This window comes from Brachyhypopomus gauderio, chromosome 3 (assembly GCF_052324685.1).
Source record: "Brachyhypopomus gauderio isolate BG-103 chromosome 3, BGAUD_0.2, whole genome shotgun sequence".
Lineage (NCBI taxonomy): Eukaryota > Metazoa > Chordata > Actinopteri > Gymnotiformes > Hypopomidae > Brachyhypopomus > Brachyhypopomus gauderio.
Window position 1 is genome coordinate 39,493,506 of NC_135213.1, and position 144,179 is coordinate 39,637,684.

The 144,179-nt window shown below is 45.4% G+C and overlaps 5 protein-coding genes across 8 annotated transcripts; 3 read left to right on the forward strand and 2 right to left on the reverse strand.

The window, feature by feature from the left end:
- Positions 1-11,361: 11,361 nt before the first annotated feature.
- On the reverse strand, positions 11,362-60,730 carry rab3gap1 (RAB3 GTPase activating protein subunit 1). Of its 3 annotated transcripts, XM_076998314.1 has the most exons (25): positions 60,652-60,730; positions 60,492-60,547; positions 55,067-55,142; positions 54,776-54,908; positions 54,613-54,691; positions 52,947-53,066; positions 48,261-48,426; positions 47,875-47,974; positions 45,488-45,569; positions 45,170-45,238; positions 43,902-43,975; positions 42,004-42,096; positions 41,251-41,420; positions 37,553-37,660; positions 37,048-37,220; positions 34,971-35,025; positions 33,528-33,872; positions 30,396-30,533; positions 24,584-24,811; positions 23,260-23,356; positions 22,757-22,863; positions 22,542-22,654; positions 20,698-20,800; positions 13,900-13,920; positions 11,362-12,773 (listed from the first exon to the last, which is right to left on the reverse strand). In XM_076998314.1, exons 1-25 carry the CDS (start codon positions 60,706-60,708, stop codon positions 12,528-12,530), a joined length of 3,009 nt encoding a protein of 1,002 aa, XP_076854429.1. In that variant the 5' UTR covers positions 60,709-60,730; the 3' UTR covers positions 11,362-12,527. The 3 variants fall into 3 exon arrangements, with proteins under 3 accessions (XP_076854429.1, XP_076854430.1, XP_076854431.1); XM_076998315.1 differs by lacking the exon at positions 13,900-13,920; XM_076998316.1 differs by lacking the exons at positions 52,947-53,066; positions 54,613-54,691; positions 54,776-54,908; ... (1 more) ...; positions 60,492-60,547; positions 60,652-60,730 and adding an exon at positions 52,267-52,907.
- A 669-nt stretch (positions 60,731-61,399) lies between these two features.
- Positions 61,400-68,310, forward strand: ubxn4 (UBX domain protein 4). Its single transcript, XM_076998319.1, has 13 exons — positions 61,400-61,565; positions 62,568-62,670; positions 62,779-62,807; positions 63,132-63,250; positions 63,467-63,635; positions 64,126-64,258; positions 64,438-64,492; positions 64,767-64,931; positions 65,431-65,558; positions 66,201-66,303; positions 66,699-66,830; positions 67,100-67,308; positions 67,603-68,310. The coding sequence occupies exons 1-13, from the start codon at positions 61,484-61,486 to the stop codon at positions 67,739-67,741; spliced, it is 1,566 nt and encodes a 521-aa protein (XP_076854434.1). The 5' UTR covers positions 61,400-61,483; the 3' UTR covers positions 67,742-68,310.
- Positions 68,311-68,386: 76 nt separating this feature from the next.
- parp14rs3 (poly(ADP-ribose) polymerase family member 14-related sequence 3) lies at positions 68,387-80,060 on the reverse strand. 2 transcript variants are annotated; one of them, XM_076998318.1, is made up of 26 exons: positions 79,711-80,060; positions 79,373-79,545; positions 79,056-79,077; positions 78,776-78,934; positions 76,891-77,127; positions 76,571-76,807; positions 74,297-76,368; positions 74,121-74,184; positions 73,887-73,991; positions 73,738-73,800; positions 73,467-73,643; positions 73,210-73,376; positions 73,063-73,114; positions 72,878-72,982; positions 72,519-72,581; positions 72,210-72,386; positions 71,946-72,118; positions 71,720-71,819; positions 71,516-71,635; positions 71,341-71,403; positions 70,995-71,171; positions 70,647-70,826; positions 69,885-70,556; positions 69,543-69,697; positions 69,292-69,466; positions 68,387-69,196 (listed from the first exon to the last, which is right to left on the reverse strand). In XM_076998318.1, the coding sequence occupies exons 1-26, from the start codon at positions 79,880-79,882 to the stop codon at positions 68,901-68,903; spliced, it is 6,156 nt and encodes a 2,051-aa protein (XP_076854433.1). In that variant the 5' UTR covers positions 79,883-80,060; the 3' UTR covers positions 68,387-68,900. The 2 variants fall into 2 exon arrangements, with proteins under 2 accessions (XP_076854433.1, XP_076854432.1); XM_076998317.1 differs by having other exon boundaries at positions 79,056-79,080.
- A 30-nt stretch (positions 80,061-80,090) lies between these two features.
- nmi (N-myc (and STAT) interactor) lies at positions 80,091-86,231 on the forward strand. The gene is made up of 9 exons (XM_076998320.1): positions 80,091-80,278; positions 80,408-80,467; positions 81,384-81,542; positions 81,890-82,006; positions 82,382-82,553; positions 82,842-82,948; positions 83,093-83,279; positions 85,070-85,173; positions 85,574-86,231. The coding sequence occupies exons 1-9, from the start codon at positions 80,243-80,245 to the stop codon at positions 85,778-85,780; spliced, it is 1,149 nt and encodes a 382-aa protein (XP_076854435.1). The 5' UTR covers positions 80,091-80,242; the 3' UTR covers positions 85,781-86,231.
- A 37,924-nt stretch (positions 86,232-124,155) lies between these two features.
- Positions 124,156-133,136, forward strand: LOC143509507 (rho-related GTP-binding protein RhoE-like). Its single transcript, XM_076998321.1, has 5 exons — positions 124,156-124,459; positions 125,050-125,137; positions 130,309-130,418; positions 131,029-131,163; positions 131,282-133,136. Exons 1-5 carry the CDS (start codon positions 124,310-124,312, stop codon positions 131,528-131,530), a joined length of 732 nt encoding a protein of 243 aa, XP_076854436.1. The 5' UTR covers positions 124,156-124,309; the 3' UTR covers positions 131,531-133,136.
- The last annotated feature ends 11,043 nt before the right edge of the window (positions 133,137-144,179 follow it).

Here is a 144,179-nt window from a genome sequence, read left to right on the forward strand (position 1 = left end):
AGAGCATACATGTGTTCCCATTTGAATAAATACATGGTGTCACAACAATAAAAAATAGGCTGTGAGAACTTTAAAAAGTCTCCTTATTAAATAATGTATCTTTTAAGATTTATTAAATAAAATAATGGTCTACTGTATTATTTTATTATTATTTATTATTATTTATTACTGTAAAATAATTACTGTACACAAACGTCTTCTGACAGTTTTTAAATGAACTGAACATAGATACCACTCTGTAACACTAGACACTAGGGCTGAAGAGACCTCAAGAGTGAAATCCCCATCACACACAGACAGAGTGGATTATATGCCTTAATTCACTGTGGTTCCTATTACTGCATAAGTGATGTACATGCTCAGTGCAACATAAATACTCTATTTCATGTATACACTGTATTACTCAAAAGTCCCTTAAAGGCCATACAAGGGGTAAGCAAATGAATACATGGGAGAGTGTAGGTCACATGAAAAGGTTTCCATGATAATGTTACTTCTATTAAAATGGTATCTTAGGAGCCTGTTATTTCAATGTCATGATGAACCACGTGAAGTAAGAAGCTTTGCAGTATCAGTAAAATCCCAATGGTTGGTTTGGCGTAATGGGAGAGTCCTGCACATTTATTTCAGTAAGGCACAAACGCTCCACCACCGTCTGACAACAGGACATGGTGCTTCTCACCAACGTCTGCTGTAGGCAGAGGACGCAGAGACACTGAGGACCACGCAGAGACACTGAGGACCACGCAGAGACACTGTGGACCACGCAGAGACGACCGTCCCCCACCGACAGGGCACAGTGGACAGAAAGATTGTTTGCGTGTGTGTGTGTATGTATGTATATATATATATACACTGCTCAAAAAAATAAAGGGAACACTTAAACAACACAATGTAATTCCAAGTCATCCACACTTCGTGTTCAGATAGGAAGCAACACCGATTGTGAATCAATTTCAACTGCTCTTCAACTGCAAATGGAACAGACAACAGGTAGAAATGAGAGATTTTCAACTGATTTCAAAGATTTTTATTAATTGAGATCTAGGATGTGTTATTTTAGTGTTCCCTTTATTTTTTTGAGCAGAAAAAAAAAATATATATATATATATATATATATGTGTGTGTGTGTGTGTGTGTGTGTGTGTGTATGTATATACACACACACACACACATTCTTTGACCATTTTGTACTTCAATACATGTAATATTATTATACAATGGGCCATAATTTAAGACCAACCACCAGATTTTATGTGACTGTAGCAGCAAATACGACCACAGTAACAAGTAACAAGTAACAGGTGACAGGTAACAGGTGACAGGGCCACTTATTAATGTCGATTGCAGACGTTTTTAATCCGTTTGCGTGATGTACCGTGCTAGCACATTATGTCCTCATTTGCACATTACCTCAGATTCATAATATAATTCAGTACAAAGAACATCGCCTGAACGCGTCTGTTATCTTCTCGATGTGCTCAGACTGGATCGTTTCCCCAACACTGTTCCACACATGCAAGTCACCCACAAAATTCTGCACAGGCATCCGTTTTGCTAATTGACAAATTATATTTAAATATTTTTTGGTCATTTGGAATAAGCGTGATGGTAGTAGCGGTTCATGAGGTAGGGACTTGCTCAGGCAGAATCTCATCATGCCACAAACTATTGCCACAGGAAATTTGCTACAGAGGAAGAAGCTATAAACAGATAGAGGAGGAAGAGGAGGAAGAGGAGAGTGCTTCTGTGGCTCTGCTATGATCTGGAGTCCTCAGCTCAGCACAACCACGCTGCTCACATCTTGGTGAGTATTACAAATACGTTGCATGTTTATGTAACTGGCAGATTCCAGCATACCATCATTCTCATAAGTGAGAGGAGTCGGTCAGCCGTGGGTATTTAATATGTGTGGCCTCATTTACATGTCTGTTTAGAATGGCTTTCACTTAGGGCCACAGGTGAATTTAGGAGAGCGGTAAGCAGACACTGGTATGCTAATGATCTCCATGGTAAATTAAAAAAAATACTTTTTCGCACACACGTGGTGGATCACAGTTTTAGGAGTCTGACCCAATGTCTCTTATGTACGTATTAGGTCATATTTTGAGTTCCCTTTATATATTGGTTTCTTTTTTATTTTATTTTATTTAAATTTAAAAATCCTTCTTCATTGGCATATAACTTTTTTTTTTACTGCAATGCAAATAGTTACTTTCCCTGGTAACGAGTTACTTTTATTACAGAGTAATTCAGTTACTAACTCAGTTATTTTTTTGAGCAAGTAGTGAGTAACTATAACTAATTACTTTTTTTAAGTAACGTTCCCAACACTGGTGGTAACGGCCCCATTCTGAAGTAACGGCCCCTTCCTGAGGTAACGGCCCCTTCCTGAGGTAACGGCCCCTTCCTGAGGTAACGGCCCCTTCCTGAGGTAAGCCACGGCTCAGGTCCAGCCCATGTAAGCCTTTCCTGCGTTTGCTTCATCCTCTCAGACGTCCGCTGCCATCGTGACATTTGAAGAAGTGTCTGCCTGTTAGGGAGCACTGGGGAAGAGACGTAAACCCTCACACTGCCCTCTTTGGATGGACAGGCTTTTTCTTCCGAGTCACTTTCGCCCCTCCCGATCCAAACATACCACCCCTCCTGCCTCCCTTGGCTTTTGTCTTTTTATATAATATGCTTTTGTATTTGTAATATCTTGCGAGTGCAGAAAATCAGAAAGACATGCTCAATAGGGCCTTAAAAAAGGGCGAGAGTAACTTTTGACATCTTACACTACAGAGAGAACTGGGGTTTCATGACAGGTTGGAATGATCTAGTCATGGTATCCGCTGCGGGGAAAAGTCCAAGCCAAAGTTTACAAACTGCTAAGCCCAGAATATATTCCACGAGTTATAGATGATGAATGCCTACACAAATATTTCTAAAATGGAAACAGATTGTCTTCCAAGTCATAAAAAGACTGTTTGTTGTTATTTAACAACCAGCACACATATTACATTGCTATATCCTTGGTGATTATATAGTTTAAAGAAAAAACTGACATTATTAATAAAGTAGGCACATTTCTAGGGAAATTATCGAATTAAAAGAGCAGCTGGAGTCAGGTGTTCTAACTGATCAGGTGAGACACGGTGCTCAGGTGAGACACGGCGCTCAGGTGAGACACGCACCTCTCCTGCAGCACTTCAATGATCTTCTTTTCATAACACAATTCTGTTCTACCTGGCATATGAAAGGCCATTACCTATAGAGTGGCTCTATTGAAACTGTAACCGTAAGAACTTCTAGTAGCATCCAGAACTTTCTGAAGACTGTTGCCCGCAGTCATGCAGACAGTTCACAAATGAAACAAAGTCAGCATATCTCCTGCACTGCCTCAGAGTGTCCTACTAACACGAACCCTCAAACAAATGACAGGGACCCCAACGTGACAGCTAAAGATCTGTTTTGCCTGCCTTATGTTACTGGACCACATCTGTGTTTATAAAGTGCCTCTCAAGTTTGCTAGAGACCAGTGTTGCTACTAGAGCACAGTTCTGTGGAGAGATGTGGCAGACGTAGAGCTTAATGGACAATGTACACAGGAATCATATTTGGAAACACTGCACAATATCAAACATCAAAACCACACCTGATGGAGGGAAAATAATGGTGTGGAGCTGCTTTCATGACCAATTTGGTAAGACCTAAAGAAGGTACTTCAACCAAGACTTCCCACAATTAAACATTAACTGAAGCTTTTTGTCTAGACGAATATGCCAGAATAGATTAATAATTTACGTTATAGAAAACATTTGGTGAAAGATCATACAATTATTCTATTGATCTTGAATCTTTGAACCTTATGTTCAATAATAATAATAATAATAACACGGCAATGTAAAATGTGTGAAGGGTTTATATTCAAATGTTTATCATTATGGCTTATGTTGTGTTGAACTTCTATTAGGTACCAGTAATGCAGAAATCCAGACCACCCTAAGGGGTTCACAAACTTTTTTCATTTTTTGTTTGGCCACCATAAATCTCAAAAACTGTGAAGCTTGCAAGAGCAAAGCTGTCATGTTAGCCACAAAAAGTCGTCCTCAAGGCAGTCCTGCCGAGTGCTCGTTGGTGGCGGCTTTGATGCAGTGCAGGCTGATGTGTCGCGACCTGTAAAACGTGACGACTGCTGTGCCAGATGCCGCACCCTCACTTCAGGAACCACCAGACAAGCTTCATACGGTTTATCAGAAGAAAGAAACCAGACCATCAGAGGGTCCACAGTTTGCCATGCCAGTTCTTTCAACATTCGGACGTGAGCTCGATGAGGTCAGGAGATCACGGGGGTCATGGTAAACTGAGACGGAGAGCTCTGAGAGTGATATGAAAGCACTGTGAACTTGATCCTGACAGACAGTGGGTCTGAATAATTTCATCAGTAATGTCCCTCTCAATATGCTCTTTTTCCACATACGAAGGGAGCTATACTGTAATAACCAGCGTGAGATGCTCTTCAATATCAGGTTATTTGACTAAGTATTCCCATTTCTCGCTGGAGAGGCCAATATGAAGCTATAACAGAGGGAGCCAGGCGAGTGGGGAGTCAAACATCGCCCACTGACTGTTTGCTCTTCCAAGCTGCTTCCATTTCCCAAGCTTTTCGGGTGTCACAGGGATAAAAGGGGTGGGGTACTCCCGTTTCACATCAGGCTCCTGAAATCTATTAATGTTCTGACGAGGGAGGGTGAGGAAAACTCAATCAACCGCCCAAACAGTAAGTGTGTTCTCATTGGCTGATGAACGTTGCCTAGGGAACAGCGATGGGATTGGTAGGCCTAGCGGGTCCAATAAGAACAGCCCCCAGAGGCTTCTGGGAGAGGTTGAACTCTCTGTGGTAAGGCAGGTCAATGGGCACTCACCAGTGGGCCCTAGAGGAAGAGTTTCCCCTTGACAAAAGCTGAGTACAGCCGCTCGAACAAAAAGCGTGCATTACAAAAACATTCGAGTACTCAAAAACAGAAAATGTGTGTTTGAATTCGGTGGCACAACTAACAAAACCTTTTGGAAAAAGCATAATTTTATCCACTTTTCCCATTATACTACAGTGGAAGAGCAAATTCTGTGGACCAAACTGAAGCGATAACACACCTCAGTTTAATCTCAAAGTTTCACAGATGGTCATAGTTCCAGATAATGTAATATTTATATTAGCCTATGGCACTATGATAAAATTTACATCATGGCAACTTTTTTATAACTGTACTGTGGCCCTAAGCTTCATATCTAAGGGTTTCCATGAAATGCTATTTCATCATAAGCTGTAATGTTAGTCGCTGTTTGTGTTATTCCAACCTGCCAAACCACAGCGAGCGGCAGCCTTCACGTGTGCCACGTGTGCCACGTGTGCCCCCCCCCCCCCCCCCCCCCCCCATTAACATGTAAATGTCCCATCTCTACATTCACGTTATATGTTTTATGTCGAGCTGCGTGGGAACGTCAAGCCTCCATCCAAAAAAGTAATTGTGCTCAATGGCCACATTAATTTATTAAGAAAAATATTACTTCCAATATTGCTGTCTGTGGCTTGATCCTAATGCCTAGGCTGCTGTATGCCTATAAGAAAGGTTTTGTGTGCAAGGCTCCAAGTCATTTGGTACAGACGTGAGGGACTAACCCTCAAGCAGCAGAGGCAGGAACCTTGTGTAGATATGACCAGGGGGTCAGTGTTAATTTTGACAGCAATTTTTGATTTAGTTTTAGTCTTAATCTTTTGACTAAAATGTCATTTAGTTTTAGTCATAATTTAGTCCTTGGAGTTGGTTTTAGTCTTAGTCTAGTTTTAGTTGACTATCATTAGAATTTAGTCAACTAATTATCGAAAGAATTTAGTTGACTAAAATATAAATGGTGTAATGGTCATTATATACACTTACACAAAATGAAACATTTATTAACCAGTTACGGAATATTATTGTTTGTATGTGCAATATACACAAAAACAGATTTCCAAACAACTTTATTGACCTGAACTTGTAGTTATTGAGCATAACAATAACAAAACATTGATTACCAGTAGGCCCGCTCTACCTGAAAACATATGGAGTTTATGAATAATACATTTTACATTGTATATAAAACTGGGTACCGTAAAAACAGCAATGCCATAGCCCGCAAATGAAGTTTCATTTGTCGTATTTTTCCCCGACATCATCGTCCCACATGGTTTACACACTGTCTTCTTTTTCTCAAAGTAAAAGGAGAAACGTGTCCATATATCGCCACTCATCTTTCTCCCTGCTGACATTGTTGAGTTATTTTCGAGTTGTATTTCATGAGTGACCACAGTTCACAGGCTAGTATGGTCTTACCGGGTTCTGTGCGATGTGAAGACGTTAGTACTGATTGGACGGTTACCCGGTTTGTCCCGCCTCTAGTTACGGTTGGATCTCTCTTTAACTTATCCCTACCTTTCACTAAACTAAATCAGGTCTGATTGGATGTCATCGCTGGCCAATATTTTCGTCTCGTTTCGTCTCGTTGATGAAAATGTCCATTAATTTCGTCATTGTTTTTATCCCTTCGTATAGTTTTTATTTAGTTATCTCATTTTCGTCATGAAAAAAAGGTTAGTTGACAAAAACTATGACAAAAATTGTTCGTCAATGAAATTAACACTGGTCTGGGTTCATTTTAACCAAAGTCTAAAGGACAGACCGTTGTTGAATTTGTGGTGGTGCTGTTAGATGGCGTCTTGAGTCACCAGCTGTGTTGTTTCCAACTCGGGGGGGGGGGGGGGGGGGGGGGGAGGAACCAGTGAGACAGCAAGACTCGCAAACTGGATAAAGAAAAATAAACCATATGAAGGTTTGCAGTCCAAGCATCCTGATGTCCGTTTGTGTACTGAGAAGAGTGAACACCCAGACAGCTCAGTACAACCACAGGAACGACCACGATTACAAGCGCGAGTGTAAGAAGCAGCATCGCGTCCCTCACACGTCTCCGCTGGTGCCCGCCATGCGCCCGTGCCTGGAGAGCAGACAACCTGAGGCCAGGGGGAGGGGCAAGGAACCGCCAGCATGGCCTCTATCCGCGCCCGCGGTCTGGTGCTTTGTGTTGAGAATAGATAAACGACGAGGAGCTGCGTGGGACGCCTTCCCTCAGGAAGCTGGCAGCAGCACCGAGACCCCAGTGGAGGACGCGGGCGGAGAGCAGGGAGAGGGGGATGAGAGAAGGAAAGACAGCCCGTCTGCCTGTGCGATCAGAGCACGTTTGGAAGATTCTCACAGAAGCAGAAGAGGTTAAAACGGAAGTGATTTAATGGGATAAGCCAGTGGGGGAGGGCAGGAGCTGCTCGGAGGGAACCGTGATCCAAAGGTCCAGTTGAAGCAGGATTGATTTCCCCCTCTCCTCTCTCCTCCAGGACTTTTGTGGCACACTCTGCCATTTTGCCGCAGAGCCTGCAAAAGACGCTCTTATAGAAATCAATGACTGGCAGGCCCTGGTACCTTTGGGGAAATAGTCAGGCTAATAAATACTATCGGTGCGGCCCATGATGTGTTCTGCGCGGGGAGGATCGGGCCGTCCCCAAAGACACAAGTCTGGCACCGAGATTGCTGGGTTCATGCCGAGGGAGGTGAGGTTGTTGGAGGCGTGTGTGTGGAGCGGGGACGGTGTGGGGGTGAAAGTGCGTCGGGGAGATGGTCACGCCCACTCACAGCCACTTTATGGTCCGTGGTGTCCCTGCCCTGATCTTCAAGAGTCCTAGCCAATTACCGGCTCGCCACGCCGGAATGAGGATCGATTTCTGCCGCCGGATGCCTCTCAGGGGCGTCTGTGTCTAAAGAGGTGGATTGGCCTGCCGGGTCAGACGTACAATTCGAAATGGCAACATCCACGTTCGCGTGGGCCACTCTGGGATTTCTAGGAGCGCCGTGCTCACGGCTGCTTGGATCCTCAAGAAACAGAGACACTTGTTTCGCTAGTAGTGACAAGGCAGGCATAAAGAAATCCTTGCATAATTCAAGGCTTCATGTATGGCTCATACGCAGCCAGATAGGCCTTGTTGTAAATCAGGAGGCCTCGTGGGTCTCGAGAAATCATGCAATTGATTTAATAAGTGGGATAAGCTCTTGACCTCCAAGACTGCCTCCCAGCATGAACACAAACACCATAAGCACGCAGAAAATTTGAAAAGACGTACAAGTCTGTCTTGTGCTTTGACCAGTTGAGTAAGTCATGTACGCAGAAAGGACTAGTGTGTCCAAAAGACGACTGCTTACTTCAAACACAAGGGCTGCTTTACTTTGGCATGACTAAGGTCATAACGTTTTAAGTAAATATACAGACATTTTCACGACAGTTTCAGCTTATGTCCCGAGTTCTAAATTGGTTCGAAGACAAAGGAGGTCTCTCTTCTCCTGGTGGCGATGCCTGTTTGTGTAGGAGAGAGACCAGCCAGATCACATTACCTGTCAGTCCTCAGTTAATCAACATGCCCACACTTTGCTCTTAATTCGACTCCAGCAGTCACGCTCTCCGTTTCCCGCCGCCGAGGAGAATCAATTTTCAGGATCTCAAAAGATCAACGGAGGAATATCGGCAAACTCGCGAATCATACGGACCAGCGCGTCTAGCGAGTACATCCCTTTGTCCGCACCGCCTGAATGGGATCGCTTGTGTAATTGCTCCCCCACACCCTTCTTGGCCGGTATAATGGAGAATGTCTGCACGGCACAACGCAGGGCGTCTAATTGGCTTTGAAGCAGCTGCGCGGCAGAGTCACGGCTAACCAGGAGGAGTGGGCAGCACCTACACACCGCTATCTGCTCCCATTCAGGAATCATTTAATCCTGACACTAATCTGTGCGTCTGCCTATCACGGAGAGCTTTACGCAAAAGCCAAATCAACATCATGGATCCCATGTGTGGATCTGCCATCATCATCAAATTAAATTAGCTATATATATATATATATATATATATATATATATATATATATATATATATATATATATATATAGAGAGAGAGAGAGAGAGAATATACATATGGCATATTGTAAACTTTTTTTCCCAACAATTGTAAGAGATCACAAGTTACTGCTGTCGATGTTCTCGGCTCCTCTTAAAACTGAGAACTTGACAAGAGTACGGCTGGTTTTCATCGGGATCTTATGCAATCTATTTCATGTGGGAGTTGTGCTTTTGAGGCGCAGAGCCACATTTAGCTAATCCTATACAGTGCCTTCCTACTCTAAAGAACGTGTTGCAGTGAAAGTTAGCGCAGTATTAGTTGAGGGCAGTGCTGACCCAATACTTACCTCATCCAAGTTGCTCAGGTGAAAGTCCATGCTGGGGTTCTCATCATAATGAGCCAATATGTCACTTTGGCAACAGCAGTGTTGGTGGATCTGTACGCCTACATTGTCAGGTCCAAAAGGCTTGTACAGGGTGCAAAAGAAATGTTTTAAAATAGCCTCCTATTTATGGAATTACTAACAGATTACATACTAGTGTATATCCTGTCTGGTTCAGGAATGAATACAGCGTGTGCAGAAGCTCGTGGTTTGCAATTCTGGTTAGAATCTGCCTTACCTAAGAGGGCACATCTGGTCTCCTACGCTGCAAACGCACATCACAACTTGTGTGGGTCAACACCTCTTAAAAAGCCCAGTCAGGAGCGCGCAGCGTTTCAGCCCACTCATTTACCCGCATCAGAGCGCAGGGGGCAGGCCGATTACTTCCTGAATCGTGGACTGCGTTGTGTTTCCGTACGACTCCGACCCTCTGGAGGGGAGTGCAGTTGACGGGCCCAAACTCGCCTCAATCTCACTCGTGTTTGCCGCTGTGCTTGTGCAGATCGACCTGTAGCTCTGACCGCAGAGTGAAGGGTGAGGAGAGATTTGTCCGAGTAAAAGCCTCCTGGCTGACAGTCGCCTCGGAGCGCCATCACTACTGAGCGGCAGGTGCTGGCATCCGCCATCATCCGCTCGCATCCCTCTTCCTCACTGAACTGTGTGTTTTTTTTCCAGTAGAGCTGAGCCCGGTTTGATTTATGACAGGCCTCTCTGGCTGGGGGGTGGGGGGGGGGGGGGGGGGGGGTGTATGTAGGGGGGGGGGGGGCGGGGGGGGTGTTTGGGAGCGGGGTATTCGGTCTGAAGTGTCGTCGCTTCTGAAACTGGAGCAAAACTTTGTGAAATATGGCTTTGCAAAAAAAAAAAAATAAATAAATAAATAATAATAAATAAAAAATTTTTTCCCTTTCCCCTCCCTCTTGCCAAAGTTATTGTAACATCTTGGCCTTATTTGGCTGGGCTGCGGCACTAGAAAGCAGAGGAAGGCTTTTAAACTAGAACAAAGCAATAAAGTTCTGAACCGTTTAGTTTTTTTGGTTACTCGATGTTGCTTTGTTCTCGATGCCTCATTTTTGTGCATGGTCGCAGCTCCGCGTCGGGCGAGTGTGAGTCTGGACGGCACTTGGCCCGCGAAAAGGGAATTCAAAATAACGAGACCTCCATCCTCCGCACAGGCGGAAAATCTGTCCATCGTCCCCGAGAGACCAGCGGACGTGTGTATGTTACTCCACCCACGGACTGCACAGTCAAGATCTGTGTGTGTGTGTGTGTGTCGGTATAAAACAGAAATGGGGTGGGGAGGGGGGGTAAAAAAAAAAGTCGAGAGAGAGAGAGAGAGAGAGAGAGAGAGAGAGAGAGAGAGAGAGAGAGAGAGAGAGAGAGAGAGAGAGAGAGAGAGAGAGAGGACGTGCCGCACGTTGCCATGGCAACAGGAGCGGGAGGATGAGGAGCGGTGTTGGGGAGTTAAAGCTTTTCGCAGCCATATCTGTGTTTATGGAGACGCTACAGGAGCAGACAGCACACACCACTCAAGCTGTGAACACCCCCCCCCACCCAGCACCAGGCCCACTGTGCCAAGCCAATCAGATCTCAAGCTGTCTCACGTTTGCAATGGAAGAGGAGGAAAAAAAAAGAGGAGTTAGATAAACAAATAAATAAATAAGTGAATGTGTGGAAAAATAAAGTTTGGTTTTTTTGTTTTTTTTTTAGGGTGCTCCGCTTTGGGTGCCATGTGCCTTTTATTGTAGGAGCCCCATAGGACATTTAAAGATGTCATTATCCTCGACGTTTGGAGATTTACTTAATTTCTCGTACAAAAAGCAGACAACTTCCATGACGACTCCAGTGCCACCAGACCAATACTGGACTGCCTTAAATGCAGGACTACGAACACACGTCAGTGGAGTCAGAGATCACCAAATTTACTTATTTAAAAGAAGGACAGAAGAAATATTTCAGAATGAAGCTGAAAAATTACATTTGGAGCATTTGGAAATAGTTTCAGTGGACACGATTTCTTGGGTGATGTTAAAATGCTTTTATTTTATCCCGGGAAAACAGGTAAAGTAGGAATATCTTACATTAAAGACCAACATTTGACATTTATACCCTTTGGCCTGATCCAATGGCGGAACTCATTCAGATTAAATACTAATGGAACAGAAAAGAGACCTGCACAAGATAATTTAATATAATTACTGTGTGACTGGAGAACTAGCATATACCACCATTTTAAACAGAAACTGAACTCTAAACAGGAACTACAGCTCTCATTGGTAAGGCTACAATGCACAATCTATAATTGCACTTTAAACCTGGATTGTATTTGTTGATTTAACACAAACTGTGAAGACACACTGCTGAAAGGGTAACTCACGGCTAGGATCTGGAACTCAATGTTTCCCTACAACAGGACATCAGGAAAGACATCGACAGCCAGAATCACTGTGATTGAGTGAAGAACCTGAGCCAAACCTGACATGGTGACTCGGGCAGGTTTTCAGGCTGAAGCTTCACATGGTGAGTCTGCTAGCATGCTAGCTGGCTCTGGGGGACACTTCAAGTGTTACCTGTTTAAAAGGTTTACACAGCTATAGTCCAAAAAAAATAAAAAATACGACCATCAGTTAGTTCAGTTTTAAAAGCTTTTTTTTCTGAAGCAACAAAAGATCATCATGAATATTCAGATATGTGGGTTCAGGTCCTGCATGTTCTAATCCTGAACTCTTTGGCATATTGCCTTGCAACTCCATATAATTCAGCCTAGAAGATTACATATAGTCTTTAATATAACTAACAACCCTAAAAACTACAAATATCTCTTTCTTTAGCAGAGTTTAAGGAATGAAGTCACAGATAAAACATTATCTCATCAAGTTCCCAGTGGGTGAGAACCTGAGAGACTGATCGTTCAGAGGACGTGACCCAAGAGATGTGAAACGATATGAACGCCCTCTAGATCAGCGGTGATGACATCAAAGCTGTTCAGAGGAACTGATCTAGAAACAGTGTTCTCCACCAGTTATGTTCTAATTGGTTACAACAGTACTGCTACCTCGTCTGCTCTCCAAGGAAACACCAAAAGGTGTACACTTCCTGTGTTGCTTTTGGGGAAAACACGCACGTGTATAATATGGCAAAATGTGTGTGCCTCTTGAACCCTCTCCTGCTCGTCCCACGTCCGACCCCTCAGAAGAAAGACGTGTCGGACGAAAAGGCTCCGGCTAGCCGGAAGTCCTCCCTCATGAGGACGCAGTAGAGCCTCTGGGGCAGGGCCCTGGAGTACGGGGCTGGGCGTGGCACACAGGTGCGCAGAAGAATCTCTCGTCCAGCCGGGGGCGGGAAATCTGGGACACCGCCTCCTCCCATTGGCTTGCGAGCGTCAGGGCCTCCTGCTCGGCCGGCCTCTTCTTCATGCGGAGCCAGTGCGGCGGCCTGCACAAGTTGACAGACACTTTCAACCCTTATGAACCACAAACACAGTGTTTCGTTTCACAGGCTTCAGGATTTGCAGGTTTTGGGGGTTTTCTTCTTTAATGGACTGTTAGCAACCCCAACCACTTTCTCAAGCTTTGCTTACAATATTTCTTCAAATAAACGCTGAAGTTATTAAGTCTGTTTTAAACGAGACAATGTTTAACATGTTTTTTCTTCTAACATGAAAGTCAAGGAGAAATAAAGGCAGGAAATACTTAGCAAATTCCATGTTACATGCCCTGAGACTTAAATGAGCGTGTCGGGACTGGGAAACCAGCAAATTGGCACAATCTATTTTTTTTCAGCCGAGGAACAAATCTCACTAATTAGTAAGCTGATTGCAAATTAGCAAATGTCTTATCACATCCATGAGATTTCATCTAATGAGGGGGGGTTGGGGGGGAGGTAAGGAAGCACACTCAAAGGACATATTCAAAAGGCTCCTGTGTAAATGGTGGCCACTTCTTTAAGAGCACAAACACACATGAAAATGCTGAAGCTTTAGTTTTGTACGTCTTCACGAGGGGATCTACAACAAAGAGCGTCCTGACGATAGAGTCCTAACGCCAATCAGCACTTCTGTCCTAATGGCCCGACTTTAAAGGAGAGGGGGAATTAGTCCTTGGGCAATACTGACCCCCACGTCCAGCAGCAAGGCCCCGTTATTATACAGCACAGGCAAGAAGATGAATGAGAGGGAGGCAACGAAAATGAGCGATTATCGTGAGGCAGATCGCTTTTTAACAGGCTGAGCAATAAATGAGTACAGTTCACAAAAGGTGAGGGGACCAGGCACTGTGGGGGTGTGCACCTAGGGTTAGGGTTAGGCACTTTCAAGTAGATGTTGTCTTGGATGGGGGGAGGGGAGGAGAGAAGGAGAGGAGGAGGGGAGGAGGGGAGGAGGGGAGGAGAGGAGGGGAGGAGAGGAGGAGGGGAGGAGGGGAGGAGGGGAGGAGGGGAGGAGAGGAGGAGGGGAGGAGGGGAGGAGGGGAGGAGAGGAGGAGGGGAGGAGAGGAGGAGAGGAGGAGGGGAGGATGGGGGGAGGGGAGGAGAGGTTGTGGGAGAGAGTGCAGCTGGTGGTTACCTCATCACTGGAGTCAGCCAGCTTGGAAAAGGGGGACAAGACACGTTGGGAGAGACACAAAACAAAACAAAAAACAACACAAAAGGTCTCAAGTTTACACAAAGTTTAAAATAACTTGCTGTGTGGTCTGATACTGGGCCTGAAAACAACCAAACAGTGACGGCGTAATTCATTATCAAAGTAACTCGTCGGTCAAAACCTAAATTAATACTATAAAAAATGCTGTAAAACTATAGTTACATTAAGCAACATTTACACATTTTGGAAAAAGAAATGCACAGAAATGTGTAAATATTGCACAGGGCAGTTATTGTCTAATGACGTGGATTTCTCTCACAAAAGACGTAAATGCAGTTTCTGCAGTATCTATTTTTGTAAGGAGCAGTGTGGAGATCTTTTTGTGAGGAGCAGTGTGGAGATCTTTTTGTGAGGAGCACTGTGGAGATCTTTTTGTGAGGAGCACTGTGGAGATCTTTTTGTGAGGAGCACTGTGGAGATCTTTTTGTGAGAAGCAGTGTGGAGATCTTTTTGTGAGGAGCACTGTGGAGATCTTTTTGTGAGGAGCAGTGTGGAGATCTTTTTGTGAGGAGCAGTGTGGGGAGCAGTGTGGAGATCTTTTTGTGAGGAGCAGTGTGGAGATCTTTTTGTGAGGAGCACTGTGGAGATCTTTTTGTGAGGAGCAGTGTGAGCATCTCACCCCACATGCTCACACCCACCACACAAACATTCACACCACAACTCCACATGAACCACAATGCAGAATGGACCGGCACTGGCATTCACAGCAAGCTCTGTGTGTTTCACCAAGCTGTGCATACCCATGTAACATGGTGAATGCATGCGTACACACACGCGCGCGCACACGCATACATACGCACACACAGACAGACACGTGCACACACATCAAACACTCTCACCTACATAAACTCACAAGCATACCAAAAAATACACTCACACACAGACACAGCCACACACACGCCCACACACACACACACACTCAGACACACACACACACGCCCACACACACACACACACACTCAGACACACACACACACACACACACACTCACACACATACACACTCACACACATACACACTCACACTCACACACACACACACACACACACACACACACACACACACACACACACACACACACACGAAATGATAACATGCAGTTCCGTGTCAGTCTGTCAACTCAGCGGAGTGGTCAAATTTTAATGACAGGATTTTAGCTGGACCGACATCTCTCCTCCTCCCCATTGTTGCGCCCTTCCCTCGTTCTCACACTCCTCCTCTCTCACTCTCTCACTCCTCCTCTCTCACTCTCTCCATTTATCTCGCTTTCTCTTCCAAGAAATCTCACCTCATTTGAATCCCCTGATTTCACATGATTTACATGAGGATGCTCAGGATAATTATTGCCTTTCTATTTCCAGCTTGGCAACACACAGGGTATAATTTAACGCTCACCACACACACACACACACACACACACACACACACACACACACACACACACACACAATCTTGCCGAGAGAGAGAAAGAGACAGCTAGAGAGAACAAAAGGCGGATTGAGGGAGAGTTCGGGCAAACAAACTTGATTTCAGACAGTTCTTATCTGAAGAAGACATGTCAACCCTAGCGGCATGGACCCTAGCTGCCTGGACCCTAGCCCCGTGGACCCTAGCTGCGTGGACCCTTGCCGCGCGGACCCTAGCCGCCTGGACCGTAGCTGCCTGGACCCTAGCCGCGTGGACCCTAGCCGCCTGGACCCTAGCTGCCTGGACCCTAGCTGCCTGGACCCTAGCCGTGCGGACCCTAGCTGCCTGGACCCTAGCCCCGTGGACCCTAGCTGCCTGGACCCTAGCCGTGCGGACCCTAGCTGCCTGGACCCTAGCTGCCTGGACCCTAGCCGGGGTTCATCATTCGCTCCCTAAACTACGTTTCCAATTAAGGCCAAAAGGCGGATTGAGGGAGAGTTCGGGCAAACAAACTTGATTTCAGACAGTTCTTATCTGAAGAAGACATGTCAACCCTAGCGGCATGGACCCTAGCTGCCTGGACCCTAGCCCCGTGGACCCTAGCTGCCTGGACCCTAGCCCCGTGGACCCTAGCTGCGTGGACCCTTGCCGCGCGGACCCTAGCCGCCTGGACCGTAGCCGCCTGGACCCTAGCCGCGCGGACCCTAGCCGCCTGGACCCTAGCCGCGTGGACCCTAGCTGCCTGGACCCTAGCCGTGCGGACCCTAGCTGCCTGGACCCTAGCCGTGCGGACCCTAGCTGCCTGGACCCTAGCTGCCTGGACCCTAGCCGGGGTTCATCATTCGCTCCCTAAACTACGTTTCCAATTAAACATGCTGCTCAACCCGCAGATGTGAGACCGTCGTACAGACAGAACACAGTGTTCACCACACGACTGAACTGGGGCGGCACAGGTAGCGGAGGGATGCTACATGGTGCACAGGTAGCGTAGAGATGATACATGGTGCACAGGTAGCGTAGAGATGCTACATGGTGTGCAGGTAGCAGGGAGATGATACATGGTGCACAGGTAGCAGAGAGATGATACATGGTGCGCAGGTAGCAGAGATGATACATGGTGCGCAGGTAGCAGAGAGATGATACATGGTGTGCAGGAAGCGTAGAGATGATACATGGTGCGCAGGTAGCAGAGAGATGATACATGGTGCGCAGGTAGCAGAGAGATGATACATGGTGCGCAGGTAGCAGAGAGATGATACATGGTGCGCAGGTAGCAGAGAGATGATACATGGTGCGCAGGTAGCAGAGAGATGATACATGGTGCGCAGGTAGCAGAGAGATGATACATGGTGTGCAGGTAGCAGAGAGATGATACATGGTGCACAGGTAGCGTAGAGATGATACATGGTGCCCAGGTAGCGTAGAGATGATACATGGTGCACAGGTAGAGGAGAGATGATACATGGTGCACAGGTAGAGGAGAGATGATACATGGTGCACAGGTAGAGGAGAGATGATACATGGTGCACAGGTAGCGGAGAGATGATACATGGTGTGCAGGTAGCAGGGAGATGATACATGGTGCACAGGTAGCAGAGAGATGATACATGGTGCGCAGGTAGCAGAGATGATACATGGTGCGCAGGTAGCAGAGAGATGATACATGGTGTGCAGGAAGCGTAGAGATGATACATGGTGCGCAGGTAGCAGAGAGATGATACATGGTGCGCAGGTAGCAGAGAGATGATACATGGTGCGCAGGTAGCAGAGAGATGATACATGGTGCGCAGGTAGCAGAGAGATGATACATGGTGCGCAGGTAGCAGAGAGATGATACATGGTGCGCAGGTAGCAGAGAGATGATACATGGTGCGCAGGTAGCAGAGAGATGATACATGGTGCACAGGTAGCGTAGAGATGATACATGGTGCCCAGGTAGAGGAGAGATGATACATGGTGCACAGGTAGAGGAGAGATGATACATGGTGCACAGGTAGAGGAGAGATGATACATGGTGCACAGGTAGCGGAGAGATGATACATGGTGCACAGGTAGCGGGGAGATGATACATGGTGCACAGGTAGCGGAGAGATGATACATGGTGCACAAGTAGCGGAAAGATGATACATGGTGCACAGGTAGCGGAGAGATGATACATGGTGCACAAGTAGCGAAGAGATGCTAGCGGACAGGTAGCGGACAGATGATACATGGTGCACAGGTAGCGGACAGATGATACATGGTGCACAGGTAGCAGAGAGATGATACATGGTGCACAGGTAGCAGGGAGATGCTACATGGTGCACAGGTAGAGGAGAGATGATACATCGTGCACAGGTAGCGGAGAGATGATACATGGTGCACAGGTAGCGGAGAGATGCTACATGGTGCACAGGTAGCGTAGAGATGCTACATGGTGCACAGGTAGCGGAAAGATGCTACATGGTGCACAGGTAGCGGAGAGATGATACATGGTGCACAGGTAGCGTAGAGATGCTACATGGTGCACAGGTAGCAGGGAGATGCTACATGGTGCACAGGTAGCGTAGAGATGCTACATGGTGCACAGGTAGCGGAGAGATGCTACATGGTGCACAGGTAGCAGGGAGATGCTACATGGTGCACAGGTAGCGGAGAGATGCTACATGGTGCACAGGTAGCAGGGAGATGATACATGTTGCACAGGTAGCAGGGAGATGATACATGGTGCACAGGTAGCGGGGAGATGCTACATGGTGCACAGGTAGAGGAGAGATGATACATGGTGCACAGGTAGCGGAGAGATGATACATGGTGCACAGGTAGCGGGGAGATGATACATGGTGCACAGGTAGCGTAGAGATGCTACATGGTGCGCAGGTAGCGTAGAGATGCTACATGGTGCACAGGTAGCGTAGAGATGATACATGGTGCACAGGTAGCGTAGAGATGCTACATGGTGCACAGGTAGCGTAGAGATGTTACATGGTGCACAGGTAGCGTAGAGATGCTACATGGTGCACAGGTAGCGTAGAGATGCTACATGGTGCACAGGTAGCGTCGAGATGCTACATGGTGCACAGGTAGCAGGGAGATGCTACATGGTGCACAGGTAGCAGAGAGATGCTACATGGTGCACAGGTAGCAGAGAGATGCTACATGGTGCGCAGGTAGCGTAGAGATGCTACATGGTGCACAGGTAGCGTAGAGATGATACATGGTGCACAGGTAGCGTAGAGATGCTACATGGTGCACAGGTAGCGTAGAGATGTTACATGGTGCACAGGTAGCGTAGAGATGCTACATGGTGCACAGGTAGCGTAGAGATGCTACATGGTGCACAGGTAGCAGGGAGATGCTACATGGTGCACAGGTAGCAGAGAGATGATACATGGTGCACAGGTAGCGTAGAGATGCTACATGGTGCACAGGTAGAGGAGAGATGATGCATGGTGCACAGGTAGAGGAGAGATGCTACATGGTGCACAGGTAGCGTAGAGATGATACATGGTGCAGAGGTAGAGGAGAGATGCTACATGGTGCAGAGGTAGCGTAGAGATGATACATAGTGCACAGGTAGCGTGGAGATACTACATGGTGCGCAGGTTGCGTAGAGATGCTACATGGTGCGCAGGTTGCGTAGAGATGCTACATGGTGTACAGGTAGCGTAGAGATGCTACATGGTGCACAGGTAGCGTAGAGATGCTACATGGTGCACAGGTAGCGTAGAGATGCTACATGGTGCACAGGTAGCAGGGAGATGCTACATGGTGCACAGGTAGCAGGGAGATGCTACATGGTGCACAGGTAGCAGGGAGATGCTACATGGTGCACAGGTAGAGGAGAGATGATACATCGTGCACAGGTAGCGGAGAGATGATACATGGTGCACAGGTAGCGGGGAGATGCTACATGGTGCACAGGTAGCGTAGAGATGCTACATGGTGCACAGGTAGCGGAAAGATGCTACATGGTGCACAGGTAGCGGGGAGATGATACATGGTGCACAGGTAGCGGAGAGATGCTACATGGTGCACAGGTAGCAGGGAGATGCTACATGGTGCACAGGTAGCGGAGAGATGCTACATGGTGCACAGGTAGCAGGGAGATGCTACATGGTGCACAGGTAGCAGAGAGATGATACATGGTGCACAGGTAGCGGAGAGATGATACGTGTTGCACAGGTAGCAGGGAGATGATACATGGTGCACAGGTAGCGGAGAGACGATACATGGTGCACAGGTAGAGGAGAGATGATACATGGTGCACAGGTAGAGGAGAGATGATACATGGTGCACAGGTAGCGTAGATGATACATGGTGATCAGATCGCTACATTTGAAAGTTCAGCTGAAGGTAAAAGCAACTTAACAACCTCCCAAAAAAAGAAAGTTTCGATGTTCATCATCAAGAAATGTGAAAGTGGGGAGAATGTCATCAAAACACCACAGAAGAGGAGATTTACACCTTCCACTCACTGAGAGGAGAGAGTGTGTGGGTGTGTGTGTGAATGCCTCCACCCCCATTTTAAACAAGTTACTTAACCAATGTGTTCAATCACCTCCATGTCACTGTAAAGCTAAATGAAATATAGACTTCATTTAATTAATTGTATTAATTATGACGAACAGCTAAAAGCAGCTCACATGTCACTCACAGGCGTCTGAAGACCTCCCAACAGCGGGGGGTTCAGGCTCTACTGGCCTTTGATGGGTTTTTCACTTATGATTCTTTCCAAATAACATTATCAGTTCTAGGTCCAGTTCTAGGTAGAGGTACTAGATACATGTTTACTTGTAATGTATATAATATAATATATAATGTAATGTATAATGTATAACACCTTTATACTCTTTAAACTGTTCATAGACTGACCATACATAACTGCACTCTTAGAGCATTATGGTAACAGTCCGATATCACAGGTTCAACACGGAGCAAACCAGCAGTACCACTCTGCTGATAATAATCACCTTACATTATGGATGATTAAATATGAATTTCACACTTTCTGAAAAGCTTCAGTAAAAGACAGCATGGCGTGAGCCTCTCAGACGCTGAGCTGACACGAGACTGAAATGGAGGAGGGAACCCAGAACAGGCAGCCGGCCTCGTTAGCCACGGTGAACGCGTCTGGACCCTTCAGGTCCCGCCATCGATGGGTGGACATTTTCCGCTTCCGCTGTTTCTGGCCTCCAGGGGGCCCCGGCGTGGCTGACGTGATGCGTGGCAGCGTTGGCGAACGTGCCCCCCGCGGGGACGGGGGCGTGTGAGCGCGTGCAGCAGAGCAAGCTGACGTGCGCGTGTGAGCGTGCGTCGGGGGGGTGTGTTTACCCGCTGAGCACTGACGAACAGCTTGTGGATGATGGTACCGGCGGGACCCCGCCCTGCGCCAATCACCGTCACCTCCGGTTCCTCCAGCAGAGAGCTCACGAACCTGAGAGACAGGGTGGAGAAAGAAAGGTGGAGAGAGAGAGGTGGAGAAAGAGAGAGGTGGAGAAAGAGAGAGGTGGAGAAAGAGAGAGGTGGAGACAGAGAGGTGGAGAAAGAGAGGTGGAGAAAGAGAGAGGTGGAGACAGAGAGGTGGAGACAGAGAGAGGCAAGAAAACAAGACAGATTACATAGTTACACATGACAGATGAGTCCATTCAAGCTTTCCAGTGAGGCCAATCAGAAACGCAGACAGCCGCAAAGAAGAGGATGAGGAGGATGAGGAAGACGAGCCTTTCAACAACAAACCGATAAGGCGTGTTTAGGTTTCACCTTTGCACAGCTGGTCACCTGCTCAATCTTATCTCGCTCTCAGGAAGCCTCTCTCCCAAACCCTCGCCTCGGCAAACTCGCTCCCAAAACTCCACCCGGAAAAACTCATGTGTGACTGAGCCAGGAATGAGTGCTACTCATTAAACCGCATGCAAAACAAACCCGACACAGAGCCGTGCCTTTGCCCTTCTTCTTGGGTACAGTCCGACCCGTTTAAAACCCATCCTCCATCCTCCCAGTTGCACATTCTGTCTGGCGCTACCTCTCCCCCGGTCTCCCTACATCCCTTAAACCTGCCTCCCTCCCCCCGGGCCAGCTCCGGGTCTCTCCTTAATGAGGCCGGGGAGCCTCTCGTGACCGGCCCCCCAGGTGGCCCCCCAGCTCCCCCCCGGGGACTAACAAGGGCCAGGAGCCCCCGCCTGACGTGCCCCCGCCTGGCCCTGTCACACGCCACCACACCAGCTCCCGCTAGAGGAGGCCGCACCGCCCGTGTTAAAGGGCAGGTCCCGCTCTCTGGGAGGCTGATGGAGCCCGCGACTCGCACTTAGAACCGGGACACGTTTTGTAGCGTCAGACTAAATCTGGATGGAACCTTCAAATGATTTTTTTTGCAGCGAACGGAGCACAAAGCTGGATCTGGCCACCGCAGGAGAGCGCAGGAACCTGCTTCAGAAAACGCGTACGAGGGAGAGGAAATTATTCATTTGTATGCCTGGTCTGCCCATTAATCACTATCTGAGGCATTAACAGGCACGCTGACGTACGAGAGGGCCGCGTGGGGGGGGGGGGGGGGGGGGGGGGGGGGGGGGCGGCTACGTGGGACGCCGAGCAGAGATGTAAACAAGGCCAGTAAATGAGGACAGAGCCCCAGAGAGAACACGGCAGCAGGCCGGCGTCCAGGACAGGGATCCTGGGTCATCACTCTTCCCTCATCAGACCCTCTCCTCATCATCAGACCCTCCCCTCATCATCAGACCCTCCCCTCATCATCAGACCCTCCCCTCATCATCAGACCCTCCCCTCATCAGACTTGTCCACAGAGACGAGGGTGGCCGGCTGTGTACGGTGTGTGTGCTACGATGGTCTGCTCTGCTATCCTGGAGCCCTGCGGGACCCATTAGATCAGGTTCCTTTAATAGTGCCCGGCAGGCTCGGTGGGCTCTTGAAATAAGATGGCTCTTCACTTTGAGAGGCGTCAAGTCATTTTGGGACCCCCGAGTCATCCTTTGATGACCACTTCTGTTATTATTTTATTACAACACTTAAAAAAAAACCCCACACCTTTATTATAAAACCAGAAAAAGCCACACAAAAAGAAGGAAATTCCAACAGCCTGTGATTAACAATAGCAAGGTGTCACTCAAACACATCCATGTAAATAAGGAATAAATGAAATCTTGAGAAAGCAGACGTACTTTTCCAAGTCCTCCGGGTCCTCTCTCTCCCCCTTCACCACGCCAAACTTGGCTCGGAGGGAACGGGCCTGGGCCACCACCGCCTCCAGAACCATGATCTGGTTGATCGTGTCCTGGGAACAGAGCCAGAGGGGAGATGAAAGCGTGTGCACGTGTGCTGGTGCCCGTGTGCTGGTGCCCGTGTGCTGGTGCCCGTGTGCTGGGCTGGTCCTCACCTCCAGCTTCCTGCAGTCTGGGCTGGGATGGTGGAACAGTTTGCTGGACTGGGAGACGATGCCCTGCTGGAGAGTTTTACGTACAGAGGGGATGTCCTCCGTGGCCTCTGTGGGGGAGTGTGTGTACCGGAGAGAAGCACAAGATGAAAAAGTGTGTGTGTGTGTGTGTGTGTGTGTGTGTGTGTGTGTGTGAAGCAGAAACAGAGGGAAAGGTGATGTATAAAAATCAGGTGAAGGACAGAAATCAAGGTATAAATAGCAGAAATAATAAGGGGCTTTTTTTGGGGCAAGAAGTTAGTCAGAGACAACATGACCTGACCCATGGACACACACACACACACACTCTCACACACTCTCACACACACACACACACACACACACACACACACTCTCACACACACACACTCTCACACACACACACTCTCACACACACACACACACACACACACACACACACACACACACACACACACACACACACACACACACACACACACACACACCTTCCTCCTTCACTTTCAGTATGGCGGCGTGGAGCACACAGGGCAGCAGGTGCCTCACGAGGTCGGCGGGTTTCTGCACGGCCAGGTAGTGTAGCACCTGGGGAGCACAGACACCATTAGCTCCGCCCACAGCACCAGCACCGCCCAGGTGGAGGGCACTCCGCCCCCCGTGCAGAAGGGCCTCTGCATCAGACCGCCAAGAAGTTTTCATTGCTACGAGGTCATTCTGCGTGATTTAGTGCGATCATTTCTGGGCGCACCCCCCCCCCCCCCAATAAGGCATAAATCCTTCCCAGTCGGGAACATCTGACATAAAGGAGCTTTTGTGGCTGGATGACCTGATTTCTGCTCTTCGCCGTGACCAGACTGAAGGAAAACACGGACACTCCTGTCATCGCTCGGGACGAAATACTGGAGCAGGCGGGGAAAAAAAAAGACGCAAAATTTAATCAGCAAATGAATTCAAAATAAACGCCTCAAGTTTCCCCAGAAGAGCTCGACAGACGGTTGAAGGACACGGAAAGACAGTGACCTCCAATCTGGGCAAGGTTCCCCCGAACTCCCCTTCAACTCTGCGTGGAGGAACCCGTGGAGGAACCCGTGGAGGGGGACACCTTGCCTCCACCTCTTCATGTCCTAACCCATTTTCACGCCGGCTCTGCGTTCTGATTGGCCGGGCGCAGAGCCGCCGGGACATGCGTTTGAGGCCGGAGCCGCGTTTGATCAGTGCAGCCACTGTGACCGGCCGTGTTTTTTTATAGCGCAGGTGGCGTGCAGATAGAGCTGGACTTCAGGAAGGTCTTTGAAGGACCAGCGTCAGTGCGGGGGAAACTCACACCACGGTTGTCACGTTAGAGACCTTGAAGCAACTACAATATTGCGGACAGGCACAAACTGAGGGAAAAACCCTGCTTTACAGGAATATAACAATTAATCAACTTAATCAACTTAGTTTTACTTAAAAATAATGAATAACCCTAAAATGTCAATGATTTTAGAATCATCATTATTCACATCAATCTGTCCAAGATTAAACAGATTTTACTGTTTTTTTTTTTTATTTCTCTTGACAGTTTGTCACTGATATGCTGAGTAACACATGTTCAGAAGGAGAGGCAGAGAATAAAATCTGTTGAGTTCAAAAAAAAAGAAAAAAAGAGAGATATGATTGGCTGTTCCTTCTCAAAACATTTCTCTCAGAATATCAGTGAGCGTCAGGTGAAATATCTCTTTAAATCTCAACAAAACATTCGAGTGCTCGGCCTGTTGTCTGCTGGGAGCAGGCGGAGGGAACAGACGTGTGAGACAGACGGGGGGCGTCTACCCTCTCGGCCTCTTTGGTGTCGTCAAACAGCCTCTTCTGTCTGCGTGCGGGCGTGGCCTTGGCCGTCTCCCAGGCCTCCGCCCACATGTTGCCGGGGATCTTCATCCTGGCACTGAGGTCGCCCCGGACGACCGTCTGTCCCGTCTCGTCGGTCTCCTCCTCCTCCACGTAGTCTCTCGGGGAGTACCACCGCACAAAGTCCTCCAGGGAACAGCCGGGGTTGGCCGCCTGGTGGGGTTGTCACGCACACACACACACACACACACACACACACACACACACACACACACACACACACACACACACACAAGATTTAGAGGGCTAACACCACACCTTCCTCCTGTCTGTGCGCTTTAAAACGTTTCTTCTGTCTCAGCCAGTTTGACGTTCAATGAACAAATTCACGAGCAGCAACACAATCTATCGGCTCATTTCTAAACAAACTGTCAGCATGAAGTGGCATTTTTCACACATTATCTTATACTGTGTACTATGAAATCATTTGAAACTATATGAAAAATGACATTCAAGTGTACTGCTTAAAATGCCATAGCAAACTTGGTAATAATGGCAGAGAAATTTCTTTTTCAACATACTGCAAACAGTGGGAGAGAACAGAGCAGTAATGAACACCTCAGTACATCATCACAAACGAGCCATCTTAATAAATAAATAAATATGGAACACAACACAAGCGCAAAAATGTCAACCCTTCCAAAGCCTTTTATGTGTTTACTACAATCAATCTGGCTAAACTGGAATAATGATTCCCTGCCTTCCTTACAGTGGGAGAACCTCTGTTTTCATCAGTAACGGAATCTGTATTGCTGGGCTAAAACAAACGCCAGAATTGTTTCAGAGGTAGAACGCTACGCGTGGAACGCTTAAAACTGGACGTTTAACTGCACATTTAGAAGCGCTGTCAGGTTTGTATGTTGTGTGTTTGTACCTACAGGGCAGGAAAAGGAGAACTAAACGTCCCAATGGCAGATACTACATGCATTTTCATTTACTGACAGGTCCACATTGAACAATGCTACACCATTCTGGTTTCAAGTTAATTAGCTTCGCATGACTTAACGTAATCTGGCACAACACGAACACCGCAGACGTGTTTTTCCTGGATACAGGACACCCCAAATCCTATGGATATGGTTCATCTCTGAGCGCGATGCGTTTGTCACGGTGAAGTGCAGCTCCCCCGTTTACTCGTGAACTGCGCGTGAGACGTTTCCTTCCAGCCCCATTGAGCAGTAAGAGAACAGAGATTTGGGTCCCACCATAAGAACATGAATGGTTAGCCACTCAAAACGCGCATCCTCCCCGTCTAAACCCTGGGTGACCTGGAGCTGTTTCGTATCATTCGGTACCCGTCAACGGGCGAGGAGAAGTGGGCAGAACGAAACCAAAGGAGGAGAATAAAAACAAACACCCTTGTGATGTGGAATAAGGTCTTTTTTATCATTATTGGCTAACAGACGTGAGCGCGTGAGTCATCTCAGTGAGAAGGAGACCAGCCTGCCCCTCGCTGCCATAAATGAGCTGGCTTTCAAATTCTAGCTGCAAACTTTGTCTGCGTGACCTTTCTGGCCGCTGGAAAAGCCCCGCACATCCGTGATGGATAATTACTGGGAGATGGAGCAGCAAGACGTAATGATGCAGGTCTTAGGAAAGAGAACGCTCGGAGACTTAAGAGAGGGAGGTGAGGGGGAGGTGTGTGGGGGGTGAGAGGGGAGGTGAGAGGGGAGGGTGAGAGGGGAGGTGAGAGGGGAGGTGAGGGGAGTGAGGGGGAGGGGTGTGGGGGGTGAGAGGGGAGGTGAGGGGAGTGAGGGGGAGGGGTGTGGGGGGTGAGAGGGGAGGGTGAGAGGGGAGGTGAGGGGAGTGAGGGGGAGGGGTGTGGGGGGTGAGAGGGGAGGTGTGGGGAGTGAGGGGGAGGGGTGTGGGGGGTGAGAGGGGAGGGTGAGAGGGGAGGTGAGAGGGGAGGTGAGAGGGGAGGTGAGAGGGGAGGTGAGGGGAGTGAGGGGGAGGGGTGTGGGGAGTGAGAGGGGAGGTGAGAGGGGAGGGTGAGAGGGGAGGTGTGGTGAGGGGTGTGGGGAGTGAGAGGGGAGGTGTGGTGAGGGGTGTAGGGAGTGAGAGGGGAGGTGTGGTGAGGGGTGTAGGGGGTGAGAGGGGAGGGTGAGAGGGGAGGTGTGGTGAGGGGTGTGGGGAGTGAGAGGGGAGGTGTGGTGAGGGGTGTGGGGAGTGAGAGGGGAGGGTGAGAGGGGAGGTGTGGTGAGGGGTGTGGGGAGTGAGAGGGGAGGTGTGGTGAGGGGTGTAGGGAGTGAGAGGGGAGGTGTGGTGAGGGGTGGGGGGAGTGAGAGGGGAGGTGTGGTGAGGGGTGTGGGGAGTGAGAGGGGAGGGTGAGAGGGGAGGTGTGGTGAGGGGTGGGGGGAGTGAGAGGGGAGGTGTGGTGAGGGGTGTGGGGAGTGAGAGGGGAGGGTGAGAGGGGAGGTGTGGTGAGGGGTGTAGGGAGTGAGAGGGGAGGTGTGGTGAGGGGTGTAGGGAGTGAGAGGGGAGGTGTGGTGAGGGGTGTAGGGAGTGAGAGGGGAGGTGTGGTGAGGGGTGTAGGGAGTGAGAGGGGAGGTGTGGTGAGGGGTGTAGGGGGTGAGAGGGGAGGGTGAGAGGGGAGGTGTGGTGAGGGGTGTGGGGGGTGAGAGGTGAGGTGAGAGGGGAGGGTGAGAGGGGAGGTGTGGTGAGGGGTGTGGGGAGTGAGAGGGGAGGTGTGGTGAGGGGTGTGGGGAGTGAGAGGGGAGGTGTGGTGAGGGGTGTGGGGGGTGAGAGGGGAGGGTGAGAGGGGAGGTGTGGTGAGGGGTGTGGGGAGTGAGAGGGGAGGTGAGAGGGGAGGGTGAGAGGGGAGGTGTGGTGAGGGGTGTGGGGAGTGAGAGGGGAGGTGTGGTGAGGGGTGTAGGGGGTGAGAGGGGAGGGTGAGAGGGGAGGTGTGGTGAGGGGTGTGGGGAGTGAGAGGGGAGGTGAGAGGGGAGGGTGAGAGGGGAGGTGTGGTGAGGGGTGTGGGGAGTGAGAGGGGAGGTGTGGTGAGGGGTGTGGGGAGTGAGAGGTGAGGTGAGAGGGGAGGGTGAGAGGGGAGGTGTGGTGAGGGGTGTGGGGAGTGAGAGGGGAGGTGTGGTGAGGGGTGTGGGGGGTGAGAGGGGAGGGTGAGAGGGGAGGTGTGGTGAGGGGTGTGGGGAGTGAGAGGGGAGGTGAGAGGGGAGGGTGAGAGGGGAGGTGTGGTGAGGGGTGTGGGGAGTGAGAGGGGAGGTGTGGTGAGGGGTGTGGGGAGTGAGAGGTGAGGTGAGAGGGGAGGGTGAGAGGGGAGGTGTGGTGAGGGGTGTGGGGAGTGAGAGGTGAGGTGAGAGGGGAGGGTGAGAGGGGAGGTGTGGTGAGGGGTGTGGGGAGTGAGAGGGGAGGTGTGGTGAGGGGTGTGGGGGGTGAGAGGGGAGGGTGAGAGGGGAGGTGTGGTGAGGGGTGTGGGGAGTGAGAGGGGAGGTGAGAGGGGAGGGTGAGAGGGGAGGTGTGGTGAGGGGTGTGGGGAGTGAGAGGGGAGGTGTGGTGAGGGGTGTGGGGAGTGAGAGGTGAGGTGAGAGGGGAGGGTGAGAGGGGAGGTGTGGTTAGGGGTGTGGGGAGTGAGAGGTGAGGTGAGAGGGGAGGGTGAGAGGGGAGGTGTGGTGAGGGGTGTGGGGAGTGAGAGGGGAGGTGGAGAAGCTACTCTGTGGACTGATCTGAATTTCGACTCAGACAGCCTCTCAGTTCAAGTGCTATAGCACATAGGCCAAAATTTCTGATTATTACTATTAAACGTGTCTCAAATATCATCATTTCCCTTCGGCGGAGTTTGATAGAGACGTCAGAATCCTTCCAGCTGTAGATACAAACCATTAATGTTACACCGGTCAGAAGAAGTCTCCATCCTTGCCCAGTCAGAGTGGAGAACAGGGTGGAGACGCATGATTACAGAAACGCAGCATGGGGTGAACAGATGCACACTCAGCTGTGGCCTGCAGCTCACACTGCAGTCCCTCACGTGATGGCACAGGATACTGGTGGGGGTGGGAACGTGGAGAACGGGTGGTGTTTGGGGGGGGGGGGGGGGCGTGGAGAACGGGTGGTGTTGAGGGGGGGGGGGGGACGTGGAGAACGGGTGGTGTTTGGGGGGGGACGTGGAGAACGGGTGGTGTTTGGGGGGGGGGGCGTGGAGAACGGGTGGTGTTTGGGGGGGGGCGTGGAGAACGGGTGGTGTTGAGGGGGAACGTGGAGAACGGGTGGTGTTGGGGGGGGGACGTGGAGAACGGGTGGTGTTGAGGGTGGGGTGGGCATCTGAGTGCTGTCATATTGTTAAGTCGGCCCATTCATCATATCCAAGACTCTCGATTCTCCGCCCAGAGGGAGATGGTAATTAAAGCCAAAATGCCAAATGATGCTTGGCTAAGCACAAATGAAGACAGCACTTCCGCTAAATTTAGAGGCGTCTTCGGCTAAGGGGGCCATTTACTGCGATGGCCACACTCACAGTATTTATCTGCTTCAGCCTCGAAGACAGGAGGTGTGTGGGGTGTGTGTGTGTGTGTGTGTGGGGGGGGGGGGTTGGAAGTGTGTCTGCTCAACAGAAATGAGAGCATTTTTATAGAGCAGTTGAATCCGTAGTGAAAATGCGGTGAATGCATCTCTTCCGCTTGTCCGACTTGCCCCCTGCTGTCTGAAGCAAACAGTCAGCGCGGGGGATCCATGAATGCACTAGAAACAAGAGTATGTTCATTTGAGGAACCAGACCTCCTGGGATGGACCACACTGGAGCTCTGCTGCCACCTCCCAGTCATGTGACGGACGAAGACGTAGATGTGGGGGGCACAGCCACTGTGGCCTCGTCATCGTTAGGTTAAAGGTATGGAGAGATATTTTAACCTGCCTTGCACAAGCTGACATTTCACCAACAGGAAGGAACGTGTTGGTCATTATGGACGTACTTGTTGGGCGAGCAAAAATAACTACAGCGAGTCGCCGTTTTGACCGAACACACAAAATCAGAAACATGACCAAACTCAGTAGAAAAGCAATTATCTCCGTCTGTGCACGGGGATGGAAATTTTAGCAATTGTATCTCTGATGAAGGGGAAGAAGAAAAAGAAATCACTTAATGTATCTTTATCAGCTAAATTTCCCACCTTGAATCACTTCAACATCAGATATTGTAATTCATTAGACCAACTACCTCTTGCATTCAAAATTGAAATTTCTGTTAATTAGCCGTACCCTCCATGGTGACAGAGATATCAAACACAATTAAATTAAGCATACAAAGGCGGCATCTAATAACATTTCTCCTTTTATACTTAGACACATTATTCCTGTTGACGACTTTGTTAACAATCGGTTTCAGCGGACTGAGAAGCTGTTGAAAGGTTGAGGAGAGTTCAGGGGGAGATCACACGCACGGCACAGTGGGAACCTTCCAGGAGCCTTAGGACTCCTTACGCTTTATTTTGTACATACTGGCTCGCACGATCAACACGAAGACTGCGGACTACAAGTGGCATCATCGCTGCCTGCCGAGCTGTCAGCTCCATCTGAACATATGGCAGATATTTGGATGCGGGGCAGATATCTGAACCCGGGGCAGATAGCAGGACGTGTTTGCACCCTTTCTCCCGCTCACAAATGATGCGGTCCCAGGACGTGCTCGACACACTCCTCTGACAGGCGTTTGTTTGACACCTAGGAGACCTTCACACGTGCCTGCAGCCTTCACGGTGAGGACAGGAGGGTCACGTGGCGTCCTCACCTTGAAGGACTCCATGTCTGAGAGCAGACAGGCGCTCTGCATGCGTGCCCGCAGGTGCGCTCCCTCCGCCGAGGTGCCCAGCTTGGCCAGCACCTCCGACTGCTCCTCCAGGGCGTCCTCCGTCATGGGGGCGGGCTCCTGTGGAAGTAGAACACCAGAGAAGAAAATCAGAGCCCCGCTCCCCCCCATCAGGGCGGACGCGCGGTGCATCCCGAGGCCTTCGGGACACGAGAGCGGAGGCCTCAAAGTTCAAACTGAAAGTGAGGGCTGAGATTTTATAGCTTGTATGTGTGTGATCTTTGATGAAATCTTACAAGGCCAACATGTGTCTTGCCAATGAATCAAGAGCTCCATGGATACGCTACATAATCTGTGTCTCTAGGTGGGGGAAAAATGCATTTGCAGGTCTGGTCGGTCAACTGGACAGGGAGTCATTCAGCTGTCAGTCAGCACACATGAACTTGTGGCCAGCTGACAGCTCTATGGATTCATTACTGTGGACCTGACAGGCCGTCCACACTGTCCTGCAGCACCGGAAGGTCTGGATTCAAACCTTCAACCACTAATGACCACACAGCCTCACTAACAGGTCTATGGCTATGGTTCACTCCCCAGAACCAAACCACAAAATCCAACTGGACCCTGTGCTGTAATCTCACCAGTGTTAAACTGGTAAGAAAAAAAAAACACGCAACTAATCTGTTGTGATTGAGCATTTCTGACAGAGCTTCACTAAACAAAACTCTACACTGATGTGTGTGTAGACGTCTCAGGATGGGAAGATCGGAGACGTCTTTATGAACGCGACCTTCAGTACACAGATCAACCTGCCTCGACCGGAGGGAGGGAGAGAGGGAGTACAGACAGAGGGAGGGAGAGAGGGGGTGGAGTACAGATGGAGGGATGGAGGAGTAAATAGACCACACCTGGACGTGCAGCTCATATCAAATCCCTGGCCACACTGGTAGACCCGCCCTGCTGACGTGAGCAGACGTGCACGTAGACCCACCCTGCAGACGTGCATGTAGACCCGCCCTGCTGACGTGCATGTAGACCCGCCCTGCTGACGTGAGCAGACGTGCATGTATACCCGCCCTGCTGACGTGAGCAGACGTGCACGTAGACCCACCCTGCAGACGTGCATGTAGACCCGCCCTGCTGACGTGAGCAGACGTGCATGTATACCCGCCCTGCTGACGTGAGCAGACGTGCATGTAGACCCGCCCTGCAGACGTGAGCAGACGTGCATGTAGACCCGCCCTGCTGACGTGAGCAGACGTGCATGTAGACCCGCCCTGTTGACGTGAGCAGACATACAGGTAGACCCGCCCTGCTGACGTGAGCAGACGTGCATGTAGACCCGCCCTGTTGACGTGAGCAGACGTACAGGTAGACCCGCCCTGCTGACGTGAGCAGACGTGCATGTAGACCTGCTCGTCTCTTGCTGGATGGTGAATGGCTCATTTTTAACAATGGCCTGATCCTTCTACGCTGGTACCGTGTGGACCATGCAGAGGGGATGACGTGGGCTTCAGAGAAGGGGAAGAAAAAGAGCAGTGGGCGTTTAGAGAGGAACAAACCCAGAGTGAGTGAGGAGAGATTAAAAAGGTCCAGATGAGGTGACGGCACCGCTACACTTCACCAGCAGAATAATTACACCAGGAGAAGGTGAGACTGGGAGACATGGACCTCATTAGCACAGAAGAGCCGCAAAGACACACCCCCCCTCACAGGGGCAGTGCTAATAAAACATGCCACGCCCCGCCCCTCCCCCCAACGGGTGCAGCGCCACTAAGACACGCCCCCCACAAAACCTTTCTGAGACAGTGGGCGAGGGGACGGTGAACACAGGTGAACATGGATCACAGGGACAAAAATAAGAGAATTAATAAGGAAACGCAAAAGAGTGTGTGAATATCCCAGAGGGAGGTGGAGAAGGTATGAAGAGAACGAAATGAATTGTAATAATGAGAAAGAAAGAACAGATTCAGCCAACACTACACCCCAAAACAAACAAAGCAATAAAAAAAGAAATCTGCTGACACTCTCTCTCGTCTGTTCCCAGGTCAGCCATTATTTCTGTTCCTCTGCCTGCCACCCCCCCCCAGCAGATCCCAGCACTGCAGCTCAGGTGCAGCAGGTGTGTCGGGGGAGACGTCCCCCACAGCAGCAGGCCCTGCTACCTCGGCGGGGGGGACAGACCATCGGCTTCGTTAGTCTCGGCGAAGCGACTCCGTCTGTCTCCAGATGGCAGTGAGGTTGGGAAAAAAACCCAAACAAGCAAGCGACACAACAACAAAACAACAACCCCCCCCAAAAGAGGACACACAGGCAGAGGAGCACAAAGAGGAAGAGGAGCACAAAGAGGAAGAGGAGCACAAAGAGGAAGAGGAGCACAAAGAGGAAGAGGAGCACAAAGAGGAAGAGGAGCACAAAGAGGAAGAGGAGCACAAAGAGGAAGAGGGTCACAGAGAGGAAGAGGCTCACAGAGAGGAAGAGGCTCACAGAGAGGAAGAGGGTCACAGAGAGGAAGGCAGCGGCCGCACTGGGGTGAGTGTAGTGCCCACGTGTGTGAGGGTGATCGGGGAGGAAGCGTGTTTTTGGGGGTTCGGGGAGTGCTGGAGACTCCGAGGTGTGACAGCGGGTGTGTAACTCTCACAGCAGACGTGCACAACGCTGGCAGGCGCTGGTGTTCTCCATCTGTGTCCTACTTCTGTGTGCTGACTAACCACACAACAATCCTGTTATGATCCCACTTTCAGCTGATTTTACATGATTGTGATGTAACTTGATTTGAACTGCTGGTTTTGGAGCCAAACAATCTGCATTTAATAATAATTAAAGCAGCGATCTGCAAACTTTTTGCCATCTGTAAGAGCAATGACTTCCATGTGCTAAAGGCATTTTTTTCTGCATTATTACATAAGAGAGGAGCAGAAACACGAATATAACCCACCTACACCCCACCTACACCACACCACGCCTACACCACCACCACGCCTACACCACACAGAAACAGAACGACGTTCACACCCAAAACTGTTGTTTAAGAAAGTCCTACTGTAAAATACATGTGAAATACTCAGTGCTTCATACCAGAGTCACACCAAAGAGCAGCGTGCCAGTACCCACCTGTGTGACCGGTATATAAAGAGGCTCGTCCGAGTTCAGCAGGGTCAGCTTCCCATGGGGCTGGAGGCGGCCCTCCGGCTTGGCCCTGCCCCCTTCCTTGGCTCCACCCCCTTCTTTGGCTCCGCCTTTGGCCCCATCCGTAATTTCCTCCGTGTCGCTCAGGCACTCAAAGAACTCATCCTCGCTGTCGCTCCACGAGTCCCAGGGCTTTCCCGGAGGGGTCTCGGATGGGGCGGGGCTGGCACCTGTGGGGGCGGGGCTAAGGAGTTCGTTCTCAGAAGCCGCCTCCTTCCTGTCGCGGCCACTGTCTCTTGATCTCTTGTGTTCAATGCAACAGTTCAGCATCTGCATGGGGGGGGGGGGATTGGGGGGGGGATTCCGATCAGGTGTTTGTGAGGGGAGTGGTTACAGGAGGGTGATAATAAACACTACGTAATTTAATGTGCACTTCTATAACGACAATGATATTCTTGAATGTGCTCCATTCAGTGCCAGTGGTGAATCTCTTCAAGAATATGATGCACCTTTAATCAGACCTGCAGACCCTAACGGTGTGTGTTTAACTAGACAGGAACAGCCAGGCCACTGACCAGCTACTCACAACTGGGCCTCAGAACTGGCCATACTGCCCTCCCCCCTTTACTCTCAATGAAGTCCTTTGGGATACCACTTTCTTTCCATAAAATTGGCTTGAAGAATTACACTACAGACACACACACCCCCCATATATATATGTGTGTGTGTGTGTGGAGATATATATATATATATGAATGTAGTCAGTGAGAAAATGGGGTTGAGAGAGAGACGGTCAGACGGAGAGATAATAGCATCCTGGGTGATGTTTCTCCCTTTATGACCACCGATTCCGTCTGGGTGCCCCATTTTATTGAGGTGATTGCAGATAAAGAGTCTTTCTCTGCTCCAGCTACCCAGGCCGATATTACCCTCTTCTCTCTTTTCCCTGCATTTCTGCCTCTTTTCCCTCTAGATAGCTTTATTAAAGTATCTCTCTCTCGCACAGGTATGGCACAGATGAGTAAATAACAAAGTTTCGATGCCTGACTACGACGAATGCAGCCGTACGGCAGAGAAGCGGTCAGAGGCCCCACTGGACCGCCGTTTTAAATAAGGCCTTTGGTAATAAACACTCGGGTACTGTGACCAAACTTGAAGGAAAAGGGAGAAACAGCTAGCGTGACACTGTTATGCTAAGTTGCAGTGTGCTATTTAGACTCATTTAGCTACTTTGGGCAACTTCCACTTTTAATGAGACACAGACACTACACACAGTGCCTTTAAGTGTTCGGATCCCATGTGGTTCAGATTTCCATTAAGTGATTCTGGGGTCTCCGAGTTGAAATGACGCAAGGCCGTAGCGCTCCAGGAAAGGCAGGAGAAAGAAGAAAAAAGGCCCAAAGAAGAAGAGGAATCATGGGTGTGTACCTGGAGCTTCTGGTGGAGGAGACAACAGCGCAGGTCGGGGGGGCCGGCAGCCAACCTGAAAATGGCAGAGCGAGATCAGCCGGGCGAGGGAGGCCAACGACAACAACAACATTAGCACACGGACCGCCACACCACACAATGGCCTTTCTTCATCCAGGTCCCATCGATGTGTTCGACGGCCGTGAACGGCTCCTCTCATTTGCACACAATGACATGGCAGGGAGGGGCCGGTGCGGGAGGGGGGCGGAGCCGGCGAGGGACGGCCCGCCCATTGTTCCCCGGGCCACTCCATCAACAAGCGGGACAGGGCACGGCTCTCCCCGCAGACGCCGAACAAAGACCGTTTCTGTGGTGCAGCCAGACACCGCCACGCAGGGGGAATCGACCTGCGCGGCTGCCAAAGACGGCTGAACTCGATGCGCCATTGGGCTGGGACAGGGCGGAGACACGGGCGAGCTTGGAGAGGAGAGGGACACGGGCGAGCTGGGACAGGGCGGAGACACGGGCGAGCTGGGAGAGGAGAGGGACACGGGCGAGCTGGGACAGGGCGGAGACACGGGCGGGCTGGGACAGGGCGGAGACACGGGCGAGCTTGGAGAGGAGAGGGACACGGGCGAGCTGGGACAGGGCGGAGACACGGGCGAGCTGGGAGAGGAGAGGGACACGGGCGAGCTGGGAGAGGAGAGGGACACGGGCGAGCTGGGAGAGGAGAGAGACACGGGCGAGCTGGGAGAGGAGAGAGACACGGGCGAGCTTGGAGAGGAGAGGGACACGGGCGAGCTGGGACAGGGCGGAGACACGGGCGAGCTGGGAGAGGAGAGAGACACGGGCGAGCTGGGACAGGGCGGAGACACGGGCGAGCTGGGACAGGGCGGAGACACGGGCGAGCTGGGACAGGGCGGAGACACGGGCGAGCTGGGACAGGAGAGAGACACGGGCGGGCTGGGACAGGGCGGAGACACGGGCGAGCTGGGACAGGGCGGAGACACGGGCGAGCTGGGAGAGGAGAGGGACACGGGCGAGCTGGGACAGGGCGGAGACACGGGCGAGCTGGGAGAGGAGAGGGACACGGGCGAGCTGGGAGAGGAGAGAGACACGGGAGAGCTGGGACAGGGCGGAGACACGGGCGAGCTGGGACAGGGCGGAGACACGGGCGAGCTGGGACAGGGCGGAGACACGGGCGAGCTGGGACAGGGCGGAGACACGGGCGAGCTGGGACAGGGCGGAGACACGGGCGAGCTGGGACAGGGCGGAGACACGGGCGGGCTGGGACAGGAGAGAGACACGGGCGGGCTGGGACAGGGTGGAGACACGGGCGGGCTGGGACAGGAGAGAGACACGGGCGGGCTGGGACAGGAGAGAGACACGGGCGGGCTGGGACAGGAGAGAGACACGGGCGGGCTGGGACAGGAGAGAGACACGGGCAGGCTGGGACAGGAGAGAGACACGGGCGGGCTGGGACAGGAGAGAGACACGGGCGGGCTGGGACAGGAGAGAGACACGGGCGAGCTGGGACAGGAGAGAGACACGGGCGAGCTGGGACAGGAGAGAGACACGGGCGAGCTGGGACGGGACAGAGACACGGGCGGGCTGGGACAGGAGAGAGAAACGGGTGAGCTGGGACAGGGCGGAGACACGGGCGAGCAGGTGGGATGTTGGGGGCGTCTGGGCTTGTGGCTTCAGGATTTGCAGGAATCAGAAGTGACTCAGTGTCTCTATCCATTAGCGAAGTGCTGGACATTTCGGTCTTCACGCTTCCATGTACCGTGTCCGTGTTCACATGAATCAGCAGCGAGCTCTGCTCGTAATGAAGATGTAAATTTTATCCTTATTGATTTCATCATAAATGTTAATGACGGATAAATGGAGCAATTAACAAAAGCATCTGTGTACAAGCTCATGTCGGAACCACCTAAGCATGTGATTGACCGATGTGGTCAAAACCGAAAAAAAAAAAAATCCAACCATCCAAAAAAACCCATGACAAAATATCTATAAAGAATCAAGCCTTCTGCAGAAAAGCTTTCTGTTTTCTAACTGCATAATGTCAAATTAAGGCCCCCAGCTGTCCTCTTACCCGTAGACGAGGCAGTTGTTCTCCCAGCGGTAACGCATCTCCAGAACGAACTCCTGCCAGAGGTGGGCCACCGCCCTGATGCCACCGTGGTAGAAATTGACCAGACACATGCAGAGGGCCAGACGGTAGGTCAGCGTGTCGGAGGGGGCCGACTTCAGCAGGTTAAACAGGTTCTGTGCGTGGTGGAGAGGAGAGATGTGGAAGACACGAACACAGCATACGAGTTGGGTTGAACCGGACCTCGATTTAGTCACGGCACTCAGGGAATCAACTTCATCACCGCAGCTCAAGAAATCAAGGAACAAATGTGAAGGATGTCGTGTAAATTCAGAAATGCATTAATGTCACTGTGTGGAATTAACTGACCAACTGGTAAAGACTTTTCAGTCAACAGAAGTGTGTTAATGAAGAGATGTTTTATCTGTCACTACTGTAGTGATGGGCTGGTGTCATGTGACGGTCAAGATGACAGCGCGGTGATGGTTGTGGCACGACGGACTCTTACATAGTCGTCGGTTTCTCTGTCTGGTTCAGTCTTCCCCCCTGAACTAGACTGTGGGGCTTTGGCATCAGGTAAATCTGACTTATCCACAGCTGCATCTGGGAAGAGATACTAATAGAAGAGAGTGTGCGTGCACACACACACACACACACACACACACACACACACACACACACACACACACACACACACACACACACACACACACACACACACTTAGCAAGTGTGCCTTCTGTGCTCAGACAAGCACCATATTTCCAAGAATATTGTAAATTAAACAAGTGCACAGAGAAACAATGTAACACCTAAAAAAAATGTTTTCCACGATTGTTTTTGTGACTTTGCGACAAATATAATCCACCACTTTTACAGACTAAGGAAGCAATTAGTTTCAACTCTTAATTGGTCTCTAGTATAAGAAGATTCATTAGCAAAACTTTTTTGCTTTAGTTTCTCACACCTCCCATCCCCTAAGTGCCTTGTCTCCATGACCACACTATGTAAATGTACGAAACACTCTGCACCATTCACAGCAATGTTTTAATCATTGATGAGTCATTGCTGAGCCTCTGGGCCAATAAGATCGAGTGGATGACTGATGAATTAAACATCAACTGTTTAGGCTAATTACTACAAAAAATTGCTATGTCAGCTCTGTGAAATGGAGTTTCTTGTTAACTAAATCCACAGTAACTATTGCTTTGATATTAATTTAACAACAGGGGTTAAAATAAAACGACACTAGCATATTTCTATAAATATACCTTCGTTTCATGCAACACTAGCCACTGAGCCAGTAGAGCAGAAGACATCACACTCATTAATATTCTTTTGTGTAAAGAGAAAACAAATTCATTCACATCTCAAATTTCTTTGCTTTATTTTGTTCGATTATAACCCGATTCTCTAAATTGCATTTTCTTCAGGGGCGAGAATGCGGGATATTGCAGAAGTAATGACATGTCAGCATTGCTGTGACAGTGCGGCGGTGGCCCTAAACACACGTGTGATTCTCCAGCAGCCCAGACTGCTCTAAACACACGTGTGATTCTCCAACACCCTGACTGTTCTAAACGCACGTGTGATTCTCCAACACCCTGACTGCTCTAAACACACGTGTGATTCTCCAGCAGCCCAGACTGCTCTAAACACACGTGTGATTCTCCAACACCCCGACTGCTCCAAACACACGTGTGATTCTCCAACACCCTGACTGCTCTAAACACACGTGTGATTCTCCAGCAGCCACGACTGCTCTAAACACACGTGTGATTCTCCAGCACCCGACTGCTCTAAACACACGTGTGATTTTCCAGCAGCCCAGACTGCTCTAAACACACGTGTGATTCTCCAGCAGCCACGACTGCTCTAAACACGTGTGATTCTCCAGCAGCCCAGACTGCTCTAAACACACGTGTGATTCTCCAGCAGCCACGACTGCTCTAAACACGTGTGATTCTCCAGCAGCCCAGACTGCTCTAAACACACGTGTGATTCTCCAGCAGCCACGACTGCTCTAAACACACGTGTGATTCTCCAGCAGCCCAGACTGCTCTAAACACACGTGTGATCCTCCAGCAGCCCAGACTGCTCTAAACACACGTGTGATTCTCCAGCAGCCACGACTGCTCTAAACACACGTGTGATTCTCCAGCACCCGACTGCTCTAAACACACGTGTGATTCTCCAGCAGCCACGACTGCTCTAAACACACGTGTGATTCTCCAGCAGCCACGACTGCTCTAAACACGTGTGATTCTCCAGCAGCCACGACTGCTCTAAACACACGTGTGATTCTCCAGCACCCGACTGCTCTAAACACACGTGTGATCCTCCAGCAGCCCGACTGCTTCTCACTCAATGAGGACAGAGGGTTCCAGTATTATTGTGTTGGTCATGGAGGATTCCTCTGTCCAGGTCTGCAGGAGAGCTGCTAGAACATCATGGGGTCCATCACCAGGGAGAACAGCGTCTGACCTGTCCAGCAACTCTAACCTGTAACAGTGGGATTACGGGACGAGCTCGCACTTCGCCGGTTTTGGCCGTACACGTGCGTGCGTGCTGTGGTTGGACGTGGGGGCCCGTTACGAGTCTCACGGGCCAGGGACCTGGCTCTCACGAGCAGGTTGAGGACGTGGCAGCTGTCCACCACACAGGCTACCATCTGTCCTTCTGCTGAACCAAAACAGACGTGTGGAGTCGGTGCAGACCCAGAAATGCTGGACTATTACAAATACGTTCAAAAGGCGTAACGCAATCTGTTGATGTCTGCTCGTGATAAAGCCCAGTAGATGCGTTTGCAATATACCACAAAGAATAAAATCAGAATCACCGTCTACATAAATGAAACCTAAATATGATTAGCACTCTATATTACAGAGAACCTGCAGTATAGGGGAGGCTACAATTTATAAAATAAAATAAAAAAACAACAAAGCCTACATATTTGTTTGTGTTGAACTATATCCATATATAAAGTATAAGTTATATACGGTGTCAGTAAATAAAGTGTAGCGTGATTTCTTCCAGCAGCCTGATCGCATTAGAATGATTTCATTAGCATTCACCGTTGTTTTATTGAGAGACGTTTTATTCTGGGTTGCACACGGTACTTTGGAACAAACTGTGCTGCTGTAGGATCAGGTGTGAGTGTGAGCTCACGTGGGTGATGTCATCCGTACTGGTGCCACTTTATTTAAAGACACTGTTTCTCATCCTTCTCTTCCCAACTGTCCTGAGACCAACGTGAAGGTTGCTGGTGGAAGATGTGTCAACACACATTGTGTGTGCGCGTCTGTGTGTGTGTATATGTGTGTGTGTATGTGTGTGTATGTATGTGTGCGTGTGTGCATGCGTGTGTGTGTGTGTGTGTGTGCGTCTGTGTGTGTGCGCGTGTGTGTATGTGTGTATGCGTGTATGTGTGTGTGTGTATGTGTGTATATATGTGTGTGTGTGTATGTATGTGTGTGTGTGTATGTATGTGTGTGTGTGTGTGTGTGTGTATGCGTGTATGTGTGTGTGTATGTGTGTGTGTATGTATGTGTGTATGTGTGTGTGTGTGTGTATGCGTGTGTGTGTATGCGTGTGTGTGTATGCGTGTGTATGTGTGTGTATGTGTGTGCATGTGTGTGTATGTGTGTGCGTGTGTATGTATGTGTGTGCGTGTGTGTGTATGTGTGTGCGTCTGTGTGTGTATGTATGTGTGTGTGTGTGCATCTGTGTGTGTGTGCATCTGTGTGTGTGTGCGTCTGTGTGTGTGTGCGTCTGTGTGTGTGTGCGTCTGTGTGTGTGTGCGTCTGTGTGTGTGTGCATCTGTGTGTGTGTGCGTCTGTGTGTGCGTGTTTATGTGTGCGTGTGTATGTATGTGCGTGCGTGTGTGTGTGCGTGCGTGTGTGTGTGTGTGTGTGTGTGTGTGCGTGTATGTGTGTGTGTGCGCTTGTGTGTGTGTGTGTGTGTGTGCGCGTGTGTGTATGTGTGTGTGTGTGCGCGTGTGTGTATGTGTGTGTATGCGCGTGTGTGTATGTGTGTGTGTGTGCGCTTGTGTGTGTGTGTGTGTGTATGTGTGTGTGTGCGCGTGTGTGTATGCGCGTGTGTGTATGTGTGTGTATGCGCGTGTGTATGTGTGTGTATGCGCGTGTGTATGCGCGTGTGTATGTGTGTGTATGCGCGTGTGTGTGCGCACGCGCGTGTGTGTCCCTCACCAGAAGGATGGAGTTGAGCATGTCGTTGCTGAGGGGCGATTGCTCGAGCCGGCGATGTCTGCGTATGCGTTTGCGGGCGCTGTGCACCATGCTGGAGACGGATAGTCTGGGCACGGGCACGGTGGCCGGCTCCGTCAGCTTGGACAACGCCTGCGTGATGTCACCACCATCTGCAGCGCCACGCGGCAAAGTAAAAAAAACCAGTCAGGAAACGCTGTGCGCTAAAATCATCTGCGATATGTTGCCGGTTAATCGCTCGAGGGAAATATTTGCCTCTGCAGTGCTGATTTTATGGAGTGTTGCAGTAAGCAAACCTGCCCTCTAACAAATCACTGGATTCTTTTGTTTGTACTGTGTACTGAGAGCACCCTGACCCTCCCTTAGACGCTGAGATGACTGTTTTGTGGGTGTTTTGATGAATCACAGCCTTTACGTGATCACACAAATGTAAAACATCTTGGTCAAAATAAAACAGGACAGTGTTTACATGACTATCACACGAACACATCACCAATCACACACGACGCAGCATCAAGATACCGTATATCACAATCGTAATTAGTGGCAATGTAGCAAATTTGCCCGTACTGCAAAATTCAGACTGGTAAAAAAATTAAAAAACTCAAATAAAAAAAGAAATGAAACATCTAAACATGACATGGTCCTGATGAGAAGCTCCATTCGGTCATGGAGGTGTAATTGCTAGTTGTTGAAGGACAGAGCAGCACTGTTGGGATACACACACACACACACCTTTGCCTTCATCCTCCACCGCATTCCTCCCCAGTATCTCCTCCGTGGACTCCCTCTGACTGCACAGTTTGAAGAACTCCATGAGAAAGTCACCTGAGGTTCAAAGGTCATCATCAAAGACTTGGAACAAACCCAGTGTCTTCAAATCAATCCGTTTGAGCTTATGAAGACATGATCACTGCTACCTTCACACACACACACACACACACACACACACACACACACACACACACACACACACACACACACCTCCACCCCACACACACACACACACACACACACACACACACACACACACACACACACACACACACACACACACACACACACACACTCTTTCTTAGACTTCCCATGTATCTTATTCAAGCTTAGTAAATCTCCAACTGCTTCTAAATGCTGCTGAACGAGTTCTTTAAAAAAAGCTTTTACACACTATTTCAATCTCAGGTGCACATTGCCCGTTACCAACTCATTTCACAGTCCAACAAACATATCACTGTTTGTTTTTAAAGCTCTGAAGGGTTTGGGTCTTGGCTATATTTTAGATCCATCGTCTAAAACATGTCCACATTCTCACGCCAGATTCACAGAGGTGAAGAGCAGCCATGATTTTGCATGCCGTAGGACAACCACATAAAAGATCATGAGCAAATTTGAAATCTAGACTCAAAACGCAATTGTGTGCACCAGCTTTCCAACACTGATGACATTATCTGTCGTAGGAAGCGTCCGTTTACGTTGAAACTGTTCGTTATATCTAAATGTCTTTCGTTGTCATACAGCACTACGGACCAACAGCAGCTGTGTGAATGTGCTCTGTAATTCACCAGTTCAACAGTACCCCCTGCATTATACACTCTGCCAATGCAGCAAAATCAACATTTGCTTTTGTAATTTGAGAAATAAAGTTCTGGAGATACTCTGTTGTAGTTAAGAGGTACCAGTACATGTTGAGCCCTGCCGTGTCTGATAAGATCCCACTGGGCCTTCAGCAGTTTGCACACTTACTCTGCACACTGTGAAACTGGCTCGGTGAACTTCCACGGAGAAATACGGTGCGTTTTTCCCCACAGGGAAGAATGATAAACAGCAGATGCATGCGGCTGGTATCTGGACTCGGAGAAGCTCACTAGATATGTGGAGAGCTGTGCTTAATACAGCGAAGGTGACACAAGGGACTTTGGTGTTACAAGCAGTGAAAGGGAAAGTTAGATATGGAATAAAATGACTTGACGGTTGAAGCTCTTCTCGCGTGAGGTCCGACTGTTTCTCTTATAAACGTAGGTGAAGGCAGCGTGAAAGACGTCTTTAAGAACCTGTGATCGCCGTGAAAACCACACGCTCCCTGCTCACATGCTCACGCCTTTACATCTCACACACCTTCGCAGTTTCTCCAATGCGATAATCACGTTCACCGGTTACGATCATCCAAACCGAACCCTGCTGTAGAAAAGTTTCTCCAGGAAATGAGAGCCCACTACCCACTCCGAGCCCACGCCGAGCCCTTGGACACTCGCCTGAGTTTCGGGCTCTGGCTGAATGAACCTGTTCTCATATACATGCTGATTACCAATTACTCACAATTCTGCTTACTCTGCAGTTTCTGCATTACAAACAACACTCCTAGCTGGCCTCCCTCATTACAGCAGCCTACCAGAGAGGATCTCAACTCAGAGTGGGAGATTTGCAGATACTTATTTTTTTGCTTTATTTAAATTCTGCCTCCTCTTTCCCACTGTGCTCATGTGCTAATGACCCATTGGTGTGATATTTATTCAAATATAACATTTGGAAAGCAAAAGCAGGCAAACTGCATTAGGGTTTTAGGCGCTTTCTTGACTGTTGTTCAGTGTTTAATGCTCATCCGTACTCTTTACGTGTCCGTGTGATGTTCTTACCCAGCAAGCACTGGGGGTTGTCCGCTTTCCGCACCCGAACTGACCAATGAGGAGCCTGAAGTGGGTCCAAGTCACTACAGGAGGAGAGAGTGGACACAAAGGGTCTCAGCACACTACTAGGGCCACCAAGACAAACCGCAGACCAACGCTGTGCAGAATTCATTACTGCTTACGCGGCAACAAAACAATTAAAACACAAAGAAAACAAAAAATTTATCATGTAAAATCTGCTGCTATAGAAGAGACAGCAGAATGGAGCAGAGAGGAAAATGCACCTGTGGCAAACACACTTCACCTAAAGATTCATATAATTTCAAACGAGCAGCCTATGGGTTTATTCCATTGTTCCTGAGTCATTAATAACAAAGTACCAAATTGCTCAGAAACTTGTAATTCATGAAAACTTAAACTTCTATGCATTTTTATTCAAGGTAATCATGATGGTAATAAGTAATGTAACTTAACCCATATTCAGAAACCCGTGCAGGTCTGATAGCTAGAAACCCAGAGTGTCTTTTTTCCCCCCCCGAACTCATATTTAAGCTTCAAAACAGTCTAAATCATTTGGGTACAACAGTGCCTTAGAGGGCCTCAAGAGGATATTAAATGAGAACAGTTACATTGTTCACACAAGCACCCTGCGTTATTCTGTCCCTCCTTATCTACAGGTGTATTTGTGCATGTACTTCAAAAAACAACAAATAAAGCACAAAAAAAAGAAACAATAAAAAAAAAACCTCTTCAGAAGCAAGAGCTCAGTCAGCAGAGTGTCCTCGCGCACTGCATGCAAATGAGGGGGAGTGGCTTAAACGGACGCCGACGACAACAGCGATAATGCAATGCAACGACTCACTGAGCAGCCTCTCATCAACAAGCTAAAAAGCGTAAAATCATTCAGCGTGAATTAATTTCGGCTTGGGTGTCGTCCGGCGCCGGTGTGGAGGTACACGTTTCAAACACCCACACCACACCACCTCACTTTCCACTTTCCACCCCTCTAAAGCTGTTTGGAGCTGCGAGAAATTATTATGGGTAACAGGTTCTTTGAGAGGTGACAAAAAATTAATTTGGCACCGACATCATCTGGGTGTTTTGATTTTTCACACCTGATGCATATTCATGGGACCCACACCCTGCCACTGATTACCTCATTGTGCTATTTTCTACACCAAAAGTTGTTTTTCCTCCGAAGCTCCAATACTTTCAACTTCGTTAAGACACTTTGTGTTCACGTTCTACTTTGCCGTATGCATCTCATTGGTACTCACGAGTAAACGTCGTTGTCCACGACGATGCCCTCTGTCAGGTGGGGCCAGGTTGTTGCTAGGTGCAGCTCACTTAAGAAAGACAGTGAATGGCTTTAGAAATAATTTGTTTAGGTGAAAAGCACTTTCCAGAACATTCTTTAAGTCGCAGGAAGTGCCAAAAATCAAACAATGAAAGTTTTTTATTTATATTTATTAATCTACGTTTATTCTCATTCCATTAATGCGACACATAACTTGATGATTTAATACACTTACTATGCTGGCGTTACATTGTTAACACCTAAGACACACGTGGAGCGTGGTTTTGAAAGACCAAACCTTATTGGGTCTTCACAAGGACCAAAAGGAAGCTTTCCGAACTCTACGCCACCGACTTCTCCAGCAAGAAGCCCGTCAAAGTCTGAGGTGGGAACATCACGTGACTTGTGTCAGAATCGTTTTAGATTGAAGTTCGGCGATTTACCCAGTTATATCGATACATGTCCCTCATCTTCCTACCACATTAATCCATTAAGATATAAATGGAAGAATATCATTAGTCAGGATAAACATTTCAAGTACGGCTTAATACAGAGGTAAACATTCATGCAGTGATGAATCCTCTAAGCAAACACAATCTTAAGATGTTCCTATCCCCACGGCAGCCAGACAGGACTCCATGGCAACAACGCTAAGCTTAGGTGGTGTATCAAATGAAGATGCCGTTTTCATTCCTTTGACAGCGTACGGGTCCAATAGCAGCGGCCTGTGGTACACGGGTGCAGCCTGCAGCTGGGAGCCGTGTTTGAGCCTGCAGCTGGGAGCCGTGTTTGAGCCTGCAGCTGGGAGCCGTGTTTGAGCCTGCAGCTGGGAGCCGTGTTTGAGCCTACAGCTGGGAGCCGTGTTTGAGCCTACAGCTGGGAGCCGGGTTTGAGCCTACAGCTGGGAGCCGGGTTTGAGCCTACAGCTGGGAGCCGGGTTTGAGCCTACAGCTGGGAGCCGGGTTTGAGCCATGCATGGTCAGAGGGTCCCTGAGGTGTCGGCCTGTTCCGCACTCGCCACTAAACGCTCGGCGGTCTCCAGGGACGACCACACCGAACAGCAATGATAATGTGTGAGGATCCTGCGGTGTTGTGATAAGCATCAGGAGATCTGGGAGCCGTATGGCGACACTCTCACGCAGGACCGACACGCTGGAAATGACTACGATAACCTACTGGAAAAAAATAACATATATATGGTCTGAGAAAGTGGCTAAGAAAAAATATCACCTTCCTACTTGCAATAGTGTAACTGGAACAGATAAAAGAATTTGACATCTCATATTAAAGTTGCTACATATAAGGTCATATCCATATTATGGGTGGATGTTGGCTCTGCTAGGATGGCTGGCACAGGCCTAGCGTGAGAGAAGCTTGGAGCTCAGCGCTACAGCATAATGAACAGCCAGGGACGAAAAGGACGACCCAAAGGAGAGACCACGGCAGCCAGCACCGTGATTTTACTTACTCACCACAAACCTTTCCAAAAAGAGAAAAGATTTCTGGCGACCTGTATACACTCTAGAATCGGTTCGCCGTTTTAAAAACAAGCCTGTGAGCTCGGGCCAGGCCGGGACAGGTCAGGGCGACCGCAAAGTGCAGAGAGACTGAGAACAGGCAGTGTGAGAGCTCGATTAAACCTGCCTGTAAGGTCACGAGTAAGGCTCTATTAAACCTGCCTGTAGGGCGGCGGGTAAGGCTCTATTAAACCTGCCTGTAGGGCGGCGTAAGGCTCTATTAAACCTGCCTGTAGGGTGGCGTAAGGCTCTATTAAACCTGCCTGTAGGGCGGCGTAAGGCTCTATTAAACCTGCCTGTAGGGCGGCGTAAGGCTCTATTAAACCTGCCTGTAGGGCGGCGTAAGGCTCTATTAAACCTGCCTGTAGGGCAGCGTAAGGCTCTATTAAACCTGCCTGTAGGGTGGCGTAAGGCTCTATTAAACCTGCCTGTAGGGCGGTGGGTAAGGCTCTATTAAACCTGCCTGTAGGGCGGCGGGTAAGGCTCTATTAAACCTGCCTGTAGGGCAGCGGGTAAGGCTCTATTAAACCTGCTTGTAGGGCGGGGGGTAAGGCTCTATTAAACCTGCCTGTAGGGCGGGGGGTAAGGCTCTATTAAACCTGCCTGTAGGGTGGCGGGTAAGGCTCTATTAAACCTGCCTGTAGGGCGGTGGGTAAGGCTCTATTAAACCTGCCTGTAGGGCAGCGGGTAAGGCTCTATTAAACCTGCCTGTAGGGCGGCGGGTAAGGCTCTATTAAACCTGCCTGTAGGGCAGTGGGTAAGGCTCTATTAAACCTGCCTGTAGGGCGGCGGGTAAGGCTCTATTAAACCTGCCTGTAGGGTGGCGTAAGGCTCTATTAAACCTGCCTGTAGGGCGGCGGGTAAGGCTCTATTAAACCTGCCTGTAGGGCGGCGGGTAAGGCTCTATTAAACCTGCCTGTAGGGCAGTGGGTAAGGCTCTATTAAACCTGCCTGTAGGGTGGCGTAAGGCTCTATTAAACCTGCCTGTAGGGCAGCGTAAGGCTCTATTAAACCTGCCTGTAGGGCGGCGTAAGGCTCTATTAAACCTGCCTGTAAGGTTTGAGCTCTCACAGCCTCACACCTGTCTGTGAGCGGCTGTGTTCTGGTGTGAGATCATCCAGGACCTTCTACGCTTTCCATCTGACTTCCAGCAGAAGAAGCGTCTTACCGGGAGGCTGCTGTGGCCAGGAGTACTGCTGCCAGTCCTGCAGGACGTAGGTGAAGCGGATGGCGATGTTGACGGGGGGCAGCGGGGACAGTGGACAGCCCTGGGGGTTACAGACAGGCCTGAAAACTCAGGAAGGAAGAGAGGGTACAGACAGCCCCACCCATACCGGGAGGGCGGGACTACTAGCAGCGACTGACACTAAAAGACACCAACATCGCCCTCTGTGGACCAGGTTGATACACTTACAACCATAAAGTAACATGTAAAAACCATTTAATCTGTATGATTTGTAATTTCAGTGCAAGGGAGATGATGCCCACAGAGATGAAAGCGTCTTCTGTTTCTCACAGGGAGACGAGCTGTCGGGTGTGTGGCGGGGGACTCACTATCTTGCCCTTGAAGACATCCAGAAGACCAGAGAGGTGGTTATACTGGCTGGGCACCTTGCGAAGGTGCACCATCTCGAAGTCCGTACGAACGCCAGGGCCTTGGCACTCTCCTGAATACAGCTTCCTCCACTTCTGCTGGATCTGTACAAACACTGGCACCTGGCTACACACACGCCGACGTGCCCACACACACACACACACACACACACACACACACACACACACACACACACACACACACACACACACACACACACGGGGAAGTGAGAAACTGCAAGAGTCCCTACGTTAATCAGAACCTCTTAATAGGTGAAGCCATCATCTGTGGGACTGAACGTGCCAGTCACGCGTTAACAGATGTCTGTACATGAAGTCGCTCAAAAAGGTTTTTACTCTTTTTTTGCGTTCGCACTGACTTCAACACTGCAGGCCTGTGAAAGGTGTGCCGAGCTCTTCCTAGGCTGGTATCGCCCCCTGTGCGTGAACACACACTACTGTCACTGGTGAGCTAACGCTGCTGTTTTCACGAGGCAGCAGCACTGTAAACACAACTCACCCCCCATTAGCAGTTCTTAAAACACCATGTTATGTCACGCCCTTAAAGACAGGTTCTTGTCTTTTTCATTAATTTATATATTTTCTCTTTTTTTGTTAGACAGTGCCAACTGTTCCAAATTTGTTTTCACGGCTAGGCACTCTTTTCGATGCACAATAAGGTATTTTGACCATCTGTACACTTTACTGCGGTTTTAAGTGGCACGTCCCATTAATTTAGCAGGGGACCACTTCAAGGCCATTTTACCACACGTTTGGGTTGTGGCGTCTCCTGCAGTTGTGCAGTAAATGAATTAGAGGTTTATACCAGAGAGTCACCAAAACACCATTTTGATCTTGTAGGGAAGCACTTGAATCTTAACGAGTTATATTTATTACCAGCATCTCACACCTGAGGGGACAGTGTGGTAGCATTTGTTCAACTGTAACGAGAACATTTTAGCAGCTGAACAGCTGGTCATTAGAGATTTGATTTGTAAGGAAAACACAGTGTTTGTTCGGTTGTGGTTGACAGAGTAACACAAAGACAGCGCTGTAAAATAAATTAGTGTGAAGTAAAGTCTAGAGGTACTGTAACCAAGCCTGCATGCAAGAGCGGCTCAACACCACCATCTGGTGGCACGGTGAGCAATTACAGCTACCGCACCGAGTCCTTACAGTTAGACAAAGACAAGACTCGCAACATATCATGTGAGCACCAGGCATTCTTACTTTACACACACGCCTGATTAAAATTATCTTCAAGGGACATTGTTCAAGTCGTACATCTTCTCTCTCAGCAGACACGTTCCTGTAAAGCACATCAGCGGCAAGGTTTTGCGGCTATGACCTACGGTCAGAAAACACGAAGGTTTCTTAACGAAGACTCAGACCGGCTGGAAGACCTGAAAACCCAAAAACTGCTGTGTGCAGAGCTGTGTATCTACTGCAGGACTCTCCACACACACCACCATCCTGTGTGTCTACTGCAGGACTCTCCACACACACCACCATCCTGTGTGTCTACTGCGGGACTCTCCACACACACCACCATCCTGCGTGTCTACTGCAGGACTCTCTCCACACACACCACCATCCTGCGTATCTACTGCAGGACACTCCACACACACCACCATCCTGCGTGTCTACTGCAGGACACTCCACACACACCACCATCCTGCGTGTCTACTGCAGGACTTTCCACACACACCACCATCCTGCATGTCTACTGCAGGACTCTCCACACACCACCATCCTGCGTGTCTACTGCAGGACTCTCCACACACACCACCATCCTGCGTGTCTACTGCAGGACTCTCCACACACACCACCATCCTGTGTATCTACAGCAGGACTCTCCACACACACCACCATCCTGCATGTCTACTGCAGGACTCTCCACACACACCACCATCCTGTGTGTCTACTGCAGGACTCTCTCCACACACACCACCATCCGCGCACATCAAAGCCTGCCTGAGCACTGCAGCAGCACACGCGGCGTCCGCCCGCACAAGCGCGGTGACCTCTCACCCCACCGGCATTGCCAGCATCCCAGGAGCGAGGCGGCGAGTTGCCGGGGGCAACGCTTTCATCCTCCAGCAGCATCCCGGTGAGATGTACGCCGTAACCTATTGTAGAGCGTTGCTCTGGGAAACCGGGCTGCTGGCCTGTCCTCCCACGCACGCAACCCCGCCCGCACTGCCCGGAAACGGCGTGTGAAGAGCCCCCCCCCCACCCCCGGCGAGCGGTGAAAGCGGACACCTCAGCGTAGCACAGCTACCACCCCCCCCCCCCCCCCCCCCCCCCCCCCCCTCCAAGGCAGGTCACATGCTTCTGAGCAGGACACACATGTACACATGTAGTCCCGCAATGTCTGACCCATCTAGACAGTCTGATGAGGGAGCGAAGCCCATGAAATTTAAAACCTGTATTACATTTTACGTGTTACTACATTTCAAAACCGCATAACTTCGATTAAGAAGCGTCACACGCGTGCAAAAGTGCACGTTCACACGTCGCCACTCATATCTCGTGCTCGTATCACAGATGATGTCATTTGTTACCCAAGCAGGCTATCAAAGAGGAGAATTGTTTACAAAGCAAACTTGAACGCATTTCCCCCGATCTGCTTGTCTTCCTGTGTGAAATAAATTGGCAGTTCATGGTCTATATGTTGTTTTTGATGAGACTCACACTGCTAACAAAAAGAGCTCTTAGCTGGAACCGGTTCATATGAATCACTGGTTTTCTTCTTTTTTAAATCTTTGTACATGCAGTTTTACTTTTTAGAAATTCATCTCTGAAGGCAAAATGGTCTTGAATAGTCAGAAGGAAAAAAAAAACATTTAAATGACATCAATTCCTTGGATTATTGTACAAGTTATGAGAACAAAACCAATTCTGAAGAAATGTCTGGCAGTGTCTGGCAGTAAATCAGGTTGTTTGCTGCTGTGAGAGCCCCTGCTAACTTCTCCTGAGCTTTACATGCTCAACTGCACTGGACATGAAACTCTACTGAATTTAAACCTGTGCAGATACTTAAATCACAAACATAATCTAAATAATAACAATAATAATTGCAGAAAACATGCTCTTGAGAGGAAAAAAACATTGCTAAAAGAGTGGATGAAGCACGTCTCTCTAAATTAGCCCACATTAATGTCCTAAAACCATCAGAAAAATTGATGTTCTGTGTTTCTTCGAAGCACACGGTACCAGGGTGCAAAAACGACATGGACACATGATAAAGTGCTTGTGCTAAATGAGCTGAAGTCTGCAGTCTCTTAACTACATTTACATTAACATTTACGGCATTTGGCAGACGCCCTTATCCAGAGCGACTTACATTTTTATCTCATTTTTATACAAGTGAGCAATTGAGGGTTAAGGGCCTTGTTCAGGGGCACCTCAGTCATGGCCTCAGGTCTGGGAATCGAACCCATGACCCTCCAGTCACAAGACCAGTTCCCTAACCACCAGGCCATGACTGCCCTACACAACGCCAGCTTGTTACTTCACAATTCTAACAGTACAACGAACAAGACAAATAACAGAAAATGTAAACGAACTCTTTAATACCAGTTCTTGAATCTGTCATATGAATCTTTATGTGTCACTGAAGATCACAAATGTACTACAAAATACACTACATTTCTATCTGCTAGTGTTGTGTTGTGTCAGTAGTAGTAGGAGTGGTGTTCATTCCACTATGTCATGTGACTGTGTATAAACAACCAAACATCCATCCCAAGAGAGACAGTGTTTAAGCTTAATTGGCCACCATAATAAAAGTCATTATCTGCCAAAGCTGTGGAACTGAAGCTAAGGTAGATTATCTTGCTTCTACATTGACTTTTTGAAACTGCTTCTCGGCCCTACACTCATGGTCAGTTAATTAATGTGAATGAGACTGCATTTTCCCCTCAAAGTGCCATCTTTAGCGCATGCTAGTTTGTGTGAACCTTACCGTTTCATGCTGGTTTACTTGACCAAATTTGGGAGTGGGACTATGGAATCAGTTTCCCGAAATTCCTTTGTTTTCTGAGCCAGTGAAAAATCTGGTCCCAAATTTCCACAGTAGCAGGACCTCCCATCAGATATTTGGGCGCTTTAATGTCAACTGATTATCGTTTAAACTCCACAAGCTACCTGAGCATCGTTGCTGACAGCGTCAAACCTTTAATGACCACATTGTACACATCTTATGATGTCCACGTCCGGCAGGATCAATGTTTCCATGCTGCAAAGCTCAGATCATCGTTTCTGGTTTCTTGGACAGGACAATGCGCTCGCTGCTCTGAAACGCACTCCACAGTCACCAGACCTCAATCCAACACAGGAGATAAGGTGGAACGGGAGATTCACATCGTGGGTGTGCAGATGAATCTGTAGCCACTGTCTAATGTCGTCATGTCAAAAGACTCTGAGGGATGTTCCTCGCACCTCGCAGAATCTGTACACACAGGACCCGCTAACACATACGCGTGTGTGCACACATTCAAACACGCTCTAGTCTTCACATCAAAGTGGAGCAGCCTCACGCCGTGAGCCGAGGGAGGTGTTGGAGAGAGGCCCGATAGCTCCAGCTGTACTGCGGCTCTGGGTCTACCCGTCCCAGGCACGGAGAGGCGTTTTCCTGCTACTCACCAGCCGGTGTTGGCCAGAGCGATGGAGACGGAGCTGAGGAGAAGGTTGCATTTGGACTCGCTGATGATTGCCTCGCAGTTCGCCCCGGGAGATACCACCACAAACTCCCGAACCCCGTACCTACCCCAGAACAGGAAGAGACGCAGGTCAACCAAAGGACACAAGTACAGCACTTCTCATTTTTTATTACCAGTTGCTGTTAAGCAAAATAAACATTTTAATCTGTGCCCTTTTTTTTTATTTTTAAAACCTTATTTTTAAACAAACTCACGCTTTAGAAGGACCAGTGCTACTTTGAAGAATTTACCGACCATAGGGCATTAGACCCACATTAAACAACCACTTTGAAATAAGCCAGAAATGAAGTCCTTCATCTCACTTAAAACAGCAAGATGAATGTTTCTTCATAAGAGCAGCTTTGTAATAACTGCCATCATCCCTTTGCCAGATTCTACACAGGGACATCAGCTAGGAGAATAACTACCTATCGTCTGACATCGTCTGAACTACTGCACTGTAGCATGAATGGTACGTAAATGATTGATGAAGAGAATCTGAACAATTTTGAAAAATGGAAAACTCATTAATAAACACATGCAGGGAATCTACTAAATGCATTTGTATCACCACCACTCTAATAATCTTCATAATACAGTGGACAAGCGTTTGCAGCAGACATACAAGCAGGACATGCTGGGATCACCACCTTTAATTCTCTCAAATGTCACTCTTGCAGAGATTTTAAAATCAGAATTAGCATACCATACGCTTCTAATGCGTGAGCTTGCTCTTCAAAGTTGTTTAGTTAAGGAACTGGGCAGCAGTGGTTTAACTGCGTATGGTTGTTCACTCATGTAGCTGGACCACTTCTGAACACACACCGCCACCTCATTTACAGACATGTGCAGTGAGTCGTGGCCCGAGCCGTGATCCGAGCCGTGATCCGAGTCGTGGCCCGAGCCGTGATCCGAGTCGTGGCCCGAGCACTGTAATCAGCAATGAACCAGCACAATACAGTCCTGCACAGCTGCAATAACCAATAAGGAATCATGTCTACAAGGAGGTGGTGCTCCCTGCCAGTCAATCAATTTGCTTGTGGGCACATCACAAATGATGTATGCTAAATGCTAAGCTAGGAGAGAGAGGCTTTGGGCAAAGGTTTTGATGGAGGGCGTGGCACGACAATTTGATCAAACGTGTGAAATGGAATACAGCATCTTTAAATACAGAATTAACTTTATTTTTACCATATTAGCTCATGTCCATTACTTATTATCTCATGATATTACTTATCATTTAATATACAGAATATTTGTTTCTCCCAAAACAAAAACACATTAAACCTCTAAACTCTATGTGATTTTTATGGAGAAAATAACCCCCACTAACATCATGCCACTGAGCACCAGCATGTTCAGGAAGTGTTCAGTGGTTGCTCACTTCCTATACCCATGTTCCCCTTACCTAAAATACCATGGCTAACACATTACACTTATGGGCTATGGTAGCTATTTTTACATTCTGGTGAATTATTGAAAAATACCAGATTATGGTAGAAGCACTTTACACAGGACTGCTTCGATAATACAGCTCGTCTACGCCCTGCTATTGACAGACACGGCCACCTCTGACGGGAGACCTGACAGTTTGGGGCTGTTCCACTAACCATCTGACGAGGCAGTGCGCCCTGGGAGGGAAGTCGTTGTTCATGCACAGCAGGTCCTGCATGGCCAGAGGGAAGACATCTGGAGAAGGACACGGGGACAGTTTGAGAGACGAGGACGTGGAGCGGCAGCGCTACGTCTCACGGCGGCGGAGACACGCCGTACCTTCCTCGACGTCCTCCCTCACCGCACTCTCCACGTTCTCCTGCTTCAGGTAGTGGTGCGTGACGGAGAATTTGAAATCGGCAAAGTTGATATCCCGGGACTCCTCCTCCCACGTGTGGGTGGTGTATTCTCCCTACAGCAGGACAAGGAGCAAAGCAAACAGTGGCTACGTGTCCCTGGTAAAAACCCCCCCTGTGATATCGAGGCAAGCAAAATCGGACAAGCATGGAATACTTTATTAAAAGGGCATTAAGGCAGGTATTTAAAACGCTGCAGTAAATATTGCGGGACCTTTTCGGGTGGTTTGCCAAAGTTGCTGCCAATCAGTTTCCAGTCGTTCAGCACTTCCTCGACTCTGGATATAAATCTGTCAACACACAATTTACCACAAAGATATTTTAGTCCCCTCTGCAGTACAATCTCAGTGGGAAAACAGAATACGGTCAGCAAAAAACCTACAACAACAACTCAACAAATCAACTTAAGTAGCTTCATTATGGCAATGAGGCACTTATGTAAATGCCTTGTGTTTATAAAATAAATAAATAACAGTGTGAGGGGAAAAAAAGTGGTGTGAAAAGCTAAACAGAATACAGGAAGGTAAAATAATAATAATAACTATTATTACTATTATTATTATTATATTGCTATTTTACAGTTGCACCTAAACCTCGCATTCACACACATATTCACTCACACACATTTCTATTTATTTATTTCACAACAGCAGATGTCCAAGAGAGAATCAGAAATCTGAAGAACTGGGCAGGTCTATCCATGACGAGAGCCAAGCCTACTGGCTAAAGAAACCATCAGCTACGCACGGCTGACCAGCACAACAAATGAACCAGCTGCCGGCTACCAACTCCCATCACGACAGGCTCACACCAGACAAGACAGACCTGCCCATGAAGGACACACACCATACAATCACACCAGACATGACAGACCTGCCCATGAAGGACACACACCGTCCAATCACACCAGACAGGACAGACCTGCCCATGAAGGACACACACAGGCCAATCACACCAGACATGACAGACCTGCCCATGAAGGACACACACCGTCCAATCACACCAGACAGGACAGACCTGCCCATGAAGGACACACATTGTCCAATCACACCAGACATGACAGACCTGCCCATGAAGGACACACACAGTCCAATCACACCAGACATGACAGACCTGCCCATGAAGGACACACACCGTCCAATCACACCAGACATGACAGACCTGCCCATGAAGGACACACACCGTCCAATCACACCAGACAGGACAGACCTGCCCATGAAGGACACACACAGGCCAATCACACCAGACATGACAGACCTGCCCATGAAGGACACACACCGTCCAATCACACCAGACAGGACAGACCTGCCCATGAAGGACACACATTGTCCAATCACACCAGACAGGACAGACCTGCCCATGAAGGACACACACAGTCCAATCATACCAGACAGGACAGACCTGCCCATGAAGGACACACACCGTCCAATTACAGACTGAAAAACTTGCCTGCAGGCACAACCCATTCGACATCTATTGGATTTTACACAAAATATGTTGGTTAGGTGACTAGTCATGTTATATGTTAAATTTCATGTTTAAAATACATATATTATTGTCAGCAATATGTCTGCAGACAGACAGCGATGCAGAGAATTTGTGCGTTGAAGCCATTGTTGTTATAATTGTTAGCACTAAACTAAACTAACTTAATAGGTCATAGAGCATTCTTAATTCATTCTTAATGGTCATTCTGCTAACACTCCACTATACCCACAACTCATACTACCAGCGTACGCCACAGAGCAAGCTTACGTTTACAGGACTGACAGGCCATCACTAAGTTAGACAGTCAAGCCATGACATTTCCCAACAACCTGAAGTCTCACAACCACACAAGAGGGCTGAAAAACCTCCAGAGTGTGGTCACGGCTTTCAGCCACGTTTTCACCAACACAAACTCACGTCATGCTAATGTTGGACGATGCTTGGAGAGATCTAATGTGAGTTTTTCATACCGTGATAATCAACCACATTTAAACACTGAAACAATTATACTAACCATCTGGAAATTAACCATGATCTGCCATGAAAGCTGTAACTGTTACATCACCAATACTAGAAGCCAAAATGAATCAGCATATAAGCAAACACATGGGACTTGCTCAGAAGGAGACTGGTAACCCGAGGTCAAAACACCACCTACTGACACAGCAGGTTTCCACCACCAAACAGACCAACCTAAACACTGGATCCACTACAACAAAGTACACAAGTCAGTGTCACAGACCTAGATACGTGAACGCCCCGTATAAAGTCAATAAGACGGGACTCCTGAAAGGAAAACATCAGGTGCCAATAACTTTTCCTACGCCTCAGGTCATCTGTCATTTCGGATCTCTGCCATCCCCCTTGCCTGATGTTTCTCTTTCTTGTATGCATGAGTGAATTCTGATCCCATTAAAATAAAATTAAAACTATCCAATCTTTTTTGGCTTCTCCATTTTTCAGCACGCTTGTGCTGAAGTTTCAGCTGGGCTACACGGCTCTGTGAGTCACGCTGCAGATGGAGTTGCTGCGAGCATACATGCATTTGTTGACAGATACAGACGTCCATGTGAGTGGGCGCTAACGTAGACTATCGCTTTTAAAATACAAACATCCACAAAATGGTGGAGATTTTTCAATTACAAAAAATCCTCACTCATAAAAAAATATATATATTAATGCTGTTGTATCACCTGCCACCACTAGTGAGCGAAATATATTACATGCAAATTAATATTTATGGTCGCGATTGCGTAAACCTGTTGTCTAGGGCATGCGTGTCCCAATAGGGGGACTAGACCTGTTGTCTAGGGCATGCGTGTCCCAATAGGGGGACTAGACATGTTGTCTAGGGCATGCGTGTCCCAATAGGGGGACTAGACCTGTTGTCTAGGGCATGCGTGTCCCAATAGGGGGACTAGACCTGTTGTCTAGGGCATGCGTGTCCCAATCAGGGCCAAATTGCACCCGCAGCCTATAATCAATAATATGCGGCTGGCAGCACCTGCTATTTTATATTCAACCAGAAGATGGCAGTAGATCTAGCACACAAATACACTTGGGAATTTGCATAAATCACATAAAGGTCGGCACCTGCAGTTTCACTTGACTTAATCTGGCCTTCATTGCAAAAAGTTTGGACACCCCTGATATAGAGTAAAACACATGGGCACATCCAAGCAGTGTCCTTCAAGGATGAGCTCATGAGAGACACAGATGAGGAATGTGGTCTTCATGGGTGTGGAGGAGGACATGGTGGAGGAGGTGCCATGTCAGGATAAACCCCTTCATGGAACGACGAGATAAGACAATCCTACCGTGGCTGAAAAAGGCCATTAGTAAGACAACACAGGGACACTAATAATGGCAGCACAAGATAGAGCACTAAGCACTAGTGAATATCATCTCTTTATTCGCTGCCACATGGAGTCCCGTGTCCTGCAGCCTACAGGACACTGTCCTGACCTCCAGTCACATGTGGTTCACTGGAGTGAAAGAACATTTCATGTGGTCAAATGAATTTTGATGTGCATTTCATACTGAGCTAATATTTAGGTTTCGTGTTCAATACATTATTCACATTTGGTGAAATACACATAAACAAATGCTTCTGAAACCTGTTTTGTGTGCATGTGTTTTCAGGCTAAGTAATCCATCCCTGTGGCACGGCTACTGCAACATAACAGAACCGTAGTGTGGGCGTGTGATTTAAATAGTCTCTTTTAGGTATTGACAAACCCGTAAAAAGTGCAATGACACACGACACAGCAGTGCAGATAGTGATGGTGGAGTCAACAAAGACACATCAATCTGTAACTATTTGGTATCGATTCCTTCATCCCATCAAGATCCACCTACTGAGAGACAGAACCAAGTGACATTTATATATATACAGGAACATATGTCATTTATATATATACAGGAACATACGTCATTTATATATATACAGGAACATATGTCATTTATATATATACAGGAACATATGTCATTTATATATATACAGGAACATATGTCATTTATATATATACAGGAACATATGTCATTTATATATATACAGGAACATATGTCATTTATATATATACAGGAACATATGTCATTTATATATATACAGGAACATATGTCATTTATATATATACAGGAACATACGTAAGGCAACTGAGCTGGACACCCTCATGTAGAAAATATGAGAAACCACAGAGTGTGTTTACATGCAGAAATGTGACACATTAATGTTATTTGGACTTACTGATCATTTGAGATAGTTACAGACTGTAATGTAATTTGTGATTTACTGTCTGTGACTCTCATAACACTCTGACATGTTGTTCATTCCCTCATCTGTGTGTCTGCTCCTCAGTTAGAACCTCCTTCCTGTCTCTCCCTACCCCACCAGTCTACTGCACCTCCTGTCTGCTCCTCAGTTAGAACCTCCTTCCTGTCTCTCCCTACCCCACCAGTCTACTGCACCTCCTGTCTGCTCCTCAGTTAGAACCTCCTTCCTGTCTCTCCCTACCCCACCAGTCTACTGCACCTCCTGTCTGCTCCTCAGTTAGAACCTCCTTCCTGTCTCTCCCTACCCCACCAGTCTACTGCACCTCCTGTCTGCTCCTCAGTTAGAACCTCCCTCCTGTCTCTCCCTACCCCACCAGTCTACTGCACCTCCTGATAAGAACACCAATCACACATGTTTTATCATTCTTACCCAGTTGTCTTGAGACACATCATCTTTGTTGTGTATTTAACTACATGTATCATCATTACACTTCAGAACTCTTTCCTGACATCCGTGTGTGGTGAATCTGTTCTCCCTGCGCTGGTTACGGACCTCTGGGGGCTGAACACATGTATGATCGTGTCTCTGAGCCCTGGAGGCCATGATCCATGTCCAGAGACACAAACCTCAACACACCCCCCCACACACACACAGTCACTCTGCAACACTGCAGCTTAGCAAAGGGGCCAGCTAGCCCACTAGCATCTATTACATTAGCATCAAGACCCTGGGTTGAATTTTAGATGTACACAGTCCCACCTGTACACGTCCAGAGGGGTTAAAGGAGTGTGTAAGAGGTGTGACCTGACACACACACACACACACCCCTGTACACGTCCAGAGGGGTTAAAGGAGTGTGTAAGAGGTGTGACCTGACACACACACACACACACACACACACACACACCCACCTGTACACGTCGAGAGGGGTTAAAGGAGTGTGTAAGAGGTGTGACCTGACACACACACACACACACACACACACACACACACACACACACACACTCCCTCCCTCCTGTACACGTCCAGAGGGGTTAAAGGAGTGTGTAAGAGGTGTGACCTGACACACACACACACACACACACACACACACACACACACACACACACACACACCTGTACACGTCCAGAGGGGTTAAAGGAGTGTGTAAGAGGTGTGACCTGACACACACACACACACCTGTACACGTCCAGAGGGGTTAAAGGAGTGTGTAAGAGGTGTGACCTGGGGTGTGACCTGACACACACACACACACACACACACACACACACACACACACACACACACACACACACACACACACACACACACACACACACACACACACACTGATGTGACTGCGCACCTCTGTAGTGCTGCCGTTAGCCGCCTAGCTTACCTCTCCCACTCAGACGCGGTGGTGAAGTCTGTGATCTCAAACACCTCAGACTCGGGCTACAACAACAACAACACATGAGACGGATGAGCTGTCACACGAATACAGCAAAATGACATTTCGTTTTTTATGGCATATATTCCTGCTGAGAGTGTGAACTCACGTCGCTGTCGGCCGCCATGATGCGCCGTGTTTGTTCCGCTCTGCCGTCCACGTGCATTGTGGGAAATGTAGTCAGTGCGGCTCGTGCATTGTGGGAAATGTAGTCAGTGCGGCTGTGTGCTCGCTTGTGTGATATTACACAAGTAGAATTATTTCAGTACAGCATCATATGCATTAATTAAACTGTACTTACATTGGAGTAACGTGTTATTTTACATTACCCTACCACATTAGATAGATAGATAGATAGATAGATAGATAGATAGATAGATAGATAGATAGATTCAACTTTATTGACAGTAGCAATAGTGTAAAAAGACAGGGCAATTGTGCAATAAGTATACATAGTGTACATGTACATAGTGCAAGAGATTGTTAGAATAAATTACTATTATAAATGTGCAAAGATAGGTTCACTGTGGATATGGGTATGTAGATATGTACATGAACTGACTTTCTCTCTGGGATTAATAACGTTCAGTCTATCTATCTATGAACATGTTTGAGACTGCAGTGAAACTGTATTGATCAAGTATTGTGTGTTATTTGCATGTCAGCTGAGTGTCACTGTCCCTAAGACCCAAACCCACAATAACCCACTATATCCACATATTCAGTGTTGTCACGCAGGACGACTGTCATGAATATCGCGTCTCACCTACAGACTACACAAACTGTCACCGTATGCTGAAACTGTCTTTCAGCATACAACTCCCACAATGCATTGCACCCTTCCGCCCCACTTCCGCTCTGAGGACCGACGTTTCCGGTGGCTGTGACAGCGTACATGCACCCGAGCGACCGCCGAGTCAACAACAGCGAACCCCGACAAGATGCGTTGGTTTGACGGCTCCATTCCGGCAGCCATCGCCGCATCCAAGCGACACAATTATATTTTCGTCGTCGTCATCACAGGTAACGAGCGATGAACGATGCGCAGCGCGCATTAACCTGCTAGCATAGCATAGCACGGCTAGCCTAGCCAGACGTAGCTGAGTAGTCACAATAACCCGGTACTAGTGACACTAACACTAGTGACACTAACACTAGTCACACTAACCCGGTACTAGTGACACTAACACTAGTCACACTAACCCGGTACTAGTCACACTAACCCGGTACTAGTCACACTAACACGGTACTAGTGACACTAACACTAGTCACAGTAACACTAGTCACACTAACACTACTCACACTAACCCGGTACTAGTGACACTAACACTAGTCACACTAACCCGGTACTAGTCACACTAACACTAGTCACACTAACCTGGTACTAGTGACACTAACACTAGTCCCACTAATTTGGAACTAGTTACACTAACACTAGTCACACTAACACTACTCACACTAACCCGGTACTAGTGACACTAACACTAGTCACACTAACCTGGTACTAGTGACACTAATACAAGTCACACTAACCTGGTACTAGTGACACTAATACTAGTCACACTAACACTAGTCACACTAACCTGGTACTAGTGACACTAACACTAGTCCCACTAATTTGGAACTAGTTACACTAACACTAGTCACACTAACACTACTCACACTAACCCGGTACTAGTGACACTAACACTAGTCACACTAACCTGGTACTAGTGACACTAATACAAGTCACACTAACCTGGTACTAGTGACACTAATACAAGTCACACTAACCTGGTACTAGTGACACTAATACTAGTCACACTAACCTTGTACTAGTGACACTAGCCCGGTACTAGTTCCAATAACTCGCTACTGGTCACACTAACCCGGTACTGGTCACACTAACCCAGTACTGTGTGTCATCCGTGTGGCCAAATAAATGGATGTTTGATGAAACACGGTTCCCTCGGCGAGCAGTGGGGGGTTTGGGTCGTGTCCGTGACCTTGGCTGGTGATCTCACCTCGTTTCTCTCTCACTTTAAGGAGACGATGAGCAGTCCGCACAGATGTTGTCGAGTTGGGAGGACGAGGGTGTAGCAGACGCCTCAGAGAACTGCTGCGTCGCCATTAAGGTCGACGCTAAAAGGTGCTAAGCCGGGCAGGACACGCAGGCTGTCGGTGCGTGCCAAGAGGTTTACTTGCATTTTGTGAAATATAATGACATTAATTATGTGTCTTTTTTTTTTTTTTACAGTGAGACGTGTGTGCAGTTTTCACAGATCTGTATCCTTTCTGGGGGTCTCCTTGATTTGTTTACTTTTAAGTACATCACTAGTAATCTTAACATGCATCTCTGCTTTTGTTAAATCATATATCTTTTCCTAAAAACATGGGCATACTAAGTGTACACAGTGTTTTAGCTGTAATGTGTGTTTTTAATATGTTTAATGTCTGCCCAAAATCATTATTTAATTTTTTTATTATAGACCTACTGTCCATTTAACAATTCAATTGTCCATAAAATAACACCTGTGATGCTTAATGTAATGCATCCATCAATGGATTTGAGCGATTGTTTATCGTCCCCTTAACGTTGGTACTGTGTAGATCCAGTGGTGTGTGTTCCATCCAGTTTCTTCATAGGGGAGAATGGGACCCCATTGGAGGTGATCGCAGGTGGCATCTCTGTAGAGGAGCTCACCAAGAGGATAGACAAAGTCAAGGAGGTGTGGAGCACATGGCCAAACACACACTGGCTATTCATTTATACATATATTCATGGTGCTCTAGCAATGGTAAACCAATGGTTGACTATTTCTTCTTCTTTCACAATTAAATGTATTGTCAGTACATACCCATCTTGAAAGTTAATAGATCATGTAATTTTCTAGTATGTATCAAGTGTACACCCCTCTGTATTCGTCTCGGTGTGTTCTGTGTAGTTGCACTCTGCACAGAGGGGCAGTATGACTCAGCTTGATGCAGACGGGGCGATGCACGTGGACAGTCCTGGTCCAGCTCCAGAAATGGTTGCCTCCCCCTCTGAAAGCCCTTCTGTAAAGAGCTCTGCCATGTCAACAGGAAACTCATCTAGTGTTGCTACATCTAAAGGTATCAGATGAACTCTCTGTAATAATGACACTGAACATGAACTCTCCCAACGGTTATTTGAATCTAGATCAGGAATGTATGTGCTTTACAGTGTGTATTACAGGAGATGTGATCCAGCTACTGACCTTATGTCACTACTCTATACCTCTCTTTGATTCTGAATTTGATGGAGAACTATTTATGTATGGAAGAGTGAGTAAATTATGGACATGAATAAGATGAATGACTTTCAAAAGTTTTGTGCATTAAATTAGCAATCCGGTAAATTGATAATCGAAGTGTCTGTAACTTTAAAAATGTAGCACTCATGCGAAGTGGTAATTATGCAAATGTGACTTTCCGTGTTTCGAGTCACGGTTTCGTTTGATGGAAGGCGTCGGTGTGTGTCGTCAACCTTTCACATCTGTTCTTCTGTCCTGTGCTGGTGTCTTCACCTGATCTCCAAAGGCCACATCACTCTGACGGGTGAGCTTGTCTTGTGTCTTCACAGAGTCTCTCTCTATGCCTGCGGGGGAATGTGGAGCTTCAGGTTATGTGACTCCAAGTGAGGACAGAAGTTTGTCCTCCGATGACGTGTCACAGGCGTCTCAGTCAGAAGAGTCTCTGGATGCCAAGGTGGAGAGGTAAAACATTTGGGATTGCATGTCAACAACTAATGTTGCTTTCATTTTCACTTTTCATTTTCATGTTAAGCATATCTTTAGTCTAAGATAATATTCCTATATAGAGGTTGCTTTAATATTAAACTTTAAAGTTGTTTGTCTTTATTAAATAGGTTTCTATAATAATGTTTTCTGTTTAGATTGACAAAAAAACTGGAAGAAAGAAGGGAACAGAAAAAGAAAGGAGAGGAGGAGGTAATGTACACATTCCAGAATCTCTTACCCAGAGTGACTTGCAAAAGTGTTTTGTCATCTTCTCAGAATGCATCCTAGTCAGTATAATGGATTATAGTCCGAGATCCCATTGAACTAAGTTACTGCTATATACAGGAGTCATATAGCTAGAATTAATACAGGACGCACACATGCACAAGTGATGTGTGGGTCATTCTCATTTTGTGCTGCTTTTGTAAGGGACTCAGTGCTGTTTGTGATTGCCGAACTGATGTGGCTTTTGTTTGCTGGTCAGACTGAGATCAAGAAGGAGATGGAGAGACGGAAGATGGGTAAGGAGATGCTGGACTTCAAGAGGAAGCAGGAGGAGGAGAAGACCAAGCGTCTGCTGGAGGAGCGCAGTCGTGAGAAGGCGGAGGAGCGTGCTGCCAGGGACAGAGTCAAACAGCAGATCGCTCAGGTGAGCAGCCTCGCCCCACGGCCCCCGCATGCTTCACCTGCCCACCACAGCACACGCCTGGCCTTGCACCACAGCACACGCCTGGCCTTGCACCACAGCACACGCCTGGCCTTGCACCACAGCACACGCCTGGCCTCGCGTCGTGGCTCTCGCACGCCTGGCCTCGCACCGCGGCTCTCGCACACCTGGCCTCACCATCGCGGCTCTTGCATGCCTGGCCTCGCACCACGGCTCTCGCACGAGAGTTGAGTTGGGTGCCCAGTGCATGCACATAGTCTCATTCGTGTGTAATAGGCAGCCTCTTTACAGCCTCTTTCTGAGTATGTAAATTACCCGTAGCGATTGCTATGACAACAGCATTCTGTTGTGTGGATTCTGGAAATGATCAGTCATTGATTTATATTTTATTTATAGTTATTGCTTGAACATCTAAATGAAAATCATAATCACTTTAATCCATGAGTACATGTAGACGTCGTCTGGCCTTTGTGTTGCACAGGACCGCGCGGACCGGGCAGCCCGCTACGCTAAGACCCAGGAGGAGGCGGAGGCCATCAGGCAGGCGGAGCTTCAGGCCAGGCAGGCGGAGCAGGAGCAGAAGAGGGAGTCGGCACAGAGAGAGAGAAGGTTGCTTTCCCCAAACTTCCACCTGCTTACGTTCCTTCTGGCCTCCGGTCCTTTGTGTTTGTTGGCAGTATTTTACCATTGGCCTCTTAAATTGTGATTTTTTGAGTTTTTATTTAATTAACTTGAAAAGTCACATTAGACTTGTTTGTATGTTTGTAATGGTCTGTGTGTGTGTGTGTATGTATATATATTCTTGACCATTTTCAATTTAATAGGTACTTTAGCTGTTAATTGTATTTTCTATATACTATATTTGAAGAATCGCACATGTTTGAGCTTGTATAAATGACTCATTCTGTATAGATTTTCTCATTCTGTTTGTTTTAAATGAAGAAATGAGTGACAACATTAAGCTGTCATATGTCCAACTAACCTTTACATTCTTAGATGATATTAAGAATCAATTTCCCCAGACTCTAGGACAATTATATCTACATAATTGTGCTTAGGGTGTATGGAAGGAACATCTCTGCTTTTGGGATGTTTTATTTGTGGAATGTCTTCTAGGCCACACAGACCCACACACCTGCACATCATGTGTACAGGTATACGCCTGAGGTGTGTAGTGACCCTTGTCCTGCGGGTTGTAAAACGTTTGCTTACTGAGTCTTTTGCGTGCGCTGCATTTCCTATCCTTCCCAGTGCCATCGCCAGGATCCAGTTCCGCCTGCCTGATGGTTCATCCTTGACCAACCAGTTCCCCTCAGAGTCTCGGCTGCGCGAGGCCCGGCAGTACGCCGCTCAGGTCGGACACCACACCAGGCACTCGGCACGCTACCTCCCAGAAACACTGCGGCACTGAGCACGCTCACAGCCCACTGGCACATTTAGTCATATTCACATATATGTAAATATGTACAGTAAACAACCTGCCTTCACGTCCAAAGCTTTTTAAAAGATCTGCCCATTTTCTCAAAATTCTGTTTAAAATGCTAGTTTTGAGCATATGCTTGACATTTATTTGTGTCATAGCAAAATATTAGGTTCCCAAATGTACACATAGTAGTCCTAAAGCCTGACTGAGTTTGATTGCTATAATGATGGCCTGAATTGTTTGCTTAAAAAAAAAAAAGAGAAAAATTTTTAAATCTTGAAAATGTTCCTGTGAGCTCTCCTGAAGAACATCCCTTCTCCATACAGGAGGTGGGCAACAGATTTGGGCACTTTTCACTGGCCACCATGTTCCCCAGGAGGGAGTTCACAGCAGAAGACCTGGAGAAGACCCTGCTGGAGTTGGAGCTAGCCCCTAGTGCCTCTATCGTCCTGCTGCCGGTGAGGAGACCCTCACTTATGCCACTGGACTTTGTCCATCTTCTGAGATGCAGTCTACTGAAATAGGAGTCCTAACCTCACGAGGGGCCATGTTGGTTATAGTGTAATGCAGGTCATAACGTTACACGGCGTACCTTTCTTCTCCCCTCACTCTAATGCAGCATCGTCTATAGCATCGTCTAGTAGACATTTAATATTTTTGCTCCAGCACAGGTCCTGGATCAGTTGTTCTTATTGTCTTCCTTTTTCGGTTCTTCTGGTTCCTGCAGCAATCGAGCAGGCCGGCCAACTCTGTAGTCCAGTCATCTGGTGGAGGTGGGTTCTGGGCTCTGCTGGGCACCATCCTGTACCCATTGCTGGCCGTGTGGCGGTTCCTCAGCGGGTTCCTCTTCAGTAGTCCACCTCCTGGGGCAGCCATGGCCACAGCAGCTGCTCGCCCACATGCCAACGCTTCCACATCTTCTACAGAACCAAAGAGGTGTGGCCACCTTCTTTTGTTAAAAATGCCAGAAGTACATTAGGTTTGATTATAGGCAAGGCAGGTTTATTTATATAGCACCTTTCATACACACTGGCGATTCAAAGTGCTTTACACTTTGTTTGACTATACGTCATGATGAGCTAAGGGCAGAATCAATGTTTATGCGAATGCACTTTGATCAGAGGTGGCCAAATGTTTGCAAATAGCTTCAGGTGCTAAACAGCAGAGATGTGATCGTCATTGCACCCCCCCCCCCCCCCCCCCCCCCCCAACCCCCTTTTTCAATGTCAGAGAAACGATCCGCAAAAGAGTCCTAGAGAAGCGATCGGAAGATTTCAAGAAGGACGGCAAAATCTATCGGCTGAGGACTCAAGAGGACAGTGAAGACGACAACAATACGTGGAACGGGAACTCCACCCAGCAGATGTAGCGTGGCACCCCCACCCCCCCACCACACCCTCAACATCCACCTCGCCGTCTCCCTCTGACCCCGGTCTGATTTTTATGTGCACATCTTTATGATGGATTATGCTGATTTAGGGGCTGTTCTTCCCTCTCCTTCTCTACATGTGATCCCTGTTCCTGTCCCTTGCATGGTTAGATTAAAAAAAAATCAACCTCTTATGACCGCTTGAGCAGAGATCGCCCTCTGTGTGTAGACTACTTGATTTTGGCTTTCAGAGTACAATTGAGGAGACTTCTAGTCTTGATGTGATGTAAGACCTTACATTAGAGTCTCAAGGCTTGGAAGCTTAAACCCTGTGTATCTGTTGTTGCAAGGACCTTTTTGCTTTTTATTTAACTGTTCTCTGACAAAATGAAAGGTTTCCAGTGTGAGGGGGTTTTGTTACATGGGGACCTGGCAACCTGTGTGTTTTGTATGGAAGCCTGCGCCCTTTCACATGACCTCCTTGACGGTAGAATGATCTTCTAGCTAACCATGGAAGTTACTTCACCACTGTCATTTAACAAAGGAATAAAAGATGTTTTTCAATTAAATGTCTCACCTGCTTTTTGCTTCAGTCAAAACCTAAAGCCGTTAGGCTTATCAGTACTTCACATATCTTAGACGATGTCATGATTGATCAAGCCAGTCAGTGTTGACATTTATTACATTTTAAAGACATTCTGTAGTCACAAGTTAGAACAGTTCAATTAAAATTAAGAAGAATCTAATAAAATAACATTCTCAGATTAGCCAAAAAACCTTTTGTGAATTTCATTATTGCTGGTATTTGGTAGGACTGTTAAAATAGTTCTAGCTGTTCATTAAAAATCTTAGTAATACACTATAAAGTAACAGTTCACTGAGACAAAAAATATATATATTTCAGTGTGAAAGTGCATTGAATGAGTTTGTATAACCATCAGATACTTAATATTTCTTTTTTCAAGTGTTTTTACTGCTGATATGATTTTCTTAGTCAATGTAAGAATTGCACAGGAAATAGGCAGGAAGGAACAGGAAGAAGTAAACAACCTGAACTACAAAATGGAATCATAGACTGTTGTGTAGTTGATCTATACGTTTGGGGAAACATAACTCCAAGGAACTTGATTCAATGTGTTAAAAACCCTGAGTTGTGGACTTATACATTCTTAAAGGTGATGAGGTAGTCCGGATATGCTCCTGCGTCACAGAACACCACAAAGATAAATGGGCTTTGCAAATTATCCACGGCACAGTCATGTAAGCCTGCCTTGGGGTCGTTTGGGTCCAGAGGGTCTGGTTCCTTCATTCCTCTTGTACTCTTACATGGTGTCCCAGTCACAACTCTGGCCTTGTAGATGTATTTGAGACCATTCTCGTCTTTGTTTGAGTACTGGTCCTGGCAGGAGTACCAGGCCTCTTTAGCAAAGTAGGTGCCATCGCCATGAACAACAGCTTAAAGAGAAAAAAAAAACCAAGACTTGGTTTAGTTGTTAAATACAACATGTATTATATACTACACATTGGATTAAAACAGGCTTGAAACATACCATTTCTCCCACAGAAGCTCCTATTAAAGCCGTTCTTATTGATTTTTTCACAAATGTCTTTGGTAGTGCCGTGATAAAGAAACTGCTCGTTTTTCTGTTTGGGATACTTCTTATCAACTGCCTGTTTTAGCACAGAATATCTCTGCCACTGTCGTTGACTCTGGATTCGCTGAATCTATGAATACATAGAGTCATTTTTTTAAAATTGGCGTTAATATTATACCCAAAAGTGTAATTTGGTGACAATATACCTGCACAACTTGGACAGCAGCTACACTTTGATGTTTACTTGAGTGAACAAAGTCTTTCTCTATGTTCTTGTATTCTTGCGTATCTGGATGGAGAGTAATTATTTCCAGGTCCTTTCCATCCATTCTGTTCCAGGTTGGAGGAGGATGAATAATAGCTGAAAAACACACATTTAAAGTACACGTGCACAGTTTTACCTAGAGTTGTTCACCTGGAAATCCATATATCTCTATTAACTCAACCCACTGAATTAAGGTCCGTTCTCATTCTTATTAAACTTCCAAATTTGTAAATGAATAAAATTCCAGTATCCTCCGCAATGGAGGTTTAAAGAAGACGGCTACCTGTCTCTGAGTCCCCAAGCAAGGTCCTCTTGATCCTACAGGACTTCCCCTTTCTGTTTTCCACTTTCATCTCCTTGAAGTCCACTTTATATGTCTCCCCTTTCTCCTGATATGTAAGTGTCTGTTCTTTCTTGTGGAATGCTAATTCCAGACGGTAGCTAATGCTGGACTCCAGGGGGACCCACGCGTTCCCTTCCGCTTTCTCCCAGCAAAGAGTTTCCCTTACTCTGCTCTCCTCACTTTCCCGAGTCTCTCTGTCCCTGGCTTCCTGAAGGAAGTTGTTGATCTTCAACGCAGCATCTAAAACATCATCCTTTTTCCCCGATACTGTCCACTTGTCTGGGGCAACCACGAGCACACGCACTTGATTGCTCTCGCTAAATGCTACAACGGCTTCCTTCTCAGCTGTAGGAAGACGGGCCAGATGAGGGGACTGAATGTCCTTGCTGGTGCACTCGTCAGAAATGAGGTCTTCAAGGTATTTTTTGACCTTGGCAAGGTCGACAGTAGAGGTCCCAAATACCTCGACGTTCGTGACGGGGAATGTCACCGCACTTGTTGCAGCCGAAAGGCACAATGGTAGGCTGACTGGGTTTGGTGCTGACTGGGTTTGGTGCTGACCGGGTTTGGTGCTGACTGGATTTGGTGCTGACTGGGTTTGTTTTGCTTGGCCTACGCAAAAAGCACAAAACGATACAGCCGTGTTCATTCAAACCTTTAAAATACAGCATGGGTAGTTCTCTCTCAGTGCCAAAAGGTTACCTGAAAAACTTGGGGATATTTTTTTGAACTTCTTCAAAGCGTCTTGAAAGTCTTGCAACATTTTTGGTTGGAAAATGACGATATGGACACTTTTTAAAACAACTGGTGAGTCGATGGAAAAGTTGGCCACAGCATCAATCATGGCGCATGCAACCTGAGAGGCAGCCAAGTTCCCTGCTCCTGTCCGAAAGCACAAAGGGCTTTTATTTAAAAAGCGCAACATTTTGTAGGACGTAAGCTACAAAATGTAATAGCTACCCAGTATAACAGACCACAACTGGCACTTAATAATCGCTACCCAATGGTCTCCTAAACATCTCAGTGATTTTGATAAAACACAGTACATACCAGTTCCAAGAGCTGGAAATGAGACTGACTGAATACTGTTTTCTTCACACTTCTTTAGAACTTTATACATGCACCTGGTAAGTTCTTTCTCCTTGGTCTGACCAACCATGTGAACAATATTCTTAAATGGCAGGTTTCCTGCTGTGGTCAGGACCACACCATCACTGGGTTGAGTACCTTTATCCAAGGATGGAATGGTTAGAACATCTTTTCATTAGCAACAATAACTAAATGAGCTCAAATTTATCTTGGCTTTGTCTTAATGCGCTAGTGCAGCTAGTAAAGCTATGCTAGTAAAGCTATTATAGTTACTGTGTAACATAGTTAATGCAATAAAGACTCATACCAAGTTTCTTGCACTCTGCCTCAACACTCTGTCCTGCAGCTTTGAGAATAGCCCCCGATACACCTGAGATCAATCAGTTGCAGTTTACACACTGCATCTTTCATTGTCTTGGGGCAATTAATCCCATCTAAGTGCAATTGATCCAACTTAATCCAACAAAAAATAAGCATCTTACCTGTGTTTAGATTAAGGCTTGTGTTAGTGCTGCTCACAATTGCTTCTGTTGTCTGTTTTGTGATGTCACCACAATGCACTTTCACTTTGATGGGACCAATAACTGCTTCTGTTGTGCTATCTGAATATAAAATCAAAAGAGAGTATTTAGTATCTCAGAAAATACGAGATACTTTCTTGAACTAAAACGTAACATTACTGTTACCATTTCCAATATCCTCTTCTTCTGAACACACACTGCCATCATCCGAACCAAACATTGATTCTTCTTCATCCTCCCATTCATCATCTTCCTCTTCGGTGTCCTAATAACATTGCTATTATGTTTAAGGCTGTGCATTACATATTAAACATGCTATTATTTTGGCTTATTTACCCACATACATTTGCAATTCAATGTATGAAGACTGGTTTGTATTTGGCATTTCTACCTGGGTTTTTGCAGTCCATTGTTTCAGTTCTTCTAAAAAGTCTTTCAGAACTTCATCTCGGTCAATTACAACATAGATGAGTTTAAGAGCAGTGGAGGCACGTGTAGATAAATGATCTTTAAAGCCTTGTAGCATGGCATTAATGGATTCCATATTCTTAAGACCACCCCCACCTTTAAGAAGAGGAAATTGAATGACGTGTGTGTTAATTAAAAATAATATGGAGCGCTTCTAAAATACATTTTAATGCTTTTTTGTCTATACCAGTGCCAACAGCAGGAAAGGAAATGGTGCTGATCTGATTCTCCTCGCATCGTTCCAGAACTTTCTTCACGCGCAGAGTGGCGTCGGCTGCAGAATGGGGTCCCATCATATGGAGGATGTAATCACACTGTAAATTTCCTCCGCTGGTAACTGCAGCTGTATCGCCCTGAAGTTTCCCTTCACACAAGAAACACAGGCTGCTCAGCTTGATAAGTGTTACATTATAGGCCTGTCAGTCAGGTTTGCTTCCAAATACTGCATGTACTAAGACACGGGTTATGAGCTAGTGGGTATGTGTTGGACTCTTACCATGTTTTTGGCACTCCTGCTCAACAGAGGGCCCAGCTGCTCTTAATATCGCCCCTGAAACTCCTGACATGGTACATTGCACATTTTATATGACAACAATAACAGCAATATAAGTGATAATATGTAAGTAATAATACAACACTCCTGTCCTCCGAATAGATGGTGCAGCTTTGGAGTGTGACAGTGGTGACAAATGTGGAATTAGTTTTCAATCTAGATATTTCGTCTCCATCACACAGTCATCACTAGGAATGCAGAGATATGGACATATTCTGATCTGAATATGTACGATGTATTTTTATGGTAGTATAAACTCATGTGCTGACATGGGCAGAATATACGATGTGGGAAGCATATACCTCCTGTCAAGTTCATTTGATCATTGGTGGTGTTGACAATTCCTCTGACAGTTTCATTTGTGATGTTACCTTTCCTCACTTCAATCCACACACCTGCAATTTTGACTGGATACAGAGGGATGGCAGAATTATTGTTTCACTATAAAAATACTTAAATTAAGTGAGAGCTATTCTAATCTAGAAACCTTTATTTGCTGGTATCGTAGTATGTGGTGCCTGTGTCCCTGTAGGGGATGGCTGGGGAAAAAAAATAGCCCATAATAAAATTAGTAATAACAAAAAATATAGATGTGCAATTGTAAGATTTTTGAGGACATTAGATGAGCATTAACCTTCTTTTTCCGCTCTTTGAAATAACTGCAGTATGAATCCAAAATCTTTTGCTCAAACACTACCACAATTATCTCCTTAAGGCAGGATGACTTTGACTTTGCCAAATGGTTTTCCAGTCCGGCAAATATAGCTTTCATCGATTCATTTGGTCCAATACCCCCTCGTCCTGTGGAAAATCATATATTCTTTATATTTAATGTTCAACTACATCAGTTGTTTCTGAGTAGGCCTAGTAAGGTAATTGTAATGGTCCTACCGGTCCCAATTGCCGGGATGGCCACTTTGACAGCCATTTTACTTTCACATAAGTCCAGGACTTTCTCAATGGAGACTGTGATAGCACCAGCATTGGGGGGCCCAACCATCTGAGCGATATACTTACACGCAAGGTTACCACCACTTGTGAACACCACTCCATCATCTTTTTGAGGACCTGTCAAAAACGTATTAGATGACAGAGATAAATACCATATTTATGTATAAAATGTTGCGGATTGGAAGCTTGTGTTGCATGTATATATAATTACCATGCGTTTTGCATTCATCTTCAACAGATTTACCAGCACCACTCAAAATTGCACCAGAAACACCTAATCAAAACAAAAATGCATTTGATCAAATATCAGTGCATTAAAACATTGCAACTTTAAATGCTACATGGCATGCAAATTTTTACCTGAGTTAAGATCTAGTGTCTTGTTGGTAGAATTAACAATGACATCCACCGTCTCTTTGGTGATGTCTCCTTTTTTGAGAGACACTAACACTCCTCGAACAGTCACTGTTGTATTCCCATATGTGTGAAAACAAAAGTAAAAACAAACAATACATTTAGGTGAAGATGCTACACAGTATAGGAGATAAAGCTACACGTATACCACAATGCCACGATAAAACAAAGGTACTGTACCTTCAGTGTCTGACTGTACTTTAGAGGCAGTGTTTGTTGGATGGGCAGATGTATAAGAAAAACCCTGTTATGGGGAAAACAAATAATGTATAATAAAAATATAAAATGTTCACTGATGGGTATATTTTTGTTTACTCTAACATTCCAGTGTCAGACTAAAATAAATGGAAGCGTACCATTTGTGCAATGAAGGCATTGTATTCCTCCACTGTCTTCACATCAGGATCTACCACAAATATGTTTTTCATATTTGTTGTGGAATTTGTAGAATCATTGCAGAACTTCTGTAAGGCTGCCCTGGTCGCTACACAACTTTCTCTGATCGAAAATCCAAAGGTCCCACGTCCTATTGCTGGCATTGCAATAGAGGCACAGCTTTTTTTTTCTGCTTCCTGGAGACTTTCAAAGATGACGGATTCCAAATAGTGAGAGCTCAAAGACTGGCCACTCTGGGGTAACACGGCGTAAATAAGGGTCTTGGCTTGGAGATTTCCTGGGTCACTGAGGACTACATCCCCAGCAAGCAACGTTTGCTTTTGCTTTTGGATATTATTTAACACGCCTTGAATCTGAGAACCTGCAACCTGAAGGAACTCTTGGGCGATGGGGTTTACGAACGCTAGGCTGCTGTTCATGGGACAGATGAAAGCATCAGCTACACAATGCAGCAAGTTTCCTTCTGCAATTGTTAAAGTGATGGAGTCGTTTATTTTATGACTGTACTTGACTGGCTGGACACATCCTTTCTGTGTTGATATGTAAACCTTGCAATTCCACTCCCTGGTTTTGGCATTAACGATGGCCTCATGCTTATGGATGACCTTTGACTCTCCTGCTTTAGAATAAGTTTGCTTCTCCATGCAAATGGAGGACACGTGCTTCCTCACCAACCCTACTGCATTCTGGATGTTTTCCTTTGTTGTTGTAACCTTTATACAAGGAGAGATCTCATTTGTGCAGGCAAGTGTGGTTACGCCCAGATTACGAAGCTCCGGAATTTCTGATAAATTCATGCAAGAATCAACAAACTCCACTTCTTGAAGTGATTTAAGATGGACATCTTCAGTTGCTGGTGTTTTTTTCTCCAGATAATATTTTACTTTTTGTGAAATATCTGCCACTACTTGAGCAAATCCACATATAAAAACTTGTTGCTTTGAAGATGTTATACTAACATTGTGAGCATTATGGCTTAATTCCAATTCAGCTTTAAGGGACTTTAGAAAGTTTATCCAGTTGTCATTGTTCATCACGGATGCCGGATCAGGTGTAAGTTGGATGATCTCCTCTTTAAGGATTTCCTCAATTTTTTTTTCAACTCTCTTGAGGTTTTCTTTTTCAACAATGATGCCAAAAAAATCTCCATCATTCTGAAAATAAGCTGCAATATCACTTTTGACAAAATGATCTTGCTCAATTTTTTTCAGATCTAAGCTCTTCAGAAACTGAAGCAGACGAGATGAGAGTTTCAAGTGTTGAAAGACAACATTGTCCAGGGCACGCTTGACAGCCACCACGGCGTCGTTTACCTCATCCTTTAAACCTCCGACATGAAAAGTCAGAGAACTTTCATCTTGAGAAAAATTCACACTCTGAATTATTTTGGAACGCACATTTTTTGCTACCAATTCAAACATCTCCTTTGAGTCAAACTTAATCTCTTTGTCAATAGTGTTTCTCTCCACTTCTAATTCAGCAGTGGCAACTTTAATAATGCTCCTAATCTTGTCTGAGAGAGCACTGACTTGTTCTAATAGACCAACAATTTTGCATTTGTCATCCTTAAAGGAAACCTCAACATCTAAAGTAACTATTCGGAGGCATTCACTCTTTATACGGTTCCACACCTCCACCTCCACATCTAACTCAGACTTGCTGTATTTCCTCAGGAAGGCTAGTGCTTCATTTTTGGCTTTGCTCTCCCAGGTCGGTCCAACTCGCAGTGCAGCTAAAGTCTCTCTGTCTACATCCATCTCCAGCACAATAACTCTGGGTGTTGTGGTATTATCAAAAGTTACATTCGCATGAACCATCTTAAGCTGATTCTCAAAGTAGCGCTTGTGATTGCTTTCGCTTTTTTCAATGTAAATGAGGATGTCTTCTTCAAAAGGAATGATTATGCTTGTGGGTATGTTAGGCAATGTAGACATTTTTCTCTTCAAAGTTTTATTCAGGCTTGGATAGAAGAGGAACGTGCCAAGGTCTGTCTCACAGACACGATGTTGCCGCTCCACAACTTTTTGGGCAACTGTTGAAGGAGAGATTCAGATTAACTTCTAAAACACTTAAAACATGGTTGTGCCAAATGTCACTCAATAGAAAAATCAACTCAAAAGTGAATTCAGTCAATTTTTTTTTAGCATTAACTGAACTTCCATCAGTTGACATCATAAAAATGAAATAGCAAGCAGTAAATGAAGCGCATTATATTTGGTATATATGGGACATACCATAACAATCTTCAAACGATATGATCACACTGTTGTTATCCGTAACCCGTACAATGGACTTGATGACACCTCCTCCGCTCCTCTTCCTGTTGCTGAAGTAGAGGGCCAGGATGTCATCCTGAAGGCTGCTAACATCTCCCTCTACCAGAACCGAGTCGGTGAGCTCCAGGTGAACCGCCCTGATCTCCATGTCCTGCAGCTTTTTACTCGCACACTTCTTCAAAAATGACGGCGCATCTAGTGACATAATATTATTAATTAGAAAGTTGTTATTTACTTAAATGCTCTTGTTCAGTCACTTATTGGTATTTTGTAGTTACCGATATCTTCCGTGAAGGTGACCACAATCCTGTCATCATCAAGAAGCTCCCACGTATGATCTGCTTTTTTACTGCAGCTTCCAATAAACACCGTGATCAGTTTGAGTTTGCAGGCGTCTTTGAAGCCGCTTAAGATGAAGCGATGCGGGTCCCATCTGTTTGGTACACATCCGTCCTCATACGCCTCCACAGACAAACCAAACTCATGCACCTTCTGCGTCAGAATCTTCTGTAAATCTGGAACAATTGGACAACAGGCGAACAAAATTTATTAATTGTTCGTGTCACGTAGGGCTCCGCCCCCTCGTCTAGCTGTCACGGTCGTCTGATCCATGTACCTGTGTTTTCCTCGTCTGTTTATCCTGCCCTGTTTCCATGGTTTCATTCTGTCTGTCACACCCCCTGTCGTCAGTGTTCCCCACCTGTGTCTAGTTAGTTCCTGTTAGTTCTGTGCATTTATAATCCCTGTGTTTCCCCAGTCTGGTGTCAGTTATAGTTCATTCCAGTGTGTTGTATTATCCTGTGCTTGACTCTTTGAGTAGTCCCCTGTTTCTCTGCCCGGTCACCATGTATACATTTGTGTGTCTGTGGTCCAGTTGTTTTTGAGTTCTGTTTTAATGACGTCCCTTCGTGTCTGTTATCTTAACTGTTCTAATTGCCCTTCTGATATGACCCACAACTGCGTGTACGACCACGAGTTTGGAATTCAGCGTTTGTGTCCGCCTTCTAGCTCCACAACGTGCAAAGCGTTACAGTTAGAAGGGAGTTTTCCTAGATCACCTCCCAAATCAATCAGAACTATTATTGTGAACAGGAACACGATACCCAGTAACACGTACACCAAATCCAAGAAGACAAACAAACATTCAAGAGAGACGTCATGACAGGGCATTAGGGGACAGAGCTTTTAGGACATACTAAGAAGAATGACAAGGGCACCGAAACACCTCTATAAAATAAAAGGACATTCCCTAATTGAATATCCCAGTCTTCTAAAGAGCAACCCAGACTGACATACTAGGAGATACAGGGCTAAACCAGCTAATAGCTACAATCAGAAGTGAATACACAACACTGACATTTATACTAGGAGATATACATTTTTCCTTGCCACTGTCGCCTCTGGCTTGCTCATTAGGTATTTGGACCCGTAGTATTGTTAACCTTGTAAATCCTGTAAAGCGCTTTGTGACAACATGTGTTGTGAAAAGCGCTATACAAATAAATTTTGATTGATTGATTGATTGATTGAGTTAGTGTACAGGCTACAAGTTCATCTGGGGAAAAGGACATACTACATGATCTACATCTACAAAGACTAAGTAGTTGAGTAAGGAACACTGAGGAAAGGATCACAGTCCTATACTCCAACACAAAACTTAGGGAACATACATGAACTAACCATGAGAACATCCTCAGGAATCAGAATCAAGACTAAGACACTTAACTAAACTGACAGAAACCAGCATTTGCAACATAACTTAGCTTACAGCATCCACATACAGACTATGACCTCCACATAAATGAGAACACTCTGGGAATATATACTGAACACCATTACTGAAAGAAATGGGAAAGAGCTGAAACCCAAACTAGAAGAGCGGGGACAAGAACAAGGGGGCGTGGCAAACCAAAAATGGGTGTGGTGGAACTAAATGTGACAAAGTCTAAGAAAGTTAGTTTTGATATTAGTGGTCATCATACCTGTAATTTCATATCGTCACTCTTGGTAATTATTACTGCAATATTGATTCGGTCTCCCAACCACATCACTCACACATTAGAAATGTAATATATAGGGAAACAAACAACTGACTTTATTTAAAAGTGTAAGTAAAATAACTTCATAAAGGATGTCTCTGAGTAACACGGATGGAAAATGTACCTGACTGGTTGGTTAATTTTAGGATCCAGCAGTTTTCCCCATGATTTATTATTTCTACATGCTCTGCAAACTGCTCAAAATACATTGTAAGAGTATCTTTGTCAACTGGCTCCTCGGTGTTAATAAGCAGATTGTGTTCACGGGTGTTCTCTTTGTTTCCTGAAAGACAGAGACCATACAGAACTTTATTTTAAAGTTCGGTACATTTCATGACGCACATATCACGAAATCTGACTTACGATATGTATTAAAATATAAAAGCACAATTTTCAGAGCTTACCCATGTGAATTTCAGAGCCAGACTTCTAGCATTAAAGACATGTAAAAAAAAAACAAAAGATCAAAAAGATATTTAGTCTAGATTAGCTATCACATGATGATAAGTGCACTTCCTAATTCTTCAGGTTAACCTGAAGCATCAACTTCATTTAAGGTGAATTCACATACGCATACTGGACAGAAACAGGCCGAATTAAATGTATTTTAGAGTTTTGAGATGATTATTTTTCATGGTCAGCAGCATCATGGAGCTCAAGTCAGCCAATTGTTACTGTTATTTAAAACAGAAGTTAAATAAACAACAAGAAAGCTGCTCACCTGGACGCCCTCGCTATCTTCAAGTGTGTGTGGTTTACTCCTAGGTGGAGCAGGTGGAGTAGGTCTTTCAACATCAGGACTTTGCTCCTCCAGAAGTTTCACTGTCAGATCCACAGTGCCATGGCCTTTAAAATCGATTCGGTGGACCCGTTTGTCAAGAACATTCTTTATACCTATTCAAATAGCAAGGATTTTACAAAAGTCAGAAACATCTTATTTCTTTCTTTTTGGTGAAGTTACACATAAATGAATATCTAACAGAAGCCACAGTAACTAAATGAATAGTCCAACTAGTTGTTATAAATGTGATTTCTACAGCACTGGTGAAGGTTTCTTACCCATTTGGTCCGAGTAGATGAGCAGAGCTTGTCTCTTGTTCTGGGGGTATTCCCTGATCTCCACGATCTCTCCGCCTGATCTCCTTTTATTTTTAAAATATAACTGTAGTTTTGATTTTACACGGTCTAGATTATCCGGAAGACCCTCGAGAAGCAACCTTCTTTCTCCCATTATCACCTTTTGATTACAAACATGTACAAAGCAGAATTGACAAGCAACTTAAGAATACAGCCGAGCTGTAAAATACTGCGAGAGGTACTCTGCGTCTTTCATGAGCGCTGTGATCTCAGCAGGGTTCTGGAGCTCTGATGGTCACCTACGTGTACGCAGATGTTTACCCGCACCACCGAATGACCAACACACTTTCACTTTTGCTTTAAGACCCATGTGATTTCCTGGAAGCAAGTCTAAAATAGTAAGAATGCGCAGTCACCAGGAAGTTCTGATATTATTCGGCCGTGATCCCATATTGGAGAAGTTTTGGAAGACTACAAATACTTTATAAGATAAGTACGACGTTTCTTTTTAAGTATGTCCGATACCGAACATGGAAAAGTCAACGGCGAGGTAGGCTTGTGGTGTAAATAAACACGATTTGTCAAAACGAACACGAGATTTAGAACACGAATAATTTAATCAAATGTTAAATAAAAGATGTAGTATATGTCTTATCTTTCCAATGTGTGTACCAAACAGCTCCCCGGTGAATACAGTAAGACTCTAGCTGATGCCGTCGAGGAGTTGGAGAAATGGAGGGTAAGATGATTAGTTCAAGCACTAGGTGTTCATCTAAGTGTTGTTGTTCTTCTTCTTATTATTATTATTTTGATTCTAAATACATTGTGGAGACCAAACTGCTCATGTCCCATCATGAACCTTGATGGCTACATGTTCGTTTATGTTGCTGGAGCACAGTGCGCTGTGTTTGCCCAAGACCCCCAGACTTACTGTAGCCATGCCCGGTTTGTGTCAAAATGCTCTTTAACAGCCATCAAAAAACATTAAATTAAATTAAGTTAAATTAAATTACATTTTAATAAAATGTGAACAGCTAGCTAATTCACCTTTCTGCTCTGGAGTATACAGTAAGTTCCTTTCACGAATAATGCATGGATATTCCTCACATACTTGCACAAACACGACACAGTTGTATTACTTACCTTTGTCAGTAGGGGGTACTATGATCAATGAGCCCCAGACGTGTTAATGTGTGTGTTTAATGCAGGTGTTTAATGTGTGTGTTTAATGTATGTGTTTAATGTATGTATTTAATGCAGGTGTTTAATGTGTGTTTAATGTGTTTAATGTAATGTAATGTAGTTAGGTGTTTAATGTGTGTTTAATGCAGGTGTTTAATGTAGCTAGGATTTAATGTGTGTGTTTAATGTAGTTTAATGTGTTTAACGTAATGTAATGTAGTTAGGTGTTTAATGTGTGTGTTTAATGTAGGTGTTTAATGCAGGTGTTTAATGCAGGTGTTTAATGTGTTTGTTTAATGTAGGTGTTAAATGTAGATGTTTAATGTATGTGTTTAATTTGTGTTTAATGTAGTTTAATGTGTGTTTAATGTGTTTAATGTAATGTAATGTAGTTAGGTGTTAGGTGTGTTTAATGTGTGTGTTTAACGCAGGTGTTTCATGTGTGTTTGTGTTTGACGTATTCATCGGAATAGAAATCAGTGGAGTCAGCAGAGACAGAAAAGTGCAGTCTGCTTTTGGAGAAACTGGACACAGAGGAAGCAAAGAAGAAAGCTCAGCAGGAAGTGACGGAGATCATGAAGAATGAAGAGCAGCTCTCAACCACCTTTAAGATCAAGACCCAACTCATATTGGTGAGCTGTAGTACTGCCAAACCAGAATATCAGCCTTTAGGAGTCAGGGGAGGAGTCAGGGGCTGTTCCACACACACAGACACACCCGAGGGGAGGAGCCAGGGGCAGTACCACACACACACCTGAGGGGAGGAGTCATGGGCGGTACTACACACACAGACACACCCAAGGGGAGGAGTCAGGGGCTAATAATGTTATGTGCAGCCCAAGACGTTTCAGTCGTGTGAATTCTCATGCACGTCTGGTTAATGCTAATGCCAACATCTATACTTAAGATTTGATATTTTAACTTTTATTTGCCATACTTTGTGATTTATTTTTAGTTTATTTTTTGTTTCTCACTAAAGGAGGAAATCTGTGGTCTTGATAAAGCTACCCAGGATCTGATGAAGAAACTGCAGCACTGCAAAGAGCAACTGAAAATCAAGAAGGCTGAAACAGACTCTTTACAGCAGAGATTTAAGGTACTAGCTAAAGAAGCTGTTTGAATGTGTACATCTCACAGCTCAGTGTGTTGGCTGGAGCATCCTGCTTCATTAGCAGAATTCTGCTGAATAAGACTCCTCTTGTATGGAGTCAGCTACACCACAGAATACATTTTCCATTTGACTTACAAGCAGAACCCATAATTACAGTTAAATCCCTTTAAGGGTATTTTTGTTGACACCACTACAGTGGTAATCAATGAGTAAAATATTTTTTTGAGTAAAATCTCAAAAAGTTGTTTTTAAATAATAAATAAAATAAAATCCCACAAAGCTCAAGTGCTCAAAAATGACAAAGGAGAATAATAACCCATTAAAGTGTGTTCTCACAACGGTGTCACTGTGGCTCCTCAGATCAAAGCCCAGGTGCCTGAGAAGAAAATGAAGTTTACTCGTGTGGAAAAAGATGAGCTAGATGAGAGAGAAGACCCAGGACACAATACTAAGGCGGTGTTCACCATCACCCAGAGACCTTCTGTTCTACTGAAGGGCGGCCAAGCTCTTATTACGTTTGAGGAAGAGAAAGGTGGAGTCAAAAATGATCACGTTGTTTGCGTCTTCTCTTTCATTCCTCCTTCCACCTCAAGATAATGGAATAATCTCTTAATAGTTTGCTCTACTTGTCAAGGTCTGTTCTCGTCTGGCCAGAAAGCAGCATTACATTAAACATATTCACAGTTAATAAATCCAGCATGTTCACATATTTGCTGAGTCACTTATTAACACTAGGTCTTCTTCTCATGAGAACTGTGAAAATGGACGCAATAGCCATTGCTGTATTTGAACTCTGTATTTTACAAATTCTCTCTTCAAGTGGCAGAGCAGATCCTGAGGCTGGCGAAATGCACTGTGTCCTGTGACAAAGATAAAGTAGACGTGAAGCCATACGGCATCACTCTGGAACCCTCCGTGAAATTTGAGGTACAGTGAAATGTTAAATGTTGATGGTTCCTCTAACCTTATATGCTGATATTGTCCCTTATGTCTGTAAATGGCGACTACAGAAGGTCACGAGGAACCAAAGCACATCTGGATCTTCTCTGTTGATCTTTTTGTTGTTTACAGGTACACATCAGCGTGTCTAAGATGCGCGTCGATTTCTCCAACGCTCCTTCTCAGCTGCCCGAGGACCGTATGAGGGACCGGCTGGAGTTGAGCTTCTCCAAGCCCAGCCGTGGTGGAGGTGAGGTGGAGGCGCTGGAGTACGACCCGAAGACCGGAAAAGGTCGCGTCACCTTCGTCAATACTGGAGGTCTGGAAAAACTTTCCCTTTAGCTTGTATTTGAGCAATGGAAGTACATGTTTTATTCTTATATTCTTATTATTCTATCGCAAATGTATTATTTTGTCTTAATTGTGAGACACATTACTCACAAAAAGTTAAGGATATCTGGCATCGGGTGTCCAACTGTTCAATGTTTCAGTACTTTCTGCACAATTAGATGTTTTCTAACAAGGAACTTAACGGCAAAATTCAGGGTGAACTGACTAATGACTTTCCTGGTTCAATTAGAATTGGTATTTAAACAGTCCTCTTCATCATGCTGTTCACATTATTACATCATGAGACCAAGACGACCCCTAACAATCGCTCAACATAACCTCACCATTGAGAGCCTTCAAACAGGATGTTCTCAGAAGGAAGTGGCCACTGATCTTAGAGTGTCACAGAGTGTCATCAGCAGGTTGTGACAGAGATACAGAGAGTCATAGAAAGGCGTAGAAGTGGACGTCCATTGGCCACGTCCTACACTGATGAACGCTTCATTGTGAACAGAGTGCTGGTGAACCAGATAATGAACCCCACACAACTCCAAACACATTAAAGGGAGGTGAGAGGAACCCAAGTGTCATTTAAGACCACGTGAAACCATTTACATCAGAGGGGTCTGTGTGCTAGACGACCTGCAAGGGAACCGGACCACACCAGCAGACACGGGTGTAATCAAGGGAACCGGACCACACCAGCAGACACTGGTGTAATCAAGGGAACCGGACCACACCAGCAGACACAGGCGTCATCAAGGGAACCGGACCACACCAGCAGACACTGGCGTCATCAAGGGAACCGGACCACACCAGCAGACACTGGCGTCATCAAGGGAACCGGACCACACCAGCAGACACAGGCATCATCGTCCTGCATGGACCAGGGAGGATTTACGCTGGATGAGAGACCAGTGGGTTTCAGTGCTTGTTCACTGATGGAAATCAATTCACACTGAGCAGAAATGATGGCCGCCAAAGATGAAGGAGACGTCAAAGAGAGCGATTTGCATCAGCCACCGTCACCAGACGGGTCTTTGGTGGTGGTGGAGGTGTCAGTGTGGGCAGGTGTGTCTAGTCAACACATAACTGCCCTACACTTTGTGACAAGCTCATGTTACTTCAATAACATCATTAATCCAGACATTGTGCCTCTGCGTGAACAACACAGACCTAATTTCATCTTCATGGACGACAGTGTTCCAGCTCATGGAGGTCGTATCATTAGAGAACGACTGCTGGAGATTGTGGTTCCTCAAATGGAGTGACCTGCACCTTCTCCAGACCTGAATACCATAGAAAACTTACAGGATCTGCTGAATCACCGTGTAGAGGCTCATAACTCTGAACCCCAGAACCTCAGTGATCTGAGGGCCCTTCTAGAAGAGCGAGATGTCAAGGCTCAGCATGAGACTTTTGAACAGCATGAGACTTCATTGTCAAGCTGTAATTAATGCTCAAGGCCACAGTTATTGTGACACTGATGGTTTTTGCTGCGATATTTTGATGGTTTTTGCTATTTGTTTCAATAAATCTTTGAGATGAAGAAATCACCATTGTGTGATACTATCATGATATAAGCAGGTTCTCCTTTCATGATATAATATCACTATAGTGTGAACATTTTATATTTTCCATAAATTTCACTCGAAAAGTCAAATATCCTTAACTTCTTGTGAGTAGTGTGTGTATAATCTAGTAATGGTGACTGGTCTGTTGTCTTCAGTGTAATTACGTTGAATCTGTGATGTCACATTTTTTTGGTTTCACTTTCAGTTGCAGAGAATTTGGTTCTTAAACAAAAGTTCTTTGTTGATATTGGGAACGGCATGGAAGTTGATGTGGGACCAGTATATGAATATCAGCTGAAGAAGTTTCAGGTGGGCTTCAGTGAACAAGCTGATCTTAACTTATTTACGATTACTGATCCAGACTTGTTAATGATGTCGAGTCATGACCCCACATCTGATCCACTGCTGATTTCCTAATCTCACACACACCTGCTGTGAAGCCTTCGCCTCTCAACACACCTGACTCAGCTTGTCTGCTAATTAACAAACGAGGGGTTCAAAATCGCTGTCTTATAGCAGGAAGCAGTGAAAACATTAACATATGGAGTGTGGCGACACTCTGAACGTAGGACTTGGAGACGCTGGTCTAACCTGTGCAGTCTAATATTAGTTCTGTAGTCAGTATGAGCGGTTTTACTTAAAAAAACAAGTTTAAGTTGCTTTGTATCTTTGGTGTGTTACTAACTGGGTGATGTGTGGTGTATTCTAGACCTTCTCAGGGGTACCAAAGCGAACTGTGATGTTTGGAGGTATTCAGGACGTGACCGATGAGGAAGACCTGCAAGACCACCTGGAGATCCACTTTCAGAAGCCCAGCAACTACGGTGGAGAGGTGGAAACCATCAAGTTCCTCTCTGCTGGCAAGAAGATGAGGGCTTTCTTCAGTGAGGACAGCAGTGATGTTGAAGCCCAATAACCAAATGAGCTGGTGTCCTGTACACACGTACACAACCCCTCTATGCAACCTGTACAAGATTACTGTGGGTTTCTTGCCTTAACCATATAAACAACTGAGTAATTTTGCCTGAAACATATTGTAATTTAAGATCGGTTTTACTGGCCACTTGCTCAGGTTCAGCTTAACAAAATGTTTTAAGGGTGTCAGGTCTTAAATTCTAGTGAAAAGCAAACAGACATTGCAGAGATTATCATTCTTGGCTAATGGTATTCTAAGTCCAATAATTTTATATGTAAGAGTCATTTCTGTCTTATGTCTGAGAAATGTACTGTGAGGTTTAGTGGCAATATAACTGGTTTCATATGTTTGCATATAGATTAAAGCATATTCACTATGGTAAATTACATTTTTCTTGAATTTGCTTTTCAAGGTGAAGTGTATCAATCAGTTAAAGATGTTCAGTAGTGTTGAGGGATGTGTCTTTTTCTTTAATAATCTCTGAATTAATATTGGAAAATCAACTGCATCCTTGACTATGATTTGTTACCACTAGATGGCAGCAGTAAGCTACGACACTGCTTAAAGTTTCAGAGCTGAAGAGGTTTAATGTACCCTAGTGAAAAAAAATTCAGTGAATGTAATTATTCAGTATCAAGAAAACTGTAGAAAAAAGTGTTTTGTTCATATTGAATGGTACACGTACAACAAACAATCAGGAACTGTGTGGTCTACAGCAAAAGCAGGAGAGAACTCCAACCATTCAGGTTGCAAACATCTCATCAATCACAAGTCAACAGAAAAACAGTGAATAAAGCAACTAATTCATAATGTCCATTATTGAACTTTTCCACTGCCACTCAAATAAGGTTAGCAGTCCAAGGATGTAAATTATTCATAGTTATTGAAGTTGGGGGTTCAGTTATTAGACACATCCTGGAAGACAATATTATCCATGTGGTCGTTTGGTGTATATATGGTTGTATATACCTTCAGGGCCCTAGCATAACTGAAAGAAAAGATTGGTTACGATTGGAGCTCGTCCATTGTCATGGAAACGTATGGTTCCAATGTGGAAATAAAACCACTTGGCGGAGGAAAGACCCTCTTTACCAGACCAATCAGACGATTGATGATGGTGGGTGAGGAGCAGCTCGGATGGGGGACACTTCAGTGTTTCACACACACGGCTCTGGGGAGCCCCTTCATTTGATCCTTACAGAGGCATGGGCTGTGTGATCGGCCACTGTTTTAGACAGCTACACAGATGCCAAACTACAAATCACATTATATAGTCTCTTCACAGGCGGATGATGGGTTTGTCATTAAATTGCTCCATTCTTAAATTAAGTATAAATGCTGGCGATTTTCTCGTATTACACATATTTTCCAATTTATTGAGAATTTACTGAAGGTGTTGCATTAATATACTGGGTAGACACAAGGAGACATGTTTATTAAGCAGAAAGATTTATATTTGGCTGCCACACAAATTTCTTTGGTCCTACGAGACTCAGTAAATCTCATCTCATGAAACATTTGGTAATATTTTATAGAAGGGACGCTGTTTAGATGGCTACACGACACCTTAAGCACTACTGAATGTACATAAACATTTATAAAGGCAACAGCTAATGTTTTGCTAATTTTGATATCAAGCGATACTGATTTTTTGTGATGTGTAAAAATGACATTACACAGTAAGACGTCTCACTGACACTTTTTTTGTTGGTATGAGGCTGACATAATGCTGATTATATCACAGGAGCTGAACACAACTGAGGGCTTTATAAAAACACTAGTGTACAAACTAACAAATGTGCTACAATATGTAACTTTAAATATGCAATATGCAATATTTAAATATGCAACATCATCGTAATGAGTTATGACTATTGTTGAGTTGACTGAGCTGTAATTGGACACTGTGACGATTAAAGTAACATACAACATAAAATGAATGACGCAGGGCAGAAGTGGGTCATGTTGTGTGTTGTGTTATATTCTTAAGAGTGTTGTGTCATACTCTTAAGAGTGTTGTGTCATACTCTTAAGAGTGTTGTGTTATACTCTTAAGAGTGTTGTGTCATACTCTTAAGAGTGTTGTGTCATACTCTTAAGAGTCTTGTGTTATACTCTTAAGAGTGTTGTGTCATACTCTTAAGAGTGTTGTGTCATACCCTTAAGAGTGTTGTGTCATACTCTTAAGAGTGTTGTGTCATACTCTTAAGAGTGTTGTGTTAGCACACAGCACACAGTGGTTTGCAGCAGAAATAACTTGAAAGGTGGACAGTACACAGTTATCCTTATACCCTGAATACAACATTTTCAACAGTATAAATTACACAAAGATAAAAACACATTTTCTGGTTGGGGGTGATTATAGCACTCTCCTGTCATTGTTATGCCAGTGCTGAAGACATTTTTGTTCAGTTTTACTAGCATGCCTACATATCATCCTGACATACCAAACACCTGCTGTGCTGCAAAGTCAGTTGTCATAATCTGCAACATCATGTCTCCACAAACAGTGTCTCCATGTCACTTGACATAGCTGCTATATCAACATCAGAGCTTACAAAGAAGCGTTTCTGACAGCTGATGCTTGTTAGAATAAACATTTATAAATGGTTATGTATAGTTAAGTATATTTAAGTATAATTATGTCATGAAGGATTTCTCTGGGTGCTGTGTCATCTTCTACATTGCTCTTCAGTAAAATATTACCATAAGTGTAAAGGTTCCTATAGAGAAAAGCTACATAAAGTCTAGTTTACATCTCTGTCAAGCAGGAGGCAGTGTGTAGATGCAGTTTCAATACAGGTTCAAACTACAACATTACAGCATTAATTATAACAGAACACAGCACAAAGCCAGTTCCACTGAGATGTGGCCATGGTTGGAAGCGTTATATTATCTCTAGAGATTCAGGGTAGGCTTAAGATTCCTCATAAAAAACTACCATCAAAAATGAACACTGGAATTCAGGGGCTTCTGACTATAATGGTTATACCTCATAGACTGGTCAAGTTACCAGTCTGTCATACTGGGCAGGCTGTGGTTAAAAAGGGGTAAGTTCTGTCATTAAAATGTATGTGATGGTGCAGTTCTGTCCGCCAGCTGAGTGAACCGCCCTCGTCCGTGTTCTGAGTCGGGAAGCTGTCTCACAGGTGAGGCTGTCTGAGGCGTCTGAAATATGAAACACCAGATGGGTGTTAGGGTCACTCCAGGTGTCTCCCGCTGAAGTCTCACGAGATGCCACATGAATCTGCTCTGCTGTCTGCCCACTATATTCCCCTGACTTTTACAATCTTGAAAGCAAATTTTATAATACTGTGCAAAACCACTCATTTCCCATGATGCAACACTGTGCTGAGACGTGTAACTTGTGCCTGACTGCAGACACAAACAATTATTATCACTTTGGCTTAACTATACAGATCACGGGTTATTGCTGTCTATGTGTGTCACCTTATGTGAATCACAGTTAAGGTGGCATTGATGATGAATGTATTCAACATCCCCAGGACGAGAGACCACGACCACGACCACGTCCCTGGTACGGCATATAAGCTGAGAGTATGGCTTCTGTTGTCATGACAACAGGCATGCATTCAAGCAAGGCTATAACTCTGAGGATCAGACTAGATGTGAAGTTACCTCTGCAGGAGTGATAAATCTTTAAGGGCCATCTGTGTCTCCTCGGAGAGATGGCTTTGGTTACTTCTTTTCTTTTTTTTTTTTGAGAAATAAAGAGAAATGAATGAGACTGGAAGACTATTCACAGATTTCTACATTCAGATAGATTTTGAACCTGCATCAGCATATTGCAACTAATAAAGAGCATAAATGAAACATAACTGAAACGTTTAGCTCTAGATAATACTAATGAAGCATTACATGTGGACGTTGGAATTTATTTTCACTCTGCCCTCACATGAAACATTACCATTATCACAAACTATTTCCTTCTCAGGAGGTTTTCCAACCACACCTAAAGTGTAGCATCGTTACAAAGAAAAAAGAGTTTTCAAACACATGTTTTTTGCATTCTCAGTAGAAGACCTGGGAACACACACACACACACACACACACACACACACACACACACACATTGCGTTCAGATTTGGAGATGATCACATCAGCCTCCACATCGGTACACGCACCAGCACTCTGTACATCATTCTGTGGGTTTTTTGAGGCGCCTGCAGAGAAATTCCTCTGTTTGCAGTTCACATGAAATGGGAGCCTCCAGTCAGGATGGTCCACACCCCGCGCCAGACGTTTATGAGCCCAGCGAGAGAGCTCCGTCACTGGGACGGGCAGCCTCAGAAGGCTGGCCTGCTGGAGTGTTATTGCACATAACTGCGCCATCCTGTTTCAGTGAGGCTGGAGGCTTCTGAGAGCTCTAGTTTTGGAATAACAGTGACTTCAACACATGGGCTGGACACACGTGGCCTTTGCCAAGGAGAACTTTACAAATACAATCAGGATTAATGGGTGAAAAAAGAGTTTGGGCCATTGGACTTGGGCTCTGTTAACTTAGCATATAGGAAACTTCTATGGAGAGCATTTTATTTGTAAGATATTTGCAGATGATTTCACCGTGTACCTAACTGCCCTGTTATAATGTTAGATGTTAATTAACAGAAACTCCAAGAGTCACATAAGGAATCATTGCTGTGAAACTCTAAAACTCATTGGATCATGGCAGATTGCGTTTTGAACTTTAGTTTCCCAGCTTAAAATGTTAAGTAAATGCCAGAAGATAAGATTCTGCTCTCTGACAACAACATCTTTCCCAGTTTGCTTTCATTCTGTCATAGTTTCCTTACTAGCGTCACATGCTAATGTAGGAACACTTTCTTAGCGCTCCTTTTTGGGGTGACAATGTCTCGGCCACTCTGTGAGCCAATTACTAAAGTGCTCATTGACAGGGGATCAGTCCCCGTGGTAACAGCATGGAAACAGAATAGAGACCGAGTAATGGTGGCAGCCGAGCGGCTGACTGATAACACCCCTGTTGTGTGTTCTACTGCTTGACTGACAGACGTATGGAAATCTGCTGTCTTGGAGATAGCGAATGCTAATGAGAATGTCTGTGAGGGGAAAACGTCACTTTGGCATGATGTGAATTGGTTATCATTACACACCCATGCAGACAAACACACGCATAAAGGGGAGAGAGAGAGAGAGAGAGAGAGAGAGAGAGAGAGAGAGAGAGAGAGCATGTCTCATGAAACTAAGGTAGCCGCAGATATCATCACCAGTATTCATCATAAAAATAAAGAGTTCAGGGGGCTTTTACTCAGTGTTTAAAAAATTTAAATGTCAGGCCTTCTGTTTCATTGTCCTGACATCTCAGTGTGCTGGGCTGACTCAGACAGATCTAACAGTGAAGTACCTGCAACCAAATGAGATTTGTATGTTTTAAAGTTTTAAAACAATACAAAATCTTACTGTCTTTGTCAAACATGACAAACCAATGATTACATCCAAATTCAATATTACAGTGTTGTGACACAGATTTATTGTAACAGTAAAATAATACAGTGCCAAAGTATGCAAACATTTTAATTGTAAAAGTATTTAAGCACTACTTGAACGCTGAGTTGAACATGTCTAGTCAGCTGGAAGTGCAAATATTTTCATTTTTTGTCCACTGTACAGTTAAAGTTACTTTAGTTTGCTGTCTATTAACTATTAAGTCTAGTTACCCTTGTAAACAGCTGCAAAATACAATTAAAATACATTTTTAACATGATCCAGTTGTTTATTTAATATGGAACATTACTATAAAATGAATCTAGGAATGTTGTATTGTTTTGCTGACATGGTTTAAAATTTGGCTTGCTTGCAGAGGGCAAGTCTAGACTGTATCAAATGTAAAAATTGCTGGTTGAATGCCAAGCACAGATATGTGAGTAAGATCAGTGACAGTGCACTTTATGTGATGGGCTGACTGGGTTACTGTAATGAACTGTACTGACGTGAATGGGCTCCTCACCATCGCGGAAGTCACTCAACATCTTCCTAACATTTATAGACACATCTAAGCTTTTAGGCTGTGGAAACTTTGCCTCAGTAGAAACGACAGACTCTGTTTCCTGTGTGCTATGGCTGTTAAAAGTCACCGAGCTTCAAAGGTACGTATGTGAGCCAAGACGTGTAAATAAATCCTGCCTGATCGCCTGCCTTCTCTGGCTCTGATTTGAAGGCATTTTGATAAAGCCCAGGGTAATTGTTAGCATGTGGGGTATTACTCCTCGACTGCTTCCTGCGAGAAGGCCCCCCGCACCACACAACGGGCTGACCCTCCCCAACTCTCTCTCTCTCACACACACACACATACACACACACACACACACACACACTCCTTGAATTTCCTCTGTGTGCTGTAATGAGTTCCACATGGTGCCCTTGACAGCGCCATTGCGTTACAGTTGATCCAGGCCCAAACATGCCCTCTGCTTTGTTTGTTTGGTACATTCAGAGTCAGCGAGACTTTTTGGACATAAGAGAATCAGGGTGATTTATATATGTTTTAATTACACTCAGTAAAATATAATGCATCAGACTTAGATAGCAACCTTAAAAGTCACTGAATCTTAACATATTCTATCTGTGAAGCAAATTCATAACAAATCTTCCCTTGCGTGTGCGTGAAGTGCTGAAAAAAAAAGACAAAAGTGAAACCATAACAAAACACCGTAGTGGAGAATTGAGTTTTTGGTGATACCGGGGAAGTAAATCATGAAAAAGTGTTTACTCTGTACCTTGAAGCCAAATAACAGATGGTGCATTGCATTCTGGGATCTGCTCTGACCTACAACCCAGAAATGTATTTCTGGACCAGCTGACACAGCCCCCAACGTCCCCCCATTGCTTGCCTGGGAGCTCAGAGGATTCCTGGGGAGGAAAACTGTATCCAGTCCCCTCAAGCAGCACCAGGAGGGGGAGTGATGGATGGCCCTGCTGAGGTTGGAGGAAAGAAAGTGATGTAGGTTGTGGGCTGGTACAGATGATCTATCAATGCCAAATGTTTTTCCTAAGGCCTCATTAACTATAGCTGTTATAACCAGGTAAGTAGGTGTGATAAAGCTGACCTTCAATATTTCTGCTAAACATCTGACAGGCTTGTAGTGAGTGATTATTTTTGGTAAACGATGACCTTGTAACAACTGGGTGCTTTATGTGTTTCATGGGTGAGAGACATGACATTGGAAAATATGATTCATTTTAACATTATCATTCATTTGTACCCAACAAAATTCCTCATGTTGTATTAAGAATTACTGCAAACATGAGTGTCCTGCTGGTCTGAAATTAATTCTGTACTACGTGTCACGTTTTTTTTGCCATGTTAGCAAACAGCAGTAGAGATTAAAGAAAAGTAAAGAGATCTGAAGATCTGCTTTAAAACCCTCTATTTGAGCCAGACTCCTTTCAACTGTGTGGGTAAAGTAGAAGAAGACTTTGGCACCAGCTGAATGATGAGGCTTTGAGCAGCTGCCAGGTTGATTGTGTCCAATCACACCAGTGGCAGGAAGAGGTGAACGTGATTGTGGTGGCTTAACTACCTCTTGTTTAGATTAGTGAGATCAACCTTCAGATTGGCTTCTCTCCTGCAGGACCAGGTGACGCCAATCACCGGACAGGCAGGCGAGATTAGAGACTCCAGACACGCTGTAAGATGATGAGGAGAAGAGAAAAAAAACACAGTCCATCATAAGTGCCGGATTTCCACCATTGACTGGTGACAAAGGTCACTGTCCTGATTGGTTCTGGCCTTGAGATAAATATAAGGGCTGTTATAGGACAATCAATAAAGCTTAAACAGTCAGAGGCTCAGGAGCGGTGCGGGTGGGGGGTTAAGCTAGACTGTGCTTATGAATAACTTTAGCAAATGCCAACCAACCGCCATTTGTTTGCCACCAACATAAATTGCAGAGCAAGAAAAAATATCCAGAACCTTCTTGGCATTTTATGACTTTTTTCTGTAAACTGATTAGGCTTCGTCCCCATTTTTATAGTTAACACGATTAACCTGTAATGTATGAATTGTGTTTGTGGTTTATATTTAAAGGGGTTTGCTGACAGACAGCATGGCTGAATATTCATACATTATTAGTGTCTATTTGAAATGCATGAGCTATTATTCATAATTTTAACAATCAGATTTAACAATAAGAAAATCTCCCGCATGAATGCATATGTTTAAGGTTAAAATGTGCATAAATGAATATATGATGAAACTTGATGCTTGTCCATTGTACCAAGCTAATGATAAAGAGTGTTATGTGGAAACAGTTGCTGTTGATGGTGTAATCCTGTGTAATGCTAATCTTCCTTGGTAAAACGTCTTCCTTGATAATGCTAGTCTTCCATGGTAATACTAGTCTTACTTGGTAATGCTAGTCTTCCCCTGTAATTCTAGTCTTTCTTGGTAATACTAGTCTTCCTTGATAATGCTAGTCTTCCATGGTAATACTAGTCTTACTTGGTAATGCTAATCTTCCCCTGTAATTCTAGTCTTTCTTGGTGTTCCTCTCTAAAACTACTCTTCCTCTGTAATCCTAGTTTTCCATGGTAATACTAGTCTTCCTCTGTAATGCTAGTCTTCCTTGGTAGTTCTAGTGTTCCTCTCTAAAACTAGTCTTCCTCTGTAATGCTGGTCTTCCTTGATAATACTAGCATGCAGCCACTTTCACTTCTTTAAAGGCCTGTTCAGGATGTTCAGGTCATGTGATTAACTTGTCAAGACCATTTCGCAATTTAGCCCTGAAATACTCCACAATTACTTTTGTAGCTACGTGTATTTTTAGAGCCATTATGTTTCTACGAGGTGAAGCGTCCTGTGGTGGGTTTGAGATGTGGCTGTAGAGATGCGCGTGAGCTTCTGCACACTTTGGCGTTCACCCTGCAGCTGCTGTCTGCAGTATTAGCATCAGGATAAGCTAATGAGCCAGTTCCACTGGCCGTCATACCGCAAACGCCCAAGTCATGACGTCACATCCAGCAGTCTTCCCAAACGAGACGGCGTGGTACGAATAGTACCACGTCTTATCTGCAAACTTTCCTCTGTTTGTCACTCTGGTGAGCTGATCTGTGTGTCATCTGTCCCCCAGTCTTGGCCCATGACCTGTGCTGGCTTTAACCCTCGAGGTCCACAGGGCCTTTTCTCTGTTTTTGCATATTTTCTTACATTTGTCTCTAAACATGCTTACAATTCATATCCAAATGTTTAGATCATTTTGATATTTACATTTACATTTACGGCATTTAGCAGACACTCTTATCCAGAGCGACTTAAAAAGTGGTCAATCAAAAATCAAAATTTGACCCTGTGAGGTCTATATTGTACATTTTACAGCAAAATGACCTTGCATTTCTTAATGTTCATCTTGCATTGCATTTTGTAGTGAATGTTTGAGGGCTTGCACTACCCTCTCTTTATGCTAGTTGATATATCCTGGATAATATGTTTCTTTTTTTTTATCCGTTTATGACTAAAATGTTGTTTCTGTCATCTCGTCCTAGTCTCCTGTGGTCTCCTGTGGTCTGTCAGTTGATTAGCCATCACTGAGCTCATCAGTGTGTTCTTGCATCTTAATAATGTACCATTTGAATTTGAAACATCACACTTTGATTGAACTGACTATAGAGCTTTTGTTAGCGCCCTTAGCATGGACTTCTTTTGCAGTGATACGCAGCAAGAAATAACTGAGCATAAAACTGCCAAAAACTTTTTTGTTCTCTAAAATGTGAGGGCAGTGCATAAGAAAAGCTATAATTCCTTGATCCATTGTGGCTGACGTTAAATGTAAAACCTACAGATGGAACTTCGACTGCATGGTAATTGATTCAGTTCAAATCTTGCATGATGGAATCCAGACACAAAAGAAGAAACATTTGACACTGTCCCAAGTCTTACAGACTACACTGTACTGGTCCAGATGCAGTGGGCTTCAATCCCTCGGAGACCACTGTCATTTAAACCCCTATTTAAACTTTGCTTGAGGCATTTGCACAAGGGATTATTAGTAAATTTATTCCATGATTCCCAAAAATCCACTACAGACAGAAATAACTGTTATTTAACAAGAAATATCCACTACAGTTATGCAGATTATTATAAGTGGAAACCCAAGGAAGCAATCGTGCTGTACAGTTAATAAATTAATATATTATGAATAATTCATGTTTTATTATGAGTGAAATACACTCTGACCGGTAGGCACAAAGCAGTATTCATTATTCCAGACAGTCAGTATTGCTTGCATTTCTCTCCTCATTTGACCAATATCCTAACACGGGTCTGAATCTTTTAGTATGTAATTTACATAGAAATGAGGCTAGGAGTTTCTTGAAGCTTCAGCATACAATTTCTTACATAATCATCAATCACAAATGGGCCATCCAGTCAGTAGAGATACACAGAAATGTCAGCACATAATTAGTAAATCTTTAGCAGAAATGTTGACTATAGAAATGATATGTTTCTTCATTAGCATTTAACATTTCTTCTTTAGCAGCTGAAGGAAGTGCATATTATGAGAATTGTAGTCTAAATCAGGTTTTAGGCATGGCAATGTATATTCTTATGAATGAAAAATAGTACTTTTCTTGTTTAATTTATCAAATGTTTACATTTCACAAATGATACTTTATTTTAATTCCTGTTTTGACACGATATTTTATACAACTTTGACTAAAAGTGGTTACATGAGTATGAAGAATCGTTTTATTTCTTTACATCATGAACTATTTTAGTGTCTTAGTAAGACGAGAACGTTTGGTAGTCATGGCGCTAAAGTTTCAAACGATACGATCTCAAATTGTAATGCAGTATATGACTTGAGCTGTAAACAATGAAACATGGACTCCTGGACTTACTCCTGGACTCGGGCCGAAGCACTAGGAGGTCTGTGTCCCGCACTAGGAGGTCTGTGTCCCGCACTAGGAGGTCTGTGTCCCGCACTAGGAGGTCTGTGTTCCGCACTAGGAGGTCTGTGTCCCCACACTAGGAGCTCTGTGTCCCCACACTAGAAGCTCTGTGTCCCGCACTAGGAGCTCTGTGTCCCGCACTAGGAGCTCTGTTTCCCCACACTAGGAGCTCTGTGTCCCCACACTAGGAGCTCTGTGTCCCCACACTAGGAGCTCTGTGTCCCCACACTAGGAGGTCTGTGTCCCGCACTAGGAGGTCTGTGTTCCGCACTAGGAGCTCTGTGTCCCCACACTAGGAGGTCTGTGTCCTACACTATGGCCAACGGGCCCCGTCTCAGTCTGTTCTCTCTCTCCTCTGTGGTGGTCTGTCTCCGGCCCAACAACCTCTGTTGCTGGGTGAAGCTGCGTTTGAGAACTTCTCTCCAGGAGACGAGTGGCCGAGATAGCAGCAGCAGGACGACGAACCACCAGCCGCAGGGTTGGAGAGTAAACCCCTCCACCAGACAGAGCAGAGTGGGTTGTTCCAGACCCCACACCACCATGGTGGGTGGATTACTGCACGAGCTGACTGTGGGTTTGGTGGTTTGTTATGTACATGACTATATGATAGACTATGTTATGTAGACGAGCAGTTCGTTATACAACCTGTCTCAGTTTAATGAATGGTAGTGATTCAATTACATAAATTTAATGGCACTAATTTTTTTGTGGGTCACCTTCAGGTACTAGTCTGTCAGTGCACAGACAGGGCTGGGTCTGATTGGTCTAATTAGATCATTGAGAACACCTTGGTGGTAATGTTTATAAGCTGGGGCTCTTTCTTTTGGGGGGGGGGGGGGCATTTATTTTCTTTGTTTGGGAATGTTGTGTTGGGCTGCTTGATTTCTCCTTCTCTCCCTCTCCTACATTTATCAAACTTTATCCTTACTCTTCTTTGTTCCTCTACATTGATCACTTACTGACACACTCAGATACACCCACTTAACCACCACTAACATATATTCATACCCTAGACATTTTTGGAATTGACTTATTAAAGATTACTTTGATACTTGAACCCTGTTGTTGTTCCCTTCTTATGTTGCGGCGTGTGGACGAGCCCGGGCCGTAACACATGCACCTACTCTAATTAATGATCTCCTTAATTAGTGTGTTATTGCCTTAGTTTAGTGTTAAACAGAAACACAATTGCAACCTTTCCTCAATGTTTTTGAGACAGGAAGCATGCAAATATAGGCAGAGGAATTGGCATATGTCGTTGTATAATGACGGGGAAAACAAAATGAAAAAACAAAAACACAATGTGGGTTGTCATTTTGTCACTCCACTACCTATATTATGCACACTGCATTGCTAAATTGTTCACGCTCACAAACAGGAGTGGAAGGACGGCTGTCTGTCCACCAGCCCTGACATCCTCAGACTTTTCCAGCAGCAGGATGGAGAAAAGGCTAATCCCATTCTTGGCAATGCATGGGCTGGATTACTAAAAGATACAGCCTCTACCACATGGCTTTCTCACATGTGGAATTTAAAGACAACATAGAACGGGTTTCACAAGCCAACCTGAGTTATGAACCAGGGTTATTCATACTGCATATAAAGCACATATATGTACAAACATGCAAACTCTTTGAGTGGTACTCCAAAATGGACATATAGTGTGTTGGGTGTTGGTCTGAGCTAGTTAAAACAAAGAAAAGAAAACCGCAGATACACACCATCCAAATTAAAGTTTGCCAAGATATAGTACCAAGTACAGTATTTAGATCTGTGTTCACGCCAAATATTTAAATTTTTTACCAAAAATGTATCAGAGATTTCTATTTTTCATTGTTTGCTAATTTCCCTTAACTACTACAACACAAAAGCCCTCGTCCCCAACACTGCCAACGCCATCTTCACATGGTTTTTTGGTAAAAGATGAGATCTTGGTAAAATCTCAGGTTAAGTGTAGCTTCTAAGCCACATAGCCAGTTTGTTTAATATTCCTGTTTTGGATTTTGTTCTGGAAAGGTTACTTCAGTTGCATCACCCCATAATTCCTCACGCAAGACCTAAATAAAAATGTATACAGCAGATGATGTGCAGTCATGGTTCTTGCTAAGGGTGCGACTGAACAAGCGAGGTGAGGGTTTCTCACGGGACTTCACACAGGTCAGAGCAGCAGTAAGGGGGATTATTATGGGTATTGTCCAGTAACTTGTTCATTGGGCACCTCCTCTGGCATTGAAGGGGAAGCAGACTGACCAATCAGGAACTGTTGGGGTGTGTCTAAAAATGAGTGGTCTCAGTTTCTTTTCTGGGCAGAGAATATTCAATGTTGACCCTGCCACGTAGCCATGGTCTGATTCCTCTGTGCATCTTGGGATATTTTCATTAGAACATGAGTCGCAATGAGTCTGTTTTTTTAATAAGGATGTGTATCTTTGTTTAACCAAATAATGTTTATTAACCAAGGCTTAGGTTAGCTCAGCCTTGTTTACCACTACCAAACTGTTCCATCTTGGTATCTCAGATACGTCTCCTGCTTGTTATAGTTCCATCAGTACTTGACACTCAAACATGTTCTGAATATGCCCCTTGCAAAGTTTTAAATCCATAATACGTGTTTGATAGTTGCTTAGACTTCATGTTCCTCCTGTTTATTGACCTTTGCCTGTAAGCATTCTGGCTCTAAGAATCACAGCATGCTTTATTGTGGGAAATCACACAGTTGTTACCCTGCTGTGCAAATTTATAATCTTCTACCCATTGTAAGTTTGACTGGTCCTGTCCCGATTTTAAAACCCTGAAGCAGTTTCGCCTGGCGTACATTATGCATTTAATCAAAACATAACTGATGTTGAAACTGTATAAGACCCCACACATAGTGACACATTTCACCAATTATGCATGCTTCAGTCAACAGATCATGCACATTAGCTAAACTGGAACAGAACACAGGCAGAGCCCTGATCTCAGAACCAGGCTCTCAGAACCGGGCTCTTCCAGAACTTCATATATATGTTCTTGACTTTAGACAAGACCAACGTGGCAGATTATCAGGAAAGAACTTGGGTGAAACATGGTTAGGAGCGTAGGGTCAGCTCGGTTGGTAGTGTAGGGTCAGTGTGGTTAGTAGCGTAGGGTCAGCGTGGTCAGGAGTGTAGGGTCAGCGTGGTCTAGAGTGTAGGGTCAGCGTGGTTAGTAGCGTAGGGTCAGCGTGGTCAGGAGTGTAGGGTCAGCGTGGTCTAGAGTGTAGGGTCAGCGTGGTTAGTAGCGTAGGGTCAGCGTGGTCAGGAGTGTAGGGTCAGCGTGGTCTGGAGTGTAGGGTCAGCGTGGTCAGGAGTGTAGGGTCAGCGTGGTCTAGAGTGTAGGGTCAGCGTGGTCAGGAGTGTAGGGTCAGTGTGGTCTGGAGCGTAGGAACAGCGTGGGTAGTAGCGTAGGGTCAGCGTGGTCAGGAGCGTAGGGTCAGCGTGGTCAGGAGTGTAGGGTCAGCGTGGTCTGGAGCGTAGGGTCAGCGTGGGTAGTAGCGTAGGGTCAGCGTGGTCAGGAGCGTAGGGTCAGTGTGGTCAGGAGTGTAGGGTCAGTGTGGTTAGTAGCGTAGGGTCAGCGTGGTCTGGGGTGTAGGGTCAGCGTGGTTAGTAGCGTAGGGTCAGCGTGGTCTGGGGTGTAGGGTCAGCGTGGTTAGGAGTGTAGGGTCAGCGTGGTTAGTAGCGTAGGGTCAGCGTGATCAGGAGCGTAGGGTCAGCGTGGTCAGGAGCGTAGGGTCAGCGTGGTCTGGAGCGTAGGGTCAGCGTGGGTAGTAGCGTAGGGTCAGCGTGGTCAGGAGCGTAGGGTCAGTGTGGTCAGGAGTGTAGGGTCAGTGTGGTTAGTAGCGTAGGGTCAGCGTGGTCTGGGGTGTAGGGTCAGTGTGGTCAGGAGTGTAGGGTCAGTGTGGTTAGTAGCGTAGGGTCAGCGTGGTCTGGGGTGTAGGGTCAGCGTGGTTAGTAGCATAGGGTCAGCGTGGTCTGGGGTGTAGGGTCAGCGTGGTTAGTAGCCTAGGGTCAGCGTGGGTAGTAGCGTAGGGTCAGCGTGGTCAGGAGCGTAGGGTCAGTGTGGTTAGGAGTGTAGGGTCAGTGTGGTTAGTAGCGTAGGGTCAGCGTGGTCTGGGGTGTAGGGTCAGCGTGGTCAGGAGTGTAGGGTCAGCGTGGTTAGTAGCGTAGGGTCAGCGTGGTCAGGAGCGTAGGGTCAGCGTGGTTAGGAGTGTAGGGTCAGTGTGGTTAGTAGCGTAGGGTCAGCGTGGTTAGTAGCGTAGGGTCAGCGTGGTCTGGAGTGTAGTGTCAGCGTGGTCAGGAGTGTAGGGTCAGCATGGTTAGTAGCGTAGGGTCAGCGTGGTCTGGAGTGTAGGGTCAGCGTGGTCAGGAGTGTAGGGTCAGCGTGGTTAGTAGCGTAGGGTCAGCGTGATCTGGAGTGTAGGGTCAGCGTGGTCTAGAGTGTAGGGTCAGCGTGGTCAGGAGTGTAGGGTCAGTGTGGTCTGGAGCGTAGGGTCAGCGTGGGTAGTAGCGTAGGGTCAGCGTGGTCAGGAGCGTAGGGTCAGCGTGGTCAGGAGTGTAGGGTCAGCGTGGTCTGGAGCGTAGGGTCAGCGTGGGTAGTAGCGTAGGGTCAGCGTGGTCAGGAGCGTAGGGTCAGTGTGGTCAGGAGTGTAGGGTCAGTGTGGTTAGTAGCGTAGGGTCAGCGTGGTCTGGGGTGTAGGGTCAGCGTGGTTAGGAGTGTAGGGTCAGCGTGGTTAGTAGCGTAGGGTCAGCGTGATCAGGAGCGTAGGGTCAGCGTGGTTAGGAGTGTAGGGTCAGTGTGGTTAGTAGCATAGGGTCAGCGTGGTCTGGGGTGTAGGGTCAGCGTGGTTAGTAGCGTAGGGTCAGCGTGGGTAGTAGCGTAGGGTCAGCGTGGTCAGGAGCGTAGGGTCAGCGTGGTTAGGAGTGTAGGGTCAGTGTGGTTAGTAGCGTAGGGTCAGCGTGGTCTGGGGTGTAGGGTCAGCATGGTTAGTAGCGTAGGGTCAGCGTGGTCTGGAGTGTAGGGTCAGCGTGGTCAGGAGTGTAGGGTCAGCGTGGTTAGTAGCGTAGGGTCAGCGTGGTCTGGAGTGTAGGGTCAGCGTGGTCAGGAGTGTAGGGTCAGCGTGGTTAGTAGCGTAGGGTCAGCGTGGTCTGGAGTGTAGGGTCAGCGTGGTCTAGAGTGTAGGGTCAGCGTGGTCAGGAGTGTAGGGTCAGTGTGGTCTGGAGCGTAGGGTCAGCGTGGGTAGTAGCGTAGGGTCAGCGTGGTCAGGAGCGTAGGGTCAGCGTGGTCAGGAGTGTAGGGTCAGCGTGGTCTGGAGCGTAGGGTCAGCGTGGGTAGTAGCGTAGGGTCAGCGTGGTCAGGAGCGTAGGGTCAGTGTGGTCAGGAGTGTAGGGTCAGTGTGGTTAGTAGCGTAGGGTCAGCGTGGTCTGGGGTGTAGGGTCAGCGTGGTTAGTAGCGTAGGGTCAGCGTGATCAGGAGCGTAGGGTCAGCGTGGTTAGGAGTGTAGGGTCAGTGTGGTTAGTAGCATAGGGTCAGCGTGGTCTGGGGTGTAGGGTCAGCGTGGTTAGTAGCGTAGGGTCAGCGTGGGTAGTAGCGTAGGGTCAGCGTGGTCAGGAGCGTAGGGTCAGTGTGGTCAGGAGTGTAGGGTCAGTGTGGTTAGGAGTGTAGGGTCAGTGTGGTTAGTAGCGTAGAGTCAGCGTGGTCTGGGGTGTAGAGTCAGCGTGGTCAGGAGTGTAGGGTCAGCGTGGTTAGTAGCGTAGGGTCAGCGTGGTCAGGAGCGTAGGGTCAGCGTGGTTAGGAGTGTAGGGTCAGTGTGGTTAGTAGCGTAGGGTCAGCGTGGTCTGGGGTGTAGGGTCAGCGTGGTTAGTAGCGTAGGGTCAGCGTGGTCTGGAGTGTAGGGTCAGCGTGGTCAGGAGTGTAGGGTCAGCGTGGTTAGTAGCGTAGGGTCAGCGTGGTCTGGAGTGTAGGGTCAGCGTGGTCAGGAGTGTAGGGTCAGCGTGGTTAGTAGCGTAGGGTCAGCGTGGTCTGGAGTGTAGGGTCAGCGTGGTCTAGAGCGTAGGGTCAGCGTGGTCAGGAGTGTAGGGTCAGCGTGGTTAGTAGCGTAGGGTCAGCGTGGTCTGGAGTGTAGGGTCAGCGTGGTCTAGGGCGTAGGGTCAGCGTGGTCAGGAGCGTAGGGTCAGCGTGGTCTAGAGCGTAGGGTCAGCGTGGTCAGGAGCGTAGGGTCAGTGTGGTTAGGAGCGTAGGGTCAGCGTGGTCAGGAGTGTAGGGTCAGTGTGGTTAGAAGCGTAGGGTCAGCGTGGTCAGGAGCGTAGGGTCAGCGTGGTCAGGAGCGTAGGGTCAGTGTGGTTAGAAGTGTAGGGTCAGTGTGGTCAGGAGCGTAGGGTCAGTGTGGTCAGGAGCGTAGGGTCAGCGTGGTCAGGAGCGTAGGGTCAGCGTGGCCCATACATCTTGCAGAATGAGATAAAGGTAATAGAGGATTAAAACTCTCAGGAGCGAAGGGTCAGCGTGGTCAGGAGTGTAGGGTCAGTGTGGTTAGTAGCGTAGGGTCAGCGTGGTCAGGAGCGTAGGGTCAGCGTGGTCAGGAGCGTAGGGTCAGCGTGGTCTGGAGTGTAGGGTCAGCGTGGTCTAGAGCGTAGGGTCAGCGTGGTCAGGAGCGTAGGGTCAGTGTGGTTAGGAGCGTAGGGTCAGCGTGGTCAGGAGCGTAGGGTCAGTGTGGTTAGGAGCGTAGGGTCAGCGTGGTCAGGAGCGTAGGGTCAGCGTGGTCTGGAGTGTAGGGTCAGCGTGGTTAGGAGCGTAGGGTCAGCGTGGTCAGGAGCGTAGGGTCAGTGTGGTTAGAAGCGTAGGGTCAGAGTGGTCAGGAGCGTAGGGTCAGCGTGGTCAGGAGCGTAGGGTCAGCGTGGCCCATACATCTTGCAGAATGAGATAAAGGTAATAGAGGATTAAAACTCTCACAGGCATCTAGCAGCTACTATAGATGTAGAGTGTTTAGCTTTTCTTTCACAGGTGGCATGTTAATCTCATGGCATGTGGGAGACATTACTGCCCACACCTCCAGATCCACAGTCCGGTTGTTTTTGTCCAGCCTCTGTTGTTTCATTCTAAACATGCCTCTGGTGTCTGCACATGTACACGTGACCTAAGTCCTTAACAATAACCCAAACATGATAAAATGCTCAAATATGAAATAATACTCTGACATTCTCTTCGTTTCATCTTTTTTATTATTGAAAAATGTGCTAAATCATTAACCTCAGGTGGAATATTAGCTTTAAATATATTAATGTAGAAAGATTGTGATCAAAAATTAGTGAATGGTCAAACTTTTGAATTAGCTCTCATTTATTTATGCATTTCTATTGTTATTCAAGAAAACAAGTGTGGCTTTCATAGTTCAGAAATGAAGTGTGTTACCTAGCAACAAGGTTAACGGTACATAATCACAGCTTTATGCAAGCAGTGTTATTGCTTTTTTCTCTTTATTTTACTTTTTCATGTTTCACAAAATCTAAAAAAAACTATTGGAAAATGAAGTTTAATAGTCCTCCACTTTTTGTTGCGGACAGTCAGTTTTGTGATTAACTGTAGTCTGATCCTGCCAGATTATACGATCTGTGCTTGTTATTTTCAGGCAAACCTGTGTGAGCGTGTATGAATGTGTATAAGTGTGTGGGTTATTGGAGTAAAATGTTCTAAACTGAGATTTGGACACAGCACTGTAAGTCCTTCTATAAAGGACTCTTCCATAATAAATCCACACAGTGGAGTTTTTTATGAGCTACAGAAACCCGAGCAGGGCTGCAGACATTCCCACGGACAGCTGCGTTCTCCTGTAACAGCATGAGGAATACATCATAGAAGAGTGGGAGCACTAAAAATACATCAAACGTTAAACCCGATCACAACTGGGTTTTTTTGAAGTGTAAACAGTAGTAAGTGTCGTGTGTTTTCCACTTGTGTGGCTACACTAACACCTTTGCTGTGAATGCTGTGGACAGTTTGCTTTTGGTAACCTTTTTTTTTGTCATATTCTAGTAGGGCAATGAAAGAAATAACATAGCACATACTGTTTTTTTTCCTCTTGACGTTGTGGCAGTTTCCTGACCCTCGGGGTAAAAGGTGTACAGAGATCGGAGGATTTCGTGCAGAGACTAAATATCAGATTTACTGCTATAATGTCTCATTTTGAAACACATTTCTGGGCTGTGAAAATATAGCAGTAATATGTTTTATATAAGCAAGAAAAAATGTTGCCAAGGCATTCTGATCTAGTACCTGAACCCTAGATATAGACTCTAGTCCCATAATTCCCATACACCACTATTAACAGCTCCATCATTCAGTCTTAATTCCACTACCATCTCAGATTATCTCCATCACAGAATCAGATTAGAGGGAGAAAAGGTATCATCACGTCCAATACTGTCTCACGTGTATGTTTAACACTGCACTGAAGAACCAGTATTATATATTCATACAGTATAGTATTGTACACAAGGCGAAGCAAGTTTATTTATATAAATGCCAATCACAATTGAAAGCACACAAGACTTGTAGTCAGGATGTTTCAGAGGTTCATTATCAGCTGTGGAAGTTCTAAAATATACACCCCATTGAAATAAATATACACATTTCTCTCTCTCTCTCTCTCTCTCTCTCTCTCTCTCTCTATCTATCTCTCATTGCCTCTCTCTCTATCTCTCTTTCTCTCCCTCCTTCTCTCACTCATTGGTTAGCACAAGTTAGAAAGCACCACGTCTTCCCTGCTGAAGCTGACATAATGTGTGCAGGGTGTTCTGGGCTGCTCCTTGTACCCAGACCAGCAGCTCTACGCCCACCCACAGTGGGAGAGATTTGTGGAAACAGTTAGTGGGTGGTTTAGCTGGCCAGGGGTGACCACATTCTTCTGGGCCCATTAACCTGAACCATCATCTCGAACACAAATCAGGAAGGGGGATGAAGAGATGAAAGCCAAGGATGGCAAATTTGGAATTTATTGGGCAAGATTGATTTAGTTTTTTACTTAAAAGAACTAATAATTGTAAAAAATTAGGAATTCAAGTGAATAAAAGACTAAGCAACAACTGACAACTCATTTTTAAGATTTAAACATTGGTGTCCAGGACATGACAACCACTAGAAATATAGTCTGGAAAAATATGATCAATGCTGAGGTCTGAACTGCAAACACGACAAAGATGTGGATGTCAATAGTGGAGAAATGGTGCTGATTTTACATCTATCTTCCTTTGAATGCCAAAACCACAAGAACAGAGTGATGCTGAACACAGTGCTGAAATGACATTACGACATTAACTCTGACAGGCTAATAAAAACACATTAAAATGTATCCTACAGCATTTATTTACCTGCGTATATATATATATATATATATATATATATATATATATATATATTGCTAGATATTTATCTCACTGGTCATATCCATCAATAGGAACTTGATTGGCAAGCTTGTGTTGTCCTCTGTCTATGACGTCAACAGGACAAACAGTGATGTCTGGTGTTGTGTTTTATGACGGCTTCGTGGGGCATTTGTCATGGCTCAGATTTAACTCACTGTACGGTGTATTTCTCTCCTTCTTTTGCTTCTCATACTTTACTGTCAATTTTCTTTCAGCTGTTCCTCACAGTGCAAATGTGGACTCTGCAGACACTGCACATTTACTGGGCCCTGCATCAGAACCGGGCCCACCCCTGCACACGGCCGTGCTCAGTATGGGAGTACGATAGCAGATATGTTGATTGTTCAAGAAAATATCTCCAACAATAAAAGCGTAACTAAACACTTCATTTACAATCCTTTTCTTTTTAAATAAAGTTTTCATTTGGAAGTACGCCAGTATGCATCGTATTATCCTTACTGAATGAATAATTCTTCCTGAGCTTTGCTATTTATCATGGCTCTTCTGGACTGGACCTGCATTTTTGTGTCATGACTATCACACATAAAACCATAAATGGAATTAATTCTCAACAACGCAGACGCAGTCTCCTGACGAGCGAGGATGGCCAGCAGCTGAAGGCTAATGTGATTCTAGGCAGTGTGATGGTGTCTGTCTACCTCTCTGTGTTTGCTATGTTTGGTAATTGCATGCAGCGTTTCCCTGTGTATCTGTGTCGGCTCTTTGAAGTTAAATCTAAACCAACTGGCCAGTTCAGTGTTATGGGAAAAGGGAAGAGAGCATATTTTGCATTCTGACCTATAAATACTGATACATTTAGGTAAATTGATTTGTAGATAAATGCGCGAGTATCAAGATCAAGTCAAATACACATAGTAATTGGCCTTAATGATTTTACAAGGTTGCATTGTGTATAAGGCAAGTGTTTGTATGAAATTGTGTGTAAACACACGGTGCTTTAATGGTGCAATAGGAAGATGATGATGTAGTGATCCCACTAAATTCACTCCTTGTAAAATCATAACTGGCTCTGAAACTAATTTGTACAATAAATTAATCTTGTATCCATTCATCAGTTTGTTTTTGAGAAATTAGGTCCAACAAGGACGTACGGGTCAATGGGAACATGTGGCCTTACTGCAGCCATTAATAACGTTTCTGTTCCTCCTCATTTTGGTTTTCCCAGAATTATTCTGTTTGCTGACATCTCAGATTCTTCATCCTGGGCCCTGCGTCAGACCCTGGGGGACCCTCAAGGTTGGCATGGGGCATATTGTCAAAGTGAAGCCCGTGAACCACAAACGGGTTTTCATCCATTTCATCCCCTTGCCCCTCCCCCTCCTCCTCCTGCCCCTCCCCCTCCTCCTCCCCTTGCCCCTCCCCCTCCTCTCCATGCCACGGTCCTATGCAACCTGTTCAAGTACTGATGCCTTCAAAGGTGAGGAAGATATTTTCCAGAAAGGCATCCAGCAATTAGTACACCTCTTCATAGCCGCTTAAGGCTGTTCATAGCCATATGTGGGAGGGAGAGGTCAAAGGTCGGGGACGCATGCTGCTGTCTATTTGATTAAAGGCTGAGAAACCTTTCAGAATGAAAAGAGCCCAGGCACAGTTTTGGAACTGTGCCATTTCAGAGAAAATATACACAAAGCTGGAGGTTCCAGACACACATGTGGCTGTTCAGCTTCAAAACAACTTTAGGGGGATTTCGCAAGCTGTTATTCTGCGTAGACAGACAGGCAGATGGACAGACAGACAGCCTGCTAGACAGATAGATTTTACAAGCTGGTTGATTGCGCACAATTAAATGGAAGTGTAGAAGACGTGTAGAAGTGTAAAAAATAAAAAATGTCCAGCATGGGTTACATGTGGCAGTAAATTATGTTTTTGTGCTATGTAACGAATTCCACTTTTTTTCCCTGTTAATTTAAATAACCTTTTCGAATCAGCCGACCTAGCCAGCAAACACCTCAGGCGTTCCAGAGATGTTGAAGCCAAACTAACAGTGGATTTATAACCCAGCAAATGGGGTAAATGGGCGACAAGTTGGGATGGTTGTCACAGTCATTATTTCCCCACTGACACTTCTGGTACTGAATTTTAATGAGTCATGTGTTGGTGGCAGTGCGAGACAATGAGGAGGGTATGTCTGGGTGGCTGGTGCCCCACCAATCATAGCTGTGGACATCAGGACTCCCAGCTGAAGCCAAATTCTTCAGGAGTGAGTTTCACCTGAATATGTGATTGTGAAATACCACATGGACACTGAATAAAACTTGTCCAATGACAGTGTCCTTGAGAGGCAGCTCGATAGCAAAGAACTTCAGACTTGATAAGAGATAGATCATTTAAAAGGAAAATAGTTTTAGAATTACACTCTAGATTTAGTAAATGAAACATAAATAATCGACATTTCAGAATAACTGTGTGTGGGTGTGTGTGTGTGTGTGTGTGTGTGTGTGTGTGTGTGTGTGTGTGTGTGTGTGTGTGTGTGTGTTCATGTATGTTTATTACTGGGCTCCTTACCCCCCTGGTTTTGTCAGTCATAAGAAATTAGAAAGTGCAAACCTAGTCTTTGCTTTTCCATGTCTTATGGACACTACTAGCCCAAGAACTTTAATTTAACCACACGATTGATCAAATATTTACACAAGCGAACATTCCTCACTAAATCCCATTTAAAGCTGCTATATTAATGGAGATTTGAAGCCTCTGAGATTCTCCAAGAACTGAGGGCATTAAAAAGATTTGTATTAAGAGACAATCCATGTGCATAGCACAAAATGAATTCATGTGTAGGATGTAAGTCACAGCGGATAGCCTGAAGACTGTCTGTTTATTTACATGGAATTTTATTCTCTCTCAGAAACATGTTGCTTCTATGCAAAGAATCATGGCTATGAGTTTAGTTTCACCATTGCAACATTTAAAATGTGGTTTTCCGTCTTTTTCAGTTAAAGGTCATACTGAGAAAACCCAGGTGCTTTTGTTTGAGCCGTGACGTTTCATTATTGACACCAGTCAAGCCTTATTGTTGCTGCTCCTTTCTTAAATGTCAGTGGGGTAAAATGGTCTATGGCCTTACTAATAAGTCCTGCATGAAAGCATCTGATATCATTGTAAAAACTGGCTCAAAAGGCTGCGTTTCTGCCTGTGTACAACAGCTTGCAGCGTGCAGAGATGTGAGTTCCTACTTTGCTAGCAGAATTCCCCTTGGGAGCTCCAGGCTGTCGGAGTCATGGTCAGAGGCTGAATGGAGACGTTCTGACTCCCCTGTGAAGGGCAAATGAATATTGCAGTGATTTTTTGTATAATTCTGATTCATACTCTGCTAGGGCAGAATAGTGCGCTGTATGGATGGCTTTGTTCCTTTATTTATGTGTGAAGTTTCCTCAAACTCTTTTGCACTCACTCTAGATTCTTAAGAAGTAATGGGCAGCAGTGGTTGATGTTTTAAGCCACTTGTCATAAAAACATCATATTCTGACTGTTTTATGCAGTTAGGCTTAAAGGAGCATAACAAACCATCTTAATATGGTGCAGTTCCTGGTTGGTTTGCTCCTGAAGTGTGGATTAAAGGTTTGTCTGTTCGTGTAAAGCAGAGGGTCCACTATTGTTAGCTTGTCAAACTCCAGTCTCTGAGGAAAATGCTGTTTTTTATTATATATATTTTGCAGATTTTAAACGAGGTCATGGGGGAACTGTAAGGAATTACTATAAGGAATCAGTGGCCTTACCAGCCAAGTTGTCACATGAGTTTACTCCATAAACATGCCATCCATAAGCCCAGAGACAGCATGTGATTGCTTTCTTTGCAGTAATCATGCACTTTGCAAGTGAAGATAAGCAGTTTTACATTAAATCCTCTGTGACTGGTCAGGTGACTGTATGCCCTAAATATTTTTTCATGAAAATGCAGAATCATAGCTGGATAATGGGATGGCAGCTGTTGCACCAAAACACATCAGAGATCAGTCACCCACAGGTCAACCAGGACCTCATCCCGCTCCTTTATTGGGTCTCTTTCTCTCTTTAGAGTAAACACGGGCTTTGTGAATGTTCACACATATTGGCTCTGTGCCTTCTCTGATCCCCTTAAGCTCGGGAAGAGGTCCAGAGTTCCACGGTAACAGCGCCTCCTGAGACATCGTTTGCAAACAGCGTTCACCTTCATTATATGAATAGGAACAACTATCCTAGTTTGGTACGGTAAACTAAAGACTTTCATTAGAGATGTAACTACAATCCAGCCGTGACAGCCAGAGCCACTGTAAGTAACACAAATGACACAATGACACACTTGCTATTTCTAGAGAAATCTATGTTAGAACCTCTTTGCTGCATTTACCGATGTCATACAGAGAGCAGATACTATGAGTCCTGCATCATCTGTGAGGGCCACAACGCGTGCACTGCTGGGCCAGAGACTTCCAGTAAATTGTTCTAGCTGATGGAGCAACATCCTGTTTTCCATGTCCGTGGCTGGATTTCATAACACGGGTTCATTAACTCAGCCGAGGCTGAGCTGTCCTGCAACCTCGCCAACACAGACAAATCCTCTCCCAAGCAGGAGGAGTTTCTCATTCTCATTCTCAAGCAGTTTCTCATTCTGTCGCGCGGGTCGCCCTCCCAAAAAGCTGCAGCACATTTCTGACGCGTCATCCAGCAGTTGTTTGTTTCTACGTTGAAAGTGAGGACAAATCAAAGCAACGTGTTTCAAAATCTGAGTTGACAACTTTGGAAATTCAAATCGTACTTCTCAAAGCTACAAAGTAAAAAAATAAAAGTCTTTAACATTTCTTGTTTGTTTCTGTTATAGTCCTATGGGGACATTTTTATAATGGCAAAACCAGAAAATGGGGCCTACAGTTATTATAGCTAGTGTATTTAGTATAGTTAGTGTAGTTAGTGCATAAGTGCATAGGTGACGCTGTCATGTTTAAAGGCATATCTTGTTTTATGTAGACCAAGCCCATGTTTTTCTCATACAAAAGCAATGTGCATAAAAATCTCATTATCAGAAATACTGTGGGACAGAAAGCATTTACCTTTCCTGATGGTTGAAATGATTGCGGGTAAGATATGAATGTAGAGGGCATCGTCTGAAGATAATCAGAGTAGGTGGTTTCTGCACAGGAAGGGAGGACTTTCTCCAAGGAGGAAGCTTCTATGAAGTCTCTCAGATGACAGAAGTGACACATGCCTAGAATCTCCACACGCATGCACGTGTTTAAGATTTTTCAGCGATTCGGGACTTCTGAGACTAACTGTGTGTAAAACACCGTTGTTTCCTTTCAGACATGATTTATAGTTCAGGCATGCACCAAACAAGTGGCATATTGCATTCATCACTCAAGTACAGATCTAACACCCAAAGCATATGACATGTTTATGTTTAAGTCAAGCACCATTTATCATACATGTTATATGGCATTTACAAGCTATTCAAGTTGAATTTCAGCTCACAATCGGTGAGTGATGTCTCTACCCTTTCCAACTGTTCTGCAATTATGGGGACCAGCATGATTTTCCAGCATTGCTTAGAATCTGCTTCATTTCAAAGCGTCATCAGCAGGAAACCCTCCGAGCTTAAACCTCTTATCAGGATCTTCCAGGATGTCCTGAGTATTATTAGGGCAATAAATCTCAGGAACAGTACGCGTTTAAATTCAAGGTATCCCAGGGGGAATGCAAGACTGGTTTTTATTTTGTCTGCCAGGTTGGATGTTCATGAAGACCTCAAAGGACCGAGCTGAATCTCTTTCTTGAAGATCAAGGAGACTCAACTCTGTCATCTTAAGCATACAGCTGTGATCATCACCACCGTTAGAAATAGGTGTGAATGTTCACATTACTCCAGAGTTAAGACAATTGCACATATAATTGTCCAAATCTCTTTTCTGAAAATGATCTAAACATATCACTGAATATGTGATTGTCATTCATCACATCTGAATGACAATCGATTCAAAATACATTTGTTGTATATTCTATTTTTTTGTTTTGTCTTGTTTTGTTTTGTTTCTGTGACATTTTAGTCAGGAGCAAATCAGAAGTGATAGTCCTCATGACTGCATTTATTAGTGAAACACAATGAAAACAAAATGAGATTGAGCAGAAGCAAAAGAGAATGAAACAAAAACATATGAAACAACAAGCAAGATCACCACCAGCACACTAGGAGAGACAAACACATGCCAGAGTCTGGAACATCAGACCAGAGACCATCAATGCAAACTGCTGGAGAAGGAAGGAGTGACCAATGAACTGATGCTTGGGAATTGAATGAGTGTCGTAATAGGTACATATGGTATAATAGGACCGGTTGGGTACCAGCAGGGGCCTGACGGTTTCTTTTATGTTTTTTGTTTGTTTGTTTCTGATGGTTTCAGTAATCCTTTTTGTACCAAGGAAAGGTTTTTGGGATAGTGATTCCTCTGTTGTATTCCAGGATAGTTGCTGAAACCATTATGGATGGGTTTTGCTAAGTCACGGAGCGTTGAAACATAGCTTAACAGGTTTTTTTGTGCCTTTCGGGCAATTAGCAACATAGCTTAGCTTATCAATCACCAGGCAGAGTGTGAAGAGAGCTATCTGTGGTAGAGTGGAGGTCATGTGTTATTTCACGTGTGAGGTCCCTCTGGAAGGATTGTGGCTTAATTATGACATGACAGTTTGATTAATGCCCCATTTCCTGTTGCCAGGGGTGATCAACATTTTTAAAAGGAACTTGCATTTATGCATTACATATTCTGAAGCTTGCCTAAATATGTTCATTTTGATATGCATAATAATTTGTTTTATACCCTTCCTTTTTCCTGTAGTTACAAAGTATGAGCTTAACAAAAATATGCACAGTAAGATTGCAATGCTACTGTATCACTCCACATTGAATTCTTGTATGTCAGGCCTTATCAGAACAACATGCTTACTTTATAAATACATCTGTTTTATTTCTTAGTGTTTGTAGTATGTTCACTGTGTTAGTTTGGGTTATAGTTCACTATCTATATTCACATGCATTAAGTCACTTGCAATTCTGAGAGCCTCACACAGAATGTGTATGACTGCAGTGACATTTAACAACTTTGTCAAGATGGCTTACTGGCACTTGTTTTAATTAGAATGCAATGAGTGACTCATGTAATAGAGGCAAACAAAATCTGGTGGTATATCTGAAGAGATCGTCCCGTTCTCCTGCCTGGTTAATTGACATTTATTAGTATATGAGTCGTAACAGCATTAGACTGAGGGAGCCATTGCTTTGCGATTCGTCTGCTAGCAACCTCAAGGTCACCTTGAAGCTTAACATTAGGGTACTGAGGTTTTTTAAAGGTGGGTTTGTGCATAGGGGAATGAACCCCCCCCCCCCCCCCCCCCCCCCCACCTTAAAGCAGACAGTACAGGGATGTGCCAGGGCAAAATGTGTTCATTTGACAGCACTGCTGTGATGCATCTGTGCCTAATCGACTCTGAAGTGCATTTATACGTTTCTAAAGCATTGGCAGACTGTTATGCTCAAGTGCTGTGTCTGTAGCCACTATGCGCAATGAGAAATTATGGGATGTAGTCTGTCTGTCCTGGGATGCGGGATCCCTCCAGAGACAAAATGTCCCCATGAGCCAATTAGAGGGGAGGACAGGTTTGCCCAACCCACCTAGTTCTTTATCATGCCTGATTATCCACAGCTGATGCTACACAGGACGCTTCACAGCCTTTTCCGAATTTAAACAAGGTTTAAAAGGTACAAGGTACAAGGTTTTTCAGTTTTTAGGTTTGTTTGCAACACTTCAAGTGAATTTAGGCAGCTATTATTAACGTTGTCTTGACTGCATTTAGCAGATCACAACGCTGTGAAGAATTAGGAGTGTAGCTTCTCCCCACCCCCGCCCTGTGCTTGTGATCGTGGAGGTTTGAAATCTCAACTCAACTCTGAATACAGCCCGATACACATGAATAAAGAGGATATGATGCTATTTGTTACAGTGCGGATGACTGCTGTGGCCCTCCGAAGGGATACAGACAGAGAAGATCACCTGGGCATAGCCACGGTAATGACGCTAGGAACTGTCCCAGTGTGTTACTGTGAGCTACTCCTCATCCTCTGAAAACCTGTGTCATATTAAACGGGGCTTTCACTTCATTGCATTGGCTAAGTTTCTGAAAATGATCGGTTGAAATCTTTGAGAAAGTGCTGTTTTATGCCCTAGGCTATGTTGAAGCCATTTTAGGTTTCATGGGTGCGTTCAGTACCACTTATACTGCACTATTCTGTCATGGGAACGTTTATGGCAAAGTCTGTGTTATTCCCTGGGTTAACCATAAGTCTCCCCAGAGTCCGTCTGTAGTAAACGACCAAGCAAAATACAAAAACCGTTTATTTGGAGAACAAAAGCTCAAACTGAAAGCAGTCTGCAGGCAGCTGTGAATGTCAGTGCCTTTCTGTGACATAATGAGGTTTGACAGAGAGTCCAGGTGTTGTAAAGGAGGCAGTGTGTAAGGCTGGTTAGGGTGTACTTTACATCATTATGAGAATTAGTCATACACAGATTCCTTTGCAATAGTGAAAAGCAAAGCACAGAAATCTTCATCTCCTTGATGAAGAAAAATCTAAAGAAGGAAAGAATTAAACATTGTCAGAGAATTAGTATTATTATACTGAAATTATTTAGATCTCCACTTTTACCCAGATGGACTAAAATATAAATATAAAGAATATAGGTACTGAGACAACATTGGGGATTTTGCAGCTCCAAGTGTCTATGCGTCTGCCTCTGAATTAACATCGTTATTTGAGTTTGGCTACTTCTCATATAGGTTTATTCGCAAAGGAACGTGTGTACAGATCTTTTTCATATTACTTACTGAACATCTCCATTTATTTTCAATTGTTTATTTCTACAGCTCCTGTGTTCAAGGCCATATCAGTTCTATGGATTCTACTTGGCAGCAAAGAAAATACCTGAAAACTATAATTAAAAAACAGGGAACTAGCATACATAGTAAAAAAAAGTCAGAGTAATGACTTTATATAATAATATACATACCAATAATGATAATAATAATAATAATAATGATTTATACTGCACTGACCAGAGACAATAATTGCCCATAATTATTTTAGAAAATGAACTTTAATGGAGCTTCTTTAATGGAGCAAAGAGTTTGTAGCAGATGTGAATTCATTCTGTTCTGAGACCAGATGGATTCACAAACAAATGAAATAGATCCAGGTCAACACACAGCTGCTCAGACGCACTGTTGAGTTTTTGCCCTTCTGTGGGTATAAACGCTCCCAGAGGAATATCAGTATTTTGTTTGACTTGGCCTTCCGTTCCACAGCCCATGTCAATGGCAGTAATTGTCCCTGATTTTTAAAAAGCAGTGTGCAGAGGTTATGTCCTTGTCTTGGACAAGTCACTGAATCATTTACCATTCACTGTAGTCAGTCATTCCACCAACCTTTAAAAGACAAACATGCATTTGCTGTAGTGTATGTTAACATCAGTGCAAGACGTCCACACATAACAACCCAATAAATGCTCCGATCGTTGTGATTTAACCCTGCGCAGTGTGCAACGCTGGGGCAGCCTGCAGCCTGGGCTGTACTGGGCTGTACTGGGCTGTACTGGGCTGTCAGCTGTGCGTGCAGGGGAGACACAGGGGGGGTAATTGTAGCCTTGTGCGAATGCGAAAGCCCCCCGCTGCTAGCAGACTGCATCAGAATGCTTGTGATTATTCTTCAGCCAGCAGACGGAGGAGGAGATCACAGCTCAGCCAGCACCTTTGCCACCAGATGGACCGAGAAAAATAGTACGACTTCTTCTTTGGCCTTGTGGAAGTGTTATCTTTTTATTTATTTGATTTATTTGGTGGACATTGTGGTGATCATTGGCAATTGCATGGACAGAATCTTGGTCTTTGGCAGATTTTGAGGGACTGGAAGAACAAATGTCTCCACCAGATCTTTCTGTAGTGTTCCTGCCAGTACCACACATCACACATGGGCTTGGTAATAACCTTTTCATTTACATTGTGTAAAAAATCAAATGGTTTCAAATTGAACCAAATACAATGATGTCTAACATGAGATAATAATTTCATTAAATGTTAAATGTGCTTTTTGAATGTCCGTGCCGTTCTCATGGATTCACACTCGCTCTATCAGTTCTTGCCAGTGCAACTAGTGGTCCCTGTGCCACTGAAGGTTAGACTTCAGCATTTGCATGCCCGTATAATGGACTACCTCTGTGACCCCTCCCTAATGAGCCTTCAAGCTTCAAGCTTAATCAGAGGCCTCATGTGACCATTCTTGGAATGCGTGACCTGATGTCATAGACGTCGGCCTGGTGATTAGCGGTGCACATGCAATACGTGACCGCCCCGTCACACTGTCCGTGTGATGACAGCCCGGCATCTGTATGCTTATGTAAACGGTGGTCTAAATCGTTGTCTTACACAAGGCACCAGCAATGTAACTGTGTCTCATCGCATTCATTTATAGCACTTCTGGTTTTGTGTCAGTAAAAATATTTTTGGCATTACATTTCACTTCCAGTGTCATGCTTTGCAGATCAGGGATTGGAGGAGAGGTTTCTCCATTCCCGCGTACTGCTGGCATTTCAACGCTCGAGGTGGAGCAGGACCAGATACGTCAGAGCAGATCTGTGTTTGGAGATCCTTTCCTCCTTCTTGCCACAGATGAATAAGGCTACAATTAGTCCTTTTGTTTCTCTGGCACACTCAAGCATGTCTTTATTTCCCATGTCCTAACGCAGCCTTTGTGCATGGCCCTTATCTACAGTCTCAAAGACGATGCCCTCTACATACATAACCTCATAACATACACCCTCAAACAGGGATGATGGCCGTTGTTTTCAGGGAGAGAGGTTGTCAGTAATCTTGCCATGGTAAATATAGTGCAGAGATATGACTGAGGATGAGATCATTTCAAAAGTGGCTGCCAAATCATGTCATCCATCACATCACACCTCTTGTTTCATAATCTGAATTTTTTTACCTGTGCTATCGTTGCTAATGTGAGGGTCATGGGTTGAGTATAGTAGAAGAAAGGAGGATGTGGGTAACTGGGAAGGTCCACGCTGTTTTTAATCTTCCGTCTTGGCCGGCTTGGTGATGGATCAGCTGCCTTCGGGTGGTACTGAAGCTGTTGCAATACTTTGAAGAGAACTGGGGGGTTTAAGGGTGGTGTAATCAAATTTTGGTGAAGAGAGTTGATTCACCTGTTACCTGAGGCTTATAGGAAGATTGTACCACATTTATATTTCTCCTAATGCTGCATCACACACTACATTAGTTTGGGTTGTAAAGGCTGTTCTAAAGTTAACAAGTTTTAATCCAAATAACAAAAACAACAACATAACAAACAAAACAAATTTCAGTCTCTATGAACAAATGCAATAGATTTACTCTTCTATTGCATTTGTTCATATAATGTGAAGAATTAGCTTCACATTCTATTAACAAAGAAGTACATAAAGCTAAGGCACATCCACATGCTATTGTCCAAGGCTGCAGCTAATACCTGACCTACATGCAAACGCAGACCTGTCACAATGAGCCATGTTTAGCATTAGGCATCTAAAACCCCTGCCACTCTGGTAGTTCAGAGGTCAGAGTTCACCATGATAGCTCCCCTGCCTGGCCCTCTCCAGCCAGACACTCACTGGAGCAGGTGGCTAAGAGGCACCAAGATTGTGTTGCTGAGATCCCAGGTGCTACACACGGAGTGTGTGTGGAGGGGAGTTGGCATACCCTTAACCATCCACTGGGCTTCACCACCTTCTCCCAGCAGTCTAGGCTTACACGTGGTGACAGCGAGGACAGCCTGGCTTCACCATCTGGAGACCCTGCAAGATCACTTCTGATTTTCCTCAGTTAAGGTCCACAATTTCTTTCATCCAAACCCATTTGGGTAAAAAGTACAAGAAACAGTGTTTTTCTTTTTGTGTACCACAAGGTAAAACGTCCTATAGTACTTTCTATAATGAATTTAAATGTGTTTTCTATCAAGCGTGGCAATTGACTGCAGTTATATTACAACACATATAAATTACGTATTCATAAATTAAGCTGTAATTCCACATGAAACATGTACATTTCATAAATATACAGGTGTATGATTTTTACTTATATTTGGTCTCAGTCCTCATTGCGATGGTCGATTCATTCAGAGAGGTTCCCTCTCATCATCTCACCATCCTCATCATCTCATCTGCTAAGGAATGAGTGTGGACTCTTGTTTAATCTTTACCGCTTTGTTCAATGTTTGCCCTTTGTTTACATGCAGCATGTGGTCAGCCCTGTGTTTGTTAACTCTGCCCTGGTCCGCCCCCTGCGCACATCTCCACCCTGATTACCATATTTTCCTTTACTAGCTCCGCCCTGTTTATTGTCATCAGTCATCCCCTTGTTGTATGTCCCCTCTCCTCATGTATATAAACCTCTGGGTCCATCTCTCTCCTGGCACAACTGTGATTGTATGTGTGTGCACCCAGGGCAAGTCTCACATCACTCCTCCTCCAGCTTAGATTTGCTTCTGTTTTAGGCTGTGTGTGTGTCCTGTTCTCTTTGTTTTATAATTTTAATATGAAACTTAAATTGGAGGATCTCCTCTATTCATCTGAGGAAAACACGATGCACCAGTCACGCTGTTCAAATGGATTAAATCAAGTCTATGCATTTTTGCATCTGTCATCACCTCTCATGGTGACATGCCTGTTCGCCTCCAGCTCCTGTAGCTAGAAATGACACAGCCTTGGTATTGCATCTCCGTGCTGTATGCAACGATATGTGAGTGTACGGAGACAACAACAACAGAAAAAGAGAAATTCAGACAAAATATTTGGATTCAGGGTGCAAAAATACCTAGGAAACAAGCTTTTTTCTTTCTTTTTTTTATGAGACAGAGTCTTTATTAACTAGTATTATCTGTGATTTCCTCCATGACTGGAACATCACATCTAATCAGACTTTTAATTAATAGTATTTCTATCAATAAATAATAATAAAAAAAAACAATACCATTCCATATGAATCCCATAAAATGAATTATTTGTATAGACCCATATACAGTTCATATTCTATATCATTCAGACATATTGATCTGTTCTGTTATGTGCAAATTTAAAACTCAACTGTGATTTGATATGTCAATAATCCTGTCTCATTGATTTTGTTCTAACTCATGAAAATTTCATAGCAAGAAATGACTGAATTCAAAACAAGTGTGTCAATACCTCTGAGACCAAAGCAAAGTTTAATTTTACATCCACTGAAACAAAGGATACGCAACGTGCCAAAGAAATGTGTCATTTATAGCAATGGCACGCTACGCACTAGTGTTTCCTCTGTGGTGAAGCTCTCTGGCTGTAGTCATGTCAATCACACTCTATACGTTTGTTTTGTAATAACAACAACCAATTGGGTGGTTGGGTGTGGGTGTACGTTGCTGTCAGAGCTACAGACATACTATAGACAGTAGCAGTCAGTGGTTTGAAAGTATTCAACATCTCACAAGGAAGCACCTCCCTTTTTTACTCCAAAGCACAAACAGACTGTCACCATGGTTACATATCCAGCATTAGAAATTCCCATCTGTGAACCAGTGCATGGCAAACAGTTCAAACACAGCCGAACCAGACCATAGTCTTCATCATATGTCCTCGCTCCACTACGCCATAAAAAACACGTCATCCTCAACATTCAGTATCGTAATATGATAGTAATGAGACTGATTCCGTTTTCTAATGTGATAGCGTTTTGAAAGCTTTTATGTTGTAATAAGGTTTCCTTCTGTCTATAATTATGAGATTTTCTGGAATTTATTTAACAGGAATGTGTGTATGTTTTGGATCAGATATGATCGAGGGGTAGGTGTTGTGAACATGTGATGCTTGTATAGACTGGAAAATATTCATGGTAAACTCCAAACAGTTAAATCCAAACGTCTTCAGATGGTTCGACATTTTTCAGGGAGTGATTCCTTTCCAGGAAAGCTGAGTCAGAAAATAACATTTCAGAGCCGGAAAAACCAGGATTACCTCATTATACTAACTAGAAGACGATGAACACACAGTGAAACTGTTCTCTAGAATGATATACCAAAGTCTAAATCACCTTCCACACCTGCATTCAGAGAGGCAGTTTGATACTCCTATATGAAATCTTATTGATCCTGGGAGAAATTATAGAAATTGTATTTACAAAATTTAAGTTCATTAAAGCACATTATCATGAAAGTTTATTATTAAGAATTGAAGTGCACAAATGAAAGTACAATTCATGAAAATACATTGAAAAAACTAAAGTTTGAGAGAGCTGAGGTCATCCTCAACCCAAGCGCTTGAAAGGGACTTTGATTCATTTATTTTTTAACTCCACACTCTTCTTTGTCCTCATGTCCCTGTATCTCCTCCTCACTTGTTCTCAGTGTCGTTTTGGAATCCATCTGTTTTACCTTCTTTGTGCCGGACCCCATCTTTTATTCAAATGTCCATCTGCTCATATTGGCAGCAGGACCATTATGAGTGTGCATGTGTGTGTGTGTGTGTGTGTGTTTGTGTGTGTGTGTGTGTGTGTGTGTGTGTGTGTGTGTGTGTGTGTGTGTGTGTGTGTGTGTGTCCACTGACTCAAAGTCATTTTCACATTGCTGTTGGTTCCTTGAGGGTTCCTTGAATTCTCTCAAGACACGTTTATGTTGATTAGGTTGTGTACCATGATGCAGCATTTATGCAGGTGTACCTGGGATTAACACAGAATATGGACTTTACCTACCATTGAAGTGAGTCACAATCAAGACTCAGTTTTCATATACAAGCTTCTGTCCAGCCCACACCCACCTACACCCACCCGCACCCACCCGCACCCACCCTCACCCACCTACACCCACCCTCACCCACCCTCACCCACCCACACCCACCCTCACCCACCTACACCCACCTGCACCCACCTGCACCCACCTACACCCACCCTCACCCACCCTCACCCACCCGCACCCACCCGCACCCACCCGCACCCACCTACACCCACCCTCACCCACCTACACCCACCTGCACCCACCCGCACCCACCCTCACCCACCCTCACCCACCTACACCCACCTACACCCACCTGCACCCACCTGCACCCACCTACACCCACCCTCACCCACCTACACCCACCCACACCCACCCACACCCACCTACACCCTCACGCACCCACCCTCACCCACCCGCACCCACCCTCACCCACCCACACCCACCCGCACCCACCCTCACCTACCCGCACCCACCCACACCCACCCACACCCACCTACACCCACCCTCACCCACCCACACCCTCCCACACCCACCTACACCCACCCTCACCCACCTACACCCACCTGCACCCACCCGCACCCACCCTCACCCACCTACACCCACCCGCACCCACCTACACCCACCCGCACCCACCCTCACCCACCCACACCCACCCACACCCACCCACACCCACCCTCACCCACCCGCACCCACCCGCACCCACCCGCACCCACCCGCACCCACCCACACCCACCCTCACCCACCTACACCCACCTGCACTCACCTGCACCCACCCGCACCCACCCACACCCACCCTCACTCACCTACACCCTCACACACCCACCCTCACCCACCTACACCCACCTACACCCACCCGCACCCACCCACACCCACCTACACCCACCTACACCCACCCTCACCCACCTACACCCACCTGCACCCACCCGCACCCACCCTCACCCACCTACACCCACCCACACCCACCTACACCCACCCGCACCCACCCACACCCACCCACACCCACCTACACCCACCCTCACCCACCTACACCCACCTACACCCACCAGCACCCACCCGCACCCACCCGCACCCACCCGCACCCACCTACACCCACCCTCACCCACCCACACCCACCTACACCCACCTGCACCCACCCGCACCCACCCACACCCACCTACACCCACCCTCACTCACCTACACCCTCACACACCCACCCTCACCCACCTACACCCACCTACACCCACCTACACCCACCTACACCCACCCGCACCCACCCACACCCACCCACACCCACCTACACCCACCCTCACCCACCTACACCCTCACCCACCTACACCCACCTACACCCTCACCCACCCTCACCCACCTACACCCACCTACACCCACGTACACCCACCCTCACCCACCCACACCCACCCACACCCACCCACACCCACCTACACCCACCCACACCCACCCACACCCACCTACACCCACCCACACCCACCTACACCCTCACACACCCACCCACACCCACCTACACCCACCCACACCCACCCACACCCACCTACACCCTCACACACCCACCCACACCCACCTACACCCACCTACACCCACCTACACCCACCCACACCCACCCACACCCACCCACACCCACCTACACCCTCACACACCCACCCACACCCACCTACACCCACCCTCACTCACCTACACCCACCCTCACCCACCCTCACTCACCTACACCCACCTACACCCTCACCCACCTACACCCACCTACACCCACGTACACCCACCCTCACCCACCCACACCCACCCACACCCACCCACACCCACCTACACCCACCCACACCCACCCAATGGCATTGCAAACAACCGTAGAACTGTGTGTATTACATAGGTACATGCAGGTATTTTATAGTAGCCTAGAAAACATGTTTCTGTAAAAATGTATGTGATGATCACATATCTGATGTGTGGAATATCTTTCATACATGTGTTAGTTCTACATTTATCCATGAATCCATTTAAGAGGTTGATATTTTGACCACCATACAGAAGCATTTCCCAGTTAATACTAATACTAAAACTAATATTCTCTGCTTTATTTATTCTGAATGACTTCTGCACTGAAAGAGAGATAAAGGGAAGAAATTAGCAGCATCGGTCTGTCTAATTGGCATGGAGCAGAAACACTGTCAGACGTCATTTTGAACTGGAATGGGCAATGGTGTAACAGGGACACCACTTTACGGGTTATTTACCCTGTTAGTCCACTCTGCTGTCCCACTAACCATTATTGAGGAGGGACACCATCACGCAACACAAAACAAATCAATGCCACCCATGAGATGCATAGCTGGCCAATCGATTCACTATTCCTCTCCCGAGGCCGTTATTGAGTAGCTCCAGAGAGTTTAGAACCATAAACACTACTCTGGGGCCGTGGTGCCCGGACCTCCCTAATTAGAGAGCTGGGCATGGCAGGTGTGCACCTCTCCACTGGAGTCATCGTTACAATCAGTCATTGGCATTAATGGCTGGTTTGAGCCAAGATAGGGTGGTACTGAATATGGAGCCCGTGGGCATGACCCTAAATGAAGCATGAGGCTGGAGGCCCGTGCCAGCCGCTCTGTCGTGAGGTGGAGAAGAGCCTCGGGGCAAAGTTAATGATCCCAACACTGTCTTACTGTCACCGTCTCCAAAACTAACGTCGGGATCAGCGTCAACCGTGTCTCCCTACTTGTACACTCCAACAAGGTGTGGTATGATTATTCAGAAGCCCAGGTCCCATTATTTCTTACAGACGTTCATATGTAGAGATAAAATATGGCAGAGCACAGTTGTGCAGTTATTCATTATTCAGTATTATGGTAGGCTAGTTGTGTGCTGAATATAGTATTATTCAGAAGTCAATATATGGAGACTCATGATTCACTATATTTAGTCTCTGACTTTTTTCCATTTTGCTTTCCTTGAAACTTTTTTAAAATGGGGAAACACGCCGACACAAAAAAAGGCATGCTAAATTTACCTCAGGATTTGGCCAAGATTACAAAAGAAGGTAATTTTCCATGTCAGTTTTTTTTTCTCCACATAGCCCATTGAAACAATGCTGGGAAACTCCGTTGGCCATAGAGGGCGCTCGTTAGTGGGTGTATGAACAGGAGAAGGGGGCGTGTCTAGAGATGGGGGAGGGCCGGGATTGGCCGGTGGTTTCATGGCATGTGTTTCCCCATCGCGTTAGAAAACACGCGTACGGCGCGGAGCGCGCACAGTGAGGCGGTGCGCGTGTGCAGCGGAGCGATCCTGAACACAAACAAGTACACTGGGATGTTGCGCGTTTTGTTGGAGTTTATTCTAACCTCGTTATTTGAAGGATTATTGCTTTAATCAATGAAGGAGAGTAACTCCAGCCAAACGCTCCCCGCGATGTCTGGAATGGACGCCAGTCCGAGTGTGAAGTGTAAGATTGTGGTGATTGGGGACAGTCAGTGTGGCAAAACGGCTCTGCTTCACGTCTTTGCAAAAGACTCTTTCCCGGAGGTATGTAGGTTATATTGACCTGTTTCTTTTGCGTGTCTGCATGTGGAATAACTTTACTGTAAAAATGCAATATTTGCTTATTTGAAATGACTTTAGATGTGCTCGCAACATTGGAATAATTGGGGTTTATTTGCCACATTAATATACAGAACGCATTTGGGTAACTGAGTAAACGATGAAACCAAGATTTGTCGAAGTTGTTTTGCCATCTAGTTTGTATTGATTGTCCAGTAATTCGCTCTCTCTTTTACTCTCTCTCTCTCTCTCTCTCTCTCTCTCTCTCTCTCTCTCTCTCTCTCCCCTTCTCTCTCTCTCTCTCTCTCTCTCCCCCTTCTCTCTCTCTCTCTCTCTCTCCCCTTCTCTCTCTCTTTCTCCCCCCTCTCTCTCCCTCTCTCTCTCCTCTCTTTCTCTCCCTCTCTCCTCTCTTTCTCTCCCTTTATCTCTCCCCCTCTCTCTCTCATCTTTCTCTCTCTCTCTCTTTCTCTCTCTCTCTCTCTCTCTCTCTCTCTCTCTCTCCACCTTCTCTCCCCCCTTCTCTTTCTCTCCACCTTCTCTCTCTCTCTCCCCCTTCTCTTTCTCTCTCTCTCCAGAACTATGTCCCGACTGTGTTTGAGAACTACACGGCCAGTTTTGAGATTGACGCTCAAAGAATTGAGCTTAGTCTGTGGGACACCTCAGGTAAGAGACTTCACCCTTACACACACAGAGGCCAGAGCAAGCTCTTGATTTAATACCCCGCAGACAAATAACATCCTAAGAAACTGTTCAAGGTTCTCTTCCAGACGGGGAAATGACAGTAAAGTGTGGTTTGTAATTGATTCATAAGTCCTGAGAAGGGCCGCACACAGGCTGCGTTGTTGCCTGTGTTGAGACACCTGCAGTGCCCAGTCCTGTATCGATAAAGAATGTGAAGGATGTTTTCATTAAAAGCGATTTAATGGCACATATTCCTCACTGTGTAAGATAATGTACCACACACTTCTAATCACGGACGTAGTTTTGGGGGGGGGACGGGGGGGACATGTCCCCCCCACTTTTTCAAAAGCCGGTTTTGGTCCCCCCCAGTTTTTACAGTTAAAACCAAATATTTAAGTAGCGACGAAGTCATGTCCCCCCCACTTTTTAACGGTTAAAAAAACAATATCCAAATAGCGACAAATCTAGCACTAGGATCATGCAGCTCCGAGCTCCCCCCCCCCCCCCCCCCCCCCGCTCAACAATTTTTGTTCACAGCGCTCAACAATTTTCATTCAACCCCCCCCCCCCCCCCCGCTCAACAGTTCGCCACCCCAGGTTGTGTCCCCCCCACTTATGAAATCAAAACTACGTCCATGCTTCTAATCTTTAAGTAATTAACATAAGGAAAGAGGACATTATGCATGATAAAGTATAAAGAGCTTCCTAGCGTCATATCTGAAGTCGGAGGAGATGGTGAACAAGCACAACGAATTGTGCTTACTTACAGAAGGCACACAGATGTCTCTCCTCTGAAATGCCTGCGATGCTCCATTTGAGGCAACACTAAATCTCCGGGTAGAGAGCGTCTCTTCCCCTTTGGAGCACGCCTCGAGGCGACGAGCCGGTACTTTGGTTCGGATCACGTGGACAGAGCTTGGGCATTTCCAGCGGATGTGTAATTAGTTTGGCATTTTTGCAGTTCCGCCAGAGAAAGCACACGGCCGTACTCATAAATCATCATTTTGAACCGGTTCCTTGTGTTATTTTTGCTCGCCTCTCAAATTATAAATGCGTTGGTCTGCGGTGTCAGCAACTTCACCCTTGGCTTTTGTTGTAGTTGTTAATGCCCGTAGCTCACGTCATTGGCGAGAAACCACGCTGGAGCTCGCGGCAATGGAAATGATTAAACTCCATAGCAGGGCCCTCTTAGTGCACTGACTCCAGCAGCTGCACGCTGACCTGCCAGTGTGGGATGGAGTGGGGGGGGTGAACGTGGCCTGTGTGACCCCCATCCTCTCAGCTTCAGTAGTGCCCTAGGCTGGCCTGAGGGTGACTTGGCTAATTGAGCAGCTACCAGCACATACAGCACACACAGGACCTAGCAGAGGAAAGTGCCAACCACACCACTTATGTCTTGTCAGTCTCAGACATTAGGAGTCTGAAATGTCTATCGCTCAGGACAAACAAAGCTTGGCCCGGAGCAGGACGGGGCTGAAAGCTGACATTATTGAGCCATGATGGGGTAATGACTGCAGATACCCTTTGCTAACAGGTGCCTGGCCGACACATTCTGGTAAATTGGTATGAAGGACGCTATACTCGGTCACTTGTTTGTTTTATGTTAACTGCTACATATACAATGAAAGATAATACTGTAGAACTTCTCAAGTTGTGCTTTTGACTCTAGTACTGAGAGTCCTCTAGCGTAGACTTTAGAGTCCTGTGATATTTTCTGCTGCTGAGAATATGAGAGGCCCACAAACTGGAATGAGTGATAAAGCTTCAGCTCCCATCAGAGGTGTGAGCTTGTGTTCACCTGCTTCCTGTGGACTGCATTGTTTACGCATGTGGAGTTGTCTGGGGTGGAGGTGGAACCGTAGACACCACCTGTGTCTGATCCCCACCTCTTCCCAGCTCATTTCAGCCATGCCATTGACTTGCTTGAGTGCCTGTAGATGCGTTGCCAAGTGTTAAAAGAGAACGTCCTCTTCTTGACTAATCCCTCATAAGCCTTCGTCGGAAGAAAGATGCTAACTGGGAATTAGGATCAGGCTCCCTCTGCCAATCTGAAAGTAGGTTGGCACAAAGGGCAGCTTCTGGCTAAATTTAGCATGGTTCACATCCCTTGATGTTCCTTGTGTGTTTTGAGTGCTCTCTTAAGGGATTTTCTTTGAAATGGCACCTTAACCCACTTTGTTGAGCACATTGCTGCAGTGTGTCTTCCAGCTTGAGCAGATCTCAGTGAGAAATGCTGAAATGTGACACTGTGTCAGGGGTCAGAGGTTAGAGAAGTGGAGATTCTCAGGGGAGAGATGTGTAGGTTCCTGCCCTACACATCACAGACATGTCCTCAATCATGTCAGGTCATGAACCTTTCAATACTGTAAATAAACCAGTTTTTTGTTTTTTTTTTGGGGGGGGGGTTCCACTTTACTTTAACTCCCCATCTTCTTGCAATGTTTGTTGTGAACACATCAAGTGACTATAGAAAATTCAGAATACTATTGAAACACATAATAACTTTGTAAGTGGCAATCGGATATTTATACTTTTCTGAAGTGTTAAATATTTAGTGTGTCCACACATCAGATTTTATAAACATCTTACATGCACTTAAAAAAAAGTTTATTATGGCTTATTATTAAAAAAAAGTTTTGAGAAAGCAAACAGGTTTTATTTTCTAAATCAGTTTGGCTCAGATTGCATACAGATCAAATGGAAGCCTATTCTCCGCTCCTTCTGTTCCTTAAAACTAATTTGCTGCATGTAAATGTTTTCAGCACTCCAACCAATCAAATTAAAGCAATTCTGTAATTGGTTGGCCATATGTCATGTTGTGTCCTACTGGTCAAACAAGCTAGATCAATGTCTCAGATTCTTCCAGTATGGAATTGGTTACAGAGCCAAAGTAAGGGAGAGACAGGGTTTTCTTACCTTTGTGTGTTTGTTTATACCAGTGGTTCCCAAACTTTTTCTGCCGTGCCCCCCTTTAGTAGATGAGAATATTTTTGCGCCCCCCCCCCCCCCCCCCCCCCATATTGATTAGGGATGTACCGATTCACGTTTTTCACTTCCGATACCGATTCAGATATCTGAGGCTTAGTATCGGCGATAGAGTAAAACTGTGCTGAATCGACTTAAAACATTTTTTTTTTTTAAACACAGACATACTGAATTAGAAGTTTATTGAAAACTCTGTACCAGTATAGCACACTTAAACACACACAAAAACATGTAAAAACAACACAACTTGCATTTGTTCAGTCAGTGCAATTATGAATATAACATTGAATGTAAAATAAATAATACCAAAGAACCTGAAACTTACAAAAACAATAGGTTCACAACTTTGGTCAAACATGAAAAAAATAAACTGCAAGAAACCTTTTAAATGGTTCAAGAATTCTAAATATAATTTAAAATAAATAAGGAGATGAAATAAGAGAAACAGCAATTCATATGCGGCTAGTTTGCAAGCGCAGACATCACGCAGAGCACAAAGCATGTAACGGCCAGAAATATGTGTACTGTCTCTTTAAGGGAGCGAGTTGAGTGCGCGTATGGAATATTGTTGACTCAGACCACTGCTCTTTATTTTATCATTATTTCATTTCTGTAAGTAACGCATTCAATGAGCTTTGGGCAACTCACCAGTTCATGTATGAACAGTCAAGTAGTGCTGGAGCCCAGGTTTAATTTGGTCAACCAGCAAATAAACGGACTAAGTGGAATAGCACCAGCGCGAGTACGAGTCAGTGATTCACCTCTCCTCTGTGTGCTTCGCGTTTCACTGTTAACTGTTCACTGTTAACTGTCCAGGTTCACTTCTATCCGGGACAGAGTGGATATTTAAGGTTGAACTAACTCCGAAAAGCAAGCAATACAAGCATAGAATTAGACTGAATAGATCTGTTTTTATGGATCGGTCACATTGTCACCGATACCCGATCTAGAATTGTTTCAGATATTAATATCGGAATCGGTGCATCCCGTTTTACTTCCAAGCTCCGCGCCCCCCCTGCAATAGCTCCGCGCCCCACCTAGGGGGCGCGCCCCCCACTTTGGGAACCACTGGTTTATACCATCTTGTGTTGCACTCAAGATGTATATATAAAAATATCACATATAATACTAAAATATATCTAATAATATATGAAGATGCTAATAATACAAAATAACCCAATTGTGTTTTTTTCTAACACAGTCCTGTTTAGAGTTTCACAGCTTACCTTTTTTGCAGTCTTGAATATCATAGACTGTGTATATCTTCCTGACAAAAATAATTAAGCACCACCATACCCCTCGCCCTCCTGAAAGAGTATTTGTGTAATGTGTGTGGGTAAGAGGAAACAAATGTTTTTTTTCAGTATTTGGAGTTTAGAAAGGAAACAACCCCCGGTGTCCGTTCTGTATCAGGTCTCGTGGCTGGGCAGAAGATAGGAGGAATCTCTTAGATTGCTGGTGTTGGTTGAACATTCTAGATTCTGGGTTCTCAGAATTCATGCCAGTGGTAATTGTGACACAAAAAAATAGCATTTATTAATTTTTAAGCTCAATTTATTGACAAAATGTGCATGTTGCCTAATGTAAAGCATATAGAGTATGCTCAATTGATATAAAATATGTTAATTTTGTGTTTTTAAGTTATAAAGAGTCTCATGCACAACCCAAATTAATCCTAAATAGGTATTTTGTGACTTGGACTGTTGCAAAAAATGCAAGTTTGGCTATATCTTCACAGCTGTGTGGCAAACCCCAGTAACGTCAAGCCATTTACCACAAACCAAGGAGCATCTGGTGTGCATCAGGTTCACCGAGTAGTGCTGAATTTTCTCATATTCTCACGTGGTCTTTAACAACCTACGTTTCTTACAAGTAAAAGAATCAGCGACCAACTTTGTCCTCATTTGACCCGTGAGAATCTTTTTGAAAATGTAGCTTATACATCAGTTACATTATTATTTTATGGGTCCACTGCTGGATAGTGTGCCCAGAAGCAGGCTAACAGCAGGCTTGAACTTTCAAATGAATGTCCTCCAAGCATAGCTCGTGGCTATCTGTGAAGTACCACAGTAAATATACTTACAGTTTAAAAGGATAGATCAATAATGCATACACATTGGCATCGATTAATATTGATTCAGCTATGTGTTTAACTTTGGTTTGCCCAGGGTCTCCATACTATGACAACGTGCGTCCCCTCTCTTATCCTGACTCGGACGCTGTCCTCATCTGTTTTGACATCAGCCGGCCGGAGACCCTTGACAGTGTGATAAAAAAGGTTTGTACCAAAGACCTCTTGATTCTGGTTTTCTTAAACAATTAGCTACTGACCCGTTCTTCATTATTCTAAAGCTGCTAAACAAGCACACACTTTACTAAAATCTTTCATCTGGGGATTGTCTTTATTGTGGGGTTTTTTTTGGTGATAGTGGGTCAAGTAGCTTGTGGAAAAGGATGTAGATCTCAGAGAATCAGGACACCAGGGTCATGCCAGACGAGAGGTCGAATGGGTGAGAATGAGCTCCCTGGAGCTCTCCTGACAAAGAAGGAAAGAGGGGCCAGTGGTGACGAGTTTACGTTCACTCTGAGATTTAGAGCCCTCGATGGTCAAGCACCATGTGACCTGAACATGGTGACAGTAGTGGAGAAATGTGGGCGGAGTCATAGGAAGAGCAGCATTCAGGAAGGAGGAGAATCAGGAATCTGTTCCTCTGGCAATCCTGACTGTCCCAAACAGGCCTCTAGACGCATGATGGTGGCCTTGGTCAGTGAACTGAAGAGAGCAGAGTTACTGTGTGATGTCGACCACATTCTGCATGTATGCTCCTTTTGTAGTGATGGTCTCATCTGAAAATCACTGAATTTATTTTAACTACTTTTTCATCCAGTGGAAAGGAGAGATTCAGGAGTTTTGCCCCAACACCAAGATGCTGTTAGTGGGATGTAAATCCGATTTGCGCACAGATCTCACCACACTTGTGGAACTCTCCAATCACAGACAGACACCAGTATCATACGATCAGGTGAGTGGCTCCCAACCCCGATCATTTGGCAAAGTACACTGACGAGTGATTGTAAGACCTGTTTTAAGTGGCTAAAATGGCTACAAAACCATCCTGCTCCTCTCATCCCGTCACACAGGGATCAAACATGGCCAAGCAGATCTGTGCCCCCTACATCGAGTGTTCAGCCCTGCAGTCGGAGAACAGCGTGAGGGACATTTTCCACGTGGCCACGCTGGCCTGCGTCAGCAAGAACAACAAGAACATGAAACGCCACAAGTCCTCCAGAACCACCAAGAGGACCTCACACATGCCCAGCAAACCGTACCTGGAGTCGGTGGCGTCGGACATGCGCAAAGACAAAGCCAAGAGCTGCAGCGTCATGTGAAGGGACCGGAGAGGGCGCTGTAGGCGTTGGCTCTGGGCGTGAGGGCGAGCGGATCAGACGTGGTACTAGATGTCAGCTGTCATCATCCTTCAGATCAAGCAGCGATGACCGCAGGATGATGTGTGTGCACCACGTCCTCCATTACAGCCTATTATGTCCCACCTTAATCCAGACAGCTGAGAACATGACCACGGACGAGGGCCAGGAGATGCTGGAGAGACTTGCGGTAGACCTCCGCACAGCTCCAGTGCTTGGAGCCCCACATTTCTGATAACACTCCCTGAAATGATGTACTGCTGAATGGAGAGAATAGCATGAAGACTCTGGTCAGCCTTCTTATCCTTAGCCCATGGAAAGAGACGTTGTCAGAAGTACAGGTCACAGGCCAAAAGAAATCAGATTTAGTTTTCCCCTTTTTTTACTCAAAAAATGTGAAGGTGTTTGAAGGAAAGACTGTTATGGAGATCTCTCCAGAAGACAAAACACTGACAGCACTTGATGGAGAAATGATGTAATAAACACTGTGGCTTTGCATGCCTTTTTGGTTTGGGGGGACGGGACTGTTTTTGTTATTTTTAGTTTGTTTTTGCACTTCATATTCTGGTTACTGCCTTGATTAATTGTTCAAATGGGAATACGACATGCATCTGTTAAGTCTTGATTACCATTAGGTTTGGAAATATCTGTCAACCTCAACACGAGTGCTTCTCATGTTTCTCCTCTTTTTCTTTCACGAAGCCAAAGAAAAGTCAAGGTCGAGTTTTGGTGTCCTAGTCCCAGGGGATTCATATCTGAACTGATACATCCACTGTATGTGCAGCCTGAAGTGTTTGATATATCGTTGGTAGTGGGTCTGGCTTGGCTTGAGGACATATCTAAAGATGTAGACTCATGAATCCAGATATTAATACTGTTTCAAAGCCTCAACTCCAGTGCCTCTGTGTCCGTGTTGGTGTGCCCAAGCTAATCATTGCCTGGGGATTTACTGTTGCTAAACTCTGTACAGGAAGAGTGCTTAATACCTCTTTGTAATCTATTCGCATTTGGAACTGCAAGAGAATCATCTCAGCTATGCAATATGCTGACTCTTACCTGTACAGCAGTTTGAAAATGGTTAGCTTGGAGTTGTCTATATTTTCTGTGGCATGATGGCTAAGAGGACCACTCTATTCTGTCTGGGATATTCAAATACATCTTTACTCTCTGAATCTTAAAGGAGGAAGGGAAATTCATGCATATTCAAACATTAGTAAATACCTGATCAAGCAGTAATGTAAATCAAAGCTTGTGTATTTGTTTGCATCAGTCACTAGCTCTGCTAGTACGTAGCATGACCTACACTCCATAATTTAGTTCTTTAGAAATATTATTTATGTGGAGAAATTTCTCTGTTAAGCATTTGTCAGATTGTGTCTCCAATGTTTTTTTAAATTGGCTCGCAGGTGTGGACCCTGATTTAGAATGTGGAGTGTTAGGTGTAGAGCGTCACCCTCTTTTGAATGTTGGAATCCACTTTTATGTCTGTATGATGGATGTTTCTACAATATTTATTGAAGTTACATATATATTTTCTTTCTTTGAAAATAAAACGCAGTGTACAGTCTGATGTTTTGGTGGTTTGTGGCTACATTCTTTATAATGTTTCAGACTTGATCATAAACTCTAATTCAAAACAAAATATATCTTGATATTCATACAGGCAACATGAATATTCATGTATGTATAGGATGTACCTGTCACTGATTTCTCATTAATATGCGAGTTCTGTGTTCTTCCATCCTCAGTGATAAAAACACAGAAAAATACTCTAAATTCATACAGAATCCATTATATAAAATATGCTGTATACATTAAGAGAAAAGGGACCAAAAAGCTGTAATTACATTCAAATGAACGACTCACTTTTCTGTTCCTTTTTAGCCCTGTAGCCAAAGAAAATCATTTAATGCATCAATATTTTCTCAAATATTTGTGACCTCAAAACAACTACTCATTTATGAAATGGATCAGAACATCTGCTAAATGCCCTAAATGTAAAATAGAAGATTCAGCAGACTATTGAAAATCATATCAAATTTGCTCTAACTGTCTGACCATGTATGTTAGATGAGGGGTCACCAGACAAACACGGCAACAGAAGGCCTCTATTAGCTGTAGCTTACATCCTGCTGAGCTGTGAACATTCACTGTCCCTGTGCCACATATCTTGAAGATGGAAAATTTCATGCCCTGCTGATGTTTTGTTTGAGCTGATGGAGGAATGTGCATGTGTGTCCAGGGCTGGGAAGATTAGACCAACAGCTGCCAAAAGGCACACTGCCATCTTTATAGAAATATATGAGCCTTCTTAGGGCAATATATAAAGTTAAAATGTGCCAGTCTGGGTTTACTATACATTATGATGCCTAAATTAGTATTTTGTCATAAGAATCATAGAACTTGGCAAAGAAGATTTGAACTATAACTCAATTCACACTGATCAAATCATTTTCAGGGTTATTCAAAAAAACTGAAATGAAAAGTCTTCATTTTAGATTGTCGAGCCAGATGCAGAAGAATTAAGTTAGAAGCGTCGCTGGCAGTCTTCTAACACAGACAAGGTTTCGTACAAACAGTGGTTGGGCATTTAAAAACACGCTGAGAACAGCAAAAACTTGTTGCCCTTATCTTCCCAGAAAGGTCCTCGACCTTATCATTCCAGCACCGTGTCCCCTTCACGAGCTACCACACAAGTCTCCCTACATGTTTTTCGTAAACAAAGCATGATGCGGTGCGTGACAGCCCCCCCCCCCGGGAATGTGATCCATTACGCCACTTCCCACCCCCAACTCCATCTGTGCTGGTGGTCTGCAGCTCATCACGGTCCCACTTTCCCTCTGCGGGAAACAAACCGCTGTGCAGCGACAAATTAAACATGTGCTCGTCTCGCTTCACAAAGCATCCGATTTGCTAATAGATAAAAGCACGAGATCACCCCCCACACCCCACCCCCCACACCCCACACCCACCACACCTCCATACCCCACACCCCCCACTCCCCACACCCCCCTCCGGGTTTACGTCCTGCTTGCTGTGGGACCAAATAAATGAGCCACTATTGGGGATCTTTCAGAGAGGCCAGCAGTGAACCAGCTGCTGCTATATGAGCCGCTTGTTGTGCACGCACGTTAGTGTAGTGGTGTGTGAAACATCTTAAGAGATGAGGGGTTCAGGCTTTTGCATGGCAAAAAGGACTTTAGAACTGTGTGGAATCTGCTCAAATTATCCAAAAGAAAACAGCGAGAACCAGACCTGTAAATAAGAGATAGAAAATATCCCAATGTCCTAAAATAGCTCGAGACATGCTAAATTAACAAAAGAAAAACACATCAAAGTAAGGTTTTCTATAGCAAAACGTCATCTAGTAAATGTGCACATCTAGTTACACGTTTTGATTAAGCACAATCTGATGCGGCTCGAATGGTTAGCAGCACATTCGTGAATCAAACCAGTGGTGGCTGTAGGACAGAAGTTACTGCTGTTTCTGTTTGACACACACCCACGTGCACACGCACGCGCGCACACATACACGCACACGCACACCAGATTTTCAGTGACTATGAAGAGTTCTGTTAAATAAAGTGTCTTTCTTTAATTCGGTGGTTTCACGTCTCAGTCAAAACCACAGACAATTTTTTCCTGCAGTTTCCTGCAGTCTCCATGCAAAACAATGTGTTTTGTTTAAATTTCATTGATTTTGTGCATCCATATCCACTGTATGGACACTGCTGGTGTCTGTAGCTACCCAGGGCTCTTTTCCCAATACTCCCGACAGCCACGGGGTTGTTGATTATAGTGTTAGAGCCATGTATTCACTCTTAGATCATTAAAGTAGCTAGGAGCAAGTAAGAGTCGAATTTAGGTTATAAGTCTTACAGGACCGAGCCAGTTTACCAGCATACTCTTCGCTCACACCTGCCCTGCACAAGTGGTCACGACTATTGTGATCACAGCATTAATCTGCATGTTGTAAGATGATGATCACAGCAGGAATGGACATGTCAAAAGCATTACTTTGCTATTTGCAGAAATGCAGTTTGGGAAACGCTTTGCCACAGTAGCATTTTAATCCCTTCTGGTTGCATATATTAATTCTCTTGGCTGATACTGAACAACAGCCTTTCCAGCACAGACTGATTAACATACACATGACTACAGCAGGAGGAATTCTTACATTACAGGATTTCTGCTGGAAATGATCCCCCCAACTCCAAGCAAAATAAATAAAATAAAATAAAAAACAAACATAAGTTCTGCATTTTAGTGTTCATAGTTTGTATAGTGTATGAGTAAACAGGTAGTGTTTGTCACACTAAAACTGCAAACCATAGTTTTGAATATCATTTGGGGAATTGTGGATATTTTTACTGGCTTCAACCTCCATTTGTTTTTTTTTTGTTTTGTTTGTTTTTTGTTTTTTTTTTTTTCACATCACCTCACAGGAGAACTATTTTGGTAAAATAAAAATGTAACTATTGTGATGAAGATATTTTTGTGACGCCTCTGTGAGTAGATAGAATATTTCCAATTTAAACCCACTTCAATCGAACACAGTCCAAACATTCAAGAAATTTACTATTTTACTATGCTATTTATTTTACCTTTACTATTGTTTTACACCATGCAGAACCATCATTCACCATTAAATCTTTTGCTTATGTTGTGTGCTTAGAAATTAGGGTCAACCTGAATGTGTGATATGGACTGAACCAATACAGTGCCATTTCGAAGATTTGCATTTCACATTCAACATTCAACGTTCAAACGTTCAAACTTTGAATAAGACTTGCAAAACATTCCAGAGTTTTTCACGGCTATGGAGGCGGATCTTACATCATTATCATTCAAATGACGTTCAAAAACCGCCAACATGGAAACAGCTTTTTAAGTCGTCTGGCCATGAAAGAGGCTTCTTTTGACTTTGTACTTATTGTGAACACTATGGTCAGAGCATCACACCTTCACTGTGTGTCCCAATAGCTCTCCTCTAAAACTCACTGAACAGAAAGGTGGGCCTGGGTGTGGCCTAGTAGAGTTGTGAACCTCAGAGGTTCCTGGAACTAAACATTTAATCTAATGCAACTATGAGTAAATAAGGTTTTTATGAAATCATAATCTTGATTTGTTGTGCATGGTGATTCATGGCATTGACTGAGAAGTTAAATAAAGACCTGATGTCTTATGTCTGGTGATCTACTGCTGCTGATTGTATTTGTATGTTGGTTTAATTTTTTTCTGTGTAACTTGCGTCAGAAGGAATGCAACTGCTTTGGCAGCCTCCCCTTAGCTTGCCAGACCATTCGTTATGACCCAATGACTTACAACATGGGCGAGATGCTATAATGGAAGAGGAAAAGTTATGGTGGAAGACAAATGAGTATAACGAAGATTTCTGGAGAGTGAAACGGAGAAGGACCTTTGTTTCATGGAGACGACATTGCTCGGAGGAAAAGTGTCTGATTTCCCATTGTTCTGTATTTAATGTATGGCTCTCCAGACATCGTTAAACAATGACAGGCAAAGAGGGTTGACACAAGTACTTTGGAAAGACTTCTTGGATTTGATTAATGCTTTTTATTTTGCATTCCAGTGTTGCTCTGGTTATTTTAAAGTGTTATAATAGCTTTTAACAGCTTAGTGTGTTGTGCTGCAAGTGAAAAAAAAACATTTTATTAAAAAAGCATTTTCAAGATTCTATGTTCAAAGTCTATTCGTGAAGCCTGTGTTCTGATATCTTTGATGGCTTTCAGAATTGATTCTTTTGTGTCTTTTGTGTGTTGAAAATGTCTTTTGAGGCATTTTGAGAAATGAAAGGGCAGAGTGAAATGTTTTTAAGCTCCAAGAAATGTTCGTCTCACATGTGTGTGTGTGTTGGGGGGTATGCACGAGAGAGATAAATTTGCATTTCTTTGAAGTCAGAGACCTCTGGCTCAGCTTAAGGAAGCACTTTCAAAGAACATTTTTCTCTCTCTTCCTTTACCTTTCGGGAACACATGGTGTCACATTGTTCTAGATGCTCTTGGCTTTCTGCTCTTTGGCCAGTGCTCTTTAATTTCCCACGAGCTTTGGGGTTTCCCCCATCATCTGGGTCCAGAGGGAGCAGGCCCCTCCGTTCCTCCTTGCGGATCAATAGTGTGTCTTGTCTTCTAAGTGTGCCCTCATTTTTGTGTGACGTGAGTTCACTATTGTTGATGCACTGTGGTTTCACATTTAATTGATCCTTGAGTAGGTGCAAGGGACATGTAGTCCTTTGTAATTTGACATTTGTAAAGCCCATGACATTTTAAAGTTCATGACATTTGATTGAAACTCATTAAGATGCTACTGTTAATAATGAAAGTATACTGTTATTGATGCACTGTAGTGATGGTACCATAAGATGGTAGCAACAGTATAACTTACTGCTTTAAATAAGATTTATATGTATTTTGTCTTTACAAACTGAAAAATTAACAACTCAATTAACCAATTATTAAGGATGACACTAATATGAACTAATATGGTTAAGCTTTTTCTAGAGCTTTATTCACTTCAAGTCCATTCAAATCAGATCTATATGTTATAATTGTGCTTCTGAAAGTCTCCATCTTCCCCCTGAGCCCAGCACAAGCTCAGCACTATTGTGTCTTTACCTGTCAATCCTTGAAATCTGTTGTGACTTCAGGCTTTTAGATCATCTGAAGCTGTTCCATCTCCGGCCAGCTAGCCCAGGTCACGGTGTTATGGACTCTGGACCATTGTCACTAAAAAGAAGACAAAATGCATCTGACCCATACAGCTGACCCCTTCTGACCTTTGCAATGCCATTGGCTGCAGCGGCGGTCAGAGGTGACCTCATGCTGGTGCCCCCCCCATCTCACAGATCCTGAGAGGATCACCAAAGACCATCAGCCTGACAGAGGGGGCACAAAACGAGGCGCGGGAACTCAGTGTCCTTCAGCCTTTATCTGCTCCGAGCATGACCGATTGTCCTTCACCGGTGTCTGCTGCCAAACGGAACTGACAGTAATGGGTTTGAAGGTCAGGGTCAGACAGTTTGATCGATCCAGATCTGGCTTGAATGGATTGACTTTCAGAGCCTTCACAGGAATGAACCTTGAATGGTTCTTGTTGTACACATTGCTTTACATTGTACCTAAATATTGAAAAAACCTCTTCTTAACGTGGACATCTCCTGCGTGTAGAGAGTAGTGATGCTTCAGCTTCAAGAAATGGAATGGATCAGTTTGTCTTTCAAAACATCTGCATGTGTTTTAAATATGTTATTATTCTATGTCATCCCATAAAGGAGCTGTTATTTTTACTGAAACCAGATGCATTATAACAAAGGCAGTAGACCCGGCCGTTGTACATTTTTGTTCTGTAAATGTCATGAGGAGATGGTTTATAGGAACTATGATTACACGTCACATGCTGCTTTAATAAAAAACTCTAATACTGCACCTGACTCAACAGCAGTAATTATGACAAGAAAGCAAAACAGATTATACATCCCATTTATAAAAGTGAGACGGGGGGGGGGGGGGGATCAGAGAGAGATATTTGGTACTAGTTACTTGAGAGACATAAGCTTTACATCTTTCCTTTATTCAATAATTTGTAAATATCTTATTAATTAATGAATTAATTCAGGGGCACAATTTGCAGTGAACATATTTCATATCCTGGAATGTTAATGATATGGCATCATTTGAGACATTGTGTTTTAACATGCATATATCCAAATACAGGAGACACCCAGCAAAAAGAACTTTAAATATACTAACATAATAAACACAAATAATCTTATAATGGTGACATAAATATATAAATATTGATTCATATATGCTAATTAAAGTTAGTGTCCAGTATATCTGTCCCTGCCATGACCTCATCATAGAGTATGAATCATCTTCAGACTCAAAGTGGGACCTTTAGTATTTAAACTACATGTAAAATATATTGATGCACGATTGCACCGCCCACACTCTGGCCCCGCCCATCCCTTTACCTTCTAGCAAATCAATGTGACCCATTCTTCCTCCAGTGACAGGTGACAGTGAGGCGGTGTGCAGCTGATTACCCACTGTAGGCTGTGTGGAGACAGAAGCAGACATGGAGACCCAGCTCTAATGAGGCTGGATCCCATTCCTCATTCCCCAGGGATGTCACCCCCTCACAAGAATGACAAGGAACACGCTGTGTCTGTTTCAAACACAGTCCCCTCCCATTAGCTCCTAAATTAGTGACATCTTCATAAAGAAAAGTATGAGGCAGTGAGAGAGAGAGAGAGAGAGAGAGAGAGCCTTCTTCCATCACTGACACTTCTGGAAAAAATACTTTGTGTCAGTAAATATCACTGGCAGTGTGATGGAAGAAGAAACAATGAAGTTGCTGAGGAACCAGATGATTGTGAACCCGTCTGTACTGGGATGATGTTCACCAGCTGTGTTTCTGTCTGCTCTGCTGGGGTGTTGTGGTCACACCTGGCACATACTGTGGTGACACCACACGATGCCATGGACCCTGTTCAGGTCCTGCAGGCTGGGAGTGACAGCATGAGATGTTGTGTTTGCTCTCTGACCAGCACTGACCCAAGGATGGTGCTCTTGAATCAACTTCCTGTCCTGATCTGTTACTTTATTTATGATGGTGCTGACCTGAGTCTTCTCTGCTCTCACACGGAGTTATTATTATTACTATAGTTGTTGTTGGTGGTGGTTATGATCCACCATCTAAGCTCAGGTGGTCACAACATCGATGTATATAAAAGGCAAAAATCAGTGGTGAGTGAACAGTAAGAAAACCAAACAACAACATATAGATTCAGGTTTAGGCCAATGTATATTTACATATATGTAGTATGAAGAATAAATAAAATGTACAAGCAAGGTACTGGTAGGGAACTGGTCTTGTGACTGGAGGGTCGTGGGTTCGATTCTCAGACCTGAGGCCATGACTGAGGTGCCCTTGAGCAAGGCACCTAACCCCAACTGCTCCCGGGGCGCCGGGCTAGGGCTGCCCACCGCTCTGGGCATGTGTGATCCACAGCCCCCTAGTAATCACTAGTGTGTGTGTGTGTGTGTGTGTGTGTGTGTGTGTGTGTGTGTGTGTGTGTGTGTGTGTATGTGTGTGTGTGTTCTAACTGCACAGATGGGTAAATGCGGAGGACACATTTTGATTGCGGTGAAAAATCACAATTGACAAATATGGCACATTTCACGTTTCATTAGCCTGAGGAGAGACTAATGCTAAAGCATCAAGCAAAAAGTCCCACTAAGAATAAATATAAGCTAAACCTACACACCAACCAAAACACAACTCCCTAGATTAAACACAGAGGACTAACTCAACTCCCTACCATAAACACAGAGGACTAACTCAACTCCCTAGATTAAACACAGAGGACTAACTCAACTCCCTACCATAAACACAGAGGACTAACTCAACTCCCTACCATAAACACAGAGGACTAACTCAACTCCCTAGATTAAACACAGAGGACTAACTCAACTCCCTACCATAAACACAGATGACTAACATAACTACCTAGCATACTCACAGACCAAAAAACCCACACCAAGAGAAAACTCCATACAACTAGACACAACTTATTTTACAATATGTACAACAGTAGCTAAAGTACAAAGGAGAAGCAAGCTCGTAGTCGTAGGATAAACTAAAAACAGGATCAAACTCAATTATCCAGAGATGGGGTTGTCAACAAGCTAAGGGCACAGCAGCTGTTTTCTGTTGTGGGAGGAGCCTTTAAATAGTTGATCTGGTTGATGAGCAAACCCAGAGAGGAACAGACTGGAGCCATGAAGGGAAATATCTGGTAGAGAACATGAAACACACTATAACACATACACATACCCCTAACATCATTAGGATTATACTCCCTCAGCGTTCCCAAACGTGCCAAACATGTCCTTGAAGACATGCAAAATATCAGGATTTGTTGTTAAATAAAAGTAGCGTTTAGGGTAGAAAGGTTCAGTGCAGTCACTGAAGTGGAACATCAATGTGTGATTCTGCGTGTTCTGCAGTCCAGATCAGCTTCAGCCAAAGCAGATTATGGCAGCGGATCTCAATGAAGCAGTGTGTGTGGCAGCTGATCTCAATGAAGCAGTGTGTGTGGCAGCTGATCTCAGTGAAGCAATGTGTGTGGCAGCTGATCTCAGTGAAGCAGTGTGTGTGGCAGCTGATCTCAGTGAAGCAGTGTGTGTGGCAGCTGATCTCAATGAAGCAGTGTGTGTGGCAGCTGATCTCAGTGAAGCAGTGTGTGTGGCAGCTGATCTCAGTGAAGCAGTGTGTGTGGCAGCTGATCTCAATGAAGCAGTGTGTGTGGCAGCTGATCTCAGTGAAGCAGTGTGTGTGGCAGCTGATCTCAGTGAAGCAGTGTGTGTGGCAGCTGATCTCAATGAAGCAGTGTGTGTGGCAGCTGATCTCAGTGAAGCAATGTGTGTGGCAGCTGATCTCAGTGAAGCAGTGTGTGTGGCAGCTGATCTCAGTGAAGCAGTGTGTGTGGCAGCTGATCTCAATGAAGCAGTGTGTGTGGCAGCTGATCTCAGTGAAGCAGTGTGTGTGGCAGCTGATCTCAATGAAGCAGTGTGTGTGGCAGCTGATCTCAATGAAGCAGTGTGTGTGGCAGCTGATCTCAGTGAAGCAGTGTGTGTGGCAGTTGATCTCAGTGAAGCAGTGTGTGTGGCAGCTGATCTCAATGAAGCAGTGTGTGTGGCAGCTGATCTCAATGAAGCAGTGTGTGTGGCAGCTGATCTCAGTGAAGCAGTGTGTGTGGCAGCTGATCTCAGTGAAGCAGTGTGTGTGGCAGCTGAGCTCAATGAAGGATCTGAAACACACTTCACTGCTCTGGGAGAAAATATTAAAGCAAAACAATAATTACGTGACCAATGAATATAAAAATGTAGTACTGCAGGAAATATGGCATTACTTTTGTAGATATCACTGGCATGATGTGATCCCTATGACTGTTTTGCAGTTTGACTGGAATTGAAATCACTGAAGTGACATTTACCTATAATATGTATTTACAGCCTACGTTTGTGGTAGCTTAGCTTCAATGCAAATTTCTTCAAAATACTTCTCATGCTGATCTGATTTTATTTATTGTTTTGTGGTGTGTGTTTGTGTTTATGTGTGTGTGTGTGAGACTCCCACACCCCACCCTGCTCTCTGCTGGTATGACCCCCAGACATGCCCTCTCTCACAGCTGTTATGACCCCAGACCGCCTGCTCTTCCCCCTGCTGGTATGACCCCCAGACACCCCCCCTTCTCTCCATCTCCTTCCCTGCTGTTCTAGTTTGGGCCACATACAGCCTCTGTCACATCAGCTTCTCACTGAACATGTTGGAGGCCATTTGACTCATAACATGTCACATAAAAGGTGAAAAGGACTAGTTCTTTGTCAGTATTACGATTTGTGCAGGCCATCTTTGGTCAGACACAAATTCTCATAATGCATAATCCATAATCCAGAGACAACAGGTCGAGTGATATCGACAGTGTGCATTTATAGTTATTGACACAATTCAGGGATATAATTAATATGCACAAATACTTTACAGTTTTATACAGGCAATGGAAGCATCAAACGGACACGGACAGACCGAATCAACAGCTCTTGTCTGTGTGACTGCAGTCGTGACTCGATCCATTTGAAGCAAATTAATAAATTACTCACATACCATTAGTACAGTCCCAGTAACCCACACTCATGTTATACATAGACAACTTGATACACACATTCATTATTTAATCTCATTATTTCAAACCAGGTTCTGCAGTACAACACATCCATGTCTGCTCCTAATAGCTCTGTCTGTAAAACAGTCGCTTCAACCTTCCCCGTTGCTCTTCATTGACATGGAAATGTACCCAAGCAAAGATAAACCTTGGGCCACTGGACCCTGCTGTGCCCTTTCATGTGCTTTGCCATAATCCCATCTTATGGGCCAGGCGCAGGACACGGTCGTATTCTCTCCCTTCACACCCCTCTGCACATCGTGGCCAGACTCTCACAAATCCTCCCCCAACAACGGTGTGTATCGTCCTAATCAACATGTACGGTAATTGAGGCAACATGCCGTCTGCATGAAAAATGTCCCTCATTTCACAGCATTGTCAGCAGGTCTTTCTATGAACGTCTTGTACGCCACCTCATCCATCTATGTATTCCTCCATTTCTTTCAAAAGAAGGACAGAAAGAAATTAATCACTCCATCAGTGGTTTCTCGCAAATTTATTTAGATGTATTTTGAGGGACAAACAGTCTCCAGGCCCCATAGAAACACTCCAGGCTGTGGCAGGACGTGGGGGAGATGCCATTATATGGACCGGCCCCCTACGGGCTGGGGAAGGAGCCAGGCTGGGGTGGGGGGGGTAAATGAATTACAGAGAATGGTGGGGGATGACGGAACTGAGACATCCTCCCTCATAATGTATCTGGTCTTCCTCACTCATCCCAGCTGCAACACATCCATTGCATAGGGAGGACTAATTATGCTTCGCCTCAGCTCTCTGTGTGTTTAATAAGCAATTACGTGGTCTACTATGAAGTGTGAATTGACAATTTGTCGGGCGTGATTAATAAGGCCTGTCGCATTATGG

Excerpts from the sequence above, each read along its gene's own strand:
- LOC143509507 (XM_076998321.1), top strand. The coding sequence starts at position 124,310 with ATGAAGGAGAGTAACTCCAGCCAAACGCTCCCCGCGATGTCTGGAATG. Across the intron at positions 124,460-125,049 it reads CAAAAGACTCTTTCCCGGAG|AACTATGTCCCGACTGTGTT; the intron begins GTATGTAGGTTA and ends CTCTCTCTCCAG. Across the intron at positions 130,419-131,028 it reads TTGACAGTGTGATAAAAAAG|TGGAAAGGAGAGATTCAGGA; the intron begins GTTTGTACCAAA and ends TTTTTCATCCAG.
- ubxn4 (XM_076998319.1), top strand. The coding sequence starts at position 61,484 with ATGCGTTGGTTTGACGGCTCCATTCCGGCAGCCATCGCCGCATCCAAG. Across the intron at positions 64,493-64,766 it reads AAAAGAAAGGAGAGGAGGAG|ACTGAGATCAAGAAGGAGAT; the intron begins GTAATGTACACA and ends TTTGCTGGTCAG. Across the intron at positions 64,932-65,430 it reads TCAAACAGCAGATCGCTCAG|GACCGCGCGGACCGGGCAGC; the intron begins GTGAGCAGCCTC and ends TGTGTTGCACAG.
- parp14rs3 (XM_076998317.1), bottom strand. The coding sequence starts at position 79,882 with ATGGGAGAAAGAAGGTTGCTTCTCGAGGGTCTTCCGGATAATCTAGAC. Across the intron at positions 78,935-79,055 it reads TGGCTCTGAAATTCACATGG|GAAACAAAGAGAACACCCGT; the intron begins GTAAGCTCTGAA and ends TCTGTCTTTCAG. Across the intron at positions 72,387-72,518 it reads GCAGGAGTGCCAAAAACATG|GGAAACTTCAGGGCGATACA; the intron begins GTAAGAGTCCAA and ends TCTTGTGTGAAG.
- rab3gap1 (XM_076998314.1), bottom strand. The coding sequence starts at position 60,708 with ATGCACGTGGACGGCAGAGCGGAACAAACACGGCGCATCATGGCGGCC. Across the intron at positions 60,548-60,651 it reads TCATGGCGGCCGACAGCGAC|CCCGAGTCTGAGGTGTTTGA; the intron begins GTGAGTTCACAC and ends TTGTTGTTGTAG. Across the intron at positions 45,239-45,487 it reads CCTTGTGAAGACCCAATAAG|TGAGCTGCACCTAGCAACAA; the intron begins GTTTGGTCTTTC and ends GTCTTTCTTAAG.
- nmi (XM_076998320.1), top strand. The coding sequence starts at position 80,243 with ATGTCCGATACCGAACATGGAAAAGTCAACGGCGAG. Across the intron at positions 80,468-81,383 it reads AGGAGTTGGAGAAATGGAGG|AAATCAGTGGAGTCAGCAGA; the intron begins GTAAGATGATTA and ends TCATCGGAATAG. Across the intron at positions 82,949-83,092 it reads AACCCTCCGTGAAATTTGAG|GTACACATCAGCGTGTCTAA; the intron begins GTACAGTGAAAT and ends TGTTGTTTACAG.